The 144,179-nt window shown below is 41.0% G+C and overlaps 1 long non-coding RNA gene across 1 annotated transcript; it reads left to right on the top strand.

Annotated features, from left to right (window-relative positions):
• The first annotated feature begins 41,263 nt into the window (after positions 1-41,263).
• Positions 41,264-129,378, top strand: LOC132402492 (uncharacterized). Its single transcript, XR_009514926.1, has 4 exons — positions 41,264-41,584; positions 46,256-46,342; positions 96,626-96,678; positions 129,263-129,378. It is a non-coding gene; the product is annotated as an uncharacterized LOC132402492 (long non-coding RNA).
• Positions 129,379-144,179: the final 14,801 nt, after the last annotated feature.

Genomic DNA, 144,179 nt, shown 5'->3' with positions numbered 1-144,179 from the left:
CAAATCCTATTAAAATATATGTAGATATCTTGAATGCAGAAATTCTGGGAGAAAAAAAACAGGAGCTGCTAAAGATACTGGTAGATCAGATTGAATTCACTAAGAATGAAAAGAGGATTAAGGTTTCAGTTTGCTGGGGAGACAGTTATTTAGATGAAAGGTGATGGACCTGAACTTTCAGCATTGTTTGTTTCTCCCTGACAAGAATATAAGGTGCTGCCTGTTTCCAAGACTTTTTGTTCTTAATTCTATATTCTATTTCTATAACTCATTCGACACTCTTTAAAAAAGCTAAGTAAAGTCATTGTTTTGATTACTTACTGAACAATGTCTAAAATTCATTATTACAGTTCATGCACTCCAATCGATTCTTAATCGAATGCTGCATTTAATCCCACTAAATCAGGGGCTTGCAACCTGGGATCCAAGGATCTCTTGTTTAACGGCAATGATCCATGGTAGAAAATAGGTTATCCTTCACTACAGAAAGGCTAGAATTATTTTAGGGAAAACATGAAATATCTTATTTTGGGGCAAAGCTGTATTAAGGGAGAGAAAGTGTACAAAAATCCATTGGCCACACATGGTGAATGACTTGCTTTTGATTATCAAAAGTGAGGGAAAATAGCATCCGATCAATACAATACCAGCAAAAAATCAAGAGTAGGCCACGTGACCCTTTCAAGGCTTTTGCATCACTCAATAAGATCAGAGATATACTGATCTCAGTCTTGACTCCATCTTCCTGTCTGCTTCTTACAGCTCTTATCTCATTGAAAAACTGAAAATCTTTCTCAGCTTTCAATATATTCAATGATTCAGCCTTTACAGGTTTCTGGAGCAGAGAATTCTGAAGATACGTATCCAACAGAAATAATTTTTCAGACCTGCCTTAAAAGGCAGGCACTTATTATAAAACTGTTCCCTATCTTTTCCTTTATTTACAATGAGATCTGGGTGTTCTTGTACATCAGTCAATGAAAGCAAGCATGCAGGTACAGCAGGCAGTGAAGAAAGCTAATGGCATGCTGGCCTTTATAACAAGAGGAATTGAGTATAGGAGTAAAGAGGTCCTTCTGCAGCTGTACAGGGCCCTGGTGAGACCCCACCTAGAGTATTGTGTGCAGTTTTGGTCTCCAAATTTGAGGAACGACATTCTTGCTATTGAGGGAGTGCAGCGTAGGTTCACAAGGTTAATTCCCAGAATGGCGGGACTGTCATATGTTGAAAAGATTGGAGCAACTGGGCTTGTATACACTGGAATTTAGAAGGATGAGAGGGGATCTGATTGAAACATATAAGATTATTAAGGGATTGGACACATTGGAGGCAGGAAGCATGTTCCCGCTGATGGGTGAGTCCAGAACTAGAGGCCACAGTTTAAGAATAAGGGGTAGGCCATTTAGAACTGAGATGCGGAAAAACTTTTTCACCCAGAGAGTGGTGGATATGTGGAATGCTCTGTGCCAGAAGTCAGTGGAGTCCAAGTCTCTGGATGCATTCAAGAGAGAGTTAGATAGAGCTCTTATAGATAGTGGGGTCAAGGGATATGGGGAGAGGTCAGGAAAGGGGTACTGATTGTGTATGATCAGCCATGATCACGGTGAATGGCGATGCTGGCTAGAAGGGCCGAATGGCCTACTCCTGCACCTACTGTCTATTGTTCATACTTTTGGATCTGAGTGTCACTGACACAACCAGCATTCAATTGCCTTTCAAAGGATGATGTTAAGTTGATTTCTTGAACTGCTGCAGTCCTTCTCAAGAAAGACTGACTGTAGTTCTTTTGGTTGGAGATTTCCAAGATACAGATCAAGCAATGTATTTCCATGTCAGTGTGGTGTTCCGTTTTGGTGGGGGGTGGGGGAGCCTGTGTCCTCATATGTTTATTCCCTTGTTACTCTGACAGACATGTCAATGATTCAAGAGCTGCCGTTTGAGAAGTCCTGGTATGTATTTTGTAGGTGGTGTATACTGTGGTCACTGCATCCTTTGTGTAGGGAATGAAGGTTTAGAGTGTGGACAAGGTACTAATCAAATGTCCTGCGTTGATGCTTCTTGATCTTTATCAGAATTTCATTCAGCCAGGCAAATGGAGAACATTCCATATTACCCCTGACTTGTGCTAATGGTCAGCAGGGACCAAGCGGCCTGTATTCATGCTGTATTGCTCTGTGACTCTTTCTCTTAATTTATTGTCAGAAAGCCCTGGGATATGAGGACTGAGTCACTCACTGCAGGATGCCCAGTTACTGATTAGTGTCTCTGATACATGTTTGCTCCAATTGAGTTATGGGTAATGTATTTAATAGGATGTTGATCATTGTTTAATTTAGCAACAGTAAAACCAATGAATATCATAAATGGATAGATTGGAGATGGTCATTATCTGTCACTTTTGCAGTTGAATGCACATTCAGTACTTACATATCTGAATGTTATATGGGAAGTTCAAAAGTTCACAATGGTGCCTTCACTTCTCTGCAGCTACTTCCTTAAGACTCTAGGATGCAGGCCATCATATTTTGAAGAATTGTCAACTTCCTTGCTGGCCAGTAGTGTAGTGACATCTGCACCAGACTTCAATGTGAGCGATCAGGGTTTGAAGTCTCCTTACAAGCTTTCTGAGTTGAGTGTTGAGCTGGCAACTCAGATACATTTTTTTTAAAAAGGCAAAAATGCTGAATAAATGGCAAGGTTGTCACCCGATGCACCTCAAGGCATGGAAAGGAACAAAAACAACAACTTCCTTCATCTTACTTAGCACTTTGTGATGGTTGTAATTGTTTTAAGTTACTTATTTTTTCTTTTGAGAATGGATTTTCTACTGTTAATGACATCCCAATAATGTGTTCTGCTCTAAACTGAAGAATATAAAGTGTGTGAAACCAGGGCAGGAGTAGGCTAATTGATCTCTTGAAAATGCTCCATCTTTCAATAAGGTTATAGCTGATTTGTTTTTGGCAGTTTCCTGTTCTCTCCTTACCTTTTGGCTCCCTTCTCGTTTTCTTTTTGAAACCAAGTTGGTGGTATATTTTCCCAATTCCATTCCCATCTGTTCTATTATTTTCACAGTGCATCTATTTGAATGGGTTCTATACTTCATGCCTACATTTTATGCCTACATAAATAAAGCAGTTTTCATTGAGAGACCCAAATCAGTCTTTTAAAAGGAAAAGTTTAACATCTGTTTAAATGACATCCAAAATTCCATATATCATTACATCAATTCCAAATGTTTTTCTGATATCCTACGTACATATATATCTGAAGTAATCAGCTATGAACCAATATTTCTTTTAAACAAACCCTGACATATCTGAAACTAAGCATTGCAGATCTCATTTGTAGGTCCTACTGCCAAGCTACAGTTCTATCTGACGTTCAGCTGTAGGCCTGGCTGATGTACTGTTTAGCAGTAGAGGGATAGTATCAAGCCTATCTCCCTCAAACTCTTCCAGTTCCATTAGCATGATCAATGAAACAATTTGGCAAACGATTATATGTCTGAAGCTCACAATATATCCCCCACACCTACTGCTTGGGATAATCTCTGTTCAGCTTGTACAATGTTTACTAATATCTCTTGATCCAGTTCAAGTTCAAGTTTATTGCCATGTGGCTACATATACATTGTGACATATTCAGGCAACAATAAATATATGAGTTCGGCAAGGGTTTTTATAACAAACAACACGTTTATTAAACACTGAAACAAGCCACCCCCCAAAAGTAAACAAACACTAACATAACCGGAAACAGCTGCTGTGCAGCAGCTTAAACAGTTCTTAAAGCAATGTTGCACAAACGGTTCTTTTAAGTAGGATTGCCATATGTTCAAAATGCTCACGGTCCATTTAAAGGAGAGACTTTTTAAGACGATTTAAATTCTCTTTCACGTCGTTTTGCTTCGATCCCCGACGTCGAACTTTTCCCACGAAGAATTTACGAAACGAAACGGCTTAAAGGCACTGACCTTTCCTTTATCACACTGTCCTCAATCTTCTGCTAACCTGCAGAGATTAACATGAGAACAGTCAATGAATTCCTTCCGAATAAGGATTAAATAAAGTCGAACCTGTTTCACCATCGAAATAGATTCTCCTCGATCTTTAATTCCGAAATCTGATCTTCACTCTCCACTAGCATTAGTGTAAAGAAACTGCTGGCAATGACCTTTTAAACTTTAGGCATTAGATAAAACTTCATCTTTCAACTAAACTGCATCATCACGTTAAATCACACAGTGGCATGAAGTCAACTTGGCAAATCCAGCCACGAACTGCCCCTCCTCACAGGGTGGGGTCTTCCTTTTATAACCTGTAAAGAAAACCTATCACATGATCTCTACTGGCGGGAAAATGACGTCACTCCACCATCACAAGACCATTACCTCAAGTCCAGTATAGCTTCAACCCCAGTCACGTGACAAGGGTACCACTGTCATGTGTCACGAGTATGTAACAACATAACCAAACCAAACAACATTCCTCCAGACCACAGGACACATATTTCACAGACAGCATATAAAATAAAATATAACCACAATTAAATGTAGTTCAAAATGCATGTGAAGTTAAACAGTAAATAGTCCTGTAAACAGTGAACATCTCACTTCCTAGTGATATAACCCCAGTAGTGGCAGGGTATTAATTTGTATCACAGCTTTGGAGAAGTATCTGTTATCCACTCTGGCAGTTCTAGTCCAGATGCTCTTGTACCTCCTTCCTGATGCAGTGGGTCAAAGAGATGGTGGGATGGGTGGCATTGATTCTCAACTATGTTTCAGACCCTTCGTCCACAACACTCTGAGTAAACGTCAGAGTGTGAAGGTGGAGATGATCTCGGTGATCATCTCAGCAGTTTTTACTCTCCTCTGTAGGGTCTTGCAGTCCATTGCCTTTCAGCTTTCATACCACACAATGATGCAGCCAGACAAGTCACAATAGATGATGCCCCTGTATAAAGTTGTTAAAATGAGGGGGTGGGAGCCTTGCAGGCCTCAATCTCCTCAGAAAGTGTAGGATGTTGCTGTGCCCCCTTGACTACTGAGAAACTATGATTCAGATTAGATTGTCCATTATGTGTACACCAAGGAACTCAGTACTCTTTGCTCTCTCTGTGGCAGAGACGTTAATGTGTAATGGAGAGTGGTCAACCTGTGGCTTCCTGAAGTCCAGAATCACCTCTTTTGTCTTGTCCATGTTGAGACTCAGGTTGTTATTCTCACGCCATGTGACAAGCCTCGCTACCTCCTCTCAGTATGCCGACTCTTCATTGTTGCCCATTAAGCCAACAACTGTTGCATCATCAGCGAAGATGCTGATGTGGTTTGAGCTGGATCTGGCATGCAGTGTGTCAGCAGCCTAATTTCACAGCCCTGGGGTGTGGGAGGAGGGTGCACCAGGGCACAATGTGATGGAGCTTGAGGCAGTGCTTCCAAATCAGACTGACTGTGGTCTCTCCGTCAAGAAGTCTAAGATCCGGTTGCAAAGAGGGTTGCTGCATCTCTGTGAGGACTGTTTACCCTCCAGCCTCTGAGGAGTGAGTGTGATAAGCACTGAGCTAGAGTTGATGAACAACATCGTGGCGTATGTGGTATCATTTTCTAGGTGGAACAGGATGGAGTGGAGGGCCGAAGCTATGGCATCATCGGGGGACAGGTTTGAGCTGTTGTAGGTCAAATCAAAGGTGGTAATGAATGAGCATACAAGAGGAAATTGAGATCCTGGATGAGTGGTGCCACAACAAAAACCTCTTACTCAATGTTAGCAAAACAAAGAAGCTGATCAGGAGGGTGAAACCAGAGGTCCATGAGCCATTCCTCATTAGGCAATCAGAGGTGCAGAGAGTCAACAACTTTAAATTCCTCAGTGTTATCATTTCAGAGGACCTGTCCTGAGCCCAGTACATAAGGATAATTATGAAGAATGCAGCACTTCTACTTCCTTTAGGTGACACCTAAAACTTTGAAAAACTTCTATTGATGTATGGTGGAGACTATATTGACTGGCTGCATCACAGCCTGATATGGAAACACCAATCCCTTTGAATCGAAAATCCGACAAAAAGTAGTAGATTCAGCCCAGTGAATCAGGAGTAAAGCCCTCCCCACTATTGGGCACATCTATACAAAGTGTCGTTGCAGGAAAGAAGCATCCATCATCAGCGAAACCTGCCACCCACGTCATGCTCTCTTCTCGTCACTTCCATCAGGAAGAAGGTACAGGAGCCTCAGGACTCACAACACCAGGTTCAGGAACAGTTACTACCCTTCAACCACTGGGGATAACTTCACTCAATTTCACTTGCCCCAATTTTTGAACTGTTCCCACAAACTGTGGACTCACTTTCAAGGACTTGCCTTCTCATGTTCTCAATATTTATTGCTTATTTATTTATTATTGTTATTACTTCTTTCTTTTTGTATTTGCATATTTTATCGTTTTTGCACACTGGTTGTACGCCCAGTCGGTGTGGTCTGTCATTGATTCTATTATGGTTATTGGATTTATTGAGTATGCCTGCAAAAAGTTGAATCTCAGGATTGTATATGGTGACATACAGTTTATATACTTTGTTAAATTTACATTGAACTTTGAGCTTTTGAAAGGGGGAAAGGGGCTTCCCTTGGTGTCACGTCATTCAAGGTGTCAAATTGTACATTAAAGTCAATCAGCCTATCAAGAAAGGAGGTAGCATTACCATTGGATGCACAGTGTGGACTTGTAATTTGTTATGGTGTTTGTACATCTTGCTGCAAGCGCCATGTCTCCATGGTGTCACAAAGGTGTCTGTGGATTTTCCGTGAGTACTCTCACTTTGTCTTCCTGATGACAAAGGAGACCATGGCTTTTGCTGACCTTATCCGAAGTTTTATCCCTGATCCTCTGATTCCTAATAAATGAATAAATAACAACTGAATGAACCTTGGTTTCTGATTGCTATTATAGTGTAATGGTTAATCCTATGCATTTTCCTATGTAGCCAATCACTGATCCCACATACCGTATTCACCAATGTTCACGAGATGATCAGAGAAAGCTGCCTCCCTGAATATGCCCCAGTTCGTGCTTTCGAAACAGTCCTGCAGCACTCTGGTGGCACCTTCTGGCAAGGTCCTTATCTCCTTGTAAACTGGTTTGACTGGTTTGACCAGTAGTCTGTATGTAAGGATTAGCAAAACTGCTATGTGGTCTGAGTATCTGAGGCGGGGGTAGCCTTGTAGGCTCTGTGAATGTTGATATAGACCAAGTCTAATATATCCTCTCCTCTGGTTGTGAATTTGATGTGCTGGTAGATCTTTGGCAGGGCTGTTTTTAAGTTGACGTCACTACCTTGCCTTTGCCTCACACACTGGCAACCTAAATAACCGCTGATAATGTCCAAAATCTCTTTGTTGCTGTTCAGTAAGAGAAGGGCCAGGAAATGATGCATCAGTTACACATCCTTTACTTAGGATTGGCACAACTCAACTGGCAGCGGCAGCAGGCACGCAAGTGTATGAGAAGTCATACTGCATGGTCCAGACATTTCTTCAAGGTATTCACAATCGTATAAATTACAAAAATGTTGAAAAGCAAAGCCTAAATTGTACGTCTGGAAAATCGGGACTGGGGGGTGTCGAGGGAAGAATATACCTTTTTTGAGGATTCATCTATTAGATATGTAAAGTATAAGCAAATTCATGGCTAGAGGGAAGAGAAAGGCAATGGAATGTATTTTGAAATAGTACAGTAAAGATATACCATACATTTTGTGTACATATTTCAGTAATGTTGTAAATATATTGCTTGATTAAGCATTCTTATTCATTTAAATAATTCATTATGGATTATTTGTAAAAGTAAGTGAATTGAAAACATCATGACACTACCATGTGATACGTGCGCGTTCATTTAAAGTAAAAATGAAGCACCAGCTTTCTTGTTTTCCTTTCAATTAGTTTTTATGTTTTGGAGTTCTAAAACAAAGCAGTGGTGATGAGGTATTTTTAAATCTATCCGTTACGAGATGTTCAAGTTTCAAAAAAGTGCCATGAGAAATGGTTGAGTAAAAAAACAATGCGTGCAGTACAAGCTTCTTTTAAGAGGAAAGGTAATGAGTAAAAATAAGGCAGAAAATGGATAATTTCATGGGTTTATTAACAGTGAGTAGTGGGTGATATTAATGATAAAAAAGCAAGCAGAAATGGCTAGCTGCATTGGAAGGATTGATGTGTTTGGTTGTATATAGAACGAATTGAGCAGGATTTTAAAGAAAATGGAATAGCCAACAGAAAACAAATACCCTTTTGCTGAGTGCATTTGGTAGAAACGCATACAATTTGTTTCAATATTTGACTGCTCCAACCAAACTAGGTGAATTGAGTTTGGCCGATACAGTGAAAGTAACACAGGAATATTTGAACTGAAACCATTGTTGATTGCAGAATGCTTTAGCTTTCATAGCTGGAATTGAAAGGAGGTGGTGTCCATTTCAGATGTGGCTGAATAAATGTTGTTGTCTGGGCTTTGTCAGTTTGGTAATGAGCTTAATGATGCCCCAGATGTTTGCTTTGTTTGTGGAATCTTAGAAGAAAGCATTAAAAAACAGCCTGCAGTTGAAAGACAACTTACATTTAAATGAACAGTTGAAATAACTGTGTCAATGGAAACAGCAGACAGAGATGCAATTGAGTTGCAGTCAGGAATGAAAGCGAACATGAACAAAATGACAGCATCTAGATCAAGGGTTCCCAACCCAAGGGTCATGGAGCCTTTGCTTGTCCATATTATAAACAGCTTGGGAAGCTCTGATCTAGACAGATGCCTGCCTGGCCAAACAATTTGTGTTTCCATTGTGGCAAAGGCTCATATACAGTAGACCAATGTGGGTTTAAAGGTAAAACTTGCAGAAAATGCATAAAAGTGGGATACATACAAAGAGGATGTCAGGCAGACAACAATAAATGGACCACGCAGGGAAGAGAAAAAAAATAGAAAGTCAAGTTGTAGTTTCAAAATGAGCACTAATTTGCATGCTGTTGATGAAAAATCTGATAATGATGGGAGTGATGTAGGACAGACTAGTCTTGAGATCTACAATATGAAAAATAACTATATACAAACAAGGTGGCTTACACCAGATGTGAAAGGCAAATTAATTTATATGGAATTGGACACTAGCTTGGCTGTTTCTGTCTTTTAAAATAATGAATTTGAATGGCACTTCAAAGGTACAGAACTGAAGCCTGCAGATACCTAACAGTTTTACTGGAGAAAAGATGACTCCTGTGGAATGACATTTGTAACAGTGAAATACAGCAACCAACAAGCCACATTGGGCTTGAATGTGGTGAAAACAGGAAGGCCAACATTGAGAGGATGTGAGTGGCTGAGACAACTGCAAATTGATTGGAGATTCTTCCACCATTTGCATGGCACATTTCCTGTAAAAGAGTCAACTGAAAGCAAATTAAGAAAGGTACTTGATGATGCTACAACTGTCTCCATGCTGTGCACCATGAAGTGTTACCCAACAAAGGGCAAACAGATGTTGGTGCCAACCTCGGTGCCTCTGGTGGGAAAGACACTGCTCAGAGGAGTTGGGAAAGTGATGAAAGCAGTGGTCCAACAACAACAGATATTGTAGGCAACATATCCGAGAACGTTTCTGGTATGTTAATCAGGCAGCTACTTGCAAAATGTGGCTTAGTTTTAACTTGGAAGTGAGTTTGAATTGCAAGCATTCAGCTTGTGTGAGTAAAGAGGATCAGAAGTACCCTGCATGCATTAAGGCTATTGCATAAAGGTCAAGTGGGAGACAATAAACTGCTTGTAAAAGTAGATGCAAAGATCAAAGCCCGGTGTGATGAATAGGATGCCAAAGAGTCAATAGAGATGCAGAACAGAGGATTCACCAGATTATATTGTGATGAGGAAACCAAGAGGTGAGAGCAGATCGTAAAGGGAGCAACAGAAGAATTAATAAGATAATACTGTAGTGAATCAAATGCACCTTCCCAAGACTAAGATGCACATCCTAGAAAGAGGATAAAGGAAAAGAAAGAGGATGATATTAGTACAATGGAATTGGAATAGGATAAACAAGATCTAAACACAAAAATACAACTGCAGATGCTGTGGATCAAAGAAATACATACACAACGCTGGAAGAACTTAGCAAGTCAGCAGGTCAGGACCCCTCATCAGGAATCTCGGCCCGAAACGTTGGCTACTCTTTTCTCACGGATGCTGCCTGGCCTGCTGAGTTCTTCCAGCTTTGTGTACATAAACAAGATCTAATTTCCTAAGAAATTAGCAAATTCAGAGATACCCACAAGAAACTAGAAAAAAAGAAAGCCGAGAGAAAGAAAGGCAAGTAAAAAGGAAAGAAGACATGAAGAGAAAGAATATGAGTGAGAAAGAGAGAAGGAACGTGAGAAAAAAAGAGTGGGGATGAGACTGTAATAGAGATCGTGAATGAAGTAAGGATCAAAGTAGATCCAGAGGGAAAAGATGAGAGAAGGAAAAGAAATATGTCTAGAGCTGTCAGAACCTCTTCCTGCAGCTTCTATGACAACCACAGAGGAGGCTTCAGAAGCTGAGATTGCTTTCAGTGCCACACGTCTCAGCTGCCAGGCAGAGTGATCCCCCTTGTCAGGAAAGATGCAATCACACAAGAGCAAGAAAGCCTTCGCACCAATTAAATCTTTAGGCCTGAATAGAACAATTTGAAATTCACTATGCTGCTGATGTCTGTATAGTGGTTGTATTATTTAGTATACTGTATGTAGAGGTTGAGATGCATTCTATATTAAGTTGGAATATATAGCTAAGCAGGGAGGAGTGTTGTGTATTTGATATTTCAGTAATATTTGAGTAATACTGTACTTATATTGTTTGATTAAGCATTCATGTTCACTTAAATAATTCATTAGGGATTATATGTAAAAATAAGAGAATTGCATATGACATGATGTTAACACATGATACATGCACAGCTCACTTGAAATAGAAACAAGGTACGTGACTTTTCTTCCGGCACCCTTGATTTCCTTTCAATTAGTTTTTAAGTTTTGAAATTACAAAACGTAACATAAACATGGTCAGTTAAACAGCCTCCATATTTGCTATGAACTTCTGTAGCCCTATGGGAAGCTGGAGGTTCCAGGTCACTGATTCTTGATTTGAGACAAGCACTCAAAGCTCATTGGGTTCTAACATTCAAGGATATACAGATTTATTATTATTCTCTACAGGGGAGCTTTGCATGTGTAAACATTTATTTTAATCAATCTGCATTGAAGTGCAGAAAGTTAAGCTTCAGTTGTAATTATTCTGTCATCCACCCATCAGACACCATTGATGAAATGCAATCAAATAATGCTTCATATATCATACTTCGGAATAGCAAATTCAGTTCAGCATAAACTATGAAGCCATAGGAAACAAAAAGAATATCAAATTTGGAATTTGATTGCACAGTGTGTAAACTGGAATGGATAGATTACCATGTGCAATTTAAGACATTACATACTTAGGAGATGACTGACAGTCTGATTGATAGGTCACTGGAGAAAAGCCTGGAAAGAATTTTAAAAAGAAAGATCAAGAGGGCTGAAAGTTAAAGCAGCATTTACATCTTTTTAAACATCCATCCACCAATATCATATTTCTTTCCTGTGATGAACACATTTCAGTACTGTTTAGTGGTTCTGCATTGTGGGAGGACCAGTCAGATGAAAGCGGAAGGTGTTATGCGGTCAGCCAGTCACACAGTTTTCAAATCAGGCCCATTAGAAATTTTGCTTCTTGACCTGTTGCCTGGTATAGAGCTGTTTTATGATCTTCCACATTGTCCATTCCTCAACTAACTCTGAAAATGCCCATGTTGACTCCATTTTCAGGATACCCAAATTATACCTGTCATCTTACGTGCTGATTACTTAATTACCTACAGAATTTCAGAGCTTGGTACTCCATTGTATTGTGTATTGCATGCCTGGTATCCATGGTCTGCTGTTTCTTCCATAGTCACTGGTTCATCCAAGCTGCTTTAGTTCAGTTCTGAAATGATTTGATTGTCACTCAGTGCTGAAACCACTTTTTTAGCACAGGCAGAGAATTCATTTTCTGACTGCTGGATTAACTTACAGACAGCTCAAAGGTTCTGACCTTGGCTGTGTGGGAACCCCTTTTTAAAATATATTGTTTGGGTGTTAACCTTAATTCTCATCCACTCTGTATGGATGATGAAAGAGGATAGTAATTTCATTTACTATCAGAGAAATATATGCAATATACATCCTGGGATTCTTGTTCTTCACAGACATCCATGAAAACAGAAGAGTTCCCCAAAGAATGAGTGACAGTTAAAACGTTAGAACCCCAACCCCACCAAGCTCCCCTTCCCACGCACAAGCAACAGTAAAGCACGACCCTCCCCCAACCCCACCCATGTCAGCACCCTCCACCCACCAAGCAAGCAATAGCATAGTCCCCAAGAAAGACTATGCAGTACAACAAAATCGAATCATTCATCCTACAATTTGACATGCTATAGACTTTCTCTCTCCCGCTCTCCCTAATAAAGGGAAAAAGAGATGACCCCTTTCACAGTGAGAGTGGAAAGAAAACAAAACAGTTTGCTGATTTACGATGATGAAGTCTGCCACACTGCTTTTTTTTTTCCTGAGTTCTACCCAAGAATTGGCAACGGACACTCCATGAATGAGAGAGAGAGTGCGATTCATCAAGTACAGAGCCTCCAACAGCTGATCCGTTGCTCCCAATGTTCTACTTTCTCCTCTGATGCCTTAGTTTGCAGCACTTGCATAGAATCAGCCCATCCACGAGGCTATGAAACCTCAGAACCCCAACAGTGCACTTGACTTCTAGGCTGCGTGTTTGGGACTTCAAAAAGCGGCTGGTCATGAGCCCCCGGGAGTGGAGGCTCAGAACAGAAATCTGAGTGTAACTCCAGGTCAGGGTCTTCAACAGAACCCTATTCTTCAGAAAAGGGAAAAGGGAGATATCCAAAGGAGAAATTAAGCTGTTTCTGCAGAAGAGCTTGAAGGAGTCGCAGTTGATCGCCGTTGTAACTCTGCTCTTAGTTACAGAATGGGCAATATCAGCTCATTTTGAGATTACTTTTCCTCAGGTTGCCTTTCCTCAACTGGCCACTATTCCATCTACTTTTTAGGCTCTTTGTCTCCATGGGAGATGTGTATATGGATGAAGCTTCTCCTTGGTTTTATCTGGTGACTGTTGTTGTGTATCAGGTAGTGCAGCCATGTATGCATTACGTGCAGGAAACTGGCATGGGACAGCAGGAGAGGCCAGTGTAGGCCAGTCATGACCAAATGATTGACACAGCAGGCTTGAAGGGCCTGGTAGTCACTTCTGCTCCTTGCGTTGCTAGGTTATATCATAGCAACAGGAAAGGCCCAACTTGCAATTTGATATCAGCTACAGTCTGAGACTCTGCCTGGTTTGCTCTCCTTTGGTGAACAAGAACAGCTTCAGTATGAGATACATGTAAAGTACGGAGAGGTGATAATGTAATGACAGTGGTCACCCTACCTGAGGCACAGTGTGCACCAATGGCATGGGGTTAAGGGAAACAAGGATCAGAAGAGATGTGGCACAGTGGCTCAACCAGTGGTGCTGCTCGAGTGAGCTGAGTTCAGTTCCAGATTCCTGGTGCTGTCTGTGTGGCTCATGCATGTTATACCTGTGGATCCTTCTGACGGTCTGGTTTCCACTCAACTTGAAAAATGTGCAGGCAGGTAGACTAACTAAATCTTGTAAATTGCCTTGGTTTGCAGATGAGTGATAAGATCAGGTGCGTGGAGATGGATAGAGGGTCATTGGAGTTTAAGGGAATGTAGCAAAACTATAAAGGGTTAATCTAGGATGCGTGTAAACATAGGTGCTTAATAGTTGCCACAGATTAGCTGGGTTGAAGGCCCTATTTCTATTTTGTGTCTTTTTGTCATTTTATAGTGATCGAGCAAATGAAAAAGAACGTTTTACACTACTAGTCAAAGTTAAAATTACATCAATGAGTTGAGTTAATAAAATATTTACATTAAAAATAAGTGACTTGTTTACTCAGTTCCATTTTTATATTCAACAGACCCTGTTTCTACCGACCAAGTTAAAACATGGTGCTTGACTGAGATATTTCAGAACAGTGATGGTCTGTTTAACTTGTTATTCTGAAGTAACCAGCAGTCAGCTGATGTATTGTCTCTCAGTGGGATTTGAGTGGATATTGAGAGATTATTTTGAAGATCACAGGAGAAGCTGATATACCAGATTTTACGAGTGGAAAGAACCAATTGCCACTGTACTAAAGTACAAAGTTCAAAGTAAATTTATTATCAAAGTACATATACATCACCATATACAACCCTGAGATTCATTTTCTTGTGGATGTAATAAATCTACTAACTGTAACAGAATCAATGAAAGATCTCACCAAATGGGTGTACAAGTGTGCAAAAGACAAACAAATACAAAAAGCAATAAGAAATAGCAATAATAATAATAATAACAACAATAATAAAACAAAACCTTGGAATATACAAAGCCAGACATGAGGTACATACATGAACTGTGCCAGATGAAGAAAACTGAATTATCAGTTCAGAAACAATGAAAAAAGTTTATACAAGACATTAAAACTAAATTCAATGTGCCAAAATATCACCAGCCCGAGCACAGAATTACCAATAAACATCGAGATAATACAGTTTTATTCCAATATCTGGTCAGATGGAGTGACACACAATCAAGAAGCAAGCTGTATTAGAGAGGAAAATGAACGCTCACACACAATTGAAAAACATCAGAATTAAAAGCTGAACTAAATTGAAATTGAAATTGAAAGACTATGGAACGTAAACAGGATATACATTGTTCCAATAATAATATCTACAATTGGTATCATCCCAAAGTCACTATGCAATAGCATTAGGGCTACAAAGTAATATCTTCGGAAAGCTACAATACTAAACACCACCAGAATAGTGCCAAAGTTCCCAGCAACTGAGAAATGAATATGCTTAGCTATGCCCACACCTCAGGTTTTTACCAACATGAGCTGAGAAAAAATATAAAATAATAATAATAATAATATAATACCATGATATATACATGGATGATTTGGAATTATATGCTCCTACATCAGTAAAGCCAGATTAATTAATTCAAATAATAGAACTACTTTTGAATGATATAAACATGAGCTTTGTACTAGATAAATGCAGAACATTAAAACATAAGGAAAGGTGCAATAGACCTAATAGAATACAGAACAGAGCAGCAGGGTACAATACAATTGATTGATGAATAAGCGAGGTACAATTGATTGATGAATAAGCAGGGTACAATACAACTGATTGATGAATAAGTATACGGGGAACAATACAACCGATTGATGAATAAGCAGGGTACAATACAATCGATTGATCAGTAAGTATACGTGGTACAATACAACTGATTGATGAATAAGTATACGGGGTACAATACAACCGATTGATGAATAAGCAGGGTACAATACAATCAGTTGATGAGTAAGTATACGTGGTTCAATACAACTGATTGATGAATAAGCAGGGTACTATACAACTGATTGATGAATAAGCAGGGTACTATACAACTGATTGATGAATAAGTATACGGGGTACAATACAACTGATTCATGAATAATCGATTGATGAATAAGTATACGTGGTACAATACAACCGATTGATGAATAAGCAGGGTACAATACAATCGATTGATGAGTAAGTATACGTGGTACAATACAACTGATTGATGAATAAGCAGAAAACAATACAATCAATTGATCAAGTATACGTGGTTCAATACAACTGATTGATGAATAAGCAGGGTACTATACAACTGATTGATGAATAAGTATACGGGGTACAATACAACTGATTCATGAATAATCGATTGATGAATAAGTAGCTGGGGTATCACCAAGCAGAGCAAAGAGATCTAGTGTGATGAAAGGAAAACTTCTGACTGAATTTACTTCAAGGCTTAAGAAAACCTGCCAAAGAGAGCGCAATAGTAAAATTATAACAAAGGCAATAAACACTTCTGCTATACTCATATTAATAAATTATTTTGGCATAATATCTTGGTCCAAAACTAATCTGGAAAAATTACAAAGAATAAAATAAGAACTGAAATGACAGATATTAGAAAACAGTATGTAAACTTAGACATGCTTAGATTAATATTACCCAGGTGATGGGGCAAATTTGCAGCCATTGGGACGAGTTGCAGTGCAATAAAGGTGCAGAGCAATCAAAGCAAAAAGTACCAAATACTGGACTTAAGGTGTTATACTTAAATGCATGCAGCATAAGGAATAAGGTGGATGATCTTGTCGTACAGCTACAGATTGGCAGGTATGATTTTGTGGCCATCACTGAGATGTGGCTAAAGGATGCATGTCTCTGGGAGCTGAACATCCGAGGATACACAGTGTATTGGAAGGATAAGCAGGTAGGCAGAGGGGATGGCATGACTTTATTCTGCACCTTCCGATCCTATGTCACCTCTTTCTAATGATATTAAATCATTAGAAAGAGGTGACATAGGATCGGAAGGTGCAGATTCTTTATGGGTTGAGCTAAGAAATCACAGGGCTAAAAGGACCCTGATGGCAGTTATATACAGGCCTCCTAACAGCTGCAGTGATGTGGACTACAAATTAGAACAGGAAATAGAAAAGGCTTGCCAGAAGGGCAGTGTTGTGATAATTTTGGGGGATTTTAACATGCGAGTGGATTGGGAAAATCAGGTCGGCACTGGATCTCAGGAGAGAGAATTTGTAGAATTTGAGCTGGCTTTTTAGAACAGCTTGTTGTTGAGCCCACTAGGGGATCGGCTGTACTGGATTGGGTATTGTGTAATGAAGCAGAGGTGATTAGATAGATTGAGGTGAAGGAACCCTGAGGAGGCAGTGATCATAACATGATAGAGTTCACTGTGAAATTTGAGAAAGAGAAGCCAAGATCCGATGTGTTGGTATTTCAGTGGAGTAAAGGAAATTACAGTGGCACGAGAGAGGAACTGGCCAAAGTTGACTGGAAAGGAATACTAGAGGGAAGGATGGCAGAGCAGCAGCGGCTGGAGCTTATGAAAGAAGTGAGGAAGGTGCAAGACAGATATATTCCAAAAAAGAAGAAATTTTCGAATGGAAAAAGGATGCAACCGTGGCTGACAAGAGAAGTCAAAGCCAAAGTAAAAGCAAAGGAGAGGGCATACAAGGAAGCAAAAATTATTCAGAAGACAGAGGATTGGGAAGTTTTTAAAAACTTACAAAAGGAAACTAAGAAGGTCATTAAGAGGGAAAAGATGAACTATGAAAGGAAGCTAGCAAATAATATCAAAGAGGATACTAAAAGCTTTTTCAAGTATATAAAGGGTAAAAGACAGGTGAGAGTAGATATAGGGCTGATAGAAAATGATGCTGGTGAAATTGTAATGAGAGATAAGGAGATGGTGGAGGAACTGAATGATAATTTTGCATTAGTCTTCACTGAGGAAGACATCAGCAGTATACCGGACACTCAAGGGTGTCAGGGAAGAGAAGTGTGCGCAGTCACAATTATGACAGAGGAAGCTGAATGGTCTAAGGGTAGGTAAATCTCCCGGACCAGATGGAATACACCCTCGTGTTCTGAAGGAAGAAGCTGTGGAGATTGCGAAGGTATTAGCAAAGATCTTTCAAAAGTCAATAGATTCTGGCATGGTTCCAGAGGACTGGAAGATTGCAAATGTCACTCCACTATTAAAGAAGGGGGCAAGGAAGCAAAAAGGAAATTATAGCCCTGTTAGCTTGACATTGGTGGTTGGAAAGTTGTTGGAGTTGATTGTCAAGGATGAGGTTAAGGAGTACCTGGAGGCAGATGACAAGATAGGCAGAAAGCATGGTTTCCTTAAAGGAAAATCCTGCCTGACAAACCTAGTGCAATTTTTTGAGGAAATTACAAGTAGTCTAGACAAGGGAGATGCAGTGGATGTTGTGTATTTGGTTTTTCAGAAGGCCTTTAACAAGGTGCCGCACATGAGGCTGCTAAACAAGATAAGAGCCCATGGAATTATGGGAAAGTGACATACGTGGATAGAGTGTTGGCTGATTGGCAGGAAACAGAGAGTGGGAATAAAGGGATCCCATTCTGGTTGGCTGGTGGTTACCAGTGGTGTTCCACAGGGGTCCGTGTTGGGGCTGCTTCTTTTTACGTTGTATATCAACGATTTGGATTATGGAATAGATGGCTTTGTGGCTGTTTGCTGATGATACAAAGATAAGTGGAGGGGCTGGTAGTGCTGAGGAAACAGGGAATCTGCAGAGAGACTTGGATAGATTGGGAGAATGGGCAAAGAAGTGGCAAATGAAATACAATGTTGGAAAGTGTATTGTCATGCACCTTGGTAGAAGAAATGAATGGGTGGACTACTATTTAAACGGGGAGATAATTCAAAGTTCTGAGATGCAATGGGACTTGGGAGTCCTCATGCAAGATATCCTTAAGGTTAACCTCCAGGTTGAGTTGGTGGTGAAGAAGGCAAATGCAATGTTGGCAATCATTTCTAGAGGAATAGAGTATAGGAGCAAGGATGTGATGTTGAGCTCTACATGGCACTGGTAAGACCTCACTTGGAGTACTGTGTGCAGTTTTGGGTTCCTTATTGAAGAAAGGATGTGCTGACATTGTAGAGGTTTCAGAGAAGATTCGCTAGAAGTTTTCCGGGAATGAGAGGGTTAATATATGAGGAACGTTTGACTGCTCTTGGACTGTACTCCTTGGAGTTTAGAAGAATGAGGGGGGACCTCATAGAAACATTTTGAATGTTGAAAGGTATGGACAGAGTGGATGTGGCAAAGTTGTTTCCCATGTTGGGGAGTCTAGTATGAGAGGGCATGATTTAAAGATTGAAGGGCGCCCATTCAGAACAGAGATGCGAAGAAATTTTTTTAGCCAGAGGGTGGTGAATCTGTGGAATTTGTTGCCACGGGTGGCAGTGGAGGTCAAGTCATTGGGTGTATTTAAGGCAGAGATTGATAGGTATCTGAGTAGCCAAGGCATCAAAGGTTATGGTGAGAAGGCAGGGAGTGGGACTAAATGGGGGAATGGATCAGCTCATGATAAAATGGCAGAGCTGACTCGATGGGCCAAATGGCCGACTTCTGCTTGTTTTTTCTCATGGTCTTATGGACAGAGGAGGAAGAGAAATAACAGACATAAAAAATTTACACCAACAGTCAGATGAAACTTCTAAGGATATATTTTCTTCAACAAAAACTGGATTCAGCACTGCACACAAGCATATGCAATTCTGATAAGAAGTACTCATGACTAAAATTAAATGAAAGCACAACCCATAAAAATTAAATGATCACGGTAGAAGAAGAAGTTATCCAATGGAAGAGCATGACCCTCCACGGAAGACGTTGATCTGAGCAGACCAGGTGCTTATGAGGAAGCACCACTGTTGCTAATGCCCTTGACCAGCAGCTGCACACACATAGACTGCACCACTTTCTGAAGAATAGCAATCCTTTTCAGACATCTTGTCACATAATGTGAAATATAATCATTTTGTCATTGGCTGTGTACATACATCTACTGATGCTTCTGGACACATCTTCACTGATGTTCCTGGAATCATTGGGTATTTTGGGTCTTTCAACATCATACACCCTCCTCCAGGTGACCCAGCCAGGGCTGATCAAACCCCAGCTTGTGTCCAGATGACTAGCTACTTATGACTCCATGGCTCCCCTCTTTTGAGCCACAGCCATCTTGAGGTCCTCTCTGCTGCATCGGTGGTACTGCGGATGGCTCTCCTCTTCCTCTCTCTCTCAATGGCCAAATTGCTGAAGGCCCTGGCTAAGGAACGGGCTGCGAATCCCCTACATCCAACCTCCACTGGGAGACACTTCACTCTCCATCCAGCCTGCTGGCAGTTGCTGACCAGTCCTGCATCCTTGGAGAGCTTCCTTTCAAAGGCCTCTTCCAAGTGATCTTCCCATGGGACTGTCAGCTCCAGCAGCACCACTTGCTTTGTAGACTCAGACACAAGGACAATGCCTGGTCGCGGGGTGATGACTGCGATATGGTTGGGGAATGTCAGCTGCTATTCGAGGTCCACCAACAGCTGCCAGTCCTTTGCAGAAGTCAAGATGCCTGCAGATGTTCTTTTGGCGGGTATTGGCTGCTCCCCAGCTCTGACAAAGGCAATGGCCTGCTTGGAGGGTCAGGACCGCTTCGCCCACTTAGCTCCTGCACTGATGGCTTCAGTGATGGTCTTGAGGACCTGATCATGCCTCCATCGGCACCGTCCCTCACTAAGTGCGCTTGTGCAGCTGCTGAGGATGTGCTTCAGGGTTCCTCGCTTGGAACACAGTGGGCATGCAGATGACTCTGCCTTCCCCCATGTGTGCAGGTTTGATGGGCTTGGAAGCCCATTGTACACTGCCTGGATGAGAAATTGGATGCAGTGTGACTCGGCTTTCCAAAGCTCAGCCCAGGTCACTTTCCTCTCAACCGCATTCTCCCATCTTGTCCAAGCTCCCTGTTGCTTCATTCCCACCGTCTTGCAGGTTCTCACCTCCTACACTGCTGCTCTCACTTCCTCCTGAACTAGATGGTGCCTTTCCTTCCCCCTGAAGATGTCCATTTGGGGAGTTGGAAAGGATCCTAGCCCAGCTCGGCCTTGTGTGACCACTCCCACCAGCCTCCTGTGACGCAGCCTTTCCTCTGCTTCCTGAACAGCTTCCTCTGCCCTTCACTTCCTGCCAGTCCTACCTTGGATCCCTGCTCTAGCCTCCTTCAGATCACTTGAGTCCCTGTACTGTACCACTTCCCTGGCTCTTGTTACCTTGAATTCCTCCTCCAAGGATTTGAAGGGCAGTTGTAGTTTTTTGAAATGTCCATAGAGTGTGATGCTGCTCAGGCTCCTTTTCAATAAGTGAAAAACACCAGAAAGTTATGCTAAAGTATAAGAAGAAATTGAAAGACTATGGAACACTAACAGGGTATGCATTGTTCCAATAATATCTACAACTGGTATCATCCCAAAATTATCACACAATAGCGTGAAACAATTAGGGCTACACAGCAATATCTATGTAAATCTACAGAAAGCCACAACAATAAACACCACTAGAATAATCCAAAGGTTCCTAGTAATTAAGAAATGAGTGTGCCTGGCTATGCTTGAACCTCAGGTTTTAACAGCTTGAGCTGAGAAGAAAATATTTTTAAATAGCAATAATAATTATAATTATAATTATTATAATAATTATTATTAAGAAATAAATATTGAGATATCAGATGAAGAGTCCTTGAAAGTGAGTCCATTGTTTGTGGGAACCTTCAAATGATAAGGAAAGTGAAGTTGACTGTAGTTATGCACTTTGGTTCAGGACCCTAATGGTTGAGGGATAGTAACTGTTTGTGAAACTGGTGGTCTGGTGTGGATCCTGAGGCTCCTGTGTCTTCTTCCTAATGGCAGAAGCAAGAAGAGATCATGACCTGTGTGGTGAGGGTCCCTGATGATGGATGCTGCTTTCCTGTGACAATGCTCCATGTTGATGTGCTCAGTGGTGGGGAGAGCTTTACCATGATGGACTGAGGCATATTGACTACACTCTATAGGATTTTCCATTCATGGGCATTGGTGCTTCCATACTAGGCTGTGATTGCACTTACATGCTGGGCCCAGGACAGGTACTCTAAAATGATAATGCCGAGGCATTTAAAGTTGCTGACTCTCTTCACCTCTATTCTCCTGATAACATTTGGCTCATGGACTCCTGGTTTCCCGTTCCTGAAGTCAATAATCAGCTCCTTATTCCTGCTGACATTGAGTAAGAAGTTGTTGTTGTGGCACCATTCAGCCAGATTTTCAATCTCCCTCCCATATACTGATTTGTCACCAGCTTTGATCTGACCTATAGCAGTTGTGTTCAGAAAACTTGAATATGGCATTGGAGCTGTGTTTAGCCACCCAGTCATTAGTGTCAAGTGAGTAGAGTAGGGGGCTAAACACACAGTTTTGTGATGCAGCTGGTCTGATAGAGGTTGTGGAGGAGATGTTGCTAATCGGAACTGACTGGTGTCTGCAAGTGAGGAAGTTGAGGATCTAATTGCACAAGGAAGTATTGAAGCCAAGGTCTTGAACCTTGTTGATTAGTTTTGAGGGGATGATAGTTTGAATGCCAAACTGTAGTCAATAAAAAGCATCCTGATGTTCCAGGGTTGATTTGGTTGATCGTCAAATAGTGTTAAATTTGGATAGTTTGTTACTCTTGAATTAGGAGGAAAATATGTTATAATAATCTGCACTAATATTTATAGTAATGGAAGTCAAAGAGTTAAAAGCAACCATAACAGAAAAAAGAACAAGAAGTGTTTTCAGTTTGAACCAACATTCAGGGGTTGCTACATGCAGGGTTAGTTAATAGTCTGTGAAATTCTCCAAGAATTCAAGAAAGTATGAACAAGAAGATTGATAAGTCTTAGTCAAAGAAGTTTGTCTCCAGAATTGATTGATCACAGTATTCAGAACCAGGAATTGTTTTGAGAAACCACTGGTGCCAATTAAAACTTTATGAAGGAAATATCATTACAACTGGAACAAGACCAGCATAAGATCAAGGAAAATACTCCAGGGAAACAGTCTTTCAGCTTCAACTTGAGAGGCAGTAACACATTGGAAAGCTAGCTTACTTTAGTAAGGCCCAGAATCTCGGAGACCTAATAATTTGTTAAGTGACCAGCTGCTTATTGAAAGAAAAAATAATTGGTCCATTCTCTAACATCTTGTAGTATCTAGTGGGTCAGTAGCAGATAGAAGAACCAGTGTTACTATGGCGATAAGACACGCTGTAACTAGAAGACTTAAGTTAGGGAAGAGAAATATCAAAGTAGCTGTTTACGCGATCAAGTAAAAATGAGGCCCTTGTATGAACTAGCAAGAGCAATCAGTTCCAAAGCCTTCTGTATCTGACTGGCTGAGTTAATATTTCAGAAATATTTGAGCAATATTGTAAATATATTTGATTAAGCATTCTCTCTTTCTTTACATAATTCATTATGGGTTGTCAGGTTATCAGGATGTTGTCAGAGAGTTGTTAGTTTAGTGATGGACTTAATGATGCACTGAATACTATTTACTTTGTGGAAGCTTGCAAGAAAGTATTCAAAAATGGCTCCTAATTGATATACAACTTATTTTTTAAAAAAGAGTTGAAATTGCTGTATCAATGGAAACAGCAGCCAGAGAAGCAGTAAGGAATGAAAGTGAATGTGAATAAAAATTGCAATGTCTAAACAGAAAATTGCCTGACCAAGTAAATAACATTATGCTTGTGGCCAGGGCTCATATACACCAGACCAATGCAAGTTTAAAGGCAAAACTTGCAGATAATGCAGCAAAGTAGGATGCATACAAAGAGCATGTTGGGCAGAGAAAAATAAATGGACTACACAGGGAAGAGGAAAATCTTGAATGTCAATTTGCATTTTCAAAAAGAGCACTAAGCTGCATGCTGTTGATGAAAATTTAATAATGATGAGAGTGAAAAAGGACTGGGTAGCCTTGAAATTTAAATGTGAAAAGTAACAAGAGACAAGTAATAAGGCTTATGACAGAAGTTAACAACAAACTAGTTAAAAACAGAATTGGACACAGGCTTTGCTGTTTCAGTCATTCCAGAAAATGAATTTGAACATCAGATATCCAAGGAAGAACTTCTACTTGAGAAAAGATAACTCCTGTGGGAATGACATTTGTAACAGTGAATACAACAACCAACAAGCCACATTGGGCTGACCTGTGCTATAGCAGGAGAGCCAGCATTGTGGGGCTGTGATTGGCTGAGATAACTATAACTTGATTGGAGATCCATATATCATTTGCATGTCGCATCTTCTGCCATACTGTCAACTGAAAGCAAATTAAGAAAGGTTCTGGATGATGTCCCATCAATGTTCAAGGATTTCATGGGAAAACACAAACATATCAAGGGTAAAATAATGTTAAATGAAATGACCACACCTAAGTTTTACCAAAGTCCATCTGGTTCTTTGTATCTTTCTTTTTCAATCTTTTTATTGAATTTCATATATAAAAAAAACATAACATAATAATGAATAGGTTATAAATGCATAAGACTTGAATTTGAATTAATAGTAGGATAACAATATCCTATTAAAATATCAACAGAAAAACATAATACATTATCAATCAAGTCTATAATAATTATATGAGAAAAATAAGAATAATCGTCAAAAGAAAAAGAAAAAAATTATAAAAATACAAGCAAAAAATGTATATTAAGAAAAAAAAATACTAAACTAAACTAACATGGGCAATAATAACAGTTTATTTGTATATGATAGTGCCAAAAACTCCGGAACTCCATACCAGAACAAGAATAGACAGAGAGAAGGTCTGGGAGAGGTCAAATTAATTCACATGAAAATGTTGAATGAACGGTCCCCAAGTTTCTTCAAATTTAACTGATGAGTCAAAAATAGTGCTTCTAATTTTTTCCAAGCTCAGATAAGACATAGTTTGAGAGAGCCACTGAAATGTGGTAGGAGGATTTACTTCTTCCAATTTTGCAATATAGACCTTCTGGCCATTAATGTTACAAAAGCAATCATTCATCTAATTGAAGGGGAAAACTGATTTCCATCCTCATTTGGTATACCAAAAATTGCAGTAATAAAATGAGGTTGTAAATCGATATTCTAAATTGAGGAAATGGTAGCAAATATGTCCTTCCAATAGTTATGTAAGGTGGGACATGACCAAAACATATGGGTCAATGAAGCCACATCTGAATGACATCTGTCACATTGAGGGTTAATATGAGAGTAGAATCGAGCAAGTTTATCTTTAGACATATGAGCTCTATGTACAATTTTAAATTGTATTAACGCATGTTTAGCACATATAGAAGAAGAATTAACCATTTGTAAAAATTTTTCCCATTTTTCTATTGATATATTATATTGAAGTTCTTTTTCCCATTCTTGTTTAATTCTACCTGATATTTCTGGTTGTATCTTCATAATCATATTATAAATAAAAGCCAATAATCCCTTCTGATAGGGATTTAAGGTAAAAATCATACCTAAAAAGTCCATTGAGGTTGAATTGGGGAAGGATGGTAGAATTTTATGTAAAAAAATTTCTAATTTGTAGATATCTAAAAAAGTTAGATTTAGATAACTCAAATTTGTTGGAAAGTTGGTCGAAAGACATCAAACTACCTTCAAAGAAGAGATCACGAAAGCATTTTATACCTTTCCTTTTCCATATGCTAAAAGCTTGATCTATCAAAGAAGGTTTGAAAAAAAATTAAGTAAAATAGGGCTATCAAGAACAAAGTTTTCTAGAGTAAAAAATTTACGAAATTGAAACCAAATTCGTAATGTATGTTTGACAACAGGGTTGGATATCTGTTTATTGAATTTAACTAAATCGGCAGAAAGAAAAGAACCCAGAACGGAGAATAAAGAATATCCCTGTGCCTCATTGCATTCTAAATTTACCCACTGTGGGCACAATGGTGAATACAAATCTGATTTCCAATAAATTAAGTTACGAATATTATTCGCCCAATAGTAAAATCTAAAGTTAGGTAGAGCTAAACCACCATCTTTTTTAGATTTTTGTAATTGCCTTTTACTTAACCTAGGATTTTTATTTTGCCACACAAATGAAGAAATTTTTGAGTCAATGTTATCAAAAAAAGATTTAGGAATAAAAATTGGTAAAGCTTGAAATAAATATAAAAATTTCGGTAGAATCATCATTTTAATAGCATTAATCCGACCAACTAATGATAAGGATAAGGGAGACCATCTTGTAGTAAGTTGTTGAATTTGATAAAGCATAGGTAAAAAATTCAATGTAAATAAGTCTTTATATTTCTTGGTAATTTTTATACCTAAATAGATAAAGTTATCATCAACAACTTTAAATGGTATCTTTTCATTCAATAAAGTTTGCGCGTTTAAAGGGAATAAATCACTCTTATCCAAGTTTAGTTTATAACCAGAAAAACTACCAAATTGAGCCAACAAGGATAAAATAGCGGGAATAGACCTGTCAGGATCAGAAATATATAACAACAAGTCATCAGCATAAAGTGATAACTTGTATAATTTCTCATTGCAGGCAATACCAAAAATATTAGGAGATTCACGAATAGCAATGGCCAAAGGTTCTAATGCAATATTAAACAATAAAGGACTTAAGGGACAACCTTGTCTCGTACCACGAGATAATTGAAAAAAAGAAGATCTGTAATTATTTGTAAGAACAGAAGCAACAGGTTTATGATATATTAGTTTGATCCATGATATAAAATTAGGACTAAAATTAAAATATCTCAAAGTGTTAAATAAGTATGCCCATTCAATATCTGGTTCTTTATATCATCTGTGATAAAGTAGCTAGTGAGTCAAATCACATGGAGGCTGAAGAAATTCTTTACAAGGTTGACTGGAGCCCATGGGCAATTCCAGTGGTCCCAATAGCCAAGAAGGATGCATCTTCCAGGACCTGTGGTGATTTTAAGGCCGCTATCAACCCAGTACTGGAAGTAGATCAGTACCCTCTCCCTAGGATAGAGGATACCTGTGCAATCCTTTTTGGAGGAAAATACTTCAGCAAAGTGGACTTAGCCGAGACCTACCTACAGATGGAGATGGAAGAAGAATTGAAAGTGGTTCTCATCTCAAGCATTTACTAAATGTTTTATCTTTATAATTGGCTCATTTTTTAGAGTAGCATGTACACTTACTCTCTGGCAGAAAACTATGGACTAAGTGCTACAAGGCTGCCCAGCCACTCAGTGTTAACTTGATGACATCATTGTTACCAGTAAGGATGACAAGGAACATCTCTAAAACCTCAAGACAGTGTTAAAAATATTAGAAGATTATGGGCTCGGAGCATGATGCAACAAATGTGACTTCTTTAAACCAAGCATCACTTACTTTGGTCACACCATTGATGCACAAGTATTACACAAGTGTGCTGAGAAAATTCAAGCAATGCCCCAAGTCCAAAGGACTGCCACAGATGTGGATGTTTTTAGGATTTGTCAATTACTAAAACAGGTTCCTGTCAAAGCTGGCTACTGTTCTCCACCCCTTGAAATCATTACTACAGATCAGGAAGAAATGGCAATGGACAAAGCAACACGAGGTAGCTTTCCAGAAGGTAAAGGGGATAGTAAACGTTAGACACTGTACCCACACATTATGATCCACACTGTCCAGTAAAGCTTGCTTGAGATGCCTCACCTTATGGTTTAGGTCCAGTCATGTCACATACTATGAATGATGAAAGTGAACACTCCATAGTCTTTGCATTACATTCCCTTAATGCTGCAGGGAAAAATTACACACAGATTCCTTGAGTCTGGTTTGGGATGTAAAAGGTTTCAAGCAGTACTTGTATAGGATAGAGTTAACCCTTATTATTGATCATCAACCACTAGTGCCCATTTTCAATCCACAGAAGGGTGTTTCTTGGAGGACACCATTACAAAATTGAATTCAAGAGGATGACTAATCAGGGAAATGCCGATGCATTATCCCATTTACCCTTGGAAAAGGAAATAACTGAAAAACTTTCAATAGAGGACAATTCTCTTGACATTTTACTGACACCGAGATGAACTTTCCCTTGATGGTGGGGGGGGGGGGGGGGGGTTGCCTTATGCAGGGATTTAGAGTTGCTGTATCATCGGAGCTGAGAGCTAAAGTGCTGGAGCAGCTACAAACAGGTCATCTGGACATGGTCAAAATGAAAGCATTGGCTTGAAGTTTTGTTTGGTGGCCTGGGATTGATCAGCGGACTGTACAGCTTGCCACGTGCTGAGCAGGATGCCAACATGTCCTGAAGATGCCTCTCTACCCCTGGGAATGGCCTGCATTGCCCTGGCAGAGGTTTCATGTGGGGTTTGCCAGATCATTCATAAGCATAAATTTCTTCATAGTCATGGATGCAGCTACAAAGTGGCCAGAAGTGTTCCCAATAGACTCCAATACAGCCTCACTCACTGTTGACGTGTTTAGAAGCCTCTTCTCAAGGTAAGGTATTCCAGAACACTTAGTGAAAATGGACAATAGTTTTTTTTTCAGAATAGTTTCAGTCATTCCTGAAAACGAATGGAATAAGATACACCACACCTGCACTGTATCACCCAGCTACAAATGGCTTAGCAGAAAGAAATTACTGTGAGCAACGTCAGCAGAACACACTACTGACTGTAAATCAGGAGCTCACCAATCTCCTCCTTGCATATCGCAATGCAACACACTCCACTATCAACAACTCACCAGCTATGCTGTTCTCCATTGCACTCAAGCTCATCCCAATGTCAAAAAGATTTTGCAGGACGAGCAGCTGAGACAAACCTAGGGCTCCTCAACTACTGAGGCTCGATGCTTTACTCCTGGACCAGAAGTCCTGGCTTACAGCAGTAATCAAAAGTGGGTACATTGGAAAAATTTAGGACAAAAATGGACCACTCTCCGACACAGTGGCGATTGCATCTGATGTCATCTGGAGATGATAAATCGATCAGTCCAAGACACCAGAGTCAATTGTCAGAGAAGAAATATGGCCAGATCTGTCAGAACCCACTTCCTGCAGTCCCAGAGTGAACTCCTACAACTTCCACGAAGGAGTCTCCAAAATCTGAGATTGTTTCACAGCCCCAAATCCCACCTGCCAAACAAAATGACACCCCATTGTCAGAAAAGAGTAAGAAATCTTCCATAGCAATTAAATCTTTATGCCTGAATGGGACAACTAGAAACTTACTCTTCTGTGGATATCTATATAGTAGCTCTAATGCATACTATAATGTGATAGTTAAAATGCATTCTATATTGAGTTGGAGCTTATAGCTAAGCAAGGAAAAGTATAGTGTATTTAATATTTCAGTAATATTTGAGCAATATTGTAAATATATTGTTTGATTAAGCATTCTTTGTTTATTTACATAATTCATTATGGGTTATATGTAAAAGGTATGTGAACGACATATGTCATTATGCCACCATATCATATATGCACACTTCACTAAAGTAAAACGCAATGTACATGAGTTATCCTTGGCTCCAGTTTTTTTTTATTAGTTTTTGGGGTTACAAAACATCACACTACACAATTATTGAAGTAGAAAATAGAAGTGATACTTTGGTGACTAATAGTCCATCTGCAATGGAATGAAGATGACCTAAATGGTTAGGACTTGGACTGAACTTTCAGTGTGGTACCATCTCACAGGAAGGAGAAAGGTCCTAGAGAAAGAATTACCATGGAACAGCAGGAGAACCTGGAACTGGAAAAAAATCCTTACAGCCAGCACTTGCAAGGGGCATATTTAAAAATATTCAGAATTGACTTACTTCAAAAAAGGTGACACTGAGACATCAATTATCTAAATTTTCTTATTAATTTATCAGTACTTCCAGATAAAAGAATTAGGGGCAACAGCTAGAGAGATAGCTAGATCTGTTTTAATTAAATTATGTCACAGCATATATGAAATGTTTCCTGAAACACAAGCTGGTGGAACAGAACAATAGTCAGTAAGTCTACCAGAACAGGCAGATCACATTTCTTTGATAGCCCAATGACAGGAATCTCATTAGTTGCTAGTAATATACTGTACATTACTTTTATGGATTGAGAAGACTGTTGATTCATAAAAATGATAGCATAGCTCAGTGTTGGCTTAGTAAATTTAGGAGAGAATCATCAGGGCTACAGAATTTGAACACATAACCTTGGTCAGCATGCCAGTACAGTACCAGAAGTGCTGGAAGCATCTTGCCTAAGAGAGACATTCATTGTCATTACTCATCTACTACAAAAAAATATTTTTTTGGAAAAGCAGTTTCTCTAGTATCTTTAGTTCATAACATTGACCATGAAACATAGAAAGTTTGAGAACTTGCTGTGCTGGGGGGCTGAAAAGCACTGAGCAGTGACCTGAAGTGTGAAAGATACTGAACAAAAACTAATTATTGTTCTCCTGGAGATAATGAACTTCATATTGCAAGAAAGTCACTCTTGATGAAGGGTTTCAATCCAAAACGTCGACTGCTTATTTCTCTTCATAGATGCTGCCAGCCCTGTTGAGTTCCTCCAGCACTCTCTGTGTGTTCGTCTGGATTTCCAACATGTTGAATATTTTGTTTTTATATATTACAAGAAAAGTGTCTTCAACAAGAAATTGTCAGCACAGTGCCACAGATAATAGCAAGTTCTTTTTACATCTCATTTCTTTAATATCCAAGGCCATTAAAACAAATGTCAATGTCTAGCCACACAAGATTCCAAGGCAGAAGAACAAATATTCAGTCATGAAGAAGATTGTATGGTCAGAAAGGGGGAGAAACAAGAGATACTTAATAAGCCCTTGGTAGGCCATGATATGGCAACCTTTGCAAAGCCATACAAGATCAAGGGGTGCACATATATTTTTATAGGATTGGAGGCGACTAAAATGAAGGGAAGGGTGAGACAGAAATAATTTGAAAACACAGAAAAGAATTCTAAAGCTAAGGGGTCACTTATCCTATAGCCTTGTAGGTCTAGGTGAAGTGGATATGATTATGAGATCCAAAATCCAATTTAGAGTTAAGTCTGATTATGCTTGTAATTGAAAGACAGTATAAGTGAATAACTTTCTACCAGCTGCAGGTTAAGATATCCAATATGATTTCAGCTGAAATTATTCAAATTCAGTACTTGAACAAGTAGATTAGACTATATCTCTTAAAATAGATAAACCTGCCTTGTAACAGTCCAGTGGTCAATGGCAAGAAGAACTTGACACCTCTGGAAAACATTGGAGACCTTGTTGAAATGGAGAGAGATATGAATAAAATATTTCAACACTTTTCTTGAAAAATTAACAGCGATGCTTTAACTGTGGGACATCAAGCATTCTGGGCCAGCAGAGTTTAATGTCTCTAAAGGTGTTAAAAATCCAAAAAAAGTTAAGAAGGTGGGTTTAAGTAGGCATTAATGTATATCGTAGTGAGATACATGGCAGGATGTAGAAGTACTTAGAAAGATTAGGCGAATGAGCAAGAAAGTGACAAATGAAATACAATGTTGAAAAATTAATTTGGTAGTAGAAATAAATATGCAGACTATTTTCTAAATGGGGAGAAAATCCAGGAATCTGAGATGCAGAGGGACTTGGGAGTCCTTGTGCAGAACAACCTGAAGGTTAACTTACAGGTTGTGTCAGTGTTGAGGAAGGCAAATGCCATGTCAGCATTCATTTCGAGAGGTCTAGAATACAAGAGCAAGCTAAGGCTTTACAAGGCACTGGTGAGGTCTCACCTTGAGTATTGAATAAAGTTTTGGGCCCCTTATCTTAGAAAAGATGTGCTAGCATTGGAGAGGGACAAGAGGACGTTCACAAGGATGATTCAGGAATGAAAGGGTTATCATACGAGGCTTTGGGTCTGTACTTGCTGAAATTCTGAAGGATGAGGGGGGATCTCATTGAAAACTTTTGAAAGTTGAAATGTCTAGACAGAGTAGATGTGGAAAGGATGCTTCCCATGGTGGGAGGGTCTAGGACAAGAGGGTACAGCCTCAGGATAGAGGGGCACCCTTTGAAACCAGAAATGCAGAGAAATTTCTTTAGCCAAAGGGTCATGAATTTGTGGAATTTGTTGCCACGTGCAGCTATGGAGGCCAGGCCGTTGGGTGTATTTAAGTCAGAGATTGATAGGTTCTTGATTGGACATGGCATCAAAGGTTACAAGGAGAGGGCCAGGAACTGGGGTTAAAGTGTTAAAAGAAAAGATCAGGAATGCTTGAATGGTGGCGCAGACTCAATGGGCCAGGTGGTCCAATTCTACTCCTATGTCTTATGGTTCAATGACTGCAAGAAAATAAAAAGGCATTAGTGAATACTGTAATGGCATCATCATTTTGTCATAATTTATAACTTTCAATAAGAATGAACAACACAGCCATCTGCAATATTGTGGTAACTTAATTACTTAATAAACTATCAGACTCAAAGTAATGTAAATTACCTAAATTGAGCATGATAGAGTTCAGGTTCCATGGGATAGCACTAATAAAAGATGACACCTCAACTTTAATATGCAATATTACATTTAATAGATTTAGTCATTTTTGGGGATGGGGATCACTGACAATGACACTATTATTCATTTATTCAATCTTGGTGAACCAGTACAGTGTATTGCAGTGAGCATTGCAGAACAGTGCAGGCTTGGCGACCTTTTAACCTACTCCAAGACCAATCTACCCTTCCCTCCCACAGAACCTTCACTTTTCTTTCATCGATATGCCTATCTAAAAGTTTCTGAAATGTCCCTGATGTACCTGCCTCTACTACCGTTCCTACAACTCCTTTTGCAAATGGATCCTTGACTTCCTGACCAACAAACTGCAATCAGTAAGGACAGGCAGCAATGCCTCTGCCATGAATATTCCCAAAACTGGTGCACCATGTGCCTGCATCCTTGGCTCCCTACTCTACTCCACGTACCTCATAACTAAATGGCCTGACTTGCTCTAACTCCATCTACAAGTTCACAAATGATATCAGCATAGTGGGCTGTATCTCAAATAATGATTCACAATCCAGGAAGGAAATGAGGAGCCTGGTGACATGGTGTCATGCCAACAGCCTTTTCCTCAATGTTAGCAAAGCAAAGCAGCTGGTCATTGACTTCAGGAGGTGAGAGCTCATGATCCTGTTTAAATCAATCCTGCTCATATTGAGAGGGTTGTGAATTCAAGTTCCTAGGTGTGATTATCATCAATAGCTTGTCCTGGTCCAGCCACATTGATGACACAGCTAAGAAAGCCTGCCAGTACCTCTACTTTCCCAGGAGGATAATCAAATTTGATATGGCCTCTGAACCTTGTCGATTTTTTTTATTGATGAACCATAGAAGGAATACTATCCAGTGATAATGCAGCTTGGCAAGGCAATTGTTCTGCCCATGATGTCATGGAACTGCAGGGAGTTGTGGACTCAGCTCAGCACATCTCAAAAACAAGCCCCCCTCCATGGACTTTGTCCACACTTGTCACTGCCCCACAAAGCAGCCAGCATAATTAAAGTTCCCACTCACTTTGGACATTCTCACCTCTCAGGTTGACTGTGTGGTTAAGAAAGCATATGGTGCACATCGTGGGATTGAGTTTAAGAGCCAAGATGTAATGTTACAGCTTTATAGGATCCTGGTCAGACCACACTTGGAGTACTGTGCTCAGTTCTGGTCGCCTCACTACAGGAAGGATGTGGAAACCATAGAAAAGGCACAGAGGAGATTTACAAGGATGTTGCCTGGATTGGTGAGTTTGAGTGAATTGGGCCTTTTCTCTTTGGAGCGACGGAGGATGATGTACAAGATGATGAGAGGCATTGACCGTGTAGATAGTCAGAGGCTTTCTCTCAGGGCTGAAATGGCTAACACAAAAGGGCAGTTTTAAGGTGCTTGGAAATAGGTACAGAGGAGATCTCAGGGGTAAGTTTTTTTTATTCAGAGAGTGGTGAATGCGTGAAATAGGCTGCTGGCAACTGTCATGGAGGTGGATACGATAGGGTCTTTAAAGAGACTTCTGGAAAGGTACATGGAGCTTAGAATAATAGAGGGTTATGGGTAACCATAGGTAATTTCTAAAGTAAGTACATGTTCGGCACAGCTTTGTGGGCCGAAGGGCCTGTATTGTGCTGTAGGTTTTCTATGTTTCTATGTTTCCACTCCTATAGGGCTGAAGATACAAAAACCTGAAAGCAAATACCACCAGGCTCAAACATAATTTCTGTCCTGCTGTTGTAAGATTATTCAATATTTTCCTAGTAGAATGAAATGGACATGAGCTCATTGTGAACTGCACTGCACTTTCAGTACTGGAACACTCTATTCTGCACTGTTATTGTTTTTCCTTGACTAGCACAATGTAGTGCTGCAACAAATGCATGGTATGCATGACAAGTCTTTCACTTTACGATGGTACATGTATCAACAATAAACTAATTTAACAATTTAATACTTATTACAATTCACAAGTCCATCCGGTTTGGAGTAGGAGAATCCTATCAGTCCGGCTCCACTTCACCTTATTCAACAGCACTGCATCTTGACTGTCACGAGCTCAGTTTTCTCACCTTAGTTCTAGATCACAAACCTATGCCAATGGAAAACTTACAGGAGCCAGTTAACCTATCAGCATACCTTTGCCACCTTTACAGCATGAAAGGACACAAGAGCAAAGAGAGGGAACTTCACACAGATCAGCAGATGTTCCTTCTTCAAAGATCTCCAAGAAAACTGGTCAAACAAGATTTCCCTTTCAGAAAACCTGGTCAACATTACTGGATTTTTCTAAGTGTTCTGACTACTATGTCTTTAATGACCACTTTTAACCTATTTCCAATTACATATTTTAAACTAGCAGGTCTATAATTTCCCACTTTTTGTTTCCCATTTATTTTGAATAAACAAGGCAAATTCTTTACTTTCCAATCTGATGAAACTTTCTCTAAATGTAGCAAATTTTGGAAAATTAAAGTCAATACATTAATTATCTCACCAGCCACTTCTTTTAAGACATCCATGATGTCCTAAAGACATGTTCGTTTAAGTTCCAACAATTTGCTGAGTACCAATGTACAGTTCACTGAATACAGTGAATGTAATGTTCCTGAATTCCTTCCTCTCTTCTATTATTTTTTTGATTTAAAACTAATTACAGGATGTTACTTATATCTTGTGTGGTGTAGACTAATATAATTTAATTCGCCCGCCAAATGATGCTTTCATTTTTAGCTCTCCAGACTAATTTTCTGCACCACCTATGCACACTTTGTTAACTCTTTTTAAATAACTTCAGAAACTTATACTGATTGTGTTATGTTTCTGGTGAGATTTGCTTTGAATTCTTATTGTTTCTTATTATTCAGTCATTCATTGATGTTAATTATGTTCAGTCCGGTCTTAGGCTTGTATTTTTGTGTAAATGTATACTTTTTGTTTAAATTTGCTTGTTACTTTAACTTTTTAACTAGGCACTGAAAGAAGGCTCACCCTTTAGAATTATTATTTATTGTTGGAATGTGCAATTTGAGTGATTTGTTCTTATCTCTGCTGGTATCTCTCAGCCCAGTGCTGTGTCTCTATAATGGAGATCAGATCATATTTAATTCTATGTGTTCTCTCAGTTCATCTCTTTTGCATTCAGATAGAAAGCCTTGAAAGTATTTGTAATATCATTTTTTTAACCACCGAGAAGGAGGCATTTCTGTCCTTCTATGCTGGCATGCTAATCTTTCCTGCATTCCTATCAAGATCCTCCCTCCCCCAACAACCCCATGTTCCCTCTCCCAGTTGCTATTCTCTTGTCACCCATTTACACCAGGGTCAATTTTCCATAACCAATTAGCATACCACAATATCTTTGCGAATTGGGAGGGAACTAGAGGACCTGAGCAAAACCCTCATGGATACATGGAAAATATTCAAACGCCCCACAACAGCACCTGAGATCAGAGTGAGACCCAGGTCACAAAAGCAGCTCAAACTTCTGCACCACTGTGTCTTCCTTTGTCCTTTGATAGTTAATGATTTATTCATAGATTCATACTCTCTATCTCTTCCTGTGACCGTTTCTCATATTAGAGTCTCTCCCTCTGCAGTCTTGTTCCTATTCTTTGATTTACTATATCCTTACAACATTGATCCCTTTCTCGCAGTGTTTCATTTAGAAGACCTCCTGCTTCCATAATTATGCAGCTGTCCTCAGTATTTTTCACGTGGAGACTGCCCCAGAAGAACAGCTCCAACTTTCACCATGCTAGCACCAGGGGCCCATGAGTCAAAACTTTTTCTCTCACACAGATACATGAATCATGCATTCTCTTCTCTAATCTTACTCGTCCTCTGCCAATTTGCAACTGGTTGAGGTAACAAATCAGAGATAATAACCTTTGAGATTTGCTTCCTAATTTTCTTGTTGGTGGGGGTATAAATATTCACTTAAATTAGAATTTATGTCAGAAATGACAGGAAATATATTAAAATCCTGGTCCAGTTCTGACAGCAGAATGAAGCCTTTTTTGAAGTTTCACTTCCCAGTGCGGGGAGTAGATGGGGATTTCAGTAGTGAAATACGTGCAGCTGTCCAGCATAGGAAAATCTGCATAATCGGGTATTTCCAATTTGCTGGCTGTAAATGTGCATCATTGTTGCAGTGGAAGCTCAGACTGTAGTGATCACAGCCCCAAGGAACTTCATCCAAGTGGACTTTAAAGGGATCATGATACTCTTGCAACAGCCTCAGAGCAGAGTGACACGTGATTGGGTCACATTCATGAACTATGAGAAATGCACATTGGGACAATTAGCAACCCAAGCAATTAAGGATGGAAAATAATGGTGAAGACTTGTTCCTTGGTTTATTGACTCATGGGATATGTGCACTGTAGCCAGGTGCATGACACTCTGGGCAATTGCTTTATCCTGGATGAAACTTGGAAGCAAACAATTGAAATTACAGGTGCTGGAATCTCAGACAAAAGCAGAAACACTGGAAGAACTTGTCCAGTCAAGCAGCTTCTGTGGACAGAAAAAAACAGTTAATGTTTTGGATCAATGACTCTTCCTCAGAGCTGGTTGAGTCCTCTTAATCAGTCATGTAGGAAATATTGCTTCTTATACCCTCTGGGTGCTGAACAGACCTTTCAGAGTCAAGATAAGAATCCCCAGTTGTGGAACAGTTCACCTCTTAACTGCATTTGCAGCCACATTAATTGTTTGGCTCTAATCAGTCTGTATTGATAGTAGGAAATTCAGCAATTGTAATACTTTTGAATTTCAATATGAAATTGTTAGATTACCTCTTGTTGGAAATAGTAGTTGCCTGATGCTTGTCTGCTGCTAATGTAACCTGTAACCAACAGCATAAGCCTGAATATTATCCAGATTGTGTTACGAGTACAGACTCTTTCATTACCGAGTATTGGTGATGTCTTGAGGCTTATGAATGGAACTGAATCCGATACATTGTTCCTTTTAACACAAGAGGTTCTGCAGATACTGGAAATCGAGAGTGACACACACAAAATGACATACGAACTCAACAGCTCAGGCAGCATCTATGGAAATGATAAATAATTGACGTTTTGGGCCAAGACTCTTCTTCAGGACTGGAATCAGAATTAGAATCAGGTTTAATATCATTGGCATATGTCATGAAATTTGTTAACTTTGTGGCACCAGTATGATGCAATACATAATAATAAAAATATCTGAATGAGAGTTGGTTTATATATTAAATGGTTAAATTAAATAAGCAGTGCAAAATATAGAAATTTTTAAAAAAGCAGTCAGGTATTGTTCATGGGTTCTATGTCTACTCAGATGGCAGAGGGGAAGAAGCTGTTCCTGAATTACTGAGTGTATGCCTTCAGGCTTCTGCACCTCCTTCCTGATGGCAGCAATGAAAAGTGCGTGTGTCCTGGCAAATGGGGTCATTAATGACGGATGCCGCCTTTTTGCAGTATCACTCCTTGAAAGGAAGATGTCAGAATAAAAAGGGTGGGGGGAGGGGAAGAAGGACAAGCTGGAAGATGATAGGAGAAGCTTTGTGTGTGGGAAAGGTGAAGGGATCTTTATCTGATAGAAGAGGAGAGTGAGCTGTGCAAGAAAGGGCAGAAGGAGAGGTACCGGGGGTGGTGATAGGCAGATGAGGAGAAGACCTAAGAGGCCAAAGTGTGAAATAGAAGAAGAGGGAAGGGGGAAAGGAAAAGAAAAACAAAAAAAGGTTATTAGAAGGAGAAATCAATGTTCAATCCATGAGGTTTGAGGCTACCTGGACGGAATATGAGGTGTTGCTCTTCCACCCTGAGAGTGGCCTCAGTGTGGCAACAGAGGAGGCCATGGTCTGACATGTTGGAATAAGAACCAAAATTGTTTGTCACTGGGAAATTCCCCTTTTTGGCAGATGGAGCAGAGATGCTTGACAAAATGGTCCCCTAATTTACATTGGGTTACACCAATGTTGAGGAAGCTGAAACAGGATCGCCCAATACAATATTCGACCCCCACAGATTTGCAGGTGAAGTGTTGCCTCACCTGAAAGGACTGTTTGGGGCTTTGAATGGAAGGCATGAATGGGCAGATGTAGCATTTCTACCATTTGCAGGGCTAAGTGCCAGGCGGGAGATTAGTGGGGTGGGACAAATGGACAAGGAAATCACAGAGGGAGTTGATCCCTGTTGAATGTGGAGAATGGGGTGTGAGGTAAAGATGTGTTTGGTGGTAGGATCCTGCTATAGGTGAATTAGAGTTGAGTATTCAAGAAGAGGAGGGTTGAAGACAGGAGAAGGGGTCATCAGTGCAGGTGGAGAATTCTTGCTGAGGAAATGGAGGTGGAGTTGATGGAAGGCAACACGGTATCTTGGCAGGTGTGGAACTTACTGAGGTGTGGAAAAAGGTAAGGCACTTGCTGAGGACAGAATGATCTGCCTTAGACAGGGGAAGATCGGAGGGCAATGGTGAAGACTCCAGGATTAGAGCTGACATTAGAGGCAGGAGGAGAGTTGGCGGTGTCAGAAGAGAAGGGAGAGTCATTTTGTTCAGGGAAGGTAGGGTGGGAGGAAGATGGAGGCTCTGAGGACCCAGAACAAGATGGGGGAGCCTGGGAGACCCAGGGCTGAGAAGTAGTGGTGGGGGAAGGGAGCCCAGGAGCCCAGTGGCAGTGAGAAAGGACTGGAGGTGGATAACGCTGAATTCTGGCCTGCAGCCGGAGTTGGAGGAGTGGCGGCTAAAGAAGAAAGTCTTGGTCTCCCAGCAACTACCTGCTGCTGGGAATGTCATTTATACAGTCGATTGGAGGACTTGCTTTATAAGAATTAATTGTAAAGGCTGGGACTGTTTCCCCTTGAGCATAGGAGGCTGAGTGGGTAATCTTATGGAAGGTTATAAAATCATGAGGAGAGTCAAAAGAAGATAGCCATCACCTTTTTACCAGGGTAGGGAAATCTAAAACTTGAAAGTGTAAGTTTAGGGTGAAAGGGGAAAGATTTAAAAGGGACCTGAGGAGTAAATTTTTCCCACAGATGTAGGTGGGTATAGGGTAGATGCAGGAGAAAGTATATTGTACAAAATACATTCGGATTTGTACATAGAAAGGACAGCTTTAGAGGGATCTGAGCAAAATGGGACTAGTTTAGATAGCCCCCCGGTTGCATTGAACAATCTGGGCCCAAAGGCGTGTTTCCATGCTGTCCAACTGTATGACATTGTGACTAAAGCCTCACTGTTGTTGTGCTGAGCAAATATGGTTCCTGGCTCTTGTCATACACACCCTTGACACTTAGTGAATGAAACCACCTGTAACTTAGATAAAATTTCACATTTGCTGATGGTGCCGTTAACGCCACGTGGTTCCATTTGTAAACAATTTATTATCTTGGAAGTGCAGTATCCTGGACTCTCTGGGTGTGCATTGCAGTGAGGGGATACTCCCTCTAGAGTGCAGCATTGTCTATATTTAAAGATTCATGGGGTCTCCGTTCTTGCCTGTGACAACACAGCAGGAGATGGAAGAAGAGACAGAGAAGTGCAGGAGCACTGAAAACTAGGTCAATGAATTTCTAAACTTATACAGCTAGAAATTCTCTATCCAAGCAGAAGATGCTCTTTTTATCGCACCTTGAGAGTTTCATCACTTGCTTGATGAAGTAACGGTCAGTAAACGTTACCATACTCTTTGCCTGTGAAAACCATTATTAAAGAAAAGATAAAGGGCATCTGTGACCTTGATTGGCATAGGCAGAATGAGTCAGGGTGGCTCAGAGGCTGAAGTTCCACCTGACACTGTCTCCTTGGAGAATCTCGTAGCTCCACGGCACTTGTTTCTTTGAGACATATGCAGATGAAGTATGTTCTTTCAAGACTCTTGGTGTCCAGGTCAATGCCTATTTCAATGGGCTCTGTCTGTTCCTCCCTTTTATGTTGCTGGGCTAACAGGAGGACCCCCCTGAGGACCCACTTTCACGGCAAAAGGAATCACTTGGATCTCAGTCACGTCTCCTCCAACAAATCCTTCAAGAGTGTTTCATCAAATCCACCATCCTCCTGTTCAGTCACCACCAAATCTGCAGATTAATGATAATACTTTAAAATGGAAGGTTTCAAGGCAGCTTTCCTGTGCATTTTTCACGCACACTGTGAATGAAATTGACAAGGGCCGCGTTGGTAAGACTAGCATCAAATCAACATTTCAAAAAGACTGATGTCATCAGCTGCCTACTTTACATATTATCTCCACAAGCATATGGCCCATAATCTATTGTCCTGTCCAGATTACTAAGTAGTGGGAGTTGTTCTCATGAAGGGTGCTCATGATTCACAAATGAAGTTTGATGTAAACCAATGTCAGGAGAACTGAATGTAAGAACAAGGGAGGCCAAGTTCAGAGTCTTTTTTCTTTCCTTGACTCTTTGATAGAAATAATGCATTGTATTGGCTCTCTGCTTCAGGGTTGAGCTGTTTCTTTAATTGCCAGTGTGCCTGCACTACACAAGTAGAGCTCTCTGCATCAGCTTCTCTCTTCCTCCAATTTATCTTTTCCGGACCACTCACAATGAGATGAGTTAAGTGGATTGATGAGCTTGCTGTTGGCTTAAGTCAGATGGTGTGCCTATGCAGAGTGACAATCAAATCTAATTTAAAGCAACAGTACACAGAGGTCACTCACACAAACCTTGCTGATGAAACGATTTAAAATAAAAACATGTACTGTGAAGTTGCCACACTGTGTCACTTCATAACATAGCAGAGTTTATGTCTTGTCAGTGACTGGATTTCCAGACAGTTTGCTTTACTGACTCAACAGATAATACAGTTATATCCAAAGTAGATCAAGAGGAAGAAAGAAAGATTAAAATCATACTCTGACCCTTGATTCAGAGCTTAATCATTGTAGCTCTTAATCATTTAGAGCTTAATCATTACGGGAAATGATCTACTCCAGGAAACCTGAAAACAAAATGGTTATCATGAAGGGCTCCAGGCTGCCTATTCAGCAGAAGTTCGTTGTACGTGGTAATTAATAACCTATTTTAACTCTACTTCACGCTAAGTGGAAGCCAAGATCAGCCTGAGTTCCTGTCAGTTGACAGAGAAGACATTTTACTGTGCATGGAAGTGATACACCTGTCCAATATAAGACTTTAATTATAGCCATCAGAATTTATCTACATGTATTCAGCAAATTTTGAGTGATAACAGAAGATTTAGTGAAATCTGCTTTGTTGATTCGCTGCCCGATCTATTTCCAGTCATCGTGCATCATCAATTTCCTCCTCCTATATGGATTTAATTTGAATGTGGAGAGATTTTATTGTTTTGTCAATTTATCTTTATTCAAAAGTTTGGAAAGCAGCCATGTCTAGATATTCCAAGAGATATTAATTCCCAGGGCCAAACCTTTAATCTGATTTATGCGGAGGCCAGGTGAGTAAATTTAAATTGGTCATAGGTGATGATTGTCATTTTCTGAAATTAACCTCTAAGTCTAACCGTTTCCTTTTACTGACTATAGAGTCATAGATTCGCAGAACACAATGAAAGTCCCTTCAGCCCATCTAGTATATGCTGAATTATCAATCTGCATAGTCCAATCATCCTGTATCTGGATCATAGCCCTCCATACCCCTCCCCTCCATGTACCTATCCAAATTTATTAAAATGTTGGAATCACCGCTGCATACACCACTTGTGTGGTAGCTCATTCCATGCTCTCAGAGTGAAGAAGCTACCCTTCAAGTTCCCTTTAAACACTTCACCTCTCACCCTTAACCTGTGACTTACACTTCCAGATTCACCGAACCTCCTTGGAAAAGCCTGCTTGCATTTATCTGTCTACTATTTCCTTCATGATGTTGTAAACCCCTATCATTAATTTCTCCAAGTTCTCGACCTTATTTACAACCTTCCTCTGTGACAACCATGACAGCCACATTCTGTGACCTGTGCCTGTTATTATAACTTCATTTTCAGGATGTTAGTATCCTAGAGAGCTGTAATTTCAGTTTCTTCCCCTAGATGTATTGGCAAGTCCTTCCTCTTAAATTGCTAGATTTTGGAGCACAATAGGGGGTTTAAGCTATTGGTGGGTAAGGTGTTGGCCCGTCTAAAATTTTGACCCAGCTACACTGAAAGAACACGATTGACTTTCCAAGTCAAGGTTGGATGAAAGCTTGGAACCAGTTATGCTCCCAAGTACAGGCAACATAATTGCTAGTAGATGAAGGAGAGGACACTGATTGCATGTTATGGACTGAGAGGGTTCCAGAAGTTGCCTGCTGACAAAAAATGGCCATCTCTTTTATACTTACACTTACATCCATCACACCATCAATGAAGGAAAGTAGAATATAAAATCATTTGGATGCACCAGGCTGAGGAACCGGCTGAGCTGAGAATTGCATGACCTCAGTATGAACATCTCTGAAAGTTGCCTGGGGCGGAGATAGAATTTTATGGGGTGGCGATCAATAGCAATTGTCTATCAAACAACTATTTTTTGCTGTTTTAACGAAGGCACCCAAAGTTAAATTTCTCCCCATCTGTCCATTGTTAGAGATTACAATTAAATGAGTTGCCCTTGGCAGGAAATTTATCTGGCCAAGAAGTTCTTCAAACTGAATAGAGTTGGTAATAAGTCCAAGATGCATCTATTTCACTGCACTTTTCACTGACATATATACCTAAACTGGGAGATTATTATGGTGGGAAGTGAATTTCACTTCATTGCCATTAAAACCATGTCAAGGTGGAAGATAAAACTGGAACAATGTGGCAGCATGAATGTGGTGGGCATAGTAAATATTTTTGTGAGGAAATTATGCTTTTATTACTAATATTTTTAAATGAAAATATTCTTCAATAAATGCTACCCATGCACTCAGGATCTGAGTTCCACAACACTGAAATGCATTTCTAATCCCTGTAGTAAGAGTCATAGAGTCATGGAAAAGTGCAGCAAAGGAACAGGCCCTTTGGCCCATCTAGTCTATGCTGAACCATTAAACTGCCTACTCATATTGATCTGCACCAGGACCATAGCCCTCCATACCCCTCCCATCGATGTACCTATCCAAACTTCTCTTATAAGTTGAAATTGACCCTCTATGAGTCACTTGTACTGGCAGCTTGTTCCACACTCTCACAACCATCTGAGTGAAGAAATTTCCCTTCATGTTCCCCTTAAACTTTTCACCTTTCACCCTTAGTCCATGATCACTAATTACACACAGTGTAATTAACCACAGTGAAAAGTGCCTGCTTAGATTTACCCTATATATACCCCTCATAATATACCCCAACATTAGATACCTCTGTTTGTTCACAGAACGGTCATTTTGTGGGAGTGGGGAAGATCTTTACTTAAAAACAAAATTGGAAACTTGCATTTGGGATTTTGTTCACTTTTATCAGATTTAGAAAGGGAAATGATATCAATCCTCACAAGGCTACATATGTTATCTTTACTCACACTTAATGCACTTTCTGAAGAAGGATTCAGATTTTGTTCCTAAGCTACTGCTTTTCTCCTCAGTATTTGTAAAATTAAACACAGAATTAATGAGGTGTTTTCATAAGGCACTACCCGTGTATCCTTAGATCAAAATTCACACTTATGGACTTAAATATAAATTAGAGTCAAATTCACTCTTCAAATCCTTTAATCCAGTCACATCAACAGGGTTGTTTTAAATTGACAAGAGCAGTAAAATATTCACTGTTAGGACATTGTAGGTTTGTCACAATTTACTTAAGAGCCACCAATAAAATAAAACAAGCAAGCACAAAGTCAAATAGAATGTACAACAGAAACAGGATCATTCACCATAAATGGCTAACACCCCTGCTTGCTAATCACATTTCATCCATCCTTTCCTTTGAACTTATTGTTCACATCATCCTGGGAATCTCTGCTGGAGTTGGCATTTCTCAGCTACCCTTCTCATTTGATTGCCTCTTCCTTTTTCTGTGCAGGTGGGTAGGCCGCCTAATTGTCTGTTAAAGCAGTTTTATCAGCAGGTGTTGTTCCAGGCATAGACAGGATCACTTTAGCTGTCACAGTGGCTAGAGGGTTAATGTTCATTATCTTGCGTAATGCCTGCCATTCCCATGCAGTTTTTGTACAAATTCATTAATACTGAATGTGTAGGATTTCCTTTGTTCACTGTGTTTATTGACAGCAACATTGTATCTGTGGATTCCAGTTTGTAACAAGTTCTTTGATGGGCTCTAATAGATCATGTTAATGAATTTGCTGGAATTCTGAGCAGCTGGAGAGAAATGACCGTGTACATGAAACACACACTCGTGCATACATGAGTGTCAGTGTATCTTTAAGAATTGAGTGTCTCACGCAGCCCGATGTTGATGTATTGTTCTACCTGTCACAGCTCCTCAGTTTGAGTAAGACTGTCTTCAGAAGAGGATGTCTATAGTTAGTAGTGTCTGTTCGGAGTGATAATTATTGCAGCAACACATAGCAACCCGCAGTCAGTATGGTGATTATATTTACAATGCTGCTACATGCAGTGAAGAGAGAAATTCTCACACAGTGAGTTTTATATCTGCAGTTTGGATATGCTAGCACTTCACCACAGGTGGGGTATTAGGATTAGAGTTTCCACCATTGAACTTTCCACAGATATCAGCAGTGCCCAGGGGACCTACCATCCCTTGAAATTAAAGGTTGGAAAACCCTAATGGATGCGGTGACCTTTGTAACCCAATTACTGACATGTACTCTGAGCGTATTTAATAACATCTTCAGAGTGTAACAGCCATCATAGGTTAAACAAAGAAAGATAGAGACAAATGATTCACTTTACATCTATTAAAAGGCAAAGTTGTGATAGTTTCCTTTTTTTTAAGAGAAGCTTGAGGCAAGGATATATATTAAAGTCAAAAAGATCTGTTTGTCATTGCACTGCTGATATTTAACATTCCATTTTCCATTTGTTGAAATTAAATCCTTACTATAAAAAGTTTACACTGAATTAATTAAGATTTCAATTTAGCCTAGCAGATCTATTTAAAACTAAGAATTTAATCCATTACATATGAAGATGCAGGTACAATCTTAATCAGAAATGAAAACAGACTAATGGACTAAAACAAATTCCCTGCAAATCTTTCCAATTGAATATTTCAGCCAAGGTTGGTTGCAGACTTTCATTGGGTATGATCACACAATGGTTGAGTTTATCTAAACCGTATCCAAGTGTGTGGGTAATTGATCCAGAGATGCAAGTCTCAGTTCCATGTTGGGGGGGCCGAGGGAATTTAAATTCAAGTAACAGATTTAGAATAAACAACCCGTGTCAATAATAGTTCCCATGAAACTGACACTACTTCTAGAAAATGATTTGGTTCCTGATCTGCCCAATCTGCCTGAAGTGTGAACACAGATGCACAAATGAGGCTGATTGTTGTCTGCCTTTTCAGTACAGAATCAATAGGGTTGGAAATAAATGCAGGCATTGCTGAAAAAAATCCTAATCTGCAAACAAACAAATTTAAAGATATTAAAGAATGAGTCAAAGGAATTATTTTAAAAAGTTTGCATTACTGATAGATTATGAAAACTGACTTGAGATTGCCTATGTTCGTACTAAAGCATTACAGACTGTTTATGTCAGTCATGCAAGAACTTTATATCTGTTTTAAATTCTGAAATGGAAACAAAAAAAAATCCCTCAATTAACTAAGGAGCAACAAAGTATAATTCCACAGTTACAATACCTTTCATATCTTTTTAGAGGACAATAATAGGAGGATCAAAAACAGATGCCTCTAATCCATGGGGATCAAACAACAACATCTTTCCTCATCCATGACTGATAACAATGCCAATTGTGTCAAAAGAAACATATTCCCCATTTCTCCAATTAAATCAATGTTTTCAGAGGAAATATAAAGTCCTGCTAGATTACTGCAATAAAATAACTTTGAATAACACTGTTTGATGATGGATCCACATTCACAATTGAATTGTCCTCAAAATGGCCGAAATTCAAGTTCATTTGGATTGAACTATCATGTCTACATTGCATATTTCTTACTCAGAAGCAAAATTGTTGAATTTCTATCACCTTTTTCTAGATATAAAACAGAACAAACTCACCAATCATTAATGGAGGCCAATAAAGAGAATGGAAAGGGAGATTTCTGGCCAGGAAATTGGATAAGGTATTTCTCAAATATTCTGGAAGATATAAATGTCTTAATTTTTGAGGATTTTTCTGTTCTGGGGCTAGCCTAATTGGTAGGCTCAGTGAAGATGGGGATGTATGTATGTCAACTCAAAGAACTCAGAAGCAGAGACAGAAATTTTGACTGGCCTAGACAAGGTCAAGAGGCACATTACAATTTTTTCATCAAAATCAGAATCAGGTTTATTATCACCAGCATGTGTCTGGAAATTTGCCAACTTGGCAATTTGAAAGGGGCTTTGCAGATTCATAGAATAATTGGAGTTGAAGACAGACAAGGAAGGTTGAATTTGGGTGCACAAGGGTATGGACTGTTGGACATTAGGAGGTTAGTCGTGGGATTTGGAATTAGCAGCTGCTCTGACATTGTGGATGGATGGAAACCTTGATAATTGTGGCAAGAGTTTCAGAGATCAATGCCAAGATATTGCAAGGTGAAGAGGTGAAAGAGTTTGCAGGGATAACATGGTAAGACATTGTAGAGAACGAAAAATCAGAGATTGTAGGAATAAATTGGGCAAATATTGTCGGTAGTCTGGTAGTGAACAGATTGGTTTGTGACTGTTGGAATAGGGAGTCAGAGAGTGAAAGGGTAAATTAGCTTGAGACTGCTGGGACAGGGATTCGGAGAGTGAAGGGGTAAATTGGTTTGAGGTTGTTGGGATAGGGATTCAGAGAGTGAAGGGATAGATTGGTCTGTGACTTTTGGGATAGGGTTTCAGAGAGTGAAGGGTAAATTGGATCATAAATGTTGGGACAGGGAGTCAGAGACTGAAGTGGTAAATTGGTTTGTGACTGGTGGAATAGAGAGTCAGAGAGTAAACAGATAAATTGGTTTGTGACTGTTGGGACAGGGAGTCAGCGAGTTTAGGGTAAATTGATTTTTGTTTGTAGGGGTAGGGAGTCAGAGAGTGTTAGGGTAAATTGGTTTGTGACTGTCAGGATTGGGAGTCAGAAAGTGAAGGGGCAAAGTGAAAATCAAAAAAAGGATGCTTGAGATCGAAGTAGAGAAATAGCTGAAGCCAATCAAAGGCTCAGTAAGGCAGCATTTGTGGAAAGAGGACCCGAGTTAGTGCTTCAGGTTAATAAGGTTGTGGAGGGGTTGCTATGAGGAAATGTTGAGGATATCCATGGTCCTAAGACATAGTAGGTTTTACATAACTTCCCTGTTTCCTTTTTTTTGTGACGATTTGTAAAGGTGCAGTCTATGTGAAAGATACGGATGATAAAATAGAGGTAGGACCGCTCTTTGAACGATATGACTGAAGCATGGATTGATTCAGATTCACGTTCCTTTGTTCATCAAAACACACAGGGAAAGGGCATACTGGGGGCGGCCAGCAAGTGTCGCTACATGTTCCGGTGCCAGCATAGCTTGCCAACAGTGCTGTGCAGAACAACAAAAGCCACAACAACTACAACAGAACAACAGCAACAAAACAAACAACAACAGCAAGACAAGTTCCTTTCCTCCCTCCCACCTACCCACTCACTCACTCTCATACACAGACAAGTCTCCAGCCCCAGTCAGACTGCCTCCTGGTCCATAACCTTCAGTCCCTAGCCTGGACTTGCCGACTCACAGACACTGGGCCTTTCGTACTTGCCTACTCAGGGGCTTTGACCATTAGGCCTCAACTTCTGGATTGGCTGTATTTGGTCTTTGACTTTCAATATTGACCCCAACTCTTACCGATCATAGGACTTTGAATTTTGGGCCTTGAATGCCTAACTTCCTTCATCCCTGTCCCTTAATCCAACCTGTCTCCCAACACCCCGCAGTGCTCCATAAACCATCTTTACAAACATAAAGATCAATTAAGTCATAGCCATGATCTCTATTGACTTCTCTTTGTGTCATCCTGATTGGTTGATTGGTTGCCAGTTTTGTCAACACAACCCCAATATCAACTAAGGTGGGAGTAATAGGACAAAATTTGAAATTTTAGGAATTTTACTCCATACCTAGTCAAACTCCTTTAGTCTACATAAATTTTGAAAGGTTTTGAACAAAACACTTTCTTAAATAACTTTGAATACAGATTTCTTTTTAGTGGTGCAGAATTCTTACTTACATTTAAATTTCAAAGACAGGTTTTATCTCATAAAGGTGAGGTTGGATTTTGGCCATGTCAGTGAGGAAAGGAAAATTGCGGATATGTCTTGCAGCTGAACAGCTTGGTTTCATTTAGGAGCATCCATAAGCCCTGATGTTGAGGGCCGATTTCAAGTTGATTCTGCAGGTCAGAGGCACATATGGTGTGCACAGAGACTGCTAGTTAGGATCTGTGACATCAAGGTTATCTTGATGTCATGTCTGAAACTCCTCTATATAAGATCCCCAAGAATGCTTAAACAGGTTGTAATTGAAGGATTGACTCCAGTTTCAGTGTAAGTTGAGTATTCAACCTATCAGGGTTGTAGGCAGTGTCAAACTAACTGTCTTCACCGGCAATAAAATAAAATACCTGGGCCCAAAACACACACACTCTTATGACTCAGCTATTCTTTTTACTTTACTTGTGCCCAAGGAGAACAGCATGGACCATTGTCACCCACACTGTTCTGAAGTCTGAGTAGAAAACTGCTATCTTTATACAGATTTGGCTCCCTGAGATTCTGAATGTCTTCTACGCTCGGTTTGATGTGCGGAGCAGAATGCTGGTGAAGAAGGTGCCCCTCCCCCCAGGGGAGCAGACACTCCATCTGGCTGAAGCTGAAGTGAAGAAGATCATGGCCAGAGACAACCCACGCAAAGCTGTGGGGCCTGATAATATACCAGGTCGGGTTCTGAAAGACTGCACAGCCCAGCTGATGAAGGCGCTGATGGATATATTCAACATCTCTCTGGAACAATCCATTCTCCCCTCAGTTTTCAAGGCAGAAGCCATCATTCCAGTGCCAAAGAAGGTGACAGTAACCTGCCTAAATTATTACCTTGCTGTGGCATTAGCATCGACCATTATGAAATGTTTTGAGCAGCTGGTCATGGCCTTTCTGTTAGTTATATTGGACCCTTTCCAGCTCAGTTATCATTTAAATTGATCCACTGATAATGCAATAGTCTCTGCCCTCCACTCTGTCCTTGTCCCACCTGGAAAATGGGGTCTCAGACCACCGTTTATAGACTTCATTTCCACTTTCCACACTATCGTACCCCAGAAAATGGTGGGGAAGCTGTCCTCACTGGGTCTCAACACCTCCCTCTGCAAATTGATACTGGACTTTTTTAACAGAAAGGACTCAGTCAGTCCTTGTGGGCAGCAATATCTCTAGTCCCATAACATTGAGCACTGGCCGTGCAAGACCGTGTGCTCAGTCCACTGCTGTTCGCACTGCTGACGCCTGATTGCTTCACAGGATTCAGCTCAAACTGTGGCGTCAAGTTTGCAGATGACACACCAGTGGTTGGTCTCAGCAAGAATGATGGCATGACAGAGAGTCGAGAGGAAGTGGAGCGGCTGGTGGAATTGGTGTCAGAACGACCACCTAAGCCGGAGCATGTAGAAGTCAAATTAAATCATTGTGAACTTCAGGAAGGTGCTGACAAATACTTCTGTGAGTACATGGCTCCTCCGCAGAGGGAGTGAAGTGCTCCAAGTTCCTGGGAGTTCGCAACATGGATGACCTGACTTGGTCATTTAATATCATCTTCCTGAACAAGAAGGCACAACAGTGTCTCCACTTCCTAAGAAGATTGAGGCAAGCAAGGGTCCCTCCTCCACCCACCATCTTAACTGTGTTTTACACATTTTCAATGTGTACCATTGAGAGTGTCCTGACAAGTTTTATCTCCATCTGGTATGGGAGCAGCAGAGCATCAGACCAGAAGACCCTACAAAGGACTGTAAGAACAGCTGAGAGGATCATAGGGGTCTCCCTACCATCCATCACAGACACTTGTCATGAGTGCTGCATACACAGGGCCTTTATATTAGCAAGGATCCCACTCATCCATCCAGCATCCTCTTTGAGTTTCTACTGGCAGGTGACTCCGATGCAAGAACAGTCAAAATGAGGAACAGTTTCTTCCCTCGGGGCATTAGGCTTCTGAACTCCCTGTCGCATTATATGTGAATGTCACTGGTTAGTCTGTTCCAGTACAATATTTAATATTAATGCACTTTAGTTTGTTATTTATGTGTGATTTATCTGTAGATTTTATCCTTACCTTCATAAAGTTATCATTTGCTACGTGTACTGTTTACTGTGCTTTACATCCTGGTTCAGAGAAACGTTGTCTTGTTTCTATATATATTCCATGGTTCTACACGTTATATACATGTATATAGTTAAATGACAACAAACTTGACTTAACTTTGCTTATGAATTAAGGATATGGATTCTCATAAATTGTATATGTTGGAATTGTTACTCAGAAAATCAATCAACATTCACAATAGAGGTGTTAGAATCAAACAAAACTTCAAGTGATGTGTTGAAGCTTGTAAAGACAATAGAGCTTTAGTTGTTGGGTATGTTTCACATCCATCTGTTACCTTGTCTGTCTCCAGCACCCCTATTATCTAAAGCTCCATTTTAGGAAGACCTTTTTCGAAAAGTCTCACTTGTCTGGCTTAAGTATACACTGTTGGAGTCAACCCAAACTGTCTCATCTGTAGTAAGCTGGGTGTTTCTGATGGTCTCACTTCAAAGGACACGCTTGACTATAATAGCCCTAGGTTATCCTTGATTTATGGGAACTTCCACAGCAACATACCCAAGATAATTTCCAGCTGGCTGCTTCTTTCACTTTTCATTTCCTACTGACTGTCCCAATACTGAATGTTGTTGCAATCTGCTTTGACTCTTCTCCCCATTACTTAAACAAAAAGTATACTGCAGATGCTGTGGTCAAATCAACACATACAAACAAGTTGGATGAACTCAGCAGGTCGGGCAGCATCCGTTGAAATCTCCCCGTTACTTGTCTGAACTTGCCCCTCCGATTCAGACTGACCAGCGATCATCTATTCGATACCTTCCAAGATTTGGTCAACTCTTCCTCCAACTACTTGGTCTATGCTCTATCACAATTTTCACAAATTCTCATCCCTCCACGTCATTTGCTGGACCATATCCTTACAGTCGGTGGCCATTTTGTTAGGTTCCTCCTGTACCTAATAAAGTGGCCATTGAGTATTTGTTGATGGACTTCTGCTACTGTAGTCCATCCACTTCAAGGTATGACATGTTGTGCAGTCAGAGTTCTTTTGCACACTACTGTTGTAATTTAATTTACTGTCACTTTGAAGCAGTCTGGCCGTTTTCCTCTGACCTCTCTCATTAACAAGGCATTTTTGCCCACAAACTGTTGCTCCCTGGATGTTTGTTTAGCATATTTGCACCATTCTCTGTAAACTGTAGAGATGTTTGTACATAAAAATCCCAGGAGATCAGCAGTTTCTGAAATACTCAAACCACCCTGTCTGGCATTAACAATCACTCCACTGTCAAAGTCATTTAGATCACATTTCTTCTCCATTCTGATGTTTGTTCTGAACAAAAACTGAACTTTGTGACCATGTCTGCATGCTTTTATTCAATGAGTGACCACCACATGATTGGCTGTTTAAATATTTGTATTAATAGGCAGGTGTACAGGTGTACCTAATAAAGTGGCCCAGAGTGCATTTGTTCAATGTCCCCAGTTCACCTGTTCAATCATCGCAGCATCTGACATTTGCCAAATATCCACCAAAAAAAATGCTTAGTGTAACTGATAGAAGATTTTGAAGGAAGAAGAGGAATATTTTCTTCTATGTCAGCAGATGGTAGAGATCTGCAATTCACTGCCTGAAAGGGTGGGAGAGGCAGAAACGCATTACACTTAAACAGGGCAAAGGAATGCACTTGAATGGCTGTATTCTGTAAGTCATTGAGCTGATGCTGAAAGATGGGGTTAGGCTGGTTAGCTCCTTCTCAAATGGACACCTCCCTGTGCATGGACACCTGTGCATTTTTCTATGATTCCAGAAGCCCATGATTGGAGTCAGCTCCTGCACATTGCCACAAAAGCAGAGGGTTTTGGAATAACTGCCTGTCTGTTTAAAAGCATCACAGGATCTACAGGGGATGCTCATGATGTGTTCATTGTACAGCAATTCTTTGTCTTGCTGCTATTTCAGAAGGCCATCCTTTGATGTGCAGTGATCATGTTTTACTTTTAACTCAGTGAGAAACTGATTGTGTACTGACAACCAACAATTTTTGATCAATTGAAAAAATAATCAGACTGGAGGTGTAGCAGATTGACTGCCTCATTACGGTGTGGGGGTGGAGGGTCAGCAAATTCTTCCTCTTTTTAAGCAGCTGCTTGTAATCATGGATAAGTTTCTTCAACTCTAGTTTTGTGTGTTATGATGAGCCTGTTGTGATTCAGCTCATCATTATGGGAACTGTAGATAATTCTAATGATGGGGCAGGCAGAGACTGAAAAGCTGGGCAGCTGGGTGATTTATGAGGTGGCCTGATCCTTCTGCAGGGCTTCTGTGTGCTGCCACTATGTGGCTCATGGTTCACAACTTGTCTCCAAAAATTTCCAGGAGTGAGTGGAGATGTTAATTTTTTTCCAAGGAGGTTTCGAGAACATTCTTGAATCTTTTCCTCTGTCCAACTTGTTAATCTCTTCCTGTGACAGACTTTGATGGCAGTGTTTGCTGCTGACTGCCGGAGTATGGCCTGCCTGATGTATCTGATGGAGTACACCCTGTGCCTCAGCATAGGGGATGTTGGCCTGAGAGATGATACCGACAATGGTTTGTTTACTCTTTCAGTAAATTTGGAGGGTTTTGCACAGTCTACTTGCATTGAGATGCCTATTGCAGGGCTCAGAAGGGAGAGCAGAGATCATTGCTGTCCCATAGACCATGCCAGGTCTAAGGTTTTGTTTGTTAAATATTCTTTACCCCATGTGCCTATAGGCTGAGCTGGCTTATTAAAGGCAATGGTGGCATCAGGTATCTACTTTTGTTATGGAATGACTTCTGAGAAATGCATTTTCTCAGAGTTTCACTGATTCTTTATTATCTGTGGTGAGCAGCTTGTTGAAAGAATGTTGTCATGCAGTTGTTTTATTGCCATATTTGTACCCCATGATCTGTACATTCGGTATTAGTTGTTGGAATGGACAACACCTCTTCCAACATTTACATGTGTTGGATTTTATTCACACCGCTTACAGCTGTTTGATAATCCTGTCCTGTTTTTTCCCTCTGGGTTATTGGATTGCCATAATCAAACGCAATTGCTTCACCTTGCTTGGTGCTGTCTGCAAATGTGACCGATTTTTATTGAGTTTCTGAATCCAAGTCTTTGTAAATTGGATTCATTTAGAAAGAATTGCTGGGGCAGCAGACAACTATGTTAAAGGAAATGAGGCAAGGGAGTGTGATTACCAGCTTGTACATGCTGTGAAATATTAGCATAGTGCATCAGTCAGGTAATACTATTAGAAGCTGCTTGAATCCATAGTAATTCTGTTGTGAAGACTGCTGCAATAATCCCAATTGACATGAGGTCAAGCTGACCACAGGAGTTTTGTTTTGAGTACAAATGCTCTCTAGTAGTACCTTAGATGTCTGGTCATATGAAGATGAAAACAACTATATCTGAATGCCTTATGAATGTGCTTGAATAGGAAGAATGCATCATTTCCTCATTCCACACTTGAATTGTTTCCTGAAACATGGCCTGACAGGATCCTTAATCTTGTTGCATGCTATGAATATCTGTATGAAAGAAGGGCGTATTTCTGTTGTAAATTATGTAACCGTGACATGGTAGGAAAGTCAAAGGTCTATTAAAAGACTGTTTTGAGGTGCTAGGATCCATGAAAATGAAAAGCATTCAGTGTGACCTTCATCAATATGAAGTTATTTAAATTTATTACCACAAATGGTATGCAGCCAGTCTGCTTGGTAACTTCAGTGACAGAGACTATGTTTCTGATCAGATGCTTACAGGCTTGAATAGTAGCCTTGACTGTCATTGAAATTTGGGCTGTCTACAATGATAACGCTTAATAAGTCATCTGCATTAAATGATAACTGAGTAACTGAGACTTTGATCTCATGGGACAATAGAAAAAGCCTGGTAGTTTTATCTTGGCCTAAAGCTCAGTTGTGGAATGTAAGGGAGCATAGAAGAAATCTGAAGAATATTAGCTCCAAGGTCATTGCACTTTTGAAATTTAGGCAGAGTGTCTGATAATGGTGGAATACATCAAAGGGCAAACTTAAAATAAGAATCATCATTATAAATTGTAGAAGGGATTATTGATCCAAGAAGGTGGGATCAACACTTACAACTGAGTTCTGAGTAGTTCTGAGAGTGTTTTTAACAAGAATGCTCCAGCACTGCAGATGCGAATGGCTGACTTGATGCTGCCCTTTGTCTGTTTAAGTTTTAAGCAATATTTAAAGTATGTTTTCATTTATTTCAGTAAGAGAGGTAAAATGAACCATAACATAAAGATTGAGGTTAACAGCACAACCAAACTGAATACATTCATTGGTTTGTGTGTGAATCAATTTTTAGTTTTTCAGTTTATCACAGTTGATGGCAAATTTCTGGGTTGTTGATACTTCTTTGTGCTGGAATAATGGCAGAGTGCACCCTGAAGGGGATGTTTATAGTTTAAGCGTCCCATGTAATTGACTACCTGCAAAATTAATATTGGTATTTCTTAAACAAACTATATCTTTCCTAAGCACAGTCCAGTTTCAAGCACAATCCTGACTTTGAATTATGACTTCTTGTTCACAAAATGGCAAATAGAATTTACATTGTGATGAGAATGGTTTGCAACCCAATGAGAAAGATAGCATTGATTCCAGGTGAGGCTTCAGATGGTCTATTCCAGAAGATTCAGGTGAGAATGCAAGTGTCACCTGCCTTAGAGGAAGGCTAATGAAGAAATAATGAGGCAGGACAGTGGCATTTGTCTACATAGATTTTAGTAAAGCATCTGGCAAGGTTCCTCATGGTAGGCTAGTGAAAAAGCTTTTCATGGAATCTGTGGTGACTGGGAAATAGGATCCAAAATTGGCTTGATGATAGAATACAGATGGTAGTTTAGAGATGTGCTTTTCTGACTGGAGATCTATGGCAAATAATATTCCACAAGGATTAGTGCTAGTTCCTCTTTTTCTTGCATTATAATTAATGAATTGGATGGAAATGGATGATTAGTAAGTTTATAGATGACCAAAATCTTGGTGGAATTGTGGATAATGAGGAAAGTTGTCAAAGGATATCATAGGAAATAAATTGGTTGGAAATTAGCGCAGAGAAATAGTAGATGGAGTTTAATCCAACTAATGTGAACTATTGCATTTTGGGGGACCAAATGCAAGAGGAAAGTACACGGTAAATGACAGAACCCTTTGAAAATACAAGAGGCACCAGATGGAGAAGAACTCAACTGGCTAAGGCAGCATCTGTGGAGGCAAAGCAATGGTTATTACCTCAGGACTGAGTGTGGAAGGAAGATAGCCACTATATAGACATGAAGGGGAAGGGTGAGATGGAGTGGCAGGTGGAATCAGAGAAGTGAGAGATAATGGAGGGAATGGAGCCGGGATAGCAAAAGTGAACCAAGGGAGAAGAAAGCAGATGGATAGGTATAGATCATGAACACAGGGTTCTGTGTGGGGTGGTGGGGGGCGCACAGTGAGTCTAGCTAATGAAGTGGAAGAGAACAAAGGACAAGAGAAGTTGGATATACTGGAGGAACTAGAAGGACAAAAATGTCAAATATATTATGGCATAGATTTAAGGTGAAGGAGGAAAGTTTAAAAGATGTGTTAGGCTAGTTTTGTTTTTGCATAGAGAATGATTGGAGCTTTGAATATGCTGCTATGGACGGTGGTAGAAGCAGATATGATAAGGGCTGTTTAGACAGACATGTGAACAGGCAGAGAACAATGGGATATGGACTACATACATGCAGATGGAATTAGGTTAAATTATTATCATGGTCAGCTCAGTCACTGTGGGCTGAAAGATCTATTCCTGTGCTGTACTATGCTATGTTCTATGTTCTCCTGTGAGTGTAAAGTCACTTTGCTCTCTGTCATCATCCAGCCACTAGAGGGAGATGAAAACAATGTAAGATTTCTCAAAGTCCCATGTCTCGGCAGGAATGACCAGATTTCATCATTGAATGAATGAACATGTGTAGATAAAATACATTTGGAATGCAGAATGCTGCAACAGGACTCTATAACTGACATGGCTTTACCTACAAACTCAATAAATCTTGTGGTGTTTCTGTTTGTTGCAAATGTTTCAGCTGAATATGTACAGGAAAATCACCATTAGATTGTGATCTCTTTCATGTGCGTGTCTCTTCATAACAGTCTGAGTAGCAAGAAAGGAAATTTCCAAAATATCATCATTTGAATATTTCAAATTCAAATGTCAGGTGATTTTGATAGTACATCATTACACAGCTATCACCCAGACAGACCACAAATGAAACTGACCCAGTGCATTTAATGATACATCCTGATAAACTGCTTCCTGGTACAACATTGCAAAGAAATACAGGATCATCTAGCTCAAAACAGAAGTCATGAATCTGTCACCCTTTTGTTCGGTGTGTTTCACCAAATCCCAGTAGAGTTTAACGTGACAGCCAACATGCAGACATCTGATGTGCATGTGCGAGGGTGAAGAACTTCAGAAGTGCACTCACGGACAAAAACTCTTTGCTTCGATTTCACTTTCTGTCATCTTCCCTGTCTGTACTGTTCTGCCACCTAACATACTGTTTACATTCCATCAGAGAAACTGCTAATTCATCTTTGGTGAAATTACTTGCAGTGTCCACTACTCTGGATAATCTTGTCTAAAGAAGATCAGTCTTAATTTGAAAAATATTGTTTGAACTAATTAGAACATAGAATAGTATCCTCACAAGAACAGACCCTACATCCCAATATGCTGTGCTGAACTAATTAAACTAGCAATGAAACACCTAAATAACTTCACAAGTTCTACATCTTGCATTCCCTACATAATCGTGTCCCTACCTAAGAGCTTCTTAAACACCTTTACTGTATTTGCCTCCACTATAACCCCTGGCAGTGACTTACAGTTACCCACCACTCTCTGTAACAAAATCATGTTCTGCACAAGTCCTTTGAACTTACACCCCACACCTCCCCTCGCAATCTCAAGTGCTTGCCCTCCAGTAGTAGACATCTCTATCCTGGTGAAAAAGATACCGGTTGTCTACTCTATCTATGCCTCTCATAATCATAAACTTTTATCAGGTTTCCCCTCACCACCTGTCATTCCAGAGAAAACAACTGAATCTCTCCTCATTGCACACACCATCTAATACAGTCATCATTTTGGTAAATCTCTTCTGCATCCTTTCCAAAGCCTCCACATCCTTCCAATTATGAGGTGACCAGAATTAAATAAGTACAATACTCCAGATACACTCAATCAGAGTTTTATAATATCTTGACTCTTGAACTTGATGCCTTGATTAATGAAGGCTAGGAATAAAATGGACTATCTTGAAATTCAGCTACGGATTGGCAAATATGACGTTGTGGCCATTTCTGAAACTCGGCTAAAGGATGGCTGCCATTGGGAGCTGAACGTCCAAGGATATACGGTGTATCAGAAAGATAGGTAAGTAGGCAGAGGGGTTGGTGTGGCTCTGTGTATAAGAAATAATATTAAATCATTGGAAAGTGAAGACATAAGATTGGAAGGTGTAGAGTCTCTATGGGTTGAGTTAAGAAATGGCAAGGGTAAAAAGACCCTAATGGCAGTTGTATACAGGCCTCCAAACAGCAGCCAGGATGTGGATTACAAATTACAGCAGGAGATAGAAAAAGCGTGTCAGAAAGGCAATGTCATGATAATTGTTGGGAATTTTAACATGAAACTGTATTGGGAAAGCCAGGCCAGAACTGGACCTCAAGAGAGAGGATCTGTAGAACATCTAAGGGATGGGTTTTTAGAACAGCTTGTTGTTGAGCCCACTAGGTAATTGGCTGTGCTGGATTGAGGTGACAAGAGAGCTTAAGGTTAAGGAACTCTTAGGGAACAGTGCTCACAATATGATTGAGTTCACATTGAAATTTGAGAGGGAAAAAGTAAAATCCAATGTGTTGGCATTTCAGTGGAATAAAGGAAATTACAATGGCATGAGAGGAGAATTGGCCAAAATTGACTGGAAAGGGACATTAGCAGGAAAGACAGCAGAGCAGCAATGGCTGGAGCTTCAGGGAAAAATGAAAGAAGTGCAAGAGAGATATATTCAAAAGAAGAAGAAATTTTCAAAGGGAAGAAGGACACTACTGTGGCTGACAAGTGAATTCAGAACCAAAGTTAAAGCAAAAGAGAGGGCATACAAGGAAGCCAGAGCTAGTGGGAAGATAGAGGACTAGGGAGCTTTTAAAAACTTGCAGAAGGAAACTAAGAAGGTCATTCAGAAAGAAATGATGAATTATGAGAGGAGGTTGGTGACTAATATTGAAGAAGATACTAAAAGCTTTTTTAAATATATAAAGGGTAAAAGAGAGTCAAGGGTAGATATAGGACCAATACAAAATGATGCTGGAGATAATGTAATGAGAGAACCAGAGAGATGCAGAGGAACTGAATGCATATTTTGCATCAGTCCTCACAGTGGAAGACATCTGCAGTACACTGGACATTCAAGAGTGTCAGGGAAGTGAAGTCTGTGCAGTGAAAATTACGACTGAGAAGGTGCTCAGGAAGCTTAATGGTCTGAGGGTGGATAAATCTCCTGGACCTGATGGAATGCACTCTTGGGTTCTGAAGGAAGTAGCTGGAGAGATTGCAGAGGCATTAACGATGATCTATCAAGAATCAATTGATTCTGGCATTGTACCGGATGACTGGAAAATTGCAAATGTTACTCTGCTATTTAAGAATGGTGGGAGGCAGCAGAAAGGAAACTATAGACCTGTTAGCCTGAAATCAGTAGTTGGGAATTTGTTGGAATTGATTGTTAGGGATAAGATTCTGGAGTACCTGGAGGCACATGACAAGATAGGCCAAAGTTAGCATAGTTTCTTGAAAGGAAAATCCTGCCTGAAAAACCTATTGCAATTCTTTGAGGAAACTACAAGCAGGGTAGACAAAGGAGATGTAGCGGGTGTGGTGTACTTGGATTTTCAGAAGGCTTTTGACAAGGTGCCGCGCATGAGGCTACTTAGTAAGATAAAAGCCCATGGAATTACAGGGAAGTTACTGGCATGGGTGGAGCATTGGCTGATCAGCAGAAAACAGAGTGGGAATAAAGGGATCCTATTCTGGCTGGCTGCCAGTTACCAGTGGAGTTCCACAGGGGTCGGTGTTGGGACTGTGGCTTTTTACAATGTATGTCAATGATTTGGTCTACAGTATTAATGGATTTGTGGCTAAGTTTGCTGATGGTACAAAGATAGAGAGCGTGAAAGTTTAAAAAAAAATATCCAGCGGGCAGCGGAGTGAGAGGCAGCAGAGTGATAGGGCTTTGGCTGAACGGGCTTAGGTGGTAACGGGACGAGGTGAGGTAGGTTTAACTGTGTTAATTGTGGAAAGGAATTAGTATGTGTGCTTGGCCAGTTTTCTGTTCTCGGTGTCAGATATGGGAGGTCCTGGAGTCTCCCAGCCTCCCGGACAGCCATATTTGCACCCAGTGTGTCGAGCCGCAGCTCCTAACGGACCGAGTTAGGAAACTGGAGGTGCAGCTCAAATACCTTCGCCTGGTCAGGGAGAGTGAGGAGGTGATAGAGAGGAGTTACAGGCAGGTGGTCACACCGGGGCCACAGGAGACAGACAAGTGGGTCACAGTCAGGAGGGGGAAAGGGAAGAGTCAGGTACTAGAGAGTACCCCTGTGGCTGTACACCTTGACAATAAGTGCTCCTGTTTGAGTACTGTTGTGGGGGGGGGGGACAACTGCCTACCTGGGGGAAGCAACAGTGGCTGTACCTCTGTCACAGAGTCCATCTCTGTGGCTCAGAAGGATAGGGAAAGGAAGAGGAAGGCAGGATTAATAGGGGACTCTTTAGTTAGGGGTCAGAAAAAGGAATTCTGTGGATGCAGTACAGAAACTCGGATGTTAGCTTGCCTCCCAGGTGCAGGGGTCTGGGATGTTTCAGATCGCATCCAAGGTATCCTGCTGTGGGAGGGAGAACAGGCAGAAGTCGTGGTACTTATTGATACCAATGACATAGTTAGGAAAAGGGAAGAGGTCCTGAAAACAGACTACAGGGAGTTAGGAAGGAAGTTGAGAAGCAGGACCTCAAAGGTAGTAATCTCAGGATTACTGCCTGTGCCACATGACAGTGAGTATGGGAATAGAATAAGGTCGAGGCTAAATGCGTGGCTGAGGGATTGGAGCAGGGGGCGGGGATTCAGATTTCTGGATCATTGGGACCTCTTTTGGGGCAGGTGTGACCTGTACAAAAAGGACGGGTTGCACTTGAATCCCAAGGTGACCAATATCCTGGTGAGGAGGTTTGCTAAGGCAACTGGGGAGAGTTTAAACTAGAATTGTTGGGGGGGGGGTGGGAACTGAACTGAAGAGACTGGGGAAGAAGCAGATGGCTCACAAATAGAGAAAGCCAGGAGACAGTGTGTGAGGGAGGATAGGCAGGTGATAGAGAAGGGACGCACTCAGGCTGAAGGTTTGAGAGGTGTCTATTTTAATGCTAGGAGTATTGTGAACAAAGCGGATGAGCTTAGAGTGTTGATCAGTATTTGGAGCTATGATGTGGTGACCGTTACAGAGACTTGGATGGCTCAGGGACAGGACTAGTAACTTCAAGTGCTGGGTTTTAGATGTTTCTGAAAGGACAGGGAGGGAGGCAAAAGAGGTGGGGGTGTGGCACTGTTGATCAGAGATAGTGTCACGGCTGCAGAAAAGGTGAACGCCATGGAGAGATTGTCTACGGAGTCTCTGTGGGTGGAGATCAGGAACAGGAAGGGGTCAAGTACTTTACTGGGTGTTTTTTATAGGCCGCCCAATAGTAACAGGGATATCGAGGAGCAGATAGGGAAACAGATCCTGAAAAGGTGTAATAATAATAGAGTTGTTGTGATGGGAGATTTTAATTTCCAAAATACTGATTTGCATCTCCCTAGAGCAAGGGCTTTAGATGGGATGGAGTTTGTCAGGTGTGTTCAGGAAGGTTCCTTGACACAGTATGTAGATAAGCCTAGAAGAGGAGAGGCTGTATGTGATTTGATATTGGGAAATGAACCTGGTCAGGTGTCAGATCTCTCAGTGGGAGAGTATTTTGGAGATAATGATCATAATTCTATCTCCTTTATAATAGCATTGGAGAGAGATAGGAACAGACAAGTTAGAAAAGTGTTTAATTGGAGTAAGAGGAATTATGAGGCTATCAGGCAGGAAATTGGAAGCTTAAATTGGAAACAGATATTCTCAGGGAAAAGTACGGAAGAAATGTGGCAAATGTTCAGGGAATATTTGTGCGGAGTTCTGCATAGGTATGTTCCAATGAGTCAGGTAAGTTATGGTAGGGTGCAGGAACCATGGTGTAGAAAGGCTGTAATAAGTCTAGTCAAGAAGAAAATAAAAACTTACGAAAGGTTCAGAGAGCTAGGTAAAGTTTAGGTAATGAGCTAGATTATAAGGCTAACAGGAAGGAGCTTAAAAAGGAAATTAGGAGAGCCAGAAGGGGCCATGAGAAGGCCTTGGCGGGCAGGATTAAGGAAAAACCCAAGGCATTCTACAAGTACGTGAAGAACAGGAGGATAAGATGTGAAAGAATAGGACCTATCAAGTGTGGCAGTGGGAAAGTCTGTATGGAACCAAAGGAAACAGCAGAGGTACTTAATGAATACTTTGCTTCACTATTCACTATGGAAAAGGATCTTGGTGATTGTAAGTGATAACTTGCAGCAGACCGAAAAGCTTGAGCATGTAGATATTAAGAAAGAGGATTTGCTGGAGCTTTTGGAAAGCATCAAGTTGGATAAGTTGCCGGGACCAGATGAGATGTATCCGAGGCTACTGTGCGAGGTGAGGGAGGAGATTGCTGAGCCTCTGGTGATGATCTTTGCATCATTAATGGGACAGGAGAGGATCCCGAGGATTGGAGCGTTGCGAATGTTGTTCTTTATTCAAGAAAGGGAGTAGAGATAGCCAAGGAAATTATAGACCAGTGAGTCTTACCTCAGTGGTTATTAAGTTGAAGGAGAAGATCTTGAGAGGCAGGATTTATGAACATTTGGGGAGGTATAATATGATTAGGAATAGTCAGTATAGTTTTGTAAAGGGCAGGTCATGCCTTATGAGCTGAATGAATTTTTTGAGGATGTGACTAAACACATTGATGAAGGAAGAGCAGTAAATGTAGTGTATATGGATTTCAACAAGGCATTTGATAAGGTACCCCATGCAAAGCATATTGAGAAAGTAAGGAGGCATGTGGATCCAGAACTGGTTTGCCCACAGAAGGCAAAGAGTGGTTGTAGACGGGTCATATTCTGCATGGAGGTCGGTCACCAGTGGAGTGCCTCAGGGATCTGTTCTGGGACCCTTACTCTTCGTGATTTTTATAAATGACCTGGATGAGGAAGTGAAGGGATGGGTTAGTAAGTTTGCTGATAACACTAAGGTTGGAGGTGTTGTGGATAGGGCTGTCAGAAGTTACAGTGGGACATTGATAGAATGCAAAACTGGGCTGAGAAGTGGCAGATGGAGTTCAACCCAGAGAAGTGTGAAGTGGTTCATTTTGTTTGGTCAAACATGATGGCAGAATATAGTATTAATGGTAAGACTTTTGGTGGTGTGGAGGATCAGAGGGATCTTGGGGTCTGAGTCCATAGAACACTCAAAGCTTCTGCGCAGGTTGACTGTGTGGTTAAGAAGGCATATGGTGTATTGGCCTTCATCAATCATGGGATTGAGTTTAAGAGCCAAAAGGTAATGTTACATTTATAGAGGACCCTGGCCAGACCCCACTGGACATATTGTGCTCAGTTCTGATCATCTCACTGCAGGAAGGATGTGAAAACCACAGAAAGGGTGCAGAGGAGATTTACAAGGATGTTGGCTGGATTGGGGAGCATGCCTTATGAGAATAGGTTGAGTGAACTCTGCCTTTTCTCCTTGGAGCGACGGAGGATGGGAGGTGACCTGAAAGAGGTGTATAAGATGATGAGAGGCATAGATCACGTGGATAACCAGAGGCTTTTTCCCAGGGCTGAAATGGTTGCCACAAGAGGACACAGGTTTAAGATGCTGGGGAGTAGGTACAGAGGAGATGTTAGGGGTAAGTTCTGTACTCAGAGAGTGATGAGTGCATGGAATGGCCTGCCAGCAGCAGTGTTGGAGGTGGATACGATAGGGTATTTTAAGACACTTTTGGATAGCTACATGGAGCTTAGAAAAATAGAGGGCTATGGGTAGACCTATTTATTAATTTCTAAAGTAGGGACATGTTCGGCTCAACTTTCTGGGCCGAAAGGTCAATATTGTGCTGTGGGTTTTCTATGTTTCTATTTTTCTTGGTGCAGGAGCGGGTAGTGTTGAGGAAACAGAGCCTGCAGAGAGATTTAGATAGTTTAAGGGAATGGAAAAAGAATTGGCAAATGAAATACAATGTTGGAAAGTGCATGGTCATGCACTTTGGTGGAAGAAATAAACGGGCAGACTATTATTTAGATGAGGAGTGAATTCAAAATGCGGAGATGCAAAGGGACTTGGGAGTCCTTGTGCAAGATACCCTAAAGGTTAACCTCCAGGTTGTCAGTGGTGAAGAAGGTGAATACAATGTTGGCATTCATTTCTAGAGGTATAGAATATAAGAGCAGGGATGTGATGTTGTATATAAGTAACTCGTGAGACCACACTGGAGTATTGTGTGTAGTTTTTGGTCTTCTTATTTTAGAAAGGATTCATTGACATTGGAGAGGGTTCAGAGATGATTCATGAGAATGATTCCAGGAATGAGAGGGTTCCAGTATGAGGAACATCTGGCAGCTCTTGGGCTGTATTCCCTGGAGTTCAGGAGAATGAGAGGGGATCTCATAGAAACATTCCAAATGTTAAAAAGCCTGAACAGATCAGGTATGGCAAAGTTATTTCCCATGGTCGGGGATTCTAGGACAGTGGGCACGACTTCAGGATTGAAGGATGTCCATCTAGAAAAGAGATGCAGAGAAATTACCTTAGTCAGAGGGTGATAAATCTATGGAGTTTGTTGCCATGAGCAGGTATGGAGGCCACGTCATTGGGTGTATTGAAGGCAGAGATCGTTAGGTTCTTGATTAGCCAAGACATCAAAGGGTATGGGGTGAAAGCAGGGGAGTGGTGATGATTGAAAGAATTGGATCAGGCCATGATTGAATGGCAGAGCAGATTTGATGGGCCGAATGGTCTACTTCTGCTCCTACATCTCATGGTCTTATGGTCTTATAGCATGTCACATAACTTCTTTACTACTCTATCAACTTGTGCAGCCACTTTCAGGAAGCTATGAACTTCAATGCCAAGTTTATCAATGCTGTTAAGTGTCTTGCCATTAACTATGCACTGTGCCTTTACATTTCATGTACTTGGGATGCAAATCTATTACTTTCATGCTCATGGTTTCTGTGAAACTTGCCTGCAATGTTCACATTAATTCAGCCAGGGTTGAAATGGTCTTGACACAATTACCTTTCTTTCAGTGTAGTTCTAATCCTTAGATATTTCGGGCCACCGAACAAAGCACTGGAAAATTACTAATAGGAGATACACCTGGAGGTCCTTCATTCAACTGCTTCCAAGTAACTATTTTTCTTTGTACTGGATTCACAAGAACAACACCATCCTGTATGCTTAACCCTGGTTGTTTTTGTAGTAACAAGGAACCATCTTCACATTTTCACTCTACCTGTTCTGGATTTGTTCATACAACCATAAGAGAATGGTGTCATGTTAGGTCACAGTAGCAAGTTGTTAGGTTGTGACCTGTATACAGTATTCCTGTCTTAACCCAACTTCACCCAGTACTGAAATCTCACAACCGGTCGATGGTTTAACATGTCGACATTATGATTGTTGCAAAATGAAATCCATTGATAATGCCTGTCTGCACTCTGACTGACAGCATCTGGATTCACCAAAATATTGGCTTATGGATTAAAAAGTTCCACAACATAAAGGCAAATTTGTCTCTAGATGACATCTAATCCTTCCTTGCTTCATTGTTGATATATATACATACATACATAGGTACATACGTACGTCTCCACTTCCTATCAGCCCCTGTATGGGATGCATCACAGATCAGCTACAATGGCTCACTGTATCGGAATGAAGAAGAACCTGCAACCTCAGCAGCAAGTAATTTAACTCTTGTTTTCTTCTTTCTTTGTCCACTTCCATGGTCTCCCATGATGTACTGTAGTAACTCAAGAAGAGTTGAAAACTATTTAAAGCTGGCAGAAAGCATCAGTGTCGTTGCCCTTCAACTCTGACAAACTTTGCAGATTAGGTGCATCTAACATTACATAACATGATTCTCAACTTCAATGGAGTCCTTCAGCTTCTACCCTGACACCAAATTATCACAAGACGCACACAGGCTTCTCAAATGTCAAACAACACCTTTTTAATTATGCATTCTGGCACAGACTTTCAAGTCATTAAGATATCATCTGACAGCTTATGACATATGGGAGATCTTATATCAAATCATCCAATGTCTTCTAGAAGATAGACAAATGTGGTGCTATCCCAAATGAAAGATTAGAATATTGGTACCAAGGTTTGCAATATTTCTGAATATTGATTTGTCCAACTATTTCAATTGCCTCCATTGTGTTATGACTAGTCAATCAGTCAATGTAGTTGCATCTTCATTCCAACACCTGAATCTAGTCATAAGGATGGAAGGTTGTTTTGTTGCAGGTGATATTGTAGAAGGAAAATGGGGGAAAGCCTGGTAAACAAATAATAGAAGGATTTGTGATGGTCTTCATTACTGAAATAACTGGTGCAATCTAATTAAGAATGTCAACTTAGTGTTTTTCTTCATAATGTAAGATACAGGTCAAGCTTTAAAAAAACAAAGGTGTATCATCATCCTTTGAGTAAAAATTGAGTTCCAATTTTAACTCGAAACAGTCCTTGGTACTTGGTAAATGCAGCTGATATGGACAGTTACTTCTTGTCACTGATCTCTTTCCAATCTAGCTTTAACTTTATTGTCAGTTCTGATTTATCAAGTATGAAATAAAACATAAAACATTAGAAACACTCAGCTGATCTGGCTCATTGGAGAAAGAGTTATCCTTTCAGGTTGAAGACACTTCTTTGGATCCTGGACCTTGACCGATCAGGACAGGAGCTTGTTTCACTCCTGAGATGCCTCACTATGATGTCACATATCACTATTGCCCTGTTTGTTTTCCCAGTATGAGAGGTAACAAAAAACTGCTTGAGATTCTGAATAATGTCTGGCCAATGTTGTTAAATGCCTGATGCTGCAGTATCAGTGCCAAATAGACGCTCTTCCCTTTGTGATCAGAATCAGAAGCAGGTTTAATATCACTTTTTAATGTTGTGAAATGTTTTTGTTGTTTTGCACCAGCAGTACATTGCAAAGCAAAATAATAATAAAAAATAAATTACAATAAGAAATATATCTAATAATTAAATTAAATAGTTTATCCATTTAGAAACCTGATGGTGGTGGGGAAAAATAGCTGTTCTTAAAATATTGAGTGTGTATCTTGTGAAAAGGTTGTTGATGCTGGTGGCCGTGATGGAGCTGGCTGTGCTTGCAACATTCTGGTCACCCCTCCATACCAGATGGTGAAATACTGACATATGGAATTACTCCATCAAATCCATCCTCAACTAGTTCACGTACACAATGCCCTTTATATTTCCTAACATCTCACACCAGCCTACTTGGTTGTTTGATCTTGTTTTGGTTTCATGCAAACTATTAACAATGCAATTTTGGTATGTAAACCCCTGCTGCAGAAACTCCCATGTGGTCACAATGATAACTTCAAGCTGTTCATCCTTTTCTCCTAGTCATGCAATAGAGCTTTTCCATCTACCCCGTACCTCATAAACAATAAACATTAGCTGGATGATGAGCCAATGCTGTGCTTACATCAGTTTTATTTGCATGGTTATGTAATAATAATTGTCTGCTTGAAATTTGGTTTCCTCTCTGAGCAGAATCCATTGAATCTACACACCTGGAGCTCTGCAAACCGTGTAATCCCACATCATTCCTCTAAATTTGAACTGTACTTATGATCAGCAATTAGCTGAAATTTGCCTTATATTTCTGGTGTTGCACTGAAAGACTGTGGATGGGACACTCACGCTATTGAATTAATTGAGTCATATCTTCAAGTGATATGTTTCCAACTTATGCTGGAGCCAGTACAGATTTTAATCAACTGGAATTGCTTACAGTTACAGACACATGTCACAAGCTTCTGCAATGGCATCCTTAATAAAAAATCTTCCTTCATTTCACATGCTTTGATCCCACTGCTGAAAAAGAACCTGTTGTGACTACCTTGGTCATCATGTCGTTGATGTGAGCTCAGGCAGTAAGTACAAAAATAATCTCAATAAACTATGCTGCTTCATAGTCACAGAGAAAAAAAACACAAAACTCACACATAATTCTGTAAAAATTCTGATTAACCTTTTATTAAATTTTCTGCTGCCAACCAGCATTGTTCATCAATTAAAATACGTAAAAAACAAAACTCATATTTCTGTAGTTTAACATGAGCTTTTCCATGTAAAGTCATTTTATTTTCATTTATCATTGGAGCAATTGCCAATACAATTAAATGTCTTTAAGTATCACTACCCAAATAAGCCATTGGTGATTCTAAAATAAGCTTGAGCAAGTGGAATACATTTCAGTTCTAGTGTAGACATTCGGCAGCAATGAAGCAATGTGCCTGTGAGCTTGTATTTGTTTAAGCTAGTCTGATATTCTTACTGATGCATAAATGTATCATAATTTGTTCCTCATTGAGAGTTAGGAATGAGAATTATATCCTGATTTCTTTAGCAAATATGGTAGTGCAGACATTCAGAATATTTACTTATAATCGTGGGTTAATAAGACCATAAGACCAAATTAAAACTGCATTCAATTTTAGGAAGTCTAAATGCACACATATTTTCTGTTTGGTTCCCCAGTGGATTTAAGAGGAAGCTTATCAATCAAACTATTTCATAGAATGGAAGGATTTTATTGAAGTCAGTATAAAATCTAAAATTTGTCATTAACCTTTCTTAGATTCTTTGATAATAAATAACATTAACCCCTCATTAAGAAGCTGACTTTTTTTAAAAATAGGAGTTTAATGTTAAATCTACTTAGCGATTATTTTTGGTGAGACAAGCATTAGTTGTAATGAATAATTATTTGCTCCTGTATGAGGAGACATTTTAGGGAAGCCTGCATGTTTTGCCTTTGTTTTGTTGTATGCAGTTACATGTCATCAGAAATGATGTTCCCTTTATTCTACTTGGTGCTGCATAGTTAACGTACTATCTGCAAGACAAGTAGGCATTGAAGGCAGCTATAGATAGAACGAGACAGTGGGTGGACAAATTGCGTGTTATCTTCAGCACAGAGAAAGCCAAATCAATATCGTTGTTCTGAAGCTATTCAGAAATATTGATCATGATGTTGCCCCAGCTCTTCTTCTATCAGAGTACCTAACTTCTTCAATTAGTAACATTCAGCATCTTGGCTTAGTAATCACATCCAAACTCTGCTTTATTAAGCAAGTAGCACAGCGAATTTGGAAAAGTTTCTAGAAGATTAAGCTCCAATCTGCTTATCGACACTGTTAACGTTAGTATTTTATAAAGTATGCACTTGCCTGAGTATCAGTTCAATTCTCGACTCAGATTTTGATGAAAATCTAACTAAATGAGATGGTTCATTTCATGCCAGAATACAAGATCACACAGGTAAAGCATGATTGTCAGTCCTCTCTTGTGCTTCAAATCCATGGGTTTGATCCTGGTGGAAAATCATGCCTTACTTAGCTGTACAAACAGTGCATTTCCATCCAGCCTGAGAAGCATGAATTCCCATTTGGTTTTGAATGTCAGACAAGCAACATGACAAACTAAATGCAGTGGAAGCAGACAGATATACTGCATTAACTCTGAATCTTCCTATTGGATCAATTAATTAATCCAGTGTATAAATGAAAAATACAGACATAGGGTGATGAGAAATGAGTTATACAGATGAGGGTTAAGCCTTCACTTTATGTTAACCATTGGAGGAACTGAGGTGGAGAGGGCCAGCAAATGTAAATTCCTAGGTGTTATCATTTTGAAGGACTGGCCTGGGCCCTGCTTTACTCTCTGTGTACCCATGACTGTATCACCAGCCACAGCTCCAATCTACTGATTATATTTGCTGACGACACTACACTGATTGGCCTAATATCAAATAACAATGAGGCAGCCTACAGAGAAGTCATCAACCTGACACAGTGGTGTCAAGAAAACAACCTCTCCCTGAATGTCGCAAAAACAAAGTAGCTGGTTGTGGACTACAGGAGGAATGGAGACAGGCTAACCCCAATAGACATCAATGGATCTTGGGCTGAGAAGGTGAACAACTTTAAGTACCTCGGCATAAACATCAATGAGGATCACACATAGACTGTACATACTGGCTGTGTGGTGAAGAAGGAACAACAGCTCCTCTTTCACCTTAGACGATTGAAGAAATTTGGTATGGGCTCCAAATCCTAAGCATTTTCTACAGGAGCTCAATTGAGAGCATCCTGACCAGCTGCATCACTGCCTGGTATGGGAACTGTACCTCCCTTAATCGCAGGACTCTGCAGAGAGTGGTGTGGACAGCCCAGCTGATCTGTAGATGTGAACTTCCCATGATTTAGGACATTTACAGTGACAGATGTGTAAAAAGGGCCTAAAGAATCATTGGGGACCCGAGTTACCCCAACCACAAACTCTTCCAGCTGCTACCATCCAGGAAAGGGTACCGCAGCATAAAAGCCAGGACCAACAGATTCTGGGACAGCTTCTTGCACCAGGCCATCACACTGATTAATTCACACTGACACAATTGTATTTCTATGTTATAGTGACTCTTCATAGTTAACCATCTTGTTACTGTCCTATTGTACGTACTAATTATAAATTACTATAAATTGCACTTTGTATATTTAGAGGGAGATGTAATGTAAAGATTTTTAATCCTCATGTATGAAGGATGAAGGATGTAAGGACCAAAAGTTTAGGGGTAACACGAGGGGGAACTTCTTTACTCAGAGAGTGGTAGCTGTGTGGAATGAGCTTCCAGTAGAAGTGGTAGAGGCAGGTTTGATATTGTCATTTTAAAAAAATTCGATATATATATGGACAGGAAAGGAATGAAGGGTTATGGGCTGAGTGCAGGTAGGTGGGACTAGGTGAGAGTAAGCGTTCAGCCCGGACTAGAAGGGCCGAGATGGCCTGTTTCCGTGCTGTAATTGTTATTTGGTTAAATGGTTATAAGTAATAAAGTCAATTCAATTCAATTCAATTCAATTCAATTCAAGTGCAACTGTGAGCAAAGCATGGCAGCACTTTTATTTCCTTAGGAGCTTGCAAATACTTGGCATGACATCCAAAACTATGACAATCTTCTAGAGATGTGTAGTGGAGAGTACGTTGACAGGCTATATCACAGTCTGGTATGGGAACATTAATGCCCTTGAATGGAAAATCCTACAAAAGTAATGGATATGACCCTGTCCATCGTGGGTAAAGTCCACCCCACCATTGAGCACATCCACATGAAACACTGTTGCAGGAAAGCAGCGTCCATCATCAGGGACCCCCACCACTCAGGTCACTGTTTGACCCAGGTCAATGAGGTCACCTCCCATACTTCTGATTTCTAGTGAATACAGGCCCAGAGACATCAAACACTCTTCATATGACAAGCCATTCAATCCTGACATCATTTTCATGAATCCTCCTTTGAATACTCACCAGTTTCGGCACATCCTTTCAAGATAAGGAGCCCAACCTGCTCACAATACTCCAAGTGAGGCCTTACTGGTACATTACAAAATCTCAATATTATGAATTTGATTTTATATCCTAGTCCTCTTGAAATGAATGCTAACATTGCATTTGCTTTCCTCGCCACAGACTCAGCCTGCAAGTTACCCTTTATGGAATCCTGCACAAGGATTCCTAAGTACCTTTCCTCCTCAGTTTCTTGTATCGTCTCTCCTTTTAGGAAATAGTTAACCCCTTCATTTCTTCTACCAAAGTGCATGATCCTACACTTCCCGACACTGTATTCTATCTGCCATTTCTTTGCCCACACTCCTAATCTGTCTAAGTCCACTGCAGCCTCTCTACTTCTTCAAAATTCCCTCCCCCTCCACCTATCTTCATATCATATGCAAAGTTAGCAACAAAGCCATCAATTCCATCTTCCAGGTCATTGACATATAACGTAAAAAAGAATGGGTCCCTGTCGAACACCACCAGTCACTGGCAGCTAACCAGAAAAGGCTCTCTTTATTCCCAGTCTTTGCCTCCTGCCAATCAGCTGCTGCTTTATTCATGCTAGAATCTTTCCTGTAATACCATGGGCTCATAGTTTGTTAAGCAGCCTCATGTTTGGCACCTTGTCAAAGGCCTTCTGAAAATCCAAGTACACAACTTCAACTGATTCTCCTTCATCTATTCTGGTTGATACTTCTTCAGAGAATTCCAACAGATTTGTCTGGCAAGATCTTCCCTTGAGGAAACCATGCTGACTATGGCCTTTTTATCAGCAACACATACAACATGCTGGAGGAACTCAGCAGATCAGGTAGCATCTTTGGAAATGAACAGTCAACGTTTCGGGCCGAGACCCTTCATCAGGCCTTTTTATCATGTGGCTCCAAATATCCCTGGACTTCATTCTTAATAATTGCCTTCAACTTCCTTCCAAACACTGAGGTCATACTACCTGATCTTTAGTTTCATTTCTTTTCTCTCTCTCCCTTCTTGAAGAGTGGAGTGACATATGCAATTTTCTAGTCTTTAAGAACAAGTCCAGAATCTAGTGATTCTTGTAAGCCCATTACTAATGCCCCCACGATCTCTTCAGCCACCTCTTTCAGAACCCTGGGGTGTAGACAATCAGGTCCAAATGACTGATCTACCATCAGACCTTTCAGTTTTTCAAGCACCTTCTCTCTTCACACACTTCATGACTACTGACCCTGGAACTTCTACCATACAGTACTGCTACTGTCTTCCATAGCGAAGATTGATGCAAAATACTTATTCTTTTTGTCTGCCATTTCGTTGTCCCCCAATACTACCTCTCCAGCTTTGTTTTCCTGTGATCCGATATCCACTCTCATCTTTCTTTTACACTTTTTTTTTTATCTGAAGAAACTTTTGGGATCTTTAATATTATTGGCTAGCTTGCTTTTGTATTCCATCTTCACCTTTTTAATGACATTTTCAGTCACCTTCTGTTGGTTTTTAAAAGCCTCCAAATCCTCTAACTTCCCACTAGTTACTGCTCTATTATATGCCCTTTCTTTGGTGTTTATATTGGCTCTGACTTCTATTGTTAGCCACAGTTGTGTCATTTTTCCTTTAGAATACTTCTTCCTCTTTGGGATGTACATATCCTGTGCCTTCTGAAATGCTTCCAGTAACTCCAGCCTTTGTTGCTCTGCCATCATTCTTGCCAGTGTTCATTCCCTGTCAATTCTGACCAACTCCTCTTTCGTGCCTCTGTAATTCCCTTTGCTTCACTTAATACTGATACATTTGACTTTAGCTTCTCCTTCTTAAATTTCAAGGTGAATTCAATTATATTATGATCATTTGTCCTGAATGTTCTTTTACCTTAAGCTCTCAAATCAGTTCCAGATCATTGCACAATACACAATCCACATTAACTGATCCCCAACTGGGTTCAACCATGAGTTGCTCTAAAAAGCCATCTCGTAGGCACACTAGAAATTCCCCCTCCTGTAATCTAGCACCAACCTGGTTTTTCCCATCTATAAAGTTGAAATTCCCCATGGCTATTATACCATTGCCACTTTACCAAGCATTTTCTATCTCACGTTGTAATTTGTTTGGGTGTCTGCATACAACTCCCAACAGGGTCTTTTTACCCTTGCGGTTCCTTAGTTCTATTCACAATGATTTAATACCTTCTAACCCAATGTCATCTCTTTCTAATGATTTGATTTCATTTTTTACAAACCGAGGAACTCCACCTCTTCTGCCTTTATGCCTGTCCTTTTGATACAATGTGTATCCTTGGACATTAAGCTGCCAGGTATAAATTTTCAGCCATGATTCAGTGATGCCTACAACATCATACATAGTAATCTGCAACTGTGCTGCAGTGTCATCTATCTTATTCTATATACTGCGTGCATTCAAAAACAATTTCAGTCCTGTATTCACCTATTTTTATTTTGTCTGCCTTTGTACGTTGCAACGCATCCTACTGACTGCAATTTTGCCCCATCATCAGCCTCTCCTCACTACGCATTGCCTCTGCTTGTAAATCAGCGACCTCATCTTCAGCACTATTATCTGCCTTTCGTATTCCCCCTTCCCTTCAGAGTTAGAACCAGACTCCGTGTCAGAGACCCAAACACTGGGACTTCACTCTGTTAGGTCATCCTCTTCCGACAATATCCCAAGTGATGTACATGTTGTTGGGGGGGGTTGGTCACTGGGGCATCCTGCACTGGCTCCCTAACCCCTTTTTCTATTCCTAACTGGCACCCAGTTCCCTGTGTTCTGCAACTTTGGTATAACAGCCTCTCCGTACGTCCACTCATCACCCACTCAGTCTCCCGAATGAACCAGAGTTCATCCAGTTCCAGCTCCTGTTACTTAATGTGAATTTTGAGAAGCTCCAAATGGAAGCACTTCTTTCAGTTGTAGTCGTCAGGGACACTGGAGGCCTCCCTGCTTTCCATATCCCGCAAGAGGAGCATTCCACTATCCTGCCTGGCATCTATCTCTACTGTCCCAGCTAAGCAGATAGAAAGAAGGGAAGGAAAATAAACTTTATCTAGTGCTTTTCTTTTCTTTATTTTTTCTGACTGAAGCCTCAAAGAGCTGATGGCTCAAGATCACCACACTGACCGTCCACACAATGGTCACTGCGAAAAATAATAATAAATAAATAAGCAGAAATACCGAGAACATGAGATGAAAGTTGCTTGAATGTGAGTCCGCTAATTGTGGGAATAGTTCAATGAAGGGCAAGTGAAGATGAATGACATTATACCCTTTGGTATACCTGATGGTTGAAGGGTTCCTGAACTTGGTAGTGTGAGCCCTGAGGCTCCTGTACTTTCTTCCTGATGGCAGCAGTGAGAAAAGAGCGGGGGTGGGGGTGTTCCTGATGGTTGTGAGGGCTTTACCTGTGATGGACTGGTCTGTATCTACTTCTTTTATATGATTTTCCATTCAAGGGCTTTGTCAATATGCTGTCCAAAACACATCGATAGAAGTTTGTCAGTTTCAGATATGTAACCTTCAGTCTCCGGCCCCACCAAACTTGTGAAATCTCGTTTGTGTGGATGCTGCATGATGAGTTACCCTGTTACAAATCAGTACCATGAAATATCAGACAGTACCCCATATGCAATTAAACAATTGAGTTTTATAATTCTTCATTTGACTATAGGGTTAGTAAAGAAAATAAAAAAGGAAAAGGACCCATTTTAATGCACATTGGAGCTCACGATTTTCCTGTCTGCTGGTTCTCCATTCTCCAACCCCTGCCCCCCCCGCCCCCCGCGGGCATCATCGACTCCCAGCGCCATTCCAAGTCCACTCCGTCCTGCAGTCTATGATCTCTCCATTCCAGCATCTCCTCTCTCCATCCTTCACTGAACAAAAGTCTATGAATCCCTCAGTCTCAGGCGCACAAGATAGAAAGCACCCTCCTCATTGTACAGTGCACATTCCATAGCCCCCGTTATCTCTAGTCATAACCCAAGCACTCCTGCTACACAGAAGCCATTACTGGGGATACTTCTGGTCTACCTGGCAAAGCCTCCCACGGTCTATCACTCTTGCCCACCAGTAACTCAGACCCCTCTTCCCCTTGTCTGAACCTCGCTTCATCCCTTTCAGGGTCCCGCTGAACCCAGGCTGTCCACAGATAGCCCCTCCCACCTCACCCCGCTCCCCGATTTTACCTGACTCAGCGTGCAAAGGTTTGGGAGCCTTTTTCTCAATCAGTGGGGAGTTAGCAAAAGGCAGCAGATACCACACCCCTATGTCTCCATCCTCCAAATCAATATCCCTCTCAGGGTTGGGGGTCAGCCTAACCTCTCCCGCTGTTGGTCCTGCAGATATCCCGCCTCACTACAGAGTCCTCTTACTAGGTTTAGGCTCCAGGTCGGGCTCTGGGGCAACCTGTACCTCTTGTCCGATAGGCAGAAGGTGGTTCCGATGGAGAAACTTGACAGGCCCATTCTCATCCTCTGGTTTCACCCGAAAACTGGTCAGTTTGGCAACTGACCGTCCACCACATAGGGCATAGGCGCCCAGTGGTCAGCCAACTAATGCTTCCCCAGTAGCCCCGAATTCCTTATGAAGACTCAGTCTGCTGGCATGAGTTGTGAGAACCTAAACTTTTGATCATACCTCCTTTTATTTCCTTGATTCTGTCCGGCAGCTGCGACCCCAGCTAATTCATAAGCCTTTTTCAGCTCCCTTTTCATATCAAACACATACTTCCGATGAGTCTTTGGTGGCAGGTCACCCTCATCAGTCCAAAAACAAAGGTCAATAGGCGACCTCGCCTTGTGCCCAAACATCCGATAATATGGCAAGTGCTCAGTAGCTTCATTTCGGGTGCAGTTGTAACTGTGGACCAGATATCCAATCTGTTGACTGCACCTGCTCTTCTTGCTGATCTCCAAGTTCTGAGCATGTCTAGCGAGGTCTGATTAAACCTCTCGGGCTGGGGATCTCCCTGTGGATGACAGGGAGTGGTCCTCGACTTCTCAACTCCAAGCATGCTCAGTAACTCGTGGATGAGTCTGCTCTCGAAATCCCATCTCTGATCACTATGTATCCGCCTGAGGAGTCCATAATAAATGAAATACTTCTCCCATATCACTTTGGCCACCGTGGACCCCTCTGGTCCTTGGTAGGGAAAGCCTACGCATATCTGGTGTAGTGATCTTTGACGATTAAGACATTCGCCATGTTGCTGGCACCTGGCTCTATTGACAGGAAATCCATACACACCATATCCACCGGCCCCACACTCTGCAAGTGGGACAAGGGAGCTGCCCGCATAGGCAGTGTCTTCCTCTGTACATTGTTCGACCTCCAGCTTCATTCAGGGCCAGCAGAATTGGTCTTTAATATAACCAATGGTCTTTTCAAACCCCAAATATCCAGAATCATCACGAAGTGACTTCAACACAATCCTCCAATACTTCTCAGGCAGAACCAGCAGGAACTCCAAGGTGACGTGGCCCAGTGTAGGATCTGGTTCCTCAACTCCAACCTGGGCCATTCTCTCAGTAATGGAGACACCATAGTGTATTTGATCTTCTCCACCTCAGCCATGTCTCCCTTTTCAACCGCTGACCGAACGGTACCAATGCCCGGGTCATCTCGCTGAGCACCTGCCACTTCCCCAGAATTCAATTCGGTAACTTGTTTGCTTTCAGAGCAATCAGGTTACAGTAACCTTGTGGAATGGCATCATCTGAAACTCCCAATTGATCCACTGCTCAATCCTGCCCTTGCTTTCCAACGTGGTGGCAAACTGACAAGCCACCGTTTTCTCCATGACCCACTGGAAGGTTGCAGGGGCTCCCAATATGCCCTGGGGCATCCTTTCGAACTGGAAGATTCCCAGTGGAAATATAAATGCCGTCTTCTCTTTGTCAGTCTCACTCATGGAGATCTGGTAATATCTACTCCTCAAATCCAGCACACCTAACCACTTCGCACCACTCAGACAGGCCAGCGTGTCTTCAATCCTTGTGACTGTCACTGGTTGGGAACGGTACACCTATTCAGAATCCTGTAGTCTACACACATCTGTACCTTCCCATTCTTCTTTCTGGCCACCGCTATTGGGGATGCTTAGGAGCTTTGGGACTCGGTGATGATCCCAGCTTCCTTCAACTTACACAAACGTTGCTGAATGTCTTCCACCTCTGCAGGGGCCAGTTGCCACGAACTCTCTCTGAACAGGGTGTCAGTGGTCACCCAGATAGTGTGACAAGTGCTCTTGGAACAACCCACATCAAACTTGTCAGTTGAAAAGATGCCTTCCAGCTTCAACGTCTTCTCTACCAATCTCCTCTTCAAATCTGCAGGTACTGGGAGTCCTCGAAGTTGAATGACTCAGCAGTCAACTTTCTCCCTTTTTCCAATAGTGTCTCCCTGGCTTGTCTCACAGAGACACATTTGCCTCTGATCTGGGCCGAGATTTACGTGCCGGGCAGCACCTAATTAATTAGCTTGTTTATTTCAGCTTTTTTCTTAAAGATGTGCTGGGTGCATTCCGGTTACTGCTGCACCCCTGCTTGCTTCGCGGCCCAGTATCGGTCCGCGGCCCGGAGGTTGGGGACCACTGCGAAAGGAGACCAATCCTGACACCATGCACCAGATAAGAATGGCTGAATGTCCGGTGCAACACGCTAAGAAAAAAATCAGAGCACGGCCACTCATCTAACAATTGAGAAGTCTGCTCCGCCCAAGTCTCATACTCCTCTTCACCTTCAGGGGTGGGCTTCATTGCAGAGAATAGGTGGAGCCTACCATAGCTGGGACTTCGCACCTGAACATTTTTCCATTTATTTGCCAGAGAGGTAAGGGTGGGTACTAACTCAGAATTCTCACTCCTCCCTGGGGGATGGGGACTCATTAGACATTCCAAATCAGACTACTCCTTCCCCTCGCTAAGCAGAGATAAGAGAACCATGTCTTTGAAGTCTCTGATCCAGCTGCAGGAAGCTCAAATTGTGACTCAGACTGCTCCACTACATTCTCTTCCTCCCTCACAGTATGGACAGGCCATGGCCCCACCTCACCTGGGGCGTCGATAGTACTGGGCAGTCCCACTGCCATTACGTCAGTGCTAGTCTGCAGTAAAAGGAGGTCTGTGCCCCGCAATCATAACTTCGCTGACAACTTTAACAGTAGTTAACAGGTGAATTAACAATTCATCTGGAGTTCGAATATCTACCCCACTCAACATACATGCATTAGTTACCGGTAACCCTGAAGATGCACACCACTGATCTACCCCAGCAGCATCCATACTTGTACAGACTTAAATATACAACCCACTGGTTCAATGCTCAGGGCAATCACACAACATCCAACAAAATCAATCCGGGACGGGCCCCCACAATTGTAACCCTCTATTCGGCCAGCAGGGTTAGGCTAGGGGAAGACAGTCCCAACCAGTCCCTACCAAACTTATGAAATCTCATTTGTGTGGATGCTGCGTGGTGTGTTACCCTGTTACAAATCAGTACCACAAAATATCAGACAGTACACCATATGCAATTAAACTATTTAGCTTTATAATTCTTCATTTGACGATAGGGTCAGTGAAGGAAACAAAAAGAAAAAGGGCCCAGTTTAAATGAAACAGTTCCCTGAGCACATTGGAGCTCACGGTTTTCCTGTCTGTTAGTTCTCCATCAATCTCCCCCAGGGCATTCTCAACTCCCAGCCCCATTCCAAGTCCATTCTGTCCTGCAGTCTCTGTCCTCTCCATTCTGGCATCTTCTCTCTCCGTCTTCTGCTGAACAAAAGACCATGAATCCATCAGTCTCAGGCACGAAGAAAGAAAACACCTCCCCTCATTAGCCAGCGCACAATCCAAAGCCCCCATTGTCTCTGGTCATAACCCAAACACTGCTGCTACAGTGAAACCATTACACTATCAGTGAAACCTTTCCCAGGGCATTACAATTATCATGCTAAATGTCCGTAAGCTCCTAAGGGAGTAAAGGTGCACCTGTGCTTTCTTTGTAATTGCACTTACTGTGCATGCTGGGCCCAGGCAGGTCCTCCAAAATAATAACACCTAGGAATTGAAAGTTGCTGACTTTCTCCCCCTGATGCTCCGATGAAGACTAGTTTCCTTCTCCTCAAGTCTATCATCAGCTCCTTAGCCTTGCTGATATTGAGTAAAGAGGTTGTTGTTACGACACCACTCTTAACACACACGGCGCATGATATTCCACCCAAGCATCATCCTCACAATCTTAATAATGAGTGATTTTCATTGAATTTTAAGGAGAGGTGACAATGCTACCTTATTGTTGAAAATGGCCATTGCCTGGCATAACCTTTCACTAATCCAACCCAAGTCTGACTGTCGTACAGTACTTGCTGAGTACAGGTTTTGAAGAGTACATGGGGAGTTGCAAGTGGACTGTACGTTATGCAGTAAACAATTTTATTTAACCTTGAGGAAAATATCATTGTTGAAGTAGCTGACATTAGGTGCCTAGGACACTGTTTTGAAAATTTCCTGCAGAGATGTGCTGAAGCTTTTTCTATCCGATGTACCAAACTTTTTCTTAGGTTGGAGTTGACTGTAATCTAGTATATCTGATCCAGGAGCCCAGCAAAGCCATCCTCCACAGTAAACCCTGACAGAAAGCGTTGGTTAGTGACTCCAGTCATGCCTTCTATATACAAAGTTAGATCTGTTTAATTATTCCTACCATTCTGCTGCCAACCTCTTTGCCTCTTTAATAAGCACCAGTAAACCTTTGGTTTCCCTTCCTGTTAATTATCAATCTATTCTTGTACAACTGCTTTAATCATATTTTACTCTTTATCTGATTGTTGTGTCCAGTTACTGTACAAAGGCTTCATACAGTCATTTCTGTATACTGAAGGAAGTTCAATTATGGAAGTTTTTTCCCCTTTTTTTTCCATCATTATATTCTGATGCCATAAAAGCATATGCAAATAAATGGGATGTCAGTGTATACTGCCATCTATGTACATCAAAGACCACATAAAGTGCCCAGACTACTTACAAGCTCATCTTTGCACCGAGGAAGGAATTGAGAACTGCTGGGGAAACCCATGTCACCACCAGAAAATTGCATATGTTTTCTGAACCCAAGGTTGGAGTTGAACTTCAGTTACTGGAGCAATGTGTCCACAGCACTAACTGATGTGCCAGACTTCTCCCACACAGGTTGATTTGACTGATTTAGAGATACAACAAGGTAACAGGCCCTAGTAGCCCATGAACACGTGCCCATATCACCAATTAACCTACTAACCGGAATGTTTTGGAATGTGGGTGGAAGCCCAAGCATCTGGAGGACACCCACGTACAAAATTCTTACAGAAAGCAGCAGGCATTAAACCCAGATCACCGGCACTGTAAAAGCTTTGTGCTCCTCTGCTCCCCTTGCTTTGCCACATATGCAGCTTTGTTTCAGGGTAAGGACAGCATATGTCAGTTCGCATTTTTTGGGGTGAGGTACATGGTGTGACTTTATTCTTTCACCATAGTTGTGCTGAACTTACATTGGCAATTTGAATCGATTGCTGGGATGAAACAGTTTTGCCTTCAATTTGTGCTCTGGGCTCAAAATTTGGAATAGATAATAAAGCTGCAATTGAATTACAGGCAGAAAGAGCACAATGACTTGCTGTAGTGACTGATTGCAATGTTGTTGAATTCTGATGAATGCACAAGGAGTGTTTTAAAAATTTGCTTGTATCATGTATCAGAATTTGAATGAACACAAAATTAATGTTGACTATTTGCAGATTGTTGTAGTCATTGATTTCAGAGTACAATTCACAAAGGAATACTTAAAATGTATGTACTTTTATAAAAAATGATTTACCATCTGACAGAAATTCAGCAAATGATTGACTGTATTCAATATCAAGCACCAGATAATGGGAGACCCTTTGTCTTCGATCTTGTATTTAAGATCTGTGTTTGAGCTTGAAATTCTATATGAGACAAATAAACAATTTGTGTTCTGGCATAATACAATTCTCAGTGAATGAATATTTCATTATAAGGGGCCAGTTTACTTAGAACTTTCACAGGGATGAAGTTAATGGCTGTCAAAGATTTGCATCTGAGTACACAAAAGAAACCTTTGGAGAAGTTGAATGCTGTAGTCAGCATAAAGTCAGGAGTGTCAATTTTAAATTTTTCCTCTGTAAATGATTTTTTCCCAGATAAACCAACATATTACCATTTTCTTAAAAATGGAAAGGTACTAATATATTTATTATATTATTATATTAATATATTGGTTTTAGTACCTAGTGTTTTTGTTGTTTTTATAACAATTGCTGTAATTGTTATATGATTATATGGTTTATCAAGTCAGGTCAAGTCAACTTTTATTGTAACTTCGACCATAACTGCTGGTACAGTGCATAGTAAAAATGAGACAACGTTTTTCAGGATCATGGTTTACATGACAAAAAACTAGACTGAACTACGTAATAAAAAAAATACAGAGAAAGCTATACTACAGACCTACACTGGACTGCATAAAGTGCACAAAACCAGAGCAGGCATTACAATAAATAATAAACAGGACAGTAGGGCAAGGTGTCAGTCCAGGCTTCGGGTATTGAGGAATCTGATAGCTTGGGGGAAGAAACTGTTATATAGTTATATATATGTTACATAGTTTGGTCGTAAGAGCCCGAATGCTTTGGAGCCTTTTCCCGGATGGCAGGAGGGAGAAGAGATTGTATGAGGGATGCATGGGGTCCTTCATAATGCTGTTTCCTTTGCGGATGCAGCGTGTAGTGTAAATGTCCGTGATGGCAGGAAGAGAGACCCCAATGATCTTCTCAGCTGACCTCACTATCCGCTGCAGGGTCTTGCAATCCGAGATGGTACAATTTCCGAACCAGGCAGTGATGCAGTTGCTCAGGACGCTCTCAATACAACCCCTGTAGAATGTGATGAGGATGGGGGGTGGGAGATGGACTTTCCTCAGCCTTCGCAGAAAGTAGAGACGCTGCTGGGCTTTCTTTGCTATGGAGCTGGTGTTGAGGGACCAGGTGAGATTCTCCGTCAGGTGAACACCAAGAAATCTCACGTATTATCCAGAAAAAGAATGTTTAGAGATGGATATTTGCATCAAAGGCGGAACGTAGTAAGGCTGTACATTGGGGTTTTGGATCCATCAGCAGCAGAGCTTAAACCAGTTTATGGATTGGAATCTTAGTACGATAGAGTACAAGAGGAGGTGACTTTGTGTAAGTTGTTGCTGCCAATTACTGGTGGGGTTATTCAGTTAGTCCTCTCCCCTGCTATTTTCCCATTGCCCTGTAATTCCACTGCATAAATACAAGTCTGATTTCCCAGTTACCATTCAATTTGCTACCATGTTTCAACAGAGCACTCTGAATCACAATAATTCAACATATGATTTTTTAAAATCTTCTGTCATTTCTGGTTTCTTTGACAATTTCGCCAGCAGCACGTCCTCTGGTTAAAGGCCAGTATGGCAGCTGACACCTAACCAGGGTTATGTACTCCCAGAGCTTTCTCTACTCCTACACCCCAGTTCAAATTGCAGCATTGAATCTCTTATTGCCTCTTTTTATTATTCTTACTGAAATCTCATTCCACATAATTCTATCAAATTTCACCTGACCTGTATCTTCTCGTGTCTTCTGTATGTCCCCGAGATATATTCCCAGCCTTCTGTAGTTAAAATTGAGTGACATAATCAATAGGCATGGAACAGTGTACTCTGGTGCCTTTCCCATAATTTTGGGGAATTTTAACCAGGCAGGCTCCAAATAATTATCACCAACATATCACTGTGGAACCAGAAGAACCAACACACTACTGTCAGGAGCATTTACCGTGCCATTGCACACCTACACTTTGGAAAGTCTGATAAACTGGCTGTAATTCTACTCCCTGAGAATAGGCAGAGACTGAAGACCACAGCACCATTAGAGAGGATCAAGAAGATATGGACAAGGGAGATACAGGAGCACTTGCAGGACTGCTTTGAGTTGATGAACTGGACTGTATTCAGCGATTCACCTTCGAGTCTGAATGAATACACCACAGTTGTCACTGACTTCATTAAAACCTGTGTGGATGAGAGTGTGCCTATGAGAACATACCATACATACGCAAATCAAAAGCTGTGGATGAACCAGGAGGAGTCTACTCTGCTGAGAGCTACATCTATGGCACTCAAGTCTGGTGATCCAGGGCTACACAAGAAGACTTACGAAGGGCTATCTCAAGAGCATAAAAACAATTCTGACAATTCCGACTGAAGTTAGAGGTGGAATTGGATGCACATCAACTCTGGCAGAATTTGCTGATCATTGCTTCCTACAAAGCTAAACCTAACATCATGAATGGCAGTGATGCTTCACTCCCAGATGAGCCTTTTATGCACATTTTGAAAGGGTGAATAAAACTACAGCTACAAAGATACCTGCAGCTTCTGGTGACCCTGTGATGTCTGCATCGGAGGACAACATCAGAATGTCTTTCAAGAGGGTCTAGCATCGCAAGGTGACAGGTCCTGATGGACTACTTGGTAAGATTTTGAAAATATGTGCCAACTAGCTGGTGGGTGTATTCAAAGACATTTTCAATCTCTCAATGCTGCAGTCAAAAGTTCCCTCCTGCTTCAAAAGGTCAACAATTAAACCAGAGCCCAAGAAGAGCAGGGTGAGCTGTCTTATCGACTAACACAGTTGTACTCACATCTAAAGGGATGAAATGCTTTGAGAGGTTGGTCATGGCTAGATTCAACTCCTGCCTCAGCAAGGACTTGGGATAACTGCAATTTCTTATCGCCACAATAGGTCTGCAGAGGATGTGATCTCATTGACTTTTCATGTGGCCTTTGATCTCCTGAACAAGACTAATAATTATGTCATGTGCTGTTTATTGACTACAGCTCAATGTTTAACATAATCATTCCTACAGTTCCAATCAAAAAAAGCCTTAGATAACCTGTACAATCCACACACCTATGTCAGGATGCTGTTCGTTGACTATAGTTCATTGTCTAATACCATTATTCCTACAGTCCTGATCAATTAAGCTACAGAACCTGGGGCTCCATACCTCCCTCTACAATTGGATCCTCGACTTCCTAACCAGGAGACCACAATCTGTGGTTATTGGTAATAATATCTCCTCCTTGCTTATGATCAACAATGGCACACCTCAGGGATGTGTGGTTAGCCCACTGCTATATTCCCTCTAGACCTGTGACTGTGTGGTTAGGCATAGCTCAAATGCCATCTATAAATTTGCTAACAAAAGGACCATTGTTGGTAGAATCTCAGATGGAAATGAAAAGCTCGAAAGACGTTATATATAACATCCTGGTGAAGATATTTATTGCTTTGCTGTAGGTTTTTCATTTTAGCAGTTCTGTAAGAGCAGTCTGCTCTGCTTTCAGCTTGTTTGGGTTTGAGCTGAGATGAGAGGCTTTGTTGTTCAACTTAGGAAAGTGGTGTCAGCCACTCATGATGGTAGAATTGGGAGAAGGCACTAGAGAACGTTGGATGGAGAGGTCTTTGTTGATAGGAGCTGGGAGCAGACAGCAGAGAAGATGGTGGAGGATGCTGTCCCTGTTGAACAGTTGCTTTGTGCAGAAGAATGGTTCAAGGGGGAAGGACCAATACACCCATGGGAGAGCCTGCTTGTTCGAGATGCATTTTGAATGACCATTTTGATGTGCCCTCATGCAGACCAAGGGTCCAGCGCATGAGTTACAGACAAGTTCAAGATTGGAACGCCACCAAGCATATGTGACTGTTTAAGTATAATGGGCTCTTTTTGGGTTTTCTTCTTTCCTTTAATAACTGTTTACTTAAGTTAACATACTTAAATATACGAGGGGAGATTGATAAGTTTGTGGTTTAAGTTAGAAGGAGTCAATTTTAGAAAACCTAGCACATTTATTTTTCAACATAGTCCTATCCTACATTTACACACTTAGTCCAGCAAGTCATGGAGCATATGGATCTTGGACCTCCTGAAAGTGTCCACAGCACAGGTGATTGATAAGTTCATTGCTTAAGGTAGAAGGAGATGAGTTATACAGCTCTCGTTACATGCACATGTAGTTCAACTCTTTGAGTGATTATGCAGAAAGATTGAAGTAAATAACTCATCTCCTTCTACCTTAGGCCACAAACATCAATCACCCTGATGAATTATTAACCGATGAATAACTTCAAACTTTCTGCGTAATCACTCAAAGTGTGATTCGTCACCCATCTGTGGACACTTTCTGGAGGCCCAAGGTCCATATGCTCCAGGACCGCTCGACTAAGTGTGTTAATGTAGGAGGGGTCTATGTTGAAAAATAAATGTGCTAGGTTTTCCAAAATTGACTCCTTCAACCTTAGGCCATGAACTTATCAATCACCCCTTGTACTTCGGATTAATTGCACGTAATGTATAGTCTGTTATTTCTTGCCAATAGGTGATTACCGAGGGCAGTAAATCACATAGCATTCACACAAACCGGGGTTTGGGCGGACGAGACATCCCAACCTCACGGATTTGGTGAGATGGAGTCATATACACCTTGGACGTATGCGCCTGAGAAGGGTGGGTTTCTCGCTACTGAATGCAGTGACTGTTCACTGGGGCTAATTAGCCACATTCCAAAGACACCCAGTAAAACTGGCTTCATACAGAAAGTTGTGAAATTAGAGCAGCTTGGATTTAGACTCCTTAGTATCCAAGCCATCTTCAAGACGCGGTGCCACAGAAAGGCGGCGTCCATTATTAAGGACCCCCTTCATCCAGGACATGCCCTATGCCCTCTTCTCATTGAAAGGAGGTACAGGAGCCTGAAGGCACACACTCGTCAATTCCCCTCTGCCATCCAATTTCTAAATGGACATTGAACCCATGAACAGGACATCACTACCTTTTAATATTATTTGTTTTTGTACTATTTTTAATTTAACTATTTAACAGAAACATAGAAAACCTACAGCACAATACAGGACCTTCAGCCTACAAAGCTGTGTCAAACATATCCTTACCTTAGAAGGTACCTAGGGTTACCCATAGCCCTCTATTTTTCTAAGCTCCATGTATCTATCCAGGAGCTTTTTAAATGACCCTATCATATCTGACTCCATGCCCTTCACTGGCAGCCCATTTCACACACTCATCGCTCTCTGCCTAAAAAACTTACCACTGACATCTCCTCTGTACCTGCTTCCAAGCACCCTAAAATGCATCCTCAAATGTTAGTCACTTCAGCCCTGGGAAAAAGTCTCTGACTATCCACACGATCAATGTCTTTTACACTTGTATCAAGTCACCTCTCATCCTCCATCGCTCCAAAGAAAAAAGGCCAAGTTTACTCAATTTATTCTCATAAGGCATGCTCCCCAATCCAGGTAACATCCTTGTAAATCCCCTCTGCACCCTTTCTCTAGTTTCCACATCCTTCCTGTAGTGAGGCGACCAGAACTGAGCACAGTACTCCAAGTGGGGTCTAACTAGGGTCCTATATAGCTGCAACATTACCTCTCAGCTCCTAAACTCAATCTCATGATTGATGAAGACCAATGCACCATATGCCTTCTTAATCACAGAGTCAACCTGCGCAGCTGCTTTGAGTGTCCTATGGACTCAGACCCCAAGATCCCTCTGATCCTCCACACTACCAATAGTCTTACCATTAATACTATATTCTGTCTTCAAATTGGACCTAACAAAATTAACCACCTCACACATATTTGGGTTGAATTCCATCTGCCACTTCTCAGCCCAGTTTTGCATCCTATTGATGTCCCACTGTAACCTCTGACAGCCCTCCACACTATCCACAACACCTCCAACCTTTGTGTCATCAGCAAATTTACTAACCCATCCCTCCACTTTCTCATCCAGGTCATTTATAAAAATCAGAGAATAGGGGTCTGAGAACAGATCCCTGAGGCACACCACTGGTCATTGACCTCCATGCAGAATATGACCTGTCTACAGCCACTCTTTGCCTTCTGTGGGCAAGCCAGTTCTGGATCCACAAAGCAATGTCCCCTTGGATCCCATGCCTCCCTACTTTCTCAATAAGCCTGCTATAATCCATATACACTACATCTACTGCTCTTCCTTCATCAATGTATTTAGTCACATCCTCAAAAAATTCAATCAGGCTCGTAAGGTACAACCTGCCTTTTACAAAGCCATGCTGACTATTCCTAATCATATTATGCCTCTCCAAATGTTTATAAATCCTGCCTCTCAGGATCTTCTCCAATGACTTACCAACCACTGAAGTAAGACTCACTGGTCTATAATTTCCTGGGCTATCTCTACTCCCTTCCTTGAATAAGGGAACAACATCTGCAGCCCTCCAATCCTCCGGAACCTCTGCTGTCCCCGTTGATGATGCAAAGTTCATCGTCAGAGGCTCAGATATCTCCATCCTCGGCTCCCACAGTTGCCTGGAATACATCTTGTCCTGGTGACTTATCCAACTTGATGCTTTCTAAAAGCTCCAGCACATCCTCTCTCTTAATATCCAAATTCTCAAGCTTTCCAGTCTGCTGTAAGTCATTCCTACAATTGCCAAGATCTAAATATAATATACTGTATATATAGTTTCTGTAATTGACTTAGTTTTTTTTTCTACATTATCATGTATTGCATTGTACTGCTGCCTCTAAGTCAATAAATTTCACCACATATGCCAGTGATATTAAACCTGATTCTGATTCTGATTCTGGAAAAAAAACAGCTTCCAAACCTGGGCCTCTGTAGCTCCCTCTGCAACTGGAGCATTGTTGCTGGAGTTAGTCCATGCTGTTTCATCAATGACATTCCATCAGTCAGACAGAAGTAGGAATCAAAAAACAAATATAAAATGTAAATGCTGGAAATTTGAAATAAAAGGAGCTGTTGGTATTCAGCAGGTTAGCTGGAGAAAGGAACAGAGGTAACACAATCAATCGCTTTTATCAGAAGTGGAAAGATAGAGATCAAACGTGTTGTTTTAAATAAGCAGAGAGGCTGAGCGAAGGGAGTGTCTGTGCTAGGGCGGAGGCCATGACAGACTGAGCCACAGAAGTAGCTATTGTTTTCTCCTCCGGAAGGGAGGTAAGTGGACAGAACTAAACGAAGAAGGGAAACAAAATAATGCTGGAAGTGAGAGAGTGAAAACATTTCAGATGCTGGACATCAGAAATAAAAGTGAATGTGCTGGAAATCAGCAGAAGACCAGGCCACATCTGTTTACAAAGTTATCTTTTGCAGAAAATGTAGCTGTTCCTCCATTCAAACTTAGTATCTCTAACACCAAGAAAGACAAAAGCAGCCAGCACATGAGAACATCACTTCTTTCAAGTGTTCCTCATCACTAATTCTACCACCACCCCTAAATTGCACTCAGTCATTTTTTGGAAATACATTATCTCCCAATTATTTTCCTCAATGCCTAATAGAATATCGGATATAAGAGGGTGACATAATCTCCAGATTATGGATATACTGTATATCGTCTATCCTTCATCAGCACTAAATCAAAATCTTTATAGTCTTTACCCAACAGTGCTGTGTGACCACAGATTGCAGGGGATGAAGAAGTCTGCTCACTGCTAGTTTTTCAACGGCAGTTAGGGTTGGGTAATAAATATTAACCCAACAAATCTCCCAAACCCAACCAAAGAACAAAAAGGGTACAGTTAAAGGTAAATCAAGGCAAATTTATTATCAAAGTACATATATTTCTTCATATGCCACCCTGAGAATTATTTTCTTGTGGGCATTCACAGTAATTACAAAGAATCACAAAATAAATAAATGTCCACAACAAGGCATACACACAACCAATGTGCAAAAGACAACAAACTGTGCAAATACAAAAAGAAACAGAATAATAATAATAATAATAAATAAACAAATAATAAACATTGAGATCATGAGATGAAGAGCCATTGTTTGTGGGAATAATTCAGTGTTGGGGTGAATGAAGTTGAGTGAAGTTATCCCCCTCTCACTGCTTCAAGAGCTTGACATTTGAGGGATAGTAACTATTCCTGAACCTGGTGGTGCGTGTCTTGAGGCTCTTGTACCTTCTTCCTGATGGCAGTAGTGAGAAGGGACCATAGCGTGGATGGTGAGTGTCCTTGATAATCAATGCGGTTTTCCTGCAACAGAACTCATCCGATATGTGCTCAATGGTGGGGGCGGCTTTACTGGTGATGGACTGGACTGTGTGCAAAAATTTCTATAGGCTTTTCCATTCAAGGGCATTGGTGGTTTCATACCTATTTGTGATGCAACCAGTCAGTATATTCGCATTTATAGAAGTTTGTCAAAGTTGTAGATGACCTGCTAAAACTTTGCAAGCTTCTAAGAATTTGGTTATTAAGAATGCTAACAGTATTTAATATATAGTATCTCATAGTCTGAATGGGGTATGTCCTGGTTTGCTGAGTTCAACATTAGAAATTAATGGAGTGCTGGGCAGGCCCCTAAGCTTCCTTTGATACAAGGGATACAGTGCATATAGAAACATAGAAAATAGGTGCAGGAGTAGGTAATTTGGCCCTTCGAGCCTGCACCGCCATTCAGTATGATCATGGCTGATCATCCAACTCAGTACCCTGTACCTGCTTTCTCTCCATACCCCCTGATCCCTTTAGCCACAAGGGCCATATCTAACTTCCTCTTAAATATAGCCAATGAACCAGCTATATTTCATTAATTGTTTCCTGTGGCAGAGAATTCCACAGATTCACCACTCTCTGTGTGAAGAAGTTTTTCCTCATCTCGGTCCTAAAAGGCTTCCACTTTATCCTTAAACTGTGACCCCTCATTCTGGACTTCCCCAACATTGGAAACAATCTTCCTGCATCTAGCCTGTCCAATCCCTTTAGAATTTTGTATGTTTTTTATATGATTTCCTGGATGATTTTACACCAGTCATTTTAGCATCTGTGTTGGGAAACTTTTAAAAGCAATATTCTGGAAGAAAATTAATGGACAATCATGCGGAGTCAGCAGAGATAAGTTATGAATTATTTAATTTTACTTTGCTTGGTTGAGTTATTTGATGAAGTAACTAACAGGGTGGAAGAATGCAGTTGAACATGTTAATAAACAGGCTTACTGGAAAAAATGGAACCCCAAGAGATAAAAGAGGCAATCAGTGCCCACAGAGACATAAAGTGGCTATGGAATAGAAAACAGAGAGTTGCAGTGTAGTGTTGTTTATCATACAGGAGAGAGTATGCAATGCAACTCCCCAAAGCTCAGTGCTAGAATCAGTGCTACTTTGGCATACCTTGAGGAATGAGATTTAGGATTACAGAGTGATTTTGGTATTTGCCAATGACACAAACTTTGTAAGTAATAAACAATGAGGAGGAAAGTACAAAAACATCTGCATGCTGGCAGCAGAAATATAAGCAGCTTCAAGTCAGTTCATTGAAATTATAGGTCATAAATAAGGAGTGACAAATAAACTCCATGCCAAAAATCCAGGGTGACAGTGATGGTGACAGCAGATGGTGGTGGTTCAAGGTTGTTTCATTGATTGGAGATCTGGGACTCGTAGTGTGCCTCAAGGGGCGCTGGGTTATTGTTTGTCATCCAAGTCGATGATTTGAATGAGAAGGTACAAGGTGTGGTCAATAAGTTTGCAGGTGACACTAAAATATGTGACATCATTAAAAGTGATGAAGGTCATCAAAAATTACTGGGTGGATCTTGATCAGCTGAGCAAGTGGGGTGAAGAAAGGCAAAGTTTAATTCTGGGAAGAGTGAGGTGCTGCACTTTGGAAAGTCAAATCCAGGTAGCATTTTCTCAGTGAACAGTAGGGCCCAGAGGAGTGATATAGAATAGAAGGACTTTGGATTTCAGCTGGCCTACACCAGTCTAGGGATAGAAGCTGGGAGGTTATGTTATGTTTATACAAGGTGCTAGTGAGGCTGCACTGGAGAATTGTGTAACATTTTGGTCACCCTACTATAGGAAAATGTAATTAAATTGGAAAGAGTGAAAGCATTTACAGTTGGCCCTCCTTATCTGTGAGTTCCGCATGCGTAATTTTAACCAACTGCGAATCGAGAAAACCTGGAAGAGCTCTTTCAGCACTTGTTGTTCAGGCATGTATAGACTTTTCTTTCTTGTCATTATTCCCTAAACAAAGCAGTATAACTACTATTTACATAATATTTACATTGTATTAGGTATTATAAGTAATCTAGAGATGATTTAAAGTATAGGGGAGGACGTGCGTAGGTTATTGTGGATTGGGATCAAAAGAAACCGGAAGTTTTCTTACTAAGTAAGTCGGAACAGGTACATCAGGTATTATTTAGTGTCAGTTAGTCAAACATTTGTCTTCCTATATATTTTATCTTCCTATGCATATAAAACACTTAAAAATGTATGTATTTCAATAATTAAACCACTGCATAGCTTAGTAATAAGTGTAGTTTTCATCGGGGTAGGGCCTTTCTCACTTTATCCTTTAAAATTGTTCCGATCATTGACCGACTGTAGCCTAATGCTTTTCCAATGACCGATGGTGTTTCACCTTTATATCCACTTTATTTTTAATCGTGATCATGATTATTTTCATGAACTGAAACACTGCGGATTCAGAGCTCTGCTGAGTCCTAAAGTCCACCACACTGAGACCCGATAAATAAGGGATTTGAGCATCTGCGTTTTTTGGTATCCACGAGGGGTCCTGGAACCAATTCCTCGCGGATAAGGAGGGCTGACTGTAGTTGGAACTTGATAGGCAACATTTTATTTAGACAGAGGACATTATGTATGTGGAATTAAAGGAAGTGGATGAGGCTGTAAAAGAAAATCTTATAGCAGACAGTTCAACATGTATATGGAGAGGGAAGATTATGGACTTAACTTGGGCAAATGGGAATAGCTTAGGTGAATATCTTGACTGGCATAGATCATTTGGGCAGGAGGACCTGTTTCTGTCTGTATAACTCACTGAAAAGCACATTAGAGTGTAGTGTGGAAGTGGGGTGGAGGTGGGGGGAGGTGTATGACATCACATTGCCACCTGAGAAAGAATTAGCTTTATTCCTGAAAATACACACAAAGTCCGTTCTTCTCTAAAGAACAGATGGGAAAAGTTGAGGAGGCTGTGGATTTCAGGGAAGGTTATTACAAGAAGGAATTGTATCAAGGGAAGAGTCAGGCACAAGAAAAGGAGCAACACTAAGAGAAGAGACAACTTTGAGAGAAGGGACATGAGGGAAGAGAAACAAAAGGAAGAAGTCTTGGAGAGAACCAAAGAACCATAGAAGGGAGGGACATTAGGGGCTGATTAAAAGCTCTTTAAATGTCTGTATTAAAGACTGGATTCAATTGATCACAAGAGTACTCATCAATCAAATACTTCAGCAGTGGATGAGAAAAGTATTATCTCTTGTAAATAATAACCAAAGAGCCTTCAACTTGGCATGATACTTTTGAGTTGATAGGAGTAATCTGTAGTTTTATCAGACACCAATTATGGAATGTGTAAAGTTTGCAGCAATTTAGAGAACATGCAAGTACATAACTATTGTGCAAATTGTTGAAGATTGCAGGGAATGTAACTGAGTGATAAATAAAGTACATTGGATTCTGGCTGTCATATACATAGACATTGGGATAGAAATAGCAATTTACAACATAGAACACTGAACAGTACAGCACAAAAACAGGCCATTTAGGACAATATTGTGCTGAACTAATTAAACTAGTAATTGAATAACCAGCTAAACTAATCTCTTCTGCCAATACAGCCATTGTTGGTAGAATTTCAGGTGATGACAAGAGGGTGTACAGGAGTGAGATATGCCAATTAGTAGGATGGTGCCACAGAAACAACCAGGCACTCAATGTCAGTAAGATGAAAGAGCTAATTGTGGACTTCAGGAAGGGTAAGATGAAGGGATCAGAAGTGAAGAGAGTGAGCAATTTTAAGTTCCTGGGTGTCAAGATCTCTGAGGATCTAACTTGGTCCCAACATATCAATGTAGTTATAAAGAAGGCAAAACAGTGCCTACACTTCATTAGGAGTTTGAAGAGATTTGGCATGTGATGCACCATCAATAACTCACTCTGAGACGTAAAGGCGAGATATCAGCTTTTATTGACTGGAAGAATGAACAAGCAGTGGTTGACCACCATTCTACATCCTGGAGACTGAGAGGCCGGGCCCAGGCCTCGATCGCCTTTATACAGGGGTCTGTGGGAGGAGCCACAGGAGCAGTCAGCAGTGGGGCATATCCAGACAGGTATATGTAGTTCACTACAGCATGTCAACAAATACACTCAGAAACTTCTATAGATGTACCGTGGAGAGCATTCTGACAGGGTGGTATGGTGTGGGGGTGGGGGGGGGGGTGCTACTGCACCTGACCGAAAGAAGCTGCAGAGGGTTGTAAATTTAGTCAGCTCCATCTTGGGTACTAGCCTACTTCAGGGAGTGGTGTCTCTGAAAGACAGCATCCGTTATTACAAACATTTCATTGTCCATTGCCTCCCTCAGCATCTACCGTTCTCTTACCTTGCCATTCTTGCCCTTCCTATGGGAACGTACCTGTCCTGTACTTTGTGTAGTTGGTCTTAAAACATGCTTCACATGTCGGATGTGGACTTGTCAAAAGACAACTGTTCCCAATTAACTCTCCCTCGTTCCTGCTTAATGCTCTCATAATTTGTCCTGCTCCAATTTAATCCTCTCCCACAAGGTCCATGCTTACCTTTATCTATAGCTTGCTTAAGATTTAAGAGTTATTGTCACTGTTTCCTAACTGCTCAGCTCCTGAATGTTCAGTTACCGGGTTAGGCTCACTACCTGACACCAGGTCCAGCACTGACCCTCTTTTGATGGGCTATCTACTTATTGATTTAATAAACCCTCCTCAATGCACCTAATAAACACTGCCCTATTTAAATCTCTTGCAGTCACATCTCAGTTTATATTAGGGAAGTTGAAGTATTGTTTTTACATCTTTCCTTAATCTGATTACCCGTCTGTTCTTCAATGTCCTCATGACTATTGGAGGGTCTGTAGTACAATCCCAGAGTGATTGCACTCTTCCTATTTTGGAGTTTTATCCATATAGACTCAGTAGTACAACTTCCCCATCTCTTTTACCTCCCTCTCTATCTTCTCTAAAAGCCTGGGATATTAAGCACCCATTTCTGTCCTTCTCTGTCTGTAATGGCCACAACATCATAGCTCCATGTACTGATCCATCCTCTAAGTTCATCACATTTATCCAAAACATTTGTAGCATTAAAATACACACACTTCAAACTATATGTCCCATTGTATCTAGTAATTTAAGAACCTCTCCACCACATGGAAACAACATTTCCTTCTCATTAATAATCACCACCTGGGCACCTCAAGGATGTGTGTTCAGCGCACTGCTCTACTCTGTATACTGGTGAGTGGTAGCTATCAAATGCCATCTATAAATTTGCTGACAACTATTATTCTGCCAACTGTTGTTGGAAGAATTTCAGATGGTGATGAGGAGGCATACAGGAGTGAGATAGATCAGCTGGTAGAGTGAGGTTACAACAACGACCTTGCACTCAACGTCAGTAAGACCAAAGAATTGATCGTGGACTTCAGAAAGGATAAGACAAGGGAACATACACCAGTCGTCATCGAGGGATCAGAAGTGGAAAGGATGAGCAATTTCAAGTTCCTGCATGTCAATATTTCTGAGGATCTATCCTGGGCCCAAAATATCGATGCAATTACAAAGACTTGATAGTGGCTATATTTCATTTGGAGCTTAGACTTCCAACATGGAAAACATCCTCTCCATATCCACTTTGGCAAGGCCTTTCAACATACGATAGGTTTCAATGAGATCCCTACTCATTCTACAGAATTCTAGTGAGGTCAGTCCTAGAACCATCAAACGCTGTGCATATGATAAGCTTTTCAATCCTGGAATCATTATTGGGAACCTCCTTTGAATCCTTTCCAATGTTAGCACATCCTTTCTTAGATAAGCAGTCCAAAACTTCTCAGAGAATTCCAAGTGAGGCCACATCACCGCCTTAACATTACATCCTTGCTTTCTATTCTAGTCCTCTAAAAATGAATGCTAACATTCCACTTGTCCTCCTGACCACTGACTCAAACTGCAAATTAACCTTCAGGGAATGCTGCATGAGGATTCCCAAGCTTCTTCACAGCCCAGATTTTTTAAATTTTCTCTGCAGTTAAAAAATATTCTATATTTTTACTTCTTCTACCAAAGTGCATGACCATATACTTCCTGACTGTATTCTATCTGCCGCTTCTTTGCCCCTTGTGCTAATCTGTCTAAGCCCTTTTGTACAATACCTGTCTCTCCATCTATGTTCATATCATTGGCAATCTTTGCCACAAAGCCATCAATTCCATCATCCAAATCATTGGCATATAATGTGAAAAAAGCGGTTCTAACACAGACGCCTGTGGAACACCACGAGTCAACCAGAAAAAGCCCTTTTTTTCCCACTGTTAAGCATGTACCACAGCTCTGAGGGGCCGAAGGGTGTGGGTTAGACCCTCCTTTGTGAGAATCGCAAGATCACTATTGATTTGGGTCAGGAGACCCAGGAAATGAGAGAGAGAGACGTACTGAATGTCTCGTTCCCCCGGTGATATAAAGCTACGGGACACGGCAATTGTCTCTTGAAGACAAACTTGTGTATTGCAATACTGTGCTACGTGGAAGCCCTCAGGCAAAGTGGGCTGGTTGAGGGAGGGATTGCATCACCCCCAACCTGATTGATATCTGAGACCCTGTGAGTCAGGATAAAAGAGGGTCTGTAGGAACAGCCCCTCAGACGCACCAGAAGAAATGCTAGCAATCCCGTAATAGCGGAAGCAATTGGGAGGAGGCCACATGCGTTCGGTTCCATTTGCCCCGGAATCGGTGGCTTTTACCATGGAAAAACGGCTTTTAGCTAACAACAGGGAAACCAACTTCCCACGACTCGAAGGATTGGCATCATAAAAGAACTGGGCACGTTTAACCCATCTCTCTCTCAACCCCAAAACACTGCAGCTTGAACGAACTTAACAGTGACTTTTATATTTCCATCGGACAATACATTATCCCCTAGACAACGATAGAGCTATTTCTTATTGATTATTATTATACCCGCACTTTTAGATTTAGTATTGATGACGTATATTATATGTATGATTGCATTGATCTTATTTTTGTGTATTTTTATCAATAGATACTGTTAAAAATAGTACCATCAGACTTCAACGGACCTCTCTATCTTTGCTGGTAAGTGACTCAGTTACGGGGTTCATAACAACATTCTTTGACTCCTGTCAATCAGCCTCTGCTTTATCCATGCTAGAATCTTCCCTGTTAAAATCATGGGCTCATAACTTGTTAAACAGGCTGTTGTAGGTAACCTTGTCAAAGTCCTTCTGAAGATCCAAGTACACAACATTCACCGATTCTCCTTTGTCTATCCTACTTATTATTTCTTCTAAGAATTCCAACAGATTTGTCAAGCAAGTTTTTCACTGAAGGAAACCTTGCTGTCTTTGGCCTATATTATCGTGCTTCCAAGCACCATGAAACTATATCCTTAAAAACTGACTCCAACATCTTCCTAAGCACTGACGTCAGACTAACTGGCCTATAATTTCTTTTATTCCTACCTCTCTCTCTTATTGAAGAGTGGAGTGACATTTACAATTTTTCAGTCCTTATGGAACCATGCCAGAATATGTTGTTTCTTGAAAGATCATTACTACTGCTTCCAGAATCTCTTCAGCCACTTCTTTCAGCATCCTGGAGTGTAGACCATCTGGTCCAGGTGATTTATCCATCTTCAGACCTTTCAGTTTCCCAGTCACCTTTTCCATAGTAGTGGTAACATCACTCACTTCTGCCCATTGATACTCTTGAGCTTCTAGCTTATTGCTAGTATCTTTCACAGTGAAGACTAATGCAAGGTACTTATTCAGTTTATCTGCCATTTTCTTGTCCCCCATTACTATTACTCCAGCATCATTTTCCAATGTCACGATATCTGCTCTCACCTCTCTTTTACTCTTTATATATCTGAAAAAACATTTGGTGTCTTCTTTTGTATTTTTTGGTTTGCTTATTTTCATATTTAATCTTTTATTTCCTTATGGTATTTGTAGTTCCTTTCTGTTGGTTTTTAAAATTTCCCAATAATTTTTGCTCTATTATATTCCCACTCTTTTGCTTTTATGTTGGTTTTGACTTCCCTTGTCAGCCATGGTTGTGTCATCATTGAAAACCCCATGATTATAGCAATGTTGCCCATTTTGACATGCATTTTCCATCTTCTATTGTAATTTGTAGCCCTCATCTTTGCTGTTTTCAGAGTATATATGATCATTTTCACCATCGTCTTTTTACACTTGCAGTTTCTTAGCTCTACCCACAACAATTCTACTCCTTCTGATCTTATGTCACCTCTTTCTAAGTATTTGATTTCATTTTTTACCAACAGAATTAACCCTTTGCTCCCTTCCTGTCCTTTTAATAGAATGAGTATCCTTGGATGTTAAGCTCCCAGATATAATCTTCTTTCAGCCACAACTCAGTGAAGCCCATATAATTCCTTCCAGTGCCCAACTGCATACAATATCATCTACCTATTTTGTATACTGTATGTGCATGATTATTGTTTATTTTCTAAGTTCCCCAACAGTTTTCAATTTATTGCAAGTGGTTGAAAGAAAGTTGTTTTGATGTGACACTGTATGGAAGGTGAGTGGTTGATGAATTTAACTTGCAAGCATTGACACTTCAAGTGAATTTATGGTATTACATAAATATCATTATTTATTCTCTCATCTCTATCAATCAACCACTATAATACCATGCTACCTGTTGGCATTGACACGTAAACTGCTGAACCATTAACTTTCAGACTACAGAACACTAACTGTAAAGTGTACAGAATTCAAAGTGCAACTACTTAGCTTTTAGCGTCAGAAACATTGAAAGAGCAGATGACAGCTGTCACCAATGTCAGGCAGTCTTCATTGTGTACATATGGTTCCCCTCTTGACATGGTGATTGCATCTCCTGTTTAAGTACCAGCCACCAGAAAATAGCTAAAGAGTGTTGCCTCAGGAGGCCGAGGTATAGCAGGTAGAGGATGACAAGATTCTGCTATCTTCTTCAGAACAACTTTCTGACAAGATTGTCATCATTTGACACTGTCAGTGGTCTCCAGACTTATTTATTTATGCACTTCTCCTCTTTCAGACTAGAGTTTAGGATATTTGCTCTGCCTACCTGCTCTCTGCACATGGATACAAATGAGGTTCATTATTAACCAACTCAGCACATTTGCCATTGACAGAAAATCAAAAATGCATAATTCTAAATGGGCAGGTTCCTTATACTGGACCTTTCATACACCTGTGTAGGCATTGGTCAATATGAACTGAAAGCATTTTGGTCCATCTTTGCTTCATGTTTACAAAACAGATTTACGTAGATGAGTGCCTAGTTCTGGACCACTCTCTTCATCAATACTCAGCTCATTTACAAGTAACTAAATTGTAAGTGAGGACTCCTTGGGGATCAAGACTAATCTGTACAGCCACAATTTGTGTTTAGTATGGACAACAGATTAAAAAAAAAACCCTCATGGTGTAACAAGGATGATTAAAAGGCATGCATATGGGAGTTTTGACATGGTGCTTGGAATCTCTCCACAGATGAAGAGATGCATTATATTGCAACCCCTGGAGCCTTAAGAATCATTGCCATCTGCTGCATACTGTATGACTTGTCTCTGCATCATGAAAAAGTAGAAACTCAAAGGCAAGTCACAACAGAAGGATAATGTTTACAGTAGGACTAGTTACTAGAGCAATATGTAATGCAGCCTAGCTTGCAAAATGCCAAGATCTAAAGACATATTACAAACAACATTTGCTGCTATATTTTACCCATGCACAATATAACCAGTGTTTATACCATATACCACTTCCTATTTCTCCGCATTAAGACCACATAAGTTACCACTACATTGTATTAATACTTGATCCAGTAACCATTTACCCAAATCATTAGTGAATGAGCTTTGCCTGCTGTGGAAACTTGAAGTATTGTGTACTCAAATTATTGGCCTATATATTCCAGTCATTTAAAAAAAATATTACTTTAACCCGTAAGTTTATTTGTTCCAAAGATATTCTTTATTCACAATATAAACAGAGAATACTACCAGGGCATGTCTTTCTCTACACTCACTGTATCATTAATTAAATGCATTTTCTTACAATGAATCAAAGACACAAAGTTTTCTTCTTCAATGATTCGTGGGTGAAGCATTTGAAATGTTACACGTCTAGTGGTAGGAAGCCTCTAGACTGAGGGCCTTCTCCCCAAAGCTTCTGAGGTTGCCCACAAATATTAAGTGAGCTTAATACTGTGTATTTCCTTATTTGACATGAGTTGTTCTCTATTGCCCTGAGGATCTGTGACATCCATCAACAATGGTGTCATCAAGTTGATCTAAGAATTCTAGCGAACAACAAATCAGGAGTCAAAATCTCTAATTTTTATAAAAATTTAAATGTTTTGTGGATTTTGAAATAAATAAATCAAAAGGGCATATGGGATTAAGGTGGAAGCAATAACACCATGGTCTGGTTTTTTGTGATTAATGATGAAAAATACTAATGGTTTTTATCATCATTACAACTGTAAATTTGGACCATTACTTTTACAAAATGTTTCTGTATTGGAAGAATTTTGCTGCTGTCTGACGCAAGGTTTCCATGGCAGCCTGCTGTGACGTTTGATCTTCCAATGATGTACTTGGATGGCTCTGTATCCATGTCAGCTATATCTGGTGCTGTTTTGACAGCCTGACCCTGTTCTATCCTGGGCTCGTGTATTGTCACCTCAGCAGGAATCTTGATAGGCCAGATGTCACATTGTTTTGAGTGGCAGCACACCCATCTGTGGCTATGCCCACCCTGCTGAGCACTGCTTCAGTACATCCACTGAAGCTCATGAGATTAAAGGGCCAGTGGCCATGATGCTAAAACATTAAATAAAGAAAAGAAAACAGCACCATTGTGTTTCAGACACGAAAAACATCGTAAGTGTTGTAGCTCAAAATGAATTTTCTTTAAGATACCTGATTAATAATCTGACACTTAGTCTGCAGGTCATATTTTCAAAGCATGCAGATGAAATGAATTATGGAAATATAGTAAACTTTGAGACCTAATGGTGAATGGCAAAAGTGGGCCAGTTGCGAAAGAGACTGGCCTTGCTCTCACCGCAGTTAACTCTGGCTATCAGTGCCAGCTCATACTGATTGCAAGTTTGATCAGTTTTCAGACTGACTTGTATCTGAGCAGAACACAGTGAAGTGAAGTAATTTATGCTCTGGGAGACATTTATCTGAGTGTCTTTTGTCGTATGCCCTTCTACTTTCTGTGGTTTTTGCAAGTGGTTTTGTGCAACATGCAAACAAGACAGGGAAGAGTGGACAGAACTGATGGGGAAGGAATGTTTTTCCCACTCACTGATTTGGACTGCTCTATTGATGTTTGTGTAGAGCAATTGGCATAATTTCTTGATTCCCTCACAAAAACCCTTCATAGACAAGTACAATATTCTGTCAAAAGCCTTCTACTGGTCCAAGAAGAGCATGGAGGTGTTCATGCCTACCCCTCAGTGTGCCCTGCACTTAGGGATGGCACGCCTGATATTGTCCTGCTGGGTACAACAGCACAGGTTGGTCTGGGTGGATGAGTTGCCCTGGAGCAGACGATCTCACTAGTGACCTGACAGGTGGTGACCATCGGCAGGAGCTGGTAGTCCACATTTAAAAGTGAGATGAGCTGCCATCTCCAGATGTCTATTTTCTCTCCCTTCCGCTGAATGGATCAGGATGATAATGCTCTTCATCGTGGAAGTTGACACGTTGCCAGCTGGTAACATGGTGCTGCATGGTTTCCTGCAGGTATAGGCCTATCCAGTCCCACACAATTCAGTCAGTAAACCATTGTTTTACTGAACTCCAGCACACGGCTGTCGGCCCCTTGAGGGACAGTAACTCGCCATTCCCAACCACTGTTGCTTAAGACCATTGTGATAGAGCACAGGAAGTTCTGGGAGTTCTGCTCTCTGTGACCTTTCTGTCATACATCCTGATACAGAAGGACTTATAGATTCTCAATATGTCTGACTGTGATGACATTCCTGACCTGTCCTCTTCCTTAATACTCTGCATCAGGTGTGAAGGTAGAGGGAAGATAGCTGTTATGAAGCGGTGAGGGGCAGGAGTGAGACTGAAGCTGGCTGTTGATAGAACCAGATGAGAGAGTGGGTGGGCTAGTTGGCGGGGAGTGATATTGGCAATAGTGAATAGATGGAGTCAAGTGGGGAGGGTGATGGGGAGTATTGAGAAGGAGACTGATATAGAAACATAGAAAACCTACAGCACAATACAGGTCCTTCAGCCCACAAAGTTGTGCTGAGCATGTCCCTACCTTAGAAATTACTAGCGTTACCCATAGCCCTCCATTTTTCTAAGCTCCATGTACCTATCCAAAAGTCTCTTAAAAGACCCTATCATATCTGCCTCCATCACTGTTGCTGGCAGCCCATTCCACGCACTCACCACCCTCTGTGTAAAAAATTTACTCCTGACATCTCCTCTGTACCTACTTCCAAGCACCTTAAACCTGTGCCCTCTTGTGACAGCCATTTCAGACCTGGGAAAAAGCCTCTGACTATCCACACGATCAATGCCTCTCATCATCTTATACACCTCTATCAGGTCACCTCTCATTCTCTGTTGCTCCAAGGAGAAAAGGCCAAGTTCACTCAGCCTGCTCCCCAATCCAGGCAACATCCTTGTGAATCTCCTTGATATGTATGGAAGCAGAGACTAGAATGAGTATGGGGGACTTTTTGTGGAGAAGAGAGAAAGATAAGAGGAAATTTGGTCATGGTGGTTAAAACCATAATGGATTTTTACAGTATAAGTAATAGAAGGTTCTTGTAGTGGCAGATAACATTGGATACAGATTAAGGTAACTCTGAAACAAAGTAACATGAGAAGAAAAATATTTTGGTTATGATTTGTATCTGAGATGAAAGGTGATGAAAATATATTTAATAATAGACAATAAGTATTGGAATAAGGAATAATGCAATGCTATGGAGATAAAACAGGACAGTCAGAATAATTTGGTAAGCTCTTCCTAACTGCTGACACAAATGGGCAAGAGACAAGGGAAAACAAAGAACACAGCCAGACCCTGTGCAAGGTTGGGATGCCAGCGGTAAGGGCTTCTGGCTCCAGCCGAGCATTCTTCTATAGTTGCATGTGAATCTGATTTTTTAAATGCAAAATGCAAAAACTTAAACAAGGGTAGTGCTTTTCTTTTTGTGTTATATCATTTGATGATTCTTTTCACAGGAGCGCTACTATGATGAGCCAAGGGACTAGCGGCTTTCTGCCTCAAGGCTGTCTTTAAGGGGGAGGATAATAATACACAAGCATCCAAATCAATTGCCCTTACCTTAGTCTAGAAGGTTAGCTTATTAATCTTCACACTAAGGACACTGCTCATCATGCTGTCTGGCACTATAATCATGCTAACAGACTCAGTACAAGTCTGGCTGCTCGGATCCGTAAAGTGCTGTGGATCATCATCTCCAGCAGAAGTATACACAACACAATCTGTAACCTGATGGCATTATCACTCAAAATAATTGCTGGTTTTGCCGGCAAAGCCCAGATCCCAGACATGGAAAAAAAACAACTATGACTATCAAGCCAGGAATAAATACTACAAAGAGCTTGCTGGGAGAAGCACCAGGCATTACCAGAACGATGTGATGGCATTCCAGTGAATACTCAGTACAGGACTGCATACGTGCTAAACACCAAGAGAAAACAGCATTGAACAGAAAGCAAACTCAGAAATAGTGGAGATATAAGTGACTTCAGATTCTGGAATCTGGGCAACAAACAATCTGCTTGAGAACCTCAGTGGGTTGAGGAGACAATTCAGCTGGACAGGAATTGTTGACGGGGCTTGATGCAGGATTTCAACCTGAAAGATTGATGATTCCTCTCTCCCACTGATTCAGCTTGACACACTGAGTTTCTCCAGTGGGCTGTTCCTCCAGTTTCCAGCATCTGCACTCACTTTTGCTTGCACTAAAGGCCGGTTTGGGTTTTGCTCGAACTACATCTCCAGACCTCAACACAGCCTTGATCCAAACATGGATCAATTAGCTGGGAGGTGAGGTGAGAGTGACCATCCTGGACGTCAAGACAATATTTGACGAAGTGTAGCACCGTGGCATCCTGACAGAATTGATGTCACTGGGCATCAAAGTGAAAACATTTCATTAGTTGGAGTCAATGGGGGATGGTTGTGAGTGTGAGAGATCAATCATCCCAGTCCCAGAACAAAATGTAGGAGAACCTCAGGGTAGTAGCTCAAGATCAACCATCTTCAGCGGCTCCATCCATTACCATTCTTCCATTAAGTCAGAAGTGGGCATGTTTCCTGATATTCAGTTCTATTTGCTACTCTTCAGCAATCAGCCAGACCACATGAGCCTCCAGCGAGACCTGGACCATGTATGGGCATGAGTTGATAAACTTTGTGCAACTGGACAAAAACCATCTCCAACAAACATCTATTTCTGATGTTCAATGGCACTACCATCTCTTGGTGCTCTACCATCAATACCTTGGGTGTCAGTATTGAGTGGAAACTAACTCAACTGTAAAGCCATAGGAATGCTACAACCACAAAATCTTTAACCTTGGCAAACCAGGTGACACAAGGTTGATTTATCCAGCCCTGCATCTAGCTTTTATTTGACTAATACGGAAATAATTTGGGAATGTTGTGACTGGGCCTGTTGTGGGCAATAGTCCATTGATGGCAATTCTTGAGGATGGAATTTTTTTTATGATGCTTCTCAGTCTTATTAAGTACCTGCGGCTAAGTTAGTATACCTGATAAATAGATTGAAAACTGTGAGCAGTCCTTTACCTCCCGCAGGCTCACTTTTCTGCTGTTGCTTCTCTCTCTTCACCATTCATTTAAACATCTTTAGACCATAAGTCCACAAGATATAGGAGAAAAATTAGGCCATTTGGCCTATCGAGCCTGCTCCTCCATTTCACCATGGCTGATCCAAAATTTCCTCTCGGTTCCAGTCTCCTGCCTCCCCCCCCCCCCCCCCCACCCCGTATCCCTTCATGCCCTGATCAAACAAGAAACTATCAACCTCTGCCTTAAATATACGTAAGGACTTGGCCTCCTCAGTTGGCTATGGCAAAGAGTTCCACAGATTCACCACTCTTTGGCTAAAGAACTTCCTCTTCATCTTTGTTCTAAAAGGATGTCCCTCAATTCCGAGCCTTTGTTCACTGCTCTAAGACAAACCCACAGTAGGAAACATCCTCTCCACATCCACTCTAACAAGGCATTTCACCATTTAATAGGTTTCAATGAGGTCACCCCTCATTCTTTACTTACAACATCTCTGTTCAATACATACCTTTTAACCCCATAATTCCTCCTTTCTCCCCCAGTACACATGTACATAACAGGGAAAGTACGCATGCTTACTAAATACTTACATAGCACAAATGAACAGAACTCAACAATCTCCCATTTTTTTGTGTATATTAAAAAAGTTAAATAAAAATTAAATTTAAAGACAATCCAAATGTCCATTAGAATATGAGAGTTAGTTCTAACCCTAACAATTCTTAAGGTACCAAATGTCTTCACTAAGTGCCTTTAACTGCACAAGAGCTGGTGCTCCCTTCTTTGTGAGACAGTCAGCTTGTTGTTCCTTTGACGTTGACCATTCTGTGCTCGGACAAGTTCTTTGATGCAGCTTATCTCTAAATGAAGCCTCATCTCTGTAACTGACTTGATGGATTTGATGGCATCAAGCAAAGAGTAGTTGTCTGTTCACAAGTTATTTGTAGACTGGGTCACCATGGAAAGCTCAGAATAGAGTGTGACAAAGATAAACAGCATTGTCAATACGTTCAGTTATTGCAAGGGTTTCTCCTGCCAGCATACTCTGTACAACTTATTGGATCCTTTCTGATTGACAGTAGAGAGATGAAAATCTTCCCTCTTCTCCCATCAGTACAGTAAAATGTCCCCCTTAAGTACCTCCTTCAGGAAGATTTCCAAGTGAGGCATCACTGAAAGCAATGAGACACAATCTTTTCCAAGCTGTTGAAACTTCAAGACGACTTTTTCAGATTGAATTCTGTGCACTATCTAATTTGCCTCATGTGGTATTTTTTTGTGCTGGATGACAAGTTGCAGGCATCAAACATGACGTCAGGTCTGCTCTGCCTTGCTGTCCATAGAACCTGACCTCTCTTTGACCTAATTTGTCAGCTTCAGCTTCATTTATGAATGTGTCCGTTGTGTGAAGCGTGAGGATTCCATGCGGATTGTCTGTGTCTGAAGATTTCTGATGTAGCTTTCTTGGTGCAGTTGTACTGTCTGTCAACAGCAAGGATGTCTATCCCTACAGAGCAGAATCCTTCATGTTTCTCACACCCAACCTGAAAGGGGGACTTTAGCTGAGGAATAACTGAGGTGGCAAAGTTTTGTGAGCCTCCCCATATGAAGTTATACATGACGAGCAAGTACTCCACTCACATGACATCTTGAATCTTGCCGGTAAAAAACAGTTGGATCCACTTGTGACATCTTTCCAACTGTCTTCACCACTACTTCCTTGACCTTTTTATATCAGTAGAGTAATGCATCTGCTGGACCATAGACACACTTTTTCCACAGTATTCCTTCACTGCTGGCTTCAGGCGGGGGTGGGGGGGGGGGAATGGTTAATGTAAATGTCGCATGACAGCTCCATTTCTTGTAAGAATGCAGATTTTATGTCTGTGCAAAGGCATTGCCAATGCTTTCAACATATCATTGAGAGAAGTAGTTAGAGAGACTCTGATGCACATGTTGGTGAGTCTTTCCTGGGTTCGCTTATGTTCAGTTCCTTAAAACCTCTAGCCACCAGGCATGCTTTTGGTATAATTTCTATTGAGGTTTCTTTCATGATGTACACCCATCTTGTGGACACTGTCTTCTGGCCAATATCTCTGGCATCCTCAAACACTCCATTATTTCTCCAGCTACTGATTACATCCTGTTTTGCAGATTCAAATGACTCCTCTTTAGTTACTATAACACCTTCATCTTCATCTTGACATTTTGCAGATGATCCAGCCTGATCTATACTTGATTATGAAGTCTGTCTACACATGACATGTCGACTAACCCAGCAGTACCAGTGACCGTGACTCATCCTAAGTAATTCAAGTTCTACCAACTTTTGATTCTCCCAGTGGGTTTGCCTGCTCGTCCTATAACTTCTGCTTTGTATGAGATACCAGTATCTTGGTCTACAAATCTCACTGTTGTCTTATTTTAAGACTGAAACCTCCATGTTTCTTTGTAGTTGTGATGATTTCTGTTCAGCCAATTCTGTTGAGTCCCCAGCTGCACTCTCTTCAACGCTTTCTGTGCCACTGTGGAGCAACTCTATTGAGTCCCCAACTGCACTCTCCTCATCCGTGTCTGTGCTATGTGACAGTGTACCAGGTAAGTGCTTTTCATGTTTTGTGTCATTCTCCATGGAACTCTGATGGTCTTCGGTTTGTGCATTATGTAGTCCGGAATGATGCACTCTCACACACAGTATACACCTCCATGTCTCACAAATACTACGACTCCATCCTGACCAATTCTGTTCAGTCTGCTCTTTTGCAATACACTATCTCCCCTGTGTCTGTTGTACAACATAACTTTGAGCTCTCTCTGAACACTCTGCTTCAATGAAAGTCTTCCTTAATGCATGCAGTGCTGAAATATGTTCCCCAACCTACTCACTCCTTGTAGTGCCCTCTCGAGCAGGTGGTCTGTCAACCAGTAGTGAGGGAAGGTTTGGATTCTGATATGGGTTATAGCCACGTACATTGTGCTTGGTATTCTTTGCCATAAGGGTCCAGTTCAGGGCTGTGTTCCAATCACAACCAATGTTTTCCTTTACCTTCAACATTATTTCAGTAAGCTTTTGACTGTATTGCTCCAGAAGTCCATTACTCCAGGGACTGTCTGCTGCTATCATCTTTGTTTCAATGTTAAAGTTCTCTGCTATATCTCTGAATTCATCGTCGATAAATTCACCACCATTATCACTGAATACTTTATGAGGTGAGCCATGCACACTTATCCAGGAATGGAAGTTTTTTTTTACCATCTCTGGGGGTGCCTTTGTATTTACAATGCTACCAGCACTGAAACCTGTGAACTCAACAATGCCTCAGAAGTCTCTGCATTAGTAAATGATTCCTTCACAAACGATGTGATATGGCACTCTTCTACATCTTCGGATTTGTTGTTTTCTTCAGTTAGCCTAACTTGTTCAGTTCTGTGCAGACATTTTCTTGCCCAGTGGTAAATACTAAGACATCGGGCACATTTCGATCTCTCCTACCATTCTTGTTTATTGGATTTGTGCCAGGTAATCGTACCCTTGTCTGGTCCCTCTAGGATCTACACTTGCTATACCTTCATTTTTGCTCAGTGAAGTATGCCATTTCCTGGCTCAAACTAATTCTGACTGTTGTCTTAGCAGCCTTTTCTCCAAAAATCCTCCTTATTGCTGATTTCATAGATGTAAGTTTAAGTTCTGTACATGCAGCTAACACTAGCTGTCTGTCCTTTATGTCTAGACATGTAGTATCTAACAACTTAAAAGCTAATACTGCATCAGCAAGTTCCATTGTGTATCTTCAAAATAAATAATATAATCAGCCATATTTTTAGAATTATCTCTGTACATTTTGTTGAAGTCTGTATATGCCTCATAAATCTGATACTTCTCTTCCTTCAAAAAACAGTCAAATGTATTTATTAGTGTATTCATACCATCATCTTGGTTCAAATCTCCTACCGAAATTCTTATTGCAGTCTCTTCACTCTTCTTGAAAGCAACAGCACAGCTGCAAAGGGAAATACTTCCCGTGCAAACCCATATTGCATGAGATGCAATGCAACAATATGCTGTGTTCCCTTTAGCAAAGCACAGACACAGAAATCAGTAAAACTTAAATGTAAACAAGAAGTACATTGATGGTACATTCCACAATTATCCAAATCTGATACCTGAAAATCCATTCAATATTGGTCAAAGTATAATAAGAACAACTCTTAACATCAATACTAATTGAAATCCCAGACCTTAGTTTGTAGATGCTCATAATTTCCTCTTAATAGGCATTATTTTGCTTAATTTCCAAATTAGCTCTTGGACTTGCACTATAATAGAGTCATAGAAAAGTGTAGCACCAATACAGGCCCTTCAAGCCCATCTATTTTATGCCAAGTCATTTAATCTGTCTACTCCCATTGCCCTCCATGATCCATTTACATATCCAGACTTCTCTTAAACATCGAAATCTAGCTTGCATGCACCACTTGTGTAGGAAACTTGTTTCACATTCTCATGACCTTCTGAGTGAAGAAGTTTCCCGTCATGTTCCCTTTAAACCTTTCACCCTTCACCCCTAGAATTAGTCCCACCCAACCTCAGTGGAAAAAGCCTGAAAATACCCTATATTTAATGTATTATCACCTTTGCAAAAAATATTTGCAAATCTTTTCCAGCAGATGATGGTGCCATTTGTCTAAAATAAAGTTGAGCTGGGAAAAATCACTAAGAAATTAATCAGTTTATGACTGCTTATGCTGCACAAGTTGTATAGTTATACGTAGAATTGATCACTAAGCAATTATTCCAGGGTCACCTCTTGCCCATCAGGAAATTCATCCTTGATACAATTATGTATGATTAATTGTAGTATGTCCATCATTGTGCAGCTTCTAGTGACATTGGGCTACTTGTAGCATGCAAACTTAAAGGGCAGATCTTCGAACCAGGATATACTGAGAACAAGAGATTGCTGAGTGCTTCCTCCCCAACTTTCTCCTCAGCAGAACTGTCTTTTTGCAATCGACAACACGTTTTGTTTGATACTCCACCCAGCAATGTCATGGCTCGTCATATTGTTCCCAATGGTAACTGCACAGGTTTACTTTAGCGCATGATTCTACATGCTGTTTTTGAAGTACTTTTGCCTAATTTCATCTGATCTTGCAACCAATTGGATGTTATAACTAAATTTAGAGTATGTTGAGAACACCAAGGGGTGAAATCCAAATTCTAGACAAATGTTTCTCCTTAAAGCATATCAACTCTACCAGACAACTGGAAGCTTTTCTTTCTGTATTGCCATTATATTTATTGAAGTACACTGCATCTTGAATCACTTGTTAATCACAACAAATGTGTATTGACAAGAAGATTATAAAAAATTTTTAAAAATCAATGGCCACAGCCATTTATATTACAATTTAAAACTTTACCATTTTATTTTATCAGTGGTTACATTATATGTAATTGACTGCCATGACTGCTAAGTTCAACTCTACAGCTAATTTTAAGGGAATGCAAACAAAGGTAAATTTACATAAGTGTTTAGCAAACCTGAGGAATCTATACATTCTATTTTACTCTGAGGGCCTATTTCAAATTTAATTTAATGAGAATGGACTGTGAAGAAGAGCTATGTCATCAGCCTATATAAATACATGTGAGTGCCAAGACACCAAGTTAGTGCAAACATATTTGGGCTTGTGAAGAAGCCTTGGGGAAACACTTACTGAAATGAATTTTGATTAGAATCACATTCCTAATGTTCTTTTTCCTCGTTGCCTGATGGAGCCAACAGAAGTAATTGTATGTAATTATAGGAATGAAGGAAATATATATGTTGACAGAATTGATTGTTCATTATTTTATCTGGAGAAATAACTTGAGCATAATAACGCTCATCCATGAATTCATTGGTAGCTTCTGCAAATGGGGTGAGCAGTTAGTGTGATGCTATTACACCTTGGGACGTTGGATATAGGCATTCAATCCCGACATCCTCTGTAAAGAGTTTGTATGTTCTCCCTGTGGAATGCATAGGTTTCTAGTTTACCCCACTAGCCAAAGACATACTGGTTAGTAGGTTATTTGGTTATTGTAATTGTCCCGTGATTAGGCTAGGGTTGAATTACAAGTTGCTGGTGGTATGGCTCAAAGGGCTGGAGGGGCATATTCTGCATTTTATCTGTAAATACTGTAAATAAATAAACATGACTGAATTTACTAAAGACTTTGGTTTGATTTGATTCATACTTACTAATCATGCAATGTTATAATCAAAGCAAAAACTTATCTTTCTGAGTATCTAATGCTATGAGAAGTGTGTGCACTAGATCCAATAGGTTAGATGGAGTGAATTTATCTCTACCCCCAACCTTGAGGCTGATCATTATACGTGGAATGGCTGCAAGGTGGTCTCAGTCAATAACCCACTGTAACTTTGGAGAAGAAGTTGACCTTGGTCCAAAGAAAGGCATAAATACAACAGGAAACGCTTGTCAAAATCCACCCCCTTAGTATCAAGATGTAAGTTTATGAGAAAAGATGCAAAGGCAGTAAGTCCACAGAACAGATGATAGTCAGTGTTGTATTGAACTATCTTGGAAATTATTCATTTAGAGCGTTATATCACTAATAGGTATGGATTTAAACTGACCAGGAATAGAGGATGATTTGCAGCTGACTCAGTACTGGAACTGGGGCCACATTCCTTAATTACACACAATAAATCTGGAAATGAATACAGAAATTAAGCTAGTTACATTTCCTGGTGATACAGAATGGAAGATGAGAGGTATAACAGCCGGACAAATGGTTTTTGGACAGATTAGAATGTAAAGACAGTAAAGTTTGCTTTGAATACAATGAGCTGAATGAAATAAGCACGCTGAATATGGGATAAATGATGGATTAAAGAATGTTTACAGGAATGGGATTTGTGAATATGACTAGATGGTTAAATGAAAATATTGCATACCATGAAGTACTTGTAAATAAGACAAAAAAGTTACAGTTGTTCAAAATGGCAATACATAATCCCCAGGAGCTGATAGTGGGATTTTAAGCAGCATTAATATAATATATTCTTGTTGGGATTACACAAAATTCTAGTCACTGTATTGCACTAGGGATGCTTGTGGCTTGTAACGAGAGCATCTTGGATCTCCAGGTGGTCAAGTTCATGGCCTGAGGTGGAAGGAGATGAGTTATACAGCTCTCGTTACATGCACGTGCAGTTCAACTCTTTGAGTGAAAATGCAGAAGGTTTGAAGTTAATAACTCATCTCCTTCTACCTTAGGACACAAACTCATCAATCAGCCCTGCTGTGGACCACTCCTGGAGATCTAAGAGGCCAACATCTACTAAGAAGGGATCTGTATGCTCCACGATTGCTGGATTAAGTGTGTAAATGTAGGACAAATAAGCGTGCTAGGTTTTCTGAAATTGACTCCTTCTACCTTAGGCCACAAACTTATCAATCACCCCTCGTATGTTACAATTTACAATATTTGTAGCCCTAAATTTCCTTGTCCTAGAAAACCTTTTGGCAAAGAAGCACACTTCAGATATCGAGTGCTCTACGATCAATTAATTATCTTTCCAATGTAATCACTGTTCTAATGTAGGAGTGAGATGTGGTATTTTCATTGAGCCATTCACCTGCATTCACAAATTCCAGTCCTCTACCACATACTTTGTACTCTAAGTGCTTTCTCATCTTCATCTTCATGTCTGAAGCACAGTTTAACAGCCGTATATTCCAATCTCTCCAAAAAATACATTTGTTCTCTGTCTCTGTCACATGGTCTGACAAGCATGAACACATAATCTGCTTTAGTGATAATGGCTGAGGGGAGAGGATTGGCCCAGATGTCAGGAAAGTTTTGTAGCTGTGCTGTAAGTAAAACCACTGAATTTTTGCATCCCCTTGTGACAGTAGCCATGGCTTTGGTTAAGAAGTTGCACCCCTGAGAATGTGCCATGGTCATTAGAGTTTGATTACAGAGAGGTGAGAAGAGGTTTGGTGATCTAGAGATAAGGAAACAAGTGAGACCGCTGAAGAAGGATCCTACAGGAAAGACTGAATAGTCTCAACAAAAGCAACAGCACTATAGAACAGTGGATAACATACCATAACATTTAAAGAATTAAGAATAGAATTTATGTTTACTGCCTCTGAGTGTAATGTTGGGTAAGGCAGCAGTCAATTTTACAAACTTCAACATAAATGGGTCTCATGTTTGAATTGCTCAGCTAAGAAATAAGTGTTAGGCTAGAAACCAACAGCATATCCGCTCCATTTTATGAATGGTACATTGGAATCTTTTACATCTGTTTAAGCAAGCAGATAGAGTTTAGTTTTGTGTTTACCAGAAAGATAGCTTCTTCACCAATAAAGGATGCAAACCCAGACACAGCTGCAGAAAATGTGTTCCAAACATCATCCACATTTCTCTCAGTAACAAATTATTAAAATAAATAGTGCTCTTGAAAATGAAGAGCTCAGAGTTATGTCAAATTAATTGATTTTAGAACACAAAGCAGTACAGAACATGAACAGGCCATGATATCTATGCTGACAATGGTATCAAATTAAATGAAATTTCTCTTGCCTGTATGTGATACTGTCAGGCCTGCTTTCACTGGCACATGCAGGCACCTCCCAGCTTCCACCCAGCTAACAGCATTCACCTGCAGTCTACTTAACCCTAGTTCTCATCCACCACCTCCTTCTTCTCTCATTGAACCAGCTTGTCTCGGTCAAGTTGCTCCTAGCATTCACTTCCTTTGCCTAAAGTTTACATTGTTGGCTGTTGAGCTTATTTTCAGTTCTTTCTTGGTTTGTGTCCCCTTATGGCTTGTTATCTTGCCGTCTATTATTAAAATTATCATTGCTGCTAAGTCAACTCAGCTGCTCTGCTTTTGTGTCAAGACTCCTCTACATTTCCTGACAGGATGAGTGAACTGCTGATTGACCCAGCAGAGGTATGCTCACTTAAAGGAAGCTGTCTACTGACACAAGCACATGATCCAGAGGCAGCGAGGACCCATTGATCACCTGTCCAGCACTCTCATCCAACTCCCCACCTCAGTGCAGCAACCCTGTGCCAGTCAACCTTCTCCCTCTGAGCTCTGGATTTCTCTGCTGGACACTTTGATGGGTCTCTAACCCGAGGCCCCAACTTTGTGCCCCAGTGTGTCTTACACTTTGAGCTCCTGTCATCTCCACTCCATGGACTAGGCTGAGATCACTTTCCTCATCTTCCTCTTGATTGGATGAACTCTGTCCTGGGCCACTGCTAACAGGGACAGTAAAATCATGATTTCCAACAAATATGAGGATTTCATGCTGAGATATGCTGGGATTTTTGACCATCCAGGAAGTAGAAGGGAGGCAGTGGATCTGATACTTTGCCTGCACCAAGGCTCATGCTCTATACTTGATGACACCATGGAATTCAGGACCTTCATGGTCGAGTGCAGCTGGAATGCAGATGTGTTGCTTCTCAGAACACTTGAAAGATGAGCTTTTGACCCGGGAGTTGCTCACCAACCTTGGAAGTCGTATCACTCTGGTTCGCCATATTGACAAGTGTCTTATGGAATGACCCTTCAGGGTATCAGCCAGGCCCCCAGTTCCATTCGCAGAACAATGTCAGGTTGTAGGACCCTCATCACCAATGCCTCCAGAGACCATGCAGCTCCCTTAACCCCTCAAGAGGGCGAGCGTCAGAGGAAAAACAACTTACAGTATGTGCCTACTGCAAAGCAGCTGGTCAATGCATCAAATGCCCACTGCTTCTGGGAAATGGAATCTTCAGGTGAGAGGAGGGGCCACCTATCTGACAAGTTCCTCCTGGCCCCTCATTTCAGCACCATAGCCCGTCTCATTCCCTCTGTCCTCCTCCGTTCTCTGTCAGGTGCCTTTGCTAGATTCCGCTGCAGCAGACGACTTTCTGGAATGGACTCTGTGTGTGCAGCTTGGCCCCATGACTGAACCTCCCTCTCACGGCCATTGGCGGATGTCCCTTGGGGGTCTGGGATAGTCAGAGAGTGCAGACGGCCTGTGGACATGAGCACTGGACAGCGCCATGAGTCGATCCAATTCCTTGTGACTCATTCAACACTCCTCTTATCGTGGGTTACTCCTGGATCTCCACTCATGTTCCTCACTTCACTTCATCGTCTAGGTCACGGCTGAGTTGGAGACCCACCTCCGGACTAATTGCCTGCAACCTCAGTTGACTTCACCCCATAAATCGTGGAGATAGAGGAAACCCTCAGTCTCACCAAACTTCCACAGGAATATCAAGACTTAAGCCATCGCCTTTAATAAAAGGGAGGTCAGTACTCTGCTGCCTCACACAGATGACACGATTGCATGATTGACCTTCTCTCAGGCACCATCCATCTTTAGGACCTTCTCTTCTCCCCCGCTTCTCCTGAGACACAAGCCGTGAATGATTACATCACTGAAGCACCATATCATGGCTTCATTTACCCAATTCCCTAGCTAGTGCAGGATTCTTTGTCAAAAGGAAAGATGACGGTCTTTGTCCCTGAAATGATTACCATGGACTCAACAAAATCACCATTAAGAACTGCTACCCTCTCCCCTTGATGGATAATGCATTTGAAACACTCTGCAGGGCCCAAGTCTTCGATGTACAGAGTGTGTACAGCCTGATCCACATCTGCCAGGGAATGAATGAAAGACAGCATACAAAACACCCAGTAGTGACTACAAATACTAGGTGATATCTTTCAGACTATCTAAGGCATTCTAAGCCTTCATTATGAAAAGTCAGAATTGCAAAGGGACTTGGGAGTCCTCATGCAGGATTCTCTAAAAGGCCAACTTGCAGGTTGAGTCGGTGGGAAGGAAGTCAAATTCAATGTTAGCACTAACTTTGAGAAGATGATAATATCAGAGCAAGGATATAATGTTGAGGCTTTATAATGTATTGGTCAGGCTACACTTAGAATATAGCTTTGGGCCCCTTACAGGAAAAAAGATGTGCTGGCATTGGAAGGGGTTCAGAGAGGTTTACAAGAATGATTCCAGGAATGAAAGGGTTCATGTATCATGAGCATTTGATGGCTCTGGACCTGTACTCACGGGAGTTCAAAAGAATGAGAGGTGATCTCATTGAAACCTATCAAATATTGAAATGCCTATACAAAGTGGATGTGGAGTGGAAAGGATGTTTCTGATAGTGGGTGAGTCTTGGACTAAAGGGCACAGATTCAGAATAGAAGGACGTCCCTTTAAAACAGAGATGAGAAGGAATTTATTTTTTCAGATGATAGTGAATCTGTGGAACTCATCATCACAGACGTCTATAGAGAATAAGTCATTGGGTGTATTTAAAGTAGAGATTGATGAGTTCTTCGTTAGTAAGGTTACAGGGAGAAGGCAGGAGAATGGGGTTGAGAGAGATAATAAACCAGCCATGATGGAATGGTGGAGCAGACTCGATGGGCTAGATGGCCTAATTCTGCTCTTATGTTTTATGGTTTTATTAATGAGATCCTCTGAGACTGACTACACAGCTTGTTTACCTCGATGACATCCTCATCTTCTCCAAGAACCCTCAAGATCAAAAGATACAATAGGGTCTTTTAAGAACCACTTATATTGGTACATGGAACTTAGAAAAATAGATGGCTATGTGCTAGGGAGACTCTAAGCAGTCTCTAGAGTAGGTTACATGGTCAGCACAACATTGTGGGCCGAAGGGCCTGTAGTGTGCTGTAAATTTCTATGTTCTATGTTGCACCTTATCTGTTCAGTCCTTCAGTATCTTCTCAAAAACCAAATGTCTTGCAAGTTAGGAAAATACCAGTCCCACACCCCAGATATTTCCTTCCTGGGTTATGTCCTTTCACCCCAAGGATAACCATGGACCCAGAGAAAGGGCACTGCACCATTGTTTGGCCCCAGCCGCACACCCTCAAATAGCTGCAGCTGCAATTTAACCCCAGCTGAAATGGAGATTAACCTTCAGCCCATCATTTCCATCCTTGCTCCGAGCATCATTGCTCTCCCGATACTTCCCTCGGGACATAATGTCGGACCGGGTCCTGCAGCTCATCTCCTGCTTCAGGCAGGCCTTCTGCTCCACGCTCTGCACCTCAGTGAACTTGTCCTCTGGCTATCACCTGCAGACTATCGGCCAGTCAGTCAGCAAGAGGAGATGTTTCTGCGATGTTTTGCCACCTCTTGGCCCTTCCACATGGAAGAAGTATTTGTTCAGGGCTGAACTCTCCCACAATTTGCACACCCCCCCTGACATGGGTGCGTTACCCTTTGAAGAGGTTCATGGGAACCAACTGCTGTTGTTCCTTGCAGAGCAGTCCTGGTTGGCCACTGCTGGAATGCTTGCAGGAGGGCATGGAGGGACATCCTAGATACCAAAGGCACCTACTGTTGCTGGCACCCAACCAGACCACTCCAGCCTAAGGACAGTGTCTTGCTGTCTGCCAGAGACCGGGCTCTGTGCACCAGCTCCTGCAATCTCCTGCCCTGCTTTATTGGTCCTTTCCAGATCACCATCATGTCAAACCAGTCCCTTACCATCTCCAGCTGCCACTCAGGATCACACCTACATTCCATGTGTCCTGCCTCAAGGTGGAAGGTGATCCAGTGTACATGGTTCGTTGTTTGCTGTGGACAGAATCCGTTGTACCTGGTTGACTGGGAAGGATATGGCCCACAGGAGAGGTCTCGGGTGCCAAATAGTTGCATCTTGGATCCATAGCTCATCGATGAGGTCCACTGGAACCATTAGGATTGTTCTGGGCCACAGGGGGCTGGCCATGGTGTGGGGGGGGGTGGGGGGTTTGCAGCCAAGTCTGCTCCCGGCATGCATATGCAGGCACCTCCTAGTCTCCACCCACTAACAGGATTCACCCGCCACTCATTCCAGACTCACCAGCTGCAGCCTATAGCTCCAGCTCCACCAGCTCCAGTTCTCTTTTACAGTCCTTGTTCACTCTTCAAAGTAGCCAGATTCAATTAGTTGCTCCCAGCTTTCACTCTCCCTGCCTGAAGTTTACTTTGTTGCCGGTAGTGTTTAGTTTCTGTTCTCTCTTGGTTTGTGGCCCCCTCAGGGCTTGTTATTCTGCTGTTTTGTTATTAAAGCTATCATTACTGCTAAGTCATCTCTGCTGCTCTGCTTTTGTTTCAAGCTTCTGTTTCCTGACAGATCCATACCCTGACATTCTCTGCATATTCATAAGACAGAAAGACTCGGGTGCAGAATTAGGCCATTCTGCCCATCGAGTCTGCTCTGCCATTCCATCATGGCTTGTTAATTACCTCTCTCAACTCATTGCCTTGCCCTCTCCCTGTAACATTTGACACCTTGATTAAAAAAGAACCTATCAACCTCTGTTTGGCCTCCACAGCTGACTGTGGCAATGAATTCCACAGATTCACTACACTCTGGCTAATGAAATTTCTCCTCATTTCTGTTCTGAATGGATGTCCCTCTATTCAGAAGCTGTGAATAGATAAATAGATAGCTACTTTATTGATCCCAAAGGAAATTATCGTTTCTCAGTAGCAATACAAATGCACAGATGTACAAACATACAAATAGTAGAAGAGAAGTAAGAAAGAGTAAAAATTAAGTTACTTCAAGCAGTCTTACAGGAGGGAATCCTCACTTCCCCAGCTATAGGTTGACTCATTATAGAGCCTAATGACCTCCTGCAGCATTCTTTGGTGCAGCGTAGTTGTCTTTGTGTATTACTAAAAGTGCTCGTCTGTTCAACCAACATGGCATGCAGAGGGTGAGAAACATTGTTCAGAATTGTCGGGGTTTTCCATGGGATTCATTGTTCCTCCACAGACTCAAGTGTATCCTCTTTGACTCCTATAACAGATATAGCCTTTCTAATCAGTTTATTGAGTTTGTTGGCGTCACCCGTGCCATTGCCCCCCAATACACCACCGCATAGAAGATTGTAGTGGTGACAACAGACTGGTAGAACATGTGAAGGAGAGGCCTGCATACTCCAAAGGACCTCAGTCTCCTCAGGAAGTAGAGGTGATTCTGGCCCTTCTTGTACACAGCATCTGTGTTGGTGCTCCACTCATGCCTGTCACCCAGGTGCACCCCCAGCTACTTGTAGGTCCTCATCATATCCACATCCTCGCCATGAATAGTAACAGGGAGCAGTGCGGGCTTAGTCTTCCTAAAGTCCATCACCATCCCCTTTCTCTTGCTGACGTTGATCTACAGATAATTCAGCTTGCATCGTTTGACAAAGTCCTCCACGACGGCCATGTATTAATCCTCCTGTCCTCCCTTTATACACCCAACTATTGCTGGGTCATCAGAGATGACATGACTCAGTGTTGTATCTAAAGTCTGAGATATACAAGGTAAATGAGAAGGGAGCCAATACAGTCCCAGTGAGGCCTCAGTGCTGCTTATGGCCATGTCTGACACACAGCTACGAAGCTGCCCAAACTGTAGCCTGCCAATCAGGTAGACCATTATCCAGGATACAATGGAAGTGTCAGCCTGTTTTGACAAAGCACTGAGCCAAAACTCTCCACTGTAACATTGGTCCACTCCCACATTGACCACTCCACTTAAATCTAATTACTTTGTATTAGACCTTGCCTAATTGCAGTTCCTGGGAACTGTAGTGCACAGTGTGTCCTGACTGCTCCTGCTCACTTCTTTTGAACTTTCTCTCCCACTACTCAATCCACTGTATCTTTGGGAACTGCATCTTCATGTATTTCCTATCTGCCTCTTACATGCACTATTATATCTGATTCCACCATGACATCCGGAAAACTTTTGGAGGCATCTACTACTTGTTATATAAAAAAAAACTTACCCCACATATCATTAAACTTTCCATTTCTCACCATAAATATATGTCCTCAAGCACTTGGCATTTCTGCAATGGGAAATGGATTCTGACTGTGTACTTTGTCTATAACTCCTATAATTTAAAAAGTATGATAATAATGCCATATTATTTCTTGGTAAAGTTGATGTCTGTTTTAAATCCATGGAGATTGTTCCAACCTAACACTGGATCAGACAGGCATTTTTCCATTCCATGCTCTGTGCACACTCCAAGTCTCAGTGCATGTCTATCACACAGAAAGAGCTAGCTTTGTAAAGTCAATTTCTCAAATGTCAGAGACCACAATATTTTCAAAGGGGATGGTTCCAGGAACACACCTGACTTTAAATAACCCAATTAAATTGGAAGATTGCCTGCGATATTTCCCAAATGCATGCAAATAACCATGAGGTGTCTAAAGTGCTGTCAGATGTGTAGTAGTGTGAAGACTATATCCAAATATTCACACTTTACTGTTGATCAACATATGTTGATATTTAATTCATTACATTCATGGAATGTCAGAACATAAAGGCTGCATGCTTAAGCCCCTGCTATACTCTCTATACATATATGACTGCATAGCTAAGCACAGCTTTAATGCCATTTTCAAATTTACAGACAGCTCTGCTGTTTGACAAATCACAGGCAGTGATGAGTCAACTTACAGGAGTGAGATAGGACACACAGCCTCAAAAACAATCTCTCGTTCAATGTCAGCAAAAATAAAGAGTTCATTGTTGACTTAAGGAAGGGGAATGAGGCAACCATATGGCAGTTTTCATTGGGAGATCAGCAGTGGAGAGACTCAGCAGCTTTACATTCTTGAGCTTCAACATATTGGATGACCTGTCCAGGGCCCAGCACATAGGTGCTAGTGACTTTACTTTCTTCGGAGGTTAAGGAGGTTTGGCTTGTCATCAAACACTCTAACAAACTTCTACATTTATACTGTTGAAAATAGCTGACTGGTTGCATTAGCCGGGCACTACTAAATGAATGTGCAAGCACATAGGAGGCTGCAGAGAGTAGTGAACTCTGCCCAATATATCAAATGGTACAACTCTCCCCACCATTGGTAGTATCTAAAGGTCTTGGCCCAAAACATTGACTGAACGCAGGGTTTGAGGGTTGGCACAACATTGTGTGCCGAAGGGCCTCATATGTGTTGTACTATTCTATGTTCTATTATTCCCCTCCATAGATGCTGCTTAACTTGCTGAGTTCCTATAGCATTTTGTATGAGTTGCTCAAGATACCCAGCATTTGTAGATTGTCTTGTGTTTATGATTTACAAGAGGTGTTGCCTCAAGGAGGCAATATCTATCATCAAGGATCTCAGCTTTTCACAACTACCATTGGGAGGGAGATACAGAAGTCTAAAATTGCACAACACCAGGTTCAAGCACAACTATTTCCTTTCAACCATTTGGTTCTTGAACCATCTGGAAAAACCCAAATCAGTACAGTTTAACCAGCGAAGAAAAATAATTTCAATGTATATCGTATATATTTCTCTGGCTTTAAATGTATGTATCTATTGAACCCAGTTTGACCGTTTTCCATAAAAATAGAGCTATTGTGTTTTCTTATAAAATTGTGTATAATTTATGTTTTGTTAGGAATACCTCTGGTTTTACTATGGAGAAAAGCATGATTTGAAACCTGAGATAATCGTTAGTGATCCCTCTCAATCTTATTCTCCTTGAATAATAGCATTCCTACTTTTCAGTAATCTAATAACCTCCTCTTTAAGTATACTGAATGATTGCCCTCCATTGCCTGTGGCAATGAATTTCACAGATTCACCACCCTCTGGCCAAAGAAATCCTCTTTATCTCTGTTCTTCTATTCTGAGACTGTGCCCCCTGGTTCTAGACTCCCCCGCTATAGGAAACATCCTCTCCACATCCACTACATCTAGGCCTTTCAATATTTGGAAAGTTTCAGTGAGATTCCTCTTCATTCTTCTAAACTCCAGCTAGTACAGGCCCAGAACTATCAAACTCTCCCAGGGTAATTCTTCTGAGCCTCCTCTAGACCTTTTCCATCATCATTAGACACTGGATAGGTGCTAGAGGGATTTAGGATGGCTCATGTTGTCCCTTCATTTAAGAAGGGCTGCGAAGAAAAACCTGGGAACTCTAGAGCAGTAAGTCTAACATCTGTGATAGGTATATTACTGGAGAGGAGTCTGAGGGACCAGATATACATGCATTTAGAAAGCCAAGAATCGATTGGGGATTATCAGCATGGCTTTGCCATCATGTCTCATAAGTTTGACTGAGTTTTTAGAAGAAGCAGCCAAGGAGTTGGAGAATGGCAGGGCAGTATGGACTTCAGTAAGGTCTTTGATGAGGTTCTGCACAGTAGACTATTATGGAAAGTTAGATTAGATGGAATGCAGAGAGAGCTAACTATTTGGATACACAATTGACTTGATGATAGGAAGCAGAGGATGATGGTTGAAAATCATTTTCCAGTCAGGAGGCTTATGACCACTGGCATGCCTCATTGAGTCTGTGCAATGCTATGCTATGTGTCAATGATTTGGTTGACAATATACAAGGTATGGCTACTAAGTTTACAATAACAGTAAAATGGGTTGTATCAGTGACAATGAAGATAACTATGAAAAATTACATTGGGATCTTGATCAGCTGGATAAGTGAGCCAAGGAATGTCAAGTGGAATTTAACTTGGATACACGCATGGTGTTACAGTTTGTGAAAGCACATCAGGGTAGGATATTCACAGTCAATGGCAGGGCCCAGGGTTGTGTGGTAGAACAGAGCAGTCTAGGAACAGAAGTACATGGTACCCTGAAAGTGGCATCACAGACAGGATGATGAAGTGTTTTCATGCTCTGGTCTTCATCAGTCAGGGTACTGAGTATAAAAGTTGGGTTGGAAAGGGGCAGAAAAGGTTTATGAGGATGTTGTCAGGAATCACGGAGTTATACATTTATTCAGCCTAATTCATTTATTTCAAGTGGATGCTTTTCTGAGGTAGTCCCAATTGCCTGCATTTGACCCATATCCCTCTAACCTTTTCTATTCATAAACTTGTTCAAATATCTTTTAGTCGCCATCATACCCACCTCAGCTGCTTTCACTGGCAGTTTACTCTATGTACTCATCACCATCTGTGTGAAAAAGTAGTCCCTCGTGTCCCCTGCAAATCTTGCTTCTTGAGTAATCTAGGACTTGAATCACAGAAGTGTAGCAGAGTGAGTGGTTGATCTTACACAGGTGCGTAACATTACGAAAGCCCATTAGGATGACACAGTCTTTTTCCTAGAGACTGAACTTGAGGGCATTGTGTAAGGCAAGAAGGGAGAATTTTAATAGGAATACGAGGGTGATCTGTATATGGATGAGCTGCTGGATGAAGTGATTGATATAGGTAAATTAACACCATTTAAAAAGCAGGTACTGTACATGGATAGGAAAGATATAGAAGGATATGGGACAATTGTGCAATTGGGACCAGCTTCGGTGGGCATTTGGTTGGCATGGGCCAGTTGGGCTCAATGGCCCTTTTCCATGCTATATGAATCTGTGACTCTGTAAAGAAGTACAAAGAAAGGGAAGGGTAATCTGACATCGACTGTTGCATCTCTCAATGTCATGAAGGCACTTTACAATCACGTTAAGGAATTCTAGTCCTTAAGCATTTATTAAAATTCCCTGGTCAGTACTTCCGCACAGTAATTCAATAATCCAACCTATAAAAATCCAGACAGGGAGGAAAAGATGTGAGTTCTATCACAGTGAATTATGTTTGGCCATTTATGTAATTCCTTTGTGTTCTGTACAAATTGCCTCCAATGCAATCATTGGCTATTCTTCACTAATGTCATTGTGAAGTGTTTTAAGATACCTCAAGGTCATAAAAATGCTATAAGAATGCATATCCTTCCTTTTCTGTAGTACAGTATTCTAAAGCAGTAGGAAGGTAAGCAGTCAAGTCTCAATACATATACAATGAGTCTGACTTGAAGAAAAGTGTTGTGTAAATAGCCGGGTGTGAAAATTGCATTGCTCTGTATTAGCAGCCAATTACTTTGCATTGTGGTAAGGTGTAAAGGATTCTGGAGCATAACTGAGAGGCAGTGAATATGTATACCCACTAATGAACCTGGGTTTTCACACAGGAGTTCTTGCCCACCACCTCTCTCTCCACCAGCATTTTGTGTGTGTTGTTGTTTGAATTTCAAGCATCTGCAGATTTCCTCATGTTTGCTCTCTCTGCTGCTCACTTCATTCAAGTCCTTGTTCCTGGTACCTCTCTGATCACTAGCCCCTGAACCTCAACACATATGGGCCACATCCTCAGTCTCCTGACTCCTTCCACCTAACCACCCTACTCCTTGATCCCCTGTTCTAACAATACACCCAAAATGTGTCAGATCCTATATCTGCTAGCACACCAAACCTCAAACCCTGACTCCATCTCTGGACATGCAGCTCCTTGTGTGTGAATGTTCAAAGCTGTGCAGTAGCACCTGATCTTCAGTCATTTTGACCCACTTCCCACTAGTTGACTCCTTGCTCTATGAAGCTCATGCTGGTAGTTGATGTGGAACAGCTGTTCCATGGTAAAAAAAAACACACACACACACTCAACCAGCTTTCATGTAACACAATGAGTTCAAGGCTTAGAATATCAGGGCTCATGTAGGTAATATATAACCATATAACAATTACAGCATGGAAACAGGCCATCTTGGCCCTTCTAGTCCATGCCAAACGCGTACTCTCACCTAGTGACACTGACCCGCCCTCAGCCCATAATCCTCCATTCCTTTCCTGTCCATATACCTATTCAATTTTACTTTAAATGACAATACCGAACCTGCCTCTACCACTTCTACTGGAAGCTCGTTCCACACAGCTACCACTCTCTGAGTAAAGAAATTCCCCTTCGTGTTACCCTTAAACTTTTGCCCTCTAACTCTCAACTCGTCCTCTTGTTTGAATCTCCCCTACTCTCAATGGAAAACGCCTATCCACGTCAACTCTATCTATCCCCCTCATAATTTTAAATACCTCTATCAAGTCCCCCCTCAACCTTCTACACTCCAAAGAATAAAGACCTAACTTGTTCAACCTTTCCCTGTAACTTAGGTGCTGAAACCCAGGTAACATTCTAGTAAATCTCCTCTGTACTCTCTCTATTTTGTTGACATCTTTCCTATAATTCGGTGACCAGAACTGTACACAATACTCCAATGCCTTTTCAATGCCTTGTACAATTTTAACATTACATCCCAACTCCTAACAGAATGAACACCACTCTACTATCAGAACTCAGGAAACAATTATTTAGAAATAATTAGGAATACTGCAAGTAGATGATGAATATATTCAGCTTTTGGTTATTACCTACACAGATTGCCATTCCTATAACATGCATTAAAGTCAAAGTGAAATTTATTGTCATATGCACAGGTACAATGGAAAACTTACCTGTAGCAGCATCACAAACACATAGTATCACATCATCGATAGCCTGTCCTGGTCTAACCATGTAGGCACCATGCCTGGCCATGAAAACTCACCAGTGCCTCTACTTCCTCAAAAGTCTAAAGAAATATGGCACATCCCCATTGGCGTTTATCAATGCACCATAGAAAGCACCCTATGGCAATTGGTTTATACATAACTGTAAGGAACTGCAGAGAGTTCTGGGCACAACCCAGCACTTCACGGAAACCAGCCTTCCCTTCATGGACTCTGTATACCCTTCTGACTGCCTCAGTAAAGCAGCCAGCATACACAAAAACCCCACCCGCCCTCTTCGCCCCACTCCTATCAGGCAGAAGATACAAAAGCCTGAAAGTGTTAGAATCAGATTTATTATTACTGTCAGGTAATTATTACTGTTTAATTTTTGAAGGCCAAATTTGAAGGCAGAGTATAGGGTTAATGGCAGGTTTCTTGGGAGTGTGGAGGAACAGAGGAATCTTGGAGTGCATGTCCATAGATCCGTTAAAGATGTCACGTAAGTTGATAGGTTTATTAAGAAGGCTTATGGTGTGTTGGCCTTCAATATTTGGGGGATTGAGTTCTAGAGCCATAAGACCATAAGATAAAGGAGCAGAAGTAGGCCATTCAGCCCATCAATTCTTCTCTGCCATTCAATCATGGGCTGATCCAATTCTTCCAGTCATCCCACTCCCCTGCCTTCTCCCCATACACTTGGATGCCCTGGCTAATCAAGAACCTGTCTATCTCTGCCTTAAATGGACCATTCACTTGGCCTCCACAGCTGTTCATGGCAACAAATTCCACAGATTTACCACCTTCTGACTGAAGTAATTTCTCCGCATCTCTGTTTTAAATGGACATCCTTCAATCCTGAAGTCGTGCCCTCTTGTCCTAGACTCCCATACCATGGGAAATAACTTTTCCATATCTAATCTGTTCAGACCTCCCACATTCAGAATGTTTCTATGAGATCCCGCCTCATTCTCCTGAACTCCAGGGAATACAGCCCGAGCAGCCAGGCATCCCTCATACCCCTTCATTCTTGGAATCATTCTAGTGAATCTTCTCTAAACCCTCTCCAATATCAGTATATCCTTTCTAAAATGAGCCCAAAACTCCACACAATACTCCAAGTGTGGTCTCACGAGTGCCTTAAAGAGCCTCAACATCACATCCCTGCTCTTATATTCTGTACCTCTAGAAATGAATGCCAAAATTGCATTCGTCTCCTTCACCACTTACTCAACCTGGAGGTTAACCTTTAGGGTATCCTGTACAAGGACTCCCAAGTCCTCTTGCATCTCTGCATTTTGAATTCTCTCCCTATCTAAATAATAGTCTGCTCATTTATCTCTTCCACCAAAGTGCATGACCATACACTTCCCAACATTGTATTTCATTTGCCACTTCTTTGCCCATTCCCCTAAACTATCTAAGCCTCTCTGCTGGTTCTCTGTTTCCTCAACACTACCCATTCCTCCACCTATTTTTGTATCATCATCAAATTTAGCCACAAATCCATTAATCCCATAGTCCAAATCATTTACATGCATTGTAAAAAGCAGCGGTCCTAACACTGACCCGTGGAACTCCACTGGTAACCGGCAGCTAGCTTCAATAGAATCCTTTTAGTCCCACACTCAGTTTTCGTCGACCAGCTAATGCTCCACCCTTGCTGGTAACTTCCCTGTAATTCCATGGGCTCTTATCTTGCTAAGCAGCCTCATGTGCAGAACCTTGTCAAAGGCCTTCTGAAAATAGAAGCTTAGAAAAATAGAGGGCTATGTGTAACCGTAGGGAAATTCTAAAGTAAGTTCAAGTTCGGTACAGCATTGTGTGCTGAAGGGCCTGTATTGTGCTGTAGGTTTTCTAATTTTCTATGTTTCTAAAATCCAAGTACACTACATTTATTGCATCTTCTTTATCTACCCTGCTTGTAATTTCCTCAAAAAACTGAAGTAGGTTAGTCAGGCAAAATTCTTGTAAGAGAAAATCCTTACGTAATCTCATCCCTAATAATTGATTCGAACAACTTCCCAACCACTGATGTCAGGCGAACAGGTCTATAGTTCATTTCTGCTGCCTCCCGCCCTTCTTAAATAGTGGAGTAACATTTGCATGACCATGCAAATATAACAAGTGTAACAAGATCATGAGAGAGAGGAGCAGAATTAGGCCATTCAGTCCATCGAGTCTATGCCACCATTCTATCATGGCTGATCTGGGATCCCACTGAAATTCATACATCTGCCTTCTTGCCATATCCCTTGATGTCCTGACTGATAAGAAAATGATTAACTTCCACTTTAATTACACCCATTTACTTGGCCTCTGCTGCAGTCAGTGGCACAGCATTCTGCACAGTCACTACTGTCTAGCTAAAAAAGTTCCTCCTTTCCTCTGTTCTAAAGGGTCACCCCTCAATTTGACACTGTGCCCGCTGGAGCTGGATACCCTCACCATAGGAAACATCTTCTCCACATCCGCCTTATCTGATCCTTTCAAAGTTTGGTAGGTTTCAATGAGATCCCCCTACATTCTTTTAAATTCCAGTGAGTACAGGCCCAAAGCTGCCAAATGCTCCTCATATGTTAAACCCTTCATTCTCAGAATCATCCTTTGGGGCCTCCTCTGAACTCCCTCTAATGACAATGTATCCATTCTGAGATAAGGGGCCCAAAACTCAGATTCAGATTCAGATTTGGATTCAGTTTATTGTCATTTAGAAACCACAAATGCAATGCAATTAAAAAATGAGACAACGTTCCCCCAGAATGATATCACAAAAGCATATGACAAAACAGACTACACCAGAAAATCCACATAACCTTTGGCAATCCCCAATCCAGAGTCTGGAGAGGCTGCTGCGTATTAATATCGTGCTACCGTCTAGCGCGTTCCCCAGAAAGGAGCTCCAAATCCACCAGACAAAAACAAGACCAAAAACTAAAGCTACAAGACCTGCACAAAACCACATAATTACAACATATAGTTACAACAGTGCAAACAATAGCATAATTGATAAAAAAAACAGACGATGGGCACGGTAAAAATAGTCCAAGATGTTAAAGGATTGTAAGTTCAAAAGAAATCACCACAGTTTCCACAAGGCCATCCCACACCGGCGGCAGAAGGGAGTACCCCCGCTATGGACTTCCAAGGCGCCGCCCGACTCAGCCTCAGCACACAATGGAAGTTCCGTTGGAACCAGCCTCGCAGATGCAGCACACACCGAAAGCGACCTGAGTCCGTCGAAAAGACTCCGAGTCCGTCCAGCCTCTGAGCCGACGACCATCCCCTCTGGCATAGCTTCTCCAAGCACCATCCTCTGCCGAGCGTATTAAGACGGCCCCGCCAATGGCCATTGGCAACACGACCCCGAGGACTGGGGGCCTGTTCTTCCCAGCAGAGTCCCGGACCTCACAGCAGCAGCAGCAACGAAGAAGGTCTTCCTGGAACTTCCCGATGTTTCTCTGTGCTTCCACGTCCGTTTTCAATCAATTATGATTGCGCATAGCACCCCACTTCACAAATAACAGATAATCAGTTCCGGAGTGGCTGCTGCAAGCTGCGTCACGCCGCCATCTTGGATCTTGTTGACAATACTCCAAGTGCGCCCTTACCAACGTCTTATGAAGGCTCAGCATTATCTCCTTGCTTTTATATTCTATTCCCCTTGAAATAAATGCCAACATTGCATTTGCCTTCTTTATCACAGACTCAACTTGTAAATTAACTGCTGGGAGTCTTGCATGAGGACTCCTAAGTCCCTCTGATGTTTGAATTTGCTCCCCATTTAAATAATAGTCCACACTATTATTCATTTTACCAAAATGCACTACCATACATTTCCCAACACTGTATTCCACCTGCCACTTTTTTGCCCATTTTTCCAATTTGTCTAAGTCCTGCTGCAATTGCTTTGCTCCTTAAGCTCTACCTACCCCTCCACCTATCTTTGCATCATCTGCAACCTCTGCCACAAAGCCAACAATTCCATTATCTAAATCACTGACAAACAATGTGAAAAGCAGCCGTCCCAATACTGATCCCTGAGGAACACCACTAGTCACCGACAACCAACCAGAAAAGGTTCCCACTTGCTGCCTCCTGCCTGGCAGCCATTCTGCTATCCATGCCAGTGTTTTTTCTGTAATGCTATAGGATTTTATCTTGTTAAGCAGCCTCATGTGTGGCACCCTATCAAATGCCTTTTGAAAATCCAAGTAAGTGACATCCATTGTCTCTCTTTTGTCCACCCCACTAGTTACTTCCTTGAAGAACAGATTTGTCAGGCAAGATTTCTCTTTACAGAAACCATGCTGACTTTGACTTATTTTATCATTGGTCTCCAAGTACCCCAAAACCTCATCCTTAATAATAGACACCAACGCTTTCCCAACTACTGAAGTTAACTGGCATATAATTTCCTTTCTTTTGCTTTCCTCCCTTCTTAAAGGGTGAAGTGATATCTGCAGTCTTCCAGTCCTCCAGGACCATGCCATCATTAAGTTATTCCTGAAAGATCATGACCAATGCATCTCTTATCTCTTCAGCAGCCTTTCTTCAGCCGTGAGGTAATGTTATAGCTCTATAAAGCCGTGGTTAAACCACACTAAGAATGCTGTGTTCAGTTATGGACATCTCATTATAGGAAGGATGTGAAGACTTCAGGAGATCTATCAGGATTCTGCCTGGACTAGTGGGCTTGCCTTATTTAAAATAGGTTGAGTGAGCTAGGGTTTCTCTCTTTGATCGAGGGAGGATGAGAGGTGACTTAATAGAGGTCTACAAGATGATAAGACACATAGATGATAAGACACATAGATGATACTACAAGATGATAGCCAAAGACTTTGTTTCTGCTGGGCAGAAATGTGGCATAACTTTAAGGTGATTGGAGGAAAACGGGGGCAGGAGAGTCGTTCAGATGTAAATTCTTTACACAGAGAGTGCTGAGAGCTTAGAACACACTGTCAGGGGGGTGGTAGAGGCAGATATATCAGGGGCATTCAAGGCACATGGATGATATACAAATGGAGGGTTATATAGGAAGGAATCTTTAGATTGAACTTAAAATGTTGAAATGTTGGAAAAACATCATGGGCCGAAGGGTGACACTGTGCGATATTCCATGTTGCAAGTTTTATATTCTATCTTTCTATACTACATGAAAGTGTTTTTGCTCTCTTTTTGCTCATTATAATGTAATTAATATACAGTATATGTACAGTATATTTCTTATTGTAATTTATAGTTTTTTATTATTATGTATTGCAATGTACTGCTGCCACAAAACAGTAAATTTCACAACGTATACCGGTGATATTAAACCTGATTTTGATTCTGAAAAGTTATTTTACAACAACAATACAGAGCAAATGCAGAAAAATTATGATAAAATACAAAATATATATACAGTGCAAAAAATGGATAATGAGGTAATGTTATAGACCATTCAGGAATCTGATAGCTTACAGGAAGAAGCTGTTTTTAAACCATTAAGCATGGGTCTGCAGGCTTGTGTATCTCTTCCCTGATGGTAGGAACAAAAATAGGGCATGTCATGGGTGGTGAGAGTCCTAAATGATGGATGTCACCTTGAAGCATCTCCCCTTGAGAATGTCCTCAAAGGATGGGAGAACACATGATGGGGCTGGCTGAGTCTCTGTAGCCTTCTGTGATCCTGTGCATGGGAGCCTCCATACCAAGCTGTGATGCAATCAGTCAGAATACCCTCCACCATAAATCTATAGAAATTTACGAGTCTTTAGCGACATTGCAAATCTTAAGTTCTTAATGAATTAGAGCCACTGGTGCAGCTTCTTCTTGATTACATCAATGTTTTGGGTCTCTAAGTTCAGGGCCAGCTAATATCCTTCTGTTAATAAGAGTACTGAATGTTTCGTTAGTATGATAAGATGTATTCATGGTACAATCTACCTGCACTGAACTTTCTCTTTAAGTAGAGCATTTTACTCTGCATTCTCGAATTGTTTTAACTTTTACTACCTCAATGTACTGTTGTAATGTATTGATCTGTATGAATGGTATGCAGAGCAATTTTATTTACTGTAACTTGGTACATCTGGCAGTAGTGAACTGATTTATTAATTTACCAGTTTAACAATTGATGCACTTAAGGTATACATTCTAGTGACTTCCCTGAGTGCGCTCCTTCTGGTAGCTGCCAGGAATTATTATTAAGGTAAACCTTATCTTCACATACACAATTTTAATTAAAGGTTTCCTTTTGGTTAAGATAAAATTTTGCACAGCCCTCCACATGCTTAGCTCCTTTAGTTCTGTCAGATATCCATATCAACTGCTTAAGGTACATTTTAAAATTACAAAGTTATAATTCTGAATTACATTCCAACCAATCAGACGTAATTTCATGATTTACATTGAGATTACACTTTTGATTTCAATTTCAAGTGGGAAAACAACTTCCATAGAATTATAAATGTGGGAGATAAAATCTTTAAGATCTTCCTGGCACCTGCTCTCTGTTAATACATACAAAACTTCAACACAGCAGTGGCATGCATAATTGAAGTGCTTTTACTGTGGGCTAGTTTTCAAAGTTACTGTATTAATGGTTGCTAATTGCTTGAAGCCTGTTTTTATATTGCAATTTAAGTAATATAGTTTGTTGGACACAGACAAAGACAATAGGGGGCATTCCATTCTTTTTCTTTGTTCTCTCAGCTTGTAGAGTCTTTGTTCCCTTAGGGCATGCAGAAGTAGTAAATGTTTTGTCAACTCCTGTGTTTGTGTATCACAAATTGTTTTCACTGTACAGCCAGCTGTGCAGCTGCCCAGCCCTGTTAATACGGATATAACTACGTATTTATAGTTTGCTTGAGTCCTGTGGGCAATAAAGGAGTTTCAAAATGACACCAATGCACTTTCATAGTTCGAGACACAACTGCAATATTGAAAGGGCATCAGTACAAAGAATGCAGGTTGTATGCAGGTAGGCAAGTTGTGATATAATGCCAATGCTGCCAAATTAGAGCTCACACTTGTAGCTGGGATCGTGTGTAACCTGGTATAACTGAAAACATAATCGGCAACAGGAAGGACATTCCATCTAGTGTTGTTTAAGGGTGCTAAGCAACTGCTTGCCAAATGGTTGCTGATTGATTTACGAGTTGTTATTTTGATTCAAATAATCTTTGGCTCATCTATAAAACTACAACCTACAGGGAATCGAGTAAAATGATATGAAATGGTTTGCCTTACTTCAAGGTTTCTGCAATAATAATTTGCTCCTGTCTCTGGAGCATTAGTAGGCATTCCTATTGTACAGAGAGAATGAGCAGATGGCACACAGAGCAGAACAAGCTGGTATAAGATGAAGACTGTAGAATGACAGAAGGTCTGTTAACTGGAGGCCATATTATCCAGGGTCTTCAGGGAGAAATTATTTTATGCCAATCTCTGCATGATGTTATGTACTTCAGCAAGAACATCACCAGCTTTAGCCACAATTGTAATGTCAGAATATGTGAAAATGATGTTTCCTAAAGCTACTAAGGTCGCCGTGGCAACAAATATTCATATCTGTGGTCCTTAGGCTGGATCTGAAGATTTCTGCTGCATGTCAGAGCTTTTTGTTGCTTTAGGCTGGTCACAGATGTTCCCCTTTCCAAGGCAGTTGAATATGTTCTCCCTTGTTGCAAAGTAAGCATATGCCTTGGTCCATGGTGTAGGGAGTCACTGACTGCACATGCCACCTTGTATGTGTCACTTGCCAAATCAGACGTATATCATAGCCAGGTGTGATTGCATTCCCTCAATGTCTATCTGCTGGCTGATCATAAAGAGAACAAGGCGAATGACCAGGCAGCCATAATGATACTTTACAAAAGAATTCTGTACCATCTAAATTTGGGCTCTGATGGGGATGTTGCTAACCACAGGGCCCTTGATACAGATGTGCTTGCTGCATAAACATGGGATATGCGGATATAATGAATGTCCATGATCACATCGATTTACTATGTTTGTGCTCAAATAATAATTCCACTGCCTGGAACATAGCCAAAACTAACATTCTAAAGCAAATTTTCTAACTGTTGATTCCCAGATGTGAACTACTTACTATCGTTGTAACGTATGACTTTCTTTTAGAGCAATGACTCACATTAGCACTACGTATGACCTATTGTCTACTCATGCACATTGATCTGTTGTCTACACATAAGTATTGCTCTCTCTCTCTCTCTCCCTCTCGCTGCAATGTGAATACACCAATTAATGCCATCACCTGTGTGCATGCTGTTATTTAATTGACATGTAGTTGCACAGACACAATAAATTGGCAACGGAATGAACCTGAATGTCAGAAAATATCAAGAAGTGCACCGACAGTTATGGGATGAAACAGCAAGAGGAAAGAATAAACAGTATGAAGGCCATCATGAATGATAACAAAGGGATGCATGCAAAACTGCCTGCATTGTGCATTGTGAAAGACACAATAAGCAAATAACATGGTGATGGCTTCAATTGGGAAAGCTGATAAATTTGATAGTGCTAATGAAGACAGGGAGTTGTATATCGGGAGTGTGAAACGGTATTGTAATGCGAACAACGTGGATGAAGAAAGCCCCCACGCTTCTTAGCTTAGCGTGTCCTAGAATGTACAGTCTCTTACGCAACTTTGTAACCTCTGAAAAGCCAGCAAGCAAGACTTTTGATGAAATTGTTACAAATTTACAAAATCACTTGAGTCCGAAACTGCTGGTAATAGCTGGGAGATTTAGATTTTACAGAAGGAACCAGTCAAAGGATGAAAGCATTTCTGGATACATTGCAGAACTGTGCAGACTTTCCCAGTACTGTGACTTTAGAGATGAACTGTCTGATGTATGAAGGGACAGGACTGTATGTGGCATGCATAGTCAAAGGACTCAAATGAGGATACTGCTAGAAAGAGGCCTAACCTTAAAACAGGCATTGGCCATTGTAATATTGTTACAAAGTATGAGGCAGAGCTACAGAAAAAGAGGCTAGAACATGAAATGCACAAAATGTCCCTGAGTGGTGCAAATAGCCAAAAATGTTATCAATGTGGCAAATCCTCCCATGATGTAAATGACTGTTGGTTCAAAGAAAAAGTTTGCAGAAAGTGATAGAGAAAGTGTGCAAGACAGACAAAAAGCACAACCAAAGCAAAAAAAAAACACATTGAGTGAAATGTTTCAAACACAAAATAAAGCAAATGTATAAAGTTATTGAAGTTGAAACAGAATCAGTCAACATAGTGCCTGACAAAGGTGAGCTGTCATGCTTAGAACTACATAGTATTACTGAAACAGATCACAAAATCATATGGATCACAATAGATGTGCCTGGTGTAAAAATGAAAATGGAGCTGGATACAGGGTCAGCTTTGTCTGTAATTTCAGAGGCTAACAACAGACTGTTTTCTAAGATACCATTAGAGAAGGCCTCAGTGATTCTAAAGACCTACACAGGTGAAAAACTGTTCCAGGAGTGGTTTACAAGTAGATGATGGGTGTAATATGAATGTAAGGAAAGAGAAGCCAATGATTGGGTATAAATGCAGACAGAGCAAAGAGTTAAATTGTACCACAGAGGAATAATTCAAAAGGGCAAAGAATGCAAGGCTGAAAGTGCTGCATTTAAATGCATGTAGCTTTCAGATTAAGGTGGACGAACTTGTGGCACAATTGGAGATTGGTCGGTATGACATTATGGGCATCACTGAGTTGTGGGTGAAAGAATGCAAAGGTTGGGAGCTTAACATCAAAAGATATACTTTGTATTGAAAGGACAGGCAGGAAGGCATAGACAGTGGTGTGGCTCTGTTGGTAAGAGATGGAATTACATCTTTAGAAAGAGGTGACATAAGGACAGTGAATGTTGAATCTTTGTGGATGGAGTTAAGAAATTGCAAGAGTAAAAATTACCATTATGTGAATCATATATAGGTCTCCAAATAGTAGCCAAGATATGGGGTTGAGATTGCAAAGGGAGCTGGAAACGGTGTGGAATATGTGTAAGGACACAATTGTATTGGGGACTTCAACATGCAAGGGGACTGGGAAAATGATGAGTGGAGAATGCAACTACACACAGATCAACAGAGAGACCCTCAGTTTAGTATAGGGAATAAAGAAGTTCCACCAGTATATCTAAGAAAAAAAGTTTATGCTAATGACAGATCACAGCCGTTTGTGTCTTCTTTCAATCCCAAGAAGGGAATACCAGTGACGACTGCTACCCAGTTGCAATGTTAGCACTTTTCCTAGGAGTTCAATCTTCAAGGGCACCAAACAACACAGCAACACTGATGGCTTGTCACTTCTTTCACTGTTGGCAACTGAAGAAGAAAAGTCTTCATACTGTGTCTCAGCAGAAATGTTCCAGACTGCATTGGTGGACCAGTTGCTGGTAACAAATTCCAAAATACAAAGGGAAACAAGGAATGACCCGACATTGTCAGAAGTCTATGAAATCACCATGCAAAGTTGGCCAGCTCATGGTAACTTTATGCTTCCAGAGTTCTCAGTGACATGAGACCAACTGTCAGTATGTCAAAGAACCCTGATGAGTGGATCTTGTGTTGTGGTTTCCTCTAAACTATGCACCGGAGTGTTAGAAAATCTGCTTGAAGGACACCTGGGTACTGTCAAGATGAAGAGTTTCATCCGGAGCTATGTGTGGAGGCCAGGAATAGATAAACAGATTGAAGACTTCACCAAAAATTGTTCAGGATGACAAAAAGTTCAAAATGCACCACTACAGACACTGTTACACCAGTGGGTGTGGCCATGGCAAGCTGTATCTTTTGACTTTGCTAGGCCATTCATGGACTTCATGTTTCTGATTACAGTGGATGCTCATTTGAAATGGTGGGAGATTATAACAATGAAGTCAACCACCTCAACAAAGATTGTCTCTGCTCTGAGGATTATCTTTGCCAGAAACAGCTTACCAGAACAAATTGTGAGTGACACACACAAAATGCTGGTGGAACACAACAGCCTGACGAAAGAGTCCTGATGAAGGGTCTTGGCCCGAAACGTTGACAGTGCCTCTCCCTATAGATGCTGACTGACCTGCTGCGTTCCACCAGCATTTTGTGTGTGTTGCTTGAATTTCCAGCATCTGCAGATTTCCTCGTGTTTGCTTTTTAAATCGGGAGTGACAATGGTCCACAATACATGTCAGAAGAATTCAGATTGTTCATGGAAAAAAATGCATCAGACATTTCAAGTCAGCTCCGAATGGGTTAGTTCAAAGGTTTATCCAAACATTCAAGAAGTCCATTAAAGTGATGGACAAGAAAAACAATTTTCTACAGCAGAAGGTGGACAACTTCATTTTTGTGTATCAGGACACTGTTCACGTGATGACAAATCTAACATCTGCAAAGGCTGTTCATGAGTAGGAATCTGAAATCTCGCATTTCAGATTCCTGAAATCCTCCTGAAATCAGATCTGCGTGGGGGGTGGGAAAAGAAGTGCAGAATAAACAGTTCAATTGGTTGCCAAGTGAATCAGCAAGGAGTTTCGAGATTCTACAGGAAGTCCTAATGCGGGATTACTGAGAAGACACCTGGTAGGATAGCTACAAGAACCAGACCACTGATGAGATCAGGTGTGGTGATGTCACGTGGGCCAGATTCGGGATGCTCAACCACAGAACACACCTGAGTCGACTGAATCCAACAAGACAACACATTTCAGCCACTGGACTTACCTCTCTGTGCTGATCATGTCACTGATAGTAATGTGACACTGGCAACTGAGAACATTATCTTAGAGAAGACACCTACCAAACCTGATGCCAATCTGCAGCTCCAGAAATGCTACGAGAACATTTTTGTTGACAAGACACCTGATAAACCTGATGCCACTCCACAGGTCCAGAGGCGCTATCCTGAAAGTAACAGAGCGCCACCCAAAAGACCGAACCTTTAGAACTGTGAAGTTAGTTATGGACTGTTATTGTGAAAGCATGCTTATTTGAATATGGTTTGTGAAATGCAATGTTTTGTACATATGCAGTTTTATATTACATTAAAAGGGGGAGGAAGTGTAACGTATGGATCTATTGCTTTTAGAGCAATGACTCCCTTTAGCACTCCGTATGATATGTTGTCTGTGCATGTGCATTGATCTATTTTCTGTGCATGCATTTTACTTCCTCTCTCTTGCTGCGATGTGAATGCACCAGTTAAACCCATCTCCCGTGTGTGTGCTTTTATTTAATTGATATATAGTTGCACAGACACAACAATCGTCATTCTCTCAGTGTTTGTTTCCTATGTCTCATCTGCATTCCATCCTAAACATTCTCTGTTCAGTCTAATAATTGCCTATCTTATTTAAAAAGCCATCTTGATATCCTCTATATAAACATCTAAAATTGTACAAATAGCAATTTTCCAAAATGCACTGTCAATAATCCATTCCTCAGTGTCCCAGATAGAATGGAGTGGACACTTATGAAAAAGGAGGCTTTTTTCCACGCAGGACCCCATAACCTTCAAACATGCCCTGTAGCACTACCCAATCTCATCATTTCATTGATGAGATTTCCCTGACAATAGAAAGCCTGTGTAAGGTGTGCTAATATAGAATCACTTCCAAATTCTCCTTAAAAGAATATTCAGCTCAAATATTATAATTATCCCAATTGCTTCAAGTAACAATAGCACTCTATAATTTTCAGCTGACTATTCTTTATTTAGGAAAAGAAATGTCAAATAAATTTGCCAATGATTAAAACTCTATGATGGCTGAAAATAATAAACCGGTTCCTGTCCAATCAGTTAGACATTGTGTTTTGTTTGGAAAAATGTCCAGATCAAAATGCGTCTCATTCTCTGATAAATATCTCAGAACACAGATACTTTTGTGCTGTGGTGCTGAGCTGAATATCATCTCTTCAGCTGCCAGTACTATTCTTTATTTCTGTATCTTTCCTTATTAGCTAGGTAATCTTATAAGTAGATGTTATTATCTCAGAGAATGCAAATTGTTTGAAAATTTTAACCAATGATACAGAAATGCCTAAGACTACCAACAGTCTCATTAGTGGCCAGGGAAGATTTTAAACGCCAATAGGGATGTTGATGTCAGCTCATTAAGCATATTGGAGCCAGAGGTCACTAAAACATTGTGCCACAAGGAGTCAATTACTGGAAATAAGCTAACTTAACTGTAATTGGAATATGAGGTAACAAAAGTGAAATGAATGCTATTTATGAAATTTATTATGAAAATGATTTCCAACACATGCAATGCCACTGACAATATACACAGGATATTTGCAAAGCTAATACAAATTTTTGATTTAAAATGCGTAGCTGATATAAACTTTGCACCACCCGTCGTGAAACAAGGAATCCATCCCTATTAATGTTAACAGCCTGATTTTTCGAAATTTCTCTACCACTCTCTTCTCTTTTGAATTGCATTTTCAAACCAAGCTTTCAGATGATTTAGTGTCTCCACAATTTCACTATAGTGCTAGATACATCAAAAAAGTAGTAGTGCATTTTCAAAGCAAAACATTCAACCTATAGAGTTCACAGTATATCACTAGTCTTCCATCTCTTCTCAGTGTTCCAGCCATTCTAACACTTTCAGAGAGCCACATGACTCTCCTGTGCAACAGGATTACGTGATGCTCACATTTGTAGACAGATAGATTACAATATACCAATTCCTATAGTCATATATCCCTTGATATTTGTCTGTGTACTTTGCTTTAATATCACCACTTGATACATAAACTAATGCTTTGATGTTGTGCTAAAATTTTAAGGCCTTCATTTTGTCTCCTACAAAAAGTACAGTGCAGGATATGTGTTTTTCTCAGAGCAGATTATTGTCTGAAAATGTGTTGTGGATTTTATAAATAAGTATAGGGTGTGTACTTTGGAAAAAGCACAATAAGATAATTTTAATGCAAAAATAGCAAAACAACAAATTCTGTTACTTATTTCAGTGATAACAAATTTGATTCTGATTCTGCCTCTGAGTGGCACAGCTCATGAAAAGGTATAATTTCATATTGCTGCCATAACTCATATGCAGCAGTCATGCTAGATGGAATAATCTGGTTACTATAGACGGCTGTATTTATTTATAATGGTACTTATAGGGATGAGAATGGAACCCTGTCAGTCTTCACTTAATCTATCTAATATGCATTGGATCAAGTCATACCATATACTGTCTACTCATTCATTGTAAACATAAAATGTGTTTATGAATTGTCCCCATGAGACTGAAATAATTGAATAAATCTTTATTAAATATCAATGGAAGAGGACCTAATCGTATTTATAAGTACTCAGCTTATAAAGTGCAGTGCAACTTGAACCCTAATGGAACCTGAGGTTCTCAGACTCTTGTGATAGATTTCAGCAGATTCCTTGGAACTGATGTGAGGGATAAGTGCTACCTTCACCACATCCTGAAAAACATAACACTTCTTTCTTCAAGAAAATTATTGGGTTCCAGAGATTTGTCTGCTTGCTATACCTTGCCATTAGTTTCTCTGTGACCATGTTTATGTTTATGCTAAACCCATTAAGTTCTTCACTTGGCTACTCACATTTACTTTGAAAATGGCACTCCTTTGATACATAGGCCACTTCCATTTTATTTATCACCGTCTTACCTTGTCTCAGCTTTAATAGCTCCATATTCCCCTTTAGTAGTCTTTCCCTGCCCATATTTCAGCATAAATATTTTCTATCAGCTTTGAATTTCACTGTTTTTTCACATTTCCACTTTTACAAGCCCTGTTATATTTTGTGGATTAGAAGGGGTACAATCTGTCAGGAGGAAATAACAGCATCAGCAGTGGCACCCCAAAGTGCAGGTCAAAGTCCAGATGAGAAATAGTGATAATGGACTCAGTTTTTTTAGGCGAGTAGATACACATCTTTTGAAAATTTCTATAGATGTATGATGGAGAGCATTCTGACTGGTTCTATCTCATCGTGGTATGGAGCCTCCAATGCACAGGATAATAAAGGGCTGCAGACAGTTGTAGATTCAACCAGTTGCATTACAGATGCAACGCTCACCAGCATCAAGGACATCTTTAAGAGGCATTACCTGAAGAAGGCAGCATCCATCATTAAAGATCTTCACCATCCAAAACATGCTCTCTTTGCATTGCTACCACTGGAGAGGAGGCATAGGAGACGGGTTGACCCACACTCAATATTTTAAGAGCACTTTCTTTCTCTCCATCATCAGATTCTGAACCTATGAGCGCTACCTCATTATTTGTCTTTTTTTGAAAATAACTCAGATAACGTGTAGGTCAGACGGTTGATGGCTGGGTTGACTGTAGCTCCACTTGTAAAAAGTGAGAACAGGAGGCGGTGAAAGAAATCAGCACTGGGAGAGCCTGCTCTTATGGACATTGGATCAGACAAGTAGGAGCCCAGCCTTACACACTGCTTCCTTCCTGTTAGGAAGTTTGTAATCCAGTGACAGAAACTGTAGGGTACAGCTAGCTGGGTTAGCTTGCTATGGAGCAACTCCGGATCAATAGTGTTGAAGATGGAACTAAATTCCACAAACAAAATCCTCACACAGGTGTTGGGGAGTCCATGTGTTGAAGAATGTAATAACAGCACAATTTAACTGCATTCTCCCTTGAACAATCTGTATTCTATTATATGTACTCTTTTATTGTTTCTTATGGGCTCTCCCAATATGCTATACAGTATTTCTACTTTAAATTAAATGTTTGTAACCTCTTCATTTGAACTTCAACCTGTTCCTTTTCCCAAAAATTGATCATGGATATTACAATAGCAAGCATTCATGTTGTTGGGCTCAACTTGGCGACTGGGACTCAAGGAAAATATCCTGCTTTCACTGACACACATTCTCTTTATAAAATGAATCATTAAAGATTTCACAGCTTTGCAGCTTTGGTGATGAATTGATTGATTTCATTATTCTCCTTCCCTTCTCTTCTGGTGTCCGAAATATACTTATCATGAGCAGGTACATTTAAATGAGCTGATCTCATCCAAAACATTTTGACAAGGTTAGAATTGGAACTGCTCATAAACATTGCATTGTGATAGAGAAATTAACAACTGTAGAATCAAGCAGCAAAGAAGGATACTACTCAGTCTATAATACCAGCTCTTTCAAGCAGTATTTAATAGGTTTAACTCTCTTATTCTAAGAGAGATAAACTTATCAAATATAATCCTTTCTTCAGATATTGATCTAATTTCATGTTGAAATTTTGAATCTGCTTCCACCACTTTTACAGCATTGCATTCTGGATATTACTAACATTGCTACAATTTTTTATATGTTACCTTTGCCAATCATTGTATTTCTGTGACCTCCTTTTACTGCCCTTTCTTCTCATTCACTTGAGTACAATGTTTTATGACTTTGTACATCACTGTCAAATGAACTCTGTAGGATTTTTTCATTGAGCCTGTGAAACTCAGTTTCAATAAACTACCAGAGAATGTGAGGACTCTAGTCAGAGATATGAAAGTCTTCAGTTTCATGTTTTAAAACAAAAACAAAATACGGTATACAATTTTTATTTCATTGAGGAATTATGTGCACTAAGGACACAAGATACTGCAGACGTTGGAAATCTTGAGAAACATACAAAATGCTGGAGAAACTTAGTAAGTCAGGCAACATCTATGATGGGAGATAAACAGTCAACGTTTTTAGGCAAAGGCCATTCATCAGGATTGGAAAAGAAGAGGGCAGAAACCAAAATAATAAGGTAAGTGAGTGGTGTGGGGAAAGAGTACAAGCCTGCTGTGATTGGCGAAAGCAGGTGAGGAGGAGGGATGTAGGTGGGAAAGGTGGAAATTAGAAGACTTAAACTTCCAGTGAGTGTTGGGAGCACAGCACTTTGAAGAGTTTATTCACAGGTCGGCGAAGCTAGTATAAAAGGAGAGTTTCACGGGCGTTATACATTCCAGAGTTCCAATTAGCATTAGGAGCAGTGCACTTCAAATTAAAGTACAGAAGGGGCAAGTGGAGCGGCCATTATTGGGGCAGCCTTTGTTGGCTGAAAGCCAGCAGTGACAGTAGGAGTACCAGGCTTTGATTCCAGAGACTTCGACAAGAAGAGTCTGAGGCCAAAATCACAGGTTAGAATTGGTCTTGGTTGCCCATTGTACAGGACAGGCAGAATGGCAATTAAGGCAGTGGAATGCTCCTCCTATAGGATGTGGGAATTCATGGAACCTGATAGTCTCCCTGATGACTAAACTTGTGCGAAGTGCAGCCAACTACAGATCATGAGGAATTGTTAGATATGACTTTTGAGCAGCTGGTTTCGCCAGAGTGCAGAACTCGGGGAGTAGATGGGTGAACACCAAGAGAGGTAAAGGGAGAAGGAAGTCATTGCAGGGTTCACCTGTGGCCATTTCCCTCAGCAACAGGTATACATACCTCTTTGGACACTGCTGAGGGGGATGCAGCAGCAGCCAGACCAATAGCACTGTGGTCAGCAGAAGGGAAGGGCAAAGTCAGGCAGAACATTAGTTACAGGGGACTCAATAATTAGGGGGACCGATAGGAGCTTCTGTGACAGCAAAAGAGATGCTAGGATAGTGTGTTGCCTCCCAGGTGCTAGGGTCTGGGATGTCTCTGAGCAGTTGCGGAATATTCTTGAAGGGGAGGATGAGCAGCTGGAGGTTGTGGTGCATGTTGGTGCCAATGACATAGGCAGAAGAGGGGTAGAGGTCCTGCACAGTAAGTTTAGGGAATTAGGAAGGAGGCTGAAGGGCAGGTCCTCCAAAATGGTAATCTCTGGATTGCTCCTTACGCCACAAGCTAGGGAAGGTCAGAACAGGAAGATAGCACAGATGAATGAGTGGCTGAGGCGATGGTGCAGGGGGCAGGGTTTTAAGTTCTTGGACCATTGGAACCTTTTCTGGAGAAGGGGTGACCTGTACAAGAGGTACAGGTTAAACCTGAACTGGAGGGGAACCAATATTCTGGGAGGGAGGTTTGCTAATGCTATTGTGGAGGGTTTAAACTAGATTTGCAGGGGTGTGGGAGCCAAAGTGAAGAGACAGAGGATGGGGCAGTTGGCTCAAAAGTAGTGACAGCTTACAGGGAGTTTATAAGGAACCTGAGAGAGCAAAGAAGCACTCAGCCAGATAGTTTGAGATGTGTCTATTTTAATATAAGGAGTATCATAAACAAGGTGGATGAACTTAGTGTGTGGATCAATACGTGGAACTATGATGGTGTGGTCATTACAGAGATTTGGATGACTCAGGGGCAGGAATGGCTGCTGAGTGTGCCAGGATTTAGATGTTTCAAAAAGGACAAGGAGAGAGGCAAAAGAGGTGGGGGAATGGCATTGCTAATCAGGGATAGTTTCACGGCTGCAGAAAAGGAGGAAGTCATGGAGGGATTGTCTACTGAGTCATTGTGGGTGGAAGTCAGAAACAGGAAAGGTGTTTTTTTATAGACCCTCCTCCCATAGTAACAGAGACATCAAGGAACAGAGAGAGGCAGATTCTGGAATGGTACAATAATAATAGAGTTGGTATGATGGGAGGTTTTAACTTTCCTAATGTTGACTGCCATCACATTAGAGCAAAGGGTTTAGATGGGGTGGAGTTTGTTAAGTGTGTTCAGAAAGGTTTCCTGACGCAATATGTAGATAAGCCAACTAGAGGAAAGGCTGTACTTGATCTGGTAATGAACCTGGTCAGGTGTCAGATCTCTCAGTGGGAGAGCATTTTGGAGATAGTGATCACAATTCTATCTCCTTTACCATAGTGCTGGAGAGGGATAGGAGCAGACAATCTGGGAAAACTTTTAATTGGAGTAAGGGGAAATATGATGCTGTTAGGCAGGAGCTTGGGAACAAAAATTGGTAGTAGAAATTCTCAGGGAAATGCACGGTAGAAATGTGGCAAATGTTCAGGAGTAGTTGCATGGTGTTCTGCATAGGTATGTTCCATTGAGGCAGGGAAAGGATGGTAGGGTAAAAGAACCATGGCGTACAGAGGATGTGGACAATCTAGTTAAGAAGAAAAGAAAAGCTTATGAAAGGTTCAAGAAACTAGGTACTGTTAGAACTCTAGAAAATTACAAGGGTGTCAGCAAGGAGTCCAAGAATGTAATTAGGAGAGATAGAAGGGGCCGTGAGAAGGCCTTGGAAAACTCCAAGGCATTCTACAAGTATGTGAAGAGCAAAAGGATGAGCTGTGTGAGAAGAGGACCAATCAGAAGCGAGAGTGGAAACGAGCATGCTGCTGGAGGTGGTAGTGGAGGCACTTAATGGATATTTTACTTCAATATTCACCAGTGAAAAGGATCTTGGCAATTGTGGGGATGACTTACAGTGGACT

Source organism: Hypanus sabinus, chromosome 12 (genome assembly GCF_030144855.1).
Source record: "Hypanus sabinus isolate sHypSab1 chromosome 12, sHypSab1.hap1, whole genome shotgun sequence".
NCBI classification, from domain to species: domain Eukaryota; kingdom Metazoa; phylum Chordata; class Chondrichthyes; order Myliobatiformes; family Dasyatidae; genus Hypanus; species Hypanus sabinus.
The sequence above is the reverse complement of the archived record's forward strand: the minus strand, read 5'-3'. Positions and strand labels throughout refer to the sequence as shown.